The 144,179-nt window shown below is 45.2% G+C and overlaps 1 protein-coding gene across 2 annotated transcripts; it reads left to right on the forward strand.

Moving 5' to 3' along the window:
• Positions 1 to 1,279: 1,279 nt before the first annotated feature.
• On the forward strand, positions 1,280 to 118,171 carry RTN1 (reticulon 1; the record flags this gene model as incomplete). 2 transcript variants are annotated; one of them, XM_082283932.1, is made up of 9 exons in its annotated part: positions 1,280 to 1,469; positions 67,687 to 68,424; positions 72,115 to 72,897; positions 114,552 to 114,759; positions 115,685 to 115,823; positions 116,691 to 116,760; positions 117,147 to 117,193; positions 117,284 to 117,342; positions 118,129 to 118,171. In XM_082283932.1, 9 exons carry the CDS (start codon positions 1,280 to 1,282, stop codon positions 118,169 to 118,171), a joined length of 2,277 nt encoding a protein of 758 aa, XP_082140058.1. The 2 variants fall into 2 exon arrangements, with proteins under 2 accessions (XP_082140058.1, XP_082140059.1); XM_082283933.1 differs by lacking the exons at positions 1,280 to 1,469; positions 67,687 to 68,424; positions 72,115 to 72,897 and adding an exon at positions 102,455 to 102,515.
• Between the last annotated feature and the right edge of the window lie 26,008 nt (positions 118,172 to 144,179).

The raw sequence follows: 144,179 nt of genomic DNA on the forward strand, positions 1-144,179 counted from the left end.
CCCCTTGCTTGGAAAAAGTGGGAACATGTTCAGTTTTCAAGCCCAAGCACAAGCTTGCTGCAGCTGGAGAGGGTCTGAAGCCTGCCTAGGGATGCTGTGACACACAGATCACAGCTGGAGATCCACTGCTGCAACAGCCAAAGAGCCAGGTGAGAATGAAATCTTCTGGCTGGGGCAATTACTCTCCGCTTTGTAGCTTGACCTGCCACATGACAAGAGAGAGGTCCTTCTACAAGACAGGGTATTTGTTTCCTTGACCTGTAAGTGCCAGAACTCTGTGCAATGCAGGAGTGATCCCAGCCCCTTTACCTGAGTCCCTTTCCTCATCTGTAAAAGGACAACAAGGAAACTTGTTCCTCGTTCACCTCATAAGTGGCACAGATTCTGTGAAAGCACAGATCCTGCCCTGTGCTTTCACCTTTGCTGTATCTCACACTGCTGCTGCTCTCACTGACAGCAAAAATCCCTGATATTTCTCATTGCCTCAGTACACACACGATTTTTGTGAGGCAGTAAGCAAGCAAATATAATGACACAAAAAAAAAAAAAAAAAAAAAAGGAAAGAAAAAAAACCCGGCACACAGACACCTGCTGTGAGTTTATTTTGACAAGTGTCATTTAGATGCAATAAGCTGCGATCATGTCTCCAGCGCGGCTGCAGAGAGGAGCCAACTGGGTAAACAAACCCAGGGGCAGAGTGCGGCTTCTCTCGCCGGGTTAGGGTCCAGCGGAGAGGGGGAGGAAAAGGGCGATTTTAGGGTGGGCTTGCCGAGAGCTGTCTGCCCTCTCGGCCGAGCCCGGCCGTGCGGGAGGAGCCGGGGGCTCTCCCGGCGGGCGCGTTGCCGTGCCGGGCTGCGGCGCCTGCGGGATGCTCTGGAGCGCAGGGATGCGGAGGAGGGGGGCTGCGGGAGGGGAGAGGGAGGCGTGTGCCTGCCTGCAAGGGGGCATTTCTTCCCTTAACCCACACAAGCCGATGCCCACCCTGCTGAAGCAGTTAAACGGGGGAGAGCGGCAGCCCGGCTGGCAGATTCCTGCCCTGTGATATGCCAGCCACAGGGTGACGCAAGGGCTGGAAGGCTCCAACTAACAAGCCATTTTCACCTGCGTAATAAGCGCTAGTGGAGATACGGCAGCGGCGGCGGCGGCGACTCCCGGTCCCTGCAGCCGGCCAGACCCCAGCGCGGCCGCAGCACCAGCCAGCCCGGCGGCCCCCGTAGCCCTTCCGGTGGCCCCCGCTGCATCCCGAGAGCCGGAGATCAGCGGCCGCCTTGCAGGCAGCATGTCAGCCCCGCCGGACCCCCAGGACCTGCTGCTGGCGGGCACTGGGGTGCACTGGGCTGCGGACGGGGCGGACCAGTACGCGACTGGGGCTCCGCTGCGGGATGGAGATGGGGCTCAGCAGCGGGAACAGCTGGGTTTCGGCTCCTCCAGGGAACACCCGCCCGTTACCATGGCGACTGCATCCCCAGGTAAAAGGCGAGGGGTACCCAGGGATGCTCAACAAAGGGGCCCTGGCAGGAGCATCTCCCGGTTGTCTCGTTCCTGACCCTTCTTCTGTTTTTCTCCCAGCCTGGCTGCTTGGAATCATCGCTAACGAGTTAGTGACTGCACGTAGGGAAACAGAAAATAACGAGGAATTGCGGCCTTTGCAAATAGTTATTTTTTGCTGATGTGGGGGAGGGGGGACGCAGGAGCCAGCCAAGTTCCCTAAAGCTCTTTGCAGTTTGTTAGGCATAAGACACCCAGATTTCAGGCAAATGTTGGAGGGCATTTGATTTCATCTGACTTGTTGTGTATCTGTCCTCATTTGTCAAACACCTGTTCACATCTGGAGTGACAGATCTCAACGGAGTTACTTTAGCTATTTGCCGTGCACCTGGAATTCCTGCACGGCCCCTTATGTTATTTCAACATGCAGCTTTTAATGGAGTGCCTATTCTAAAGTGTTTGTACATTTCATGCATGCTTTTGGGACTTGTTCATTTATTTGTGGACTTCTTGCTTGCTGTGTTTTCTGCCTTTTGAACATTGAGGTGTGTTCAACTTCAGGTGCATTTAGTTTAGGGTATGTAGGTTCATTGATTTTCAGTTTCTTTTTGGGATGTGTTCAATTTCCCTTGGTTTAGGGCTGCTTTCTTTAGTAGGTGCATTAGTAGCAGGTGTATATCTGTTAATGAACCCCAGAAGGCTTCAGCTTCCCATAGCTCCTGGTAGAAATGTTTGGGGAAAAACTACTCTCTTTCCTTCTTGGTGACACATCCCTACTTTCTTTCCCACTGCTGCCTGTCAGAGAACCCAGACAGCCAGAAACCCCAGCCCTGGGGAAGCTGATGCATCCCATCTCACCGGGAAGTAGATATTTCCATTACATAGCCTGAAGCCTTAAACTTGTCTTGAGTAAGTTGAGGGCCAGGGCTCGGGACAGGAACCGATCTCTGTTATGCAATAGCTGCAGGAGCATTAGGAACTGCGTTTTTGGGCTGAGTCCCTTCTAATCCCCTCCAGTCAATCAGCACAAAGAGTAGCTGGCCAGGAACAGCACAGTCTGTGTGGCTATGTGTGCTGTTCTGCTCACAGGCACACGTGTGGTTTCACAGGGTCTGAGTGTGCGTCGGTGCCTGTGTGTGCTCCCAACATGGATGTTTGCCTGGTGCCTGTCTGTCTGCTTGATGTGACCGAGTTCAGGGGTAAAATGGGATCTAATGCCCCTCGGCTGATGTGGGAAATGTTTTGCTGTTTTGTAGCTCTGGGCAGGCACCTAATCTGCTGATGTGCTGCTCATTCGCTGAGCTGAGTGTTGGGTTGTGAAACGTGACTTTCTACTGGAGGCAGAGGCAGATGGCTGGGAATGTCAGGCTGCTTGAGTTGTGCAAAGAGGGGCACGACTGGGGTCTCCAGGTAGGGCTACCTCAACCATGTAATGACACAAAGAAGGGGGGAAAAGAGTCCTGTGAGCTTTTTTTGTTCACTGATGGATAAAAATATGGCCATGCTGAATCTTAGCATACAGAACAAAGAGGGGTGGTCTCTTAAACGGTGTAAATCACCATTAAATGGAATCACTGTGAAGCTGCTTACATTTAATGAAGGCTTCTTCAGGCTTGACATGATCTGTAGATTTGCACTTAGAGAATGCAGAATAGACAGACAGACAGAAAGAAAAGAAAAAGAAAAAGGAAAAAAGGGAAGAAGAAAGAAAGAAAGAAAAAGAGGTGCAAAGAAAATTTCCAGCTTTTGGAATCATCTGCAAAGGAGTTTTAGATGTGTTTGTCTGCATGTGTCAAACTGTGACAAGGTGGAGGCAAAGTGAGTAATACAGACCTTTTTTTGGTGTTCGCTGGCTGTGGACTGTCAGGCTGTCAAACCAGCAGTACCATAAGAGTAGTAATGTGCTTTAGACATTTCCCATTTTGTTTTCCCTGTTCAATAAAGAACCGTTGTGTGGCTGTGTGCGTGTCTGGCCGACCATGGCAGACAGAGCAGCATCCCAAGCAGTGCAGCCCTGCGCACGCAGTCTCCCTCTGTTTGTGGCTGCAGCAGCTGTATTTCTGTTCCACACTACCTAGAGAGCCACGACTCCCGCCCCCTTCACCGGGGGAAGTAAATAATTTCCTTGTTCTCTCTGTGTGACTAAGTATTCATAAGTTTCTGAATAAGAAGACTGTCATATTGTTGAATATCTGAAACTGTCAAGTTTTTCTGAAAACTCTTTTATTTCTCCTGCTCCAGCTTTTTTACAACACTGCCATAGTCTGCTGTAAACTCAAACACTCCTGACACAATGGGCCATCTGGGGACACTTTAGACAAGGAGCAATCCATCCAAACAAGAGTGAACTGGACAGAATAATTTTCAGGTAGCTTCCCAGCACATCCTGTATCTTCCTCCACACCTGTCAGACCAGTCATCTTTTTTTGTGAAAACCATGGTTATGCTCTCCGAGGCAAGAGCAGGGTTTGGAGTCTGGGAGATTCTCCCAGCATGAAAATAACTGAAAACAAATGGCGGGAATTTATCACAGGTTGTGCAGATATTTTCTTATACAACCTAAAAATTTGCAAACTTTCCCTCATCTTGGCTTTTGTTTTAAGTTTGAAAACCAGCCAGGGATTGTTGAAAGGTTCAGGAATATTTTTGAGCTGGCCGTGGGCCCGGCTTTGAGCCAAGCTGGCTTTGTGTCAAAACCTGGTGAGTGGTTTTTGAATGATGAAAAGCAATGGATTTCACTCCCCATTCTTCGGATGAACCAAAATCAGCAGTGATTGAGACTGCAGAAAAAAATTCCCATGAGGAGTGGAAAGCTCTGAGATTTCTCAAGCACAGTCAGGGCAACAGGGAGCTGCAGATCCCCCATCAGCCTTTCCTCCTGCAGGGCTCCAATGGAAGATAAACTCCAGTAGCTTCTGGGCAGGGACAAAGCTGTTTCTCTTGCTTTTATACTTGGCCCCTGAATTTTGCTGAAAATGTCTCTCTTTCTCAAATGCAGAGTTTTCCTCCTTCCCAAAAATCAATTTGGTTCAGGGTAAGAGGACCTTGCAGGCAGCTCTTGCAAGGACTGGTGAGCGAAGAGGTCCTGAAGGGCTGGTGAGCAGTTATATGTTTGTGAAGAGAGCCCTGTGTCACCCAACACACCATCTGGTTACAGATTCTGTTATTTTATTTTTATGCATCAACAGTGATTAAAATCCCTTGACAGGAATTATTTCCAAAAATATTACACAGGCTACCAGGCATTCCCCAGGATAAATACATATGGTTTCCTCCAGAGAAATGGCGAAATGTAAGAACGGACTGTACCTCCATGCTGGGTGTGTTCTTCAGGGAAAAATAGCAGGAGAAGGTCAGGAACTCACACAAATGGTGATTCCTGTGTGAGGATCAGGGAAATTTCATGCAGCCTGGTGCATGGGTGGATCTGTAGGGTGGTGTAGGCAGTGGTGTTATGCCCCCACATCCACGCAGCTGAGATTGAGAGAGCTGCCAGCTCGTACTCACTCTAAGCCTTCAGACAGGGCACAGCAGTCAGGGCATCCCTGGCAATCCTGGCCTGTTTCCAGCTGCCTCCAAAGACAGGTCACATGTGGGGTCCAGCTGCCCAAAGGAGAGGAGGTCAGTGCCACAGGGGATGGTATCAGTAACTGGGATGTATCTACATGGATACAATGGGAGGGTGGATATGGCCTGTGGGAACCCTTCTAGAACAGCATCCAGGGGTTGGTTGGGATCCCCTGGGTTGCCTCAGTGATGTGGAAATCCTGTGCTTATGAATAACAGCACCCATTTGGTGTGTGCCAGTGAGGGAAGGAGGGACTCAAAGCTGCTCGGATGAGGCAGATGAGTGGAGGAACAGCCTCTGCCTGCTGAGGAGCAGTGGGAGACCAAATCCCAGGAGTGTTTCATGCTCTGATAGTCGTAGATATAACACACAAGACCGTGAGGGATGTTGGCTCCCACTGCTTCATGATGAGGACGGTCTCTAATGTCAGTGCTTTAAGTAAAGACATTTTTAAAAACCTTTTCTAATTCACATGATTTGTAGAGGTTGACTTTGAAGATATGTGCAGTGCACCCATGTGTTCTCACCATGAGATAACCCACCAACCCATGAGATAACCCACTGCAAGGGACTGCAGTGAGGTGCTCCTGCCATAAGCCTGAATTGGTATTGATAAAGCTGCACCAGTGAATCTCAGTTTATGGTTTCTGTCCAGTTACTGGGGAGGGTGAGTTACTGGCAGCTTTGCATCTCAGCCTGAAAGAGATTTCTTACGGCTTTCAGGCAGGTTGAGAGCACCGTGGCTCACCTGGGTGGAGAGAAGTAGGCATAAACATGAATGTCTGCGCTGCTTGGGTTTGGCACTGACACTTTTTGGGATACCAGATCATGGACAAATGCATCAGGTTCCCCACAACAACTGGCTATTTGTGGCCTTCCCCCCCCTTCCCAGGTCTTGCTGTAGGAAGATCTCTCTCTCCCCAAGCATCCATGGCAATGCGCTGCTCTGGAAAGACCAAGATCCAAACCCTGATTTTTCAAATTGCTGTAGAAAATCGTGATATGGTGGATTCACTGACCTAAGCATGACACATGGGAGCCTCAGCAGGTGTTTGGAAATGTGTCCTGAACTGCCTGGCAATCCTGCTCAGATTGAACCACCTGAGGCCAGATTTAGTCTCACTTTGGAAGAGTATATATTCATGCCAATTCTACTATCAACATTTTAGTCCTTTCTGATTTAGAGAACTGAATTTAGTTTTTCTCTGCTGTCTGGATTAGCCACTCAAAACAAAACTTCTGATCTGCTGCTGGGAGTGAAGGGGACAGGGATCATTTGGTGGAGGTTCTCCCCATTCCCTGGTGTTTTGTTAGTGCAAGCAGATTTTGCAGAGAGAGAGAACAAAGCGGATTTCTTCTTGGATCTTTCTGTTCTTGTAATCCTCATGAAGCTTGACAAAGTAGCCTAAGTACACGGTTAGCCATCAAAAAAAAAAAAAAAAAATCCTGTTGAAATACCATCCTTCATTCTCATTTGTGTAAAGTACGAGCAATGGCTCCTGCTGGGTTTCTCCAGCAATGCTCTGCATTTGGGGTGCTCTTAGAGGTGCATAAAAACTCCTGGTTTAAAATCTGTGCAATTCTGTGCAGCAGAAGTGTAGTTCTCAACTCCATGCAGATCAAAATGCAGCTGGTTTTGCCCTGTTCCTCACAGGGATGCAGGTAGTTCTGTCCACTTTGACTGCCACACTGATAAATTTTTTTCAGCCTTCAGGGCTGCAATTGAGTTGAGGAAGAGGATGAGGCAGATGAAAGAGCAAAGTAGTACCAGGGAGGGTGACTCACCTGCCTTATTTTAATCTTCATCACTCAGTAATGAAATGTTTTATTTATAGGCAAGGAACCGAGAGGGAGAGTTTGGGGAGGAGGAGAATGACGAGGAGGGGAGAGGCTTTGGATGTCCCAGTTACTGCAAGTGCTGGGTTTTGTGAGTTGCAGTATTTTCTGCGCTGTGAATCTCCCCTGGGCTGGGTGGTTCCTTATCTCTCACTGGTGCAAGGGTCCCAGGAGGCACATCTGCCTCCTTTTTTTCTTCAGCTCTGGAAATGCCACTTGATGATATGTCTTATGCTTTATTTTTACAAAAAAAACCCCTGTATTGTTCAGGTATCATTGTGTCTGGGGACAGTGACCCCAGAAAATGCCTGCATGTTGCCTCCGTTTCAATCCTCCCAGAAATGTTTGAGCAGATGCCACAGGTTGGTTTATCACGTCCTCACAGACTGTCCTATGAAGGGATCCTGGCCCAACTGCGTGGCCCTGGATTTGCCCAGGATGCTCAGAACTAGAGTTAGGCTTTGCTTTCAGTCCTGAGACCTGATTTGGCCCCAAGACCGAATTATTTTGTACACAAGTGTTTTAGCTTAAAGTTCCCGAAGCAGCCAAGGAGTTGTGCTGTAGGTCCACATCATCAGCAGGGAATGGAGCTTTTTAAATGGTGACTTCTTAGGAATTTCCTTCACTCTCCCTCCTCACCAGTTGGTACCTCTAAAATGGGCCAAGTACACACTGAGCTTTTTCATTTTTCATCTAGCATTTATGTCCTTATGTCTGTTCTTCGTGTTCTATTCTCTTACTTCTAAATCAGGACTGCCTCCAAATATCTGGGGGTTCATGTTTTTCTTGGGTTGTTTGTTGTTTGTTCTTTTCAAAAGAGAAGTTGGCCTCCACATAGCAAACCATGCTTCAAGTAGTGAAGCATTATTTGTAATTAGTTTTCTAATTTAGGAAAAGCTGTAGAGTTGGCATGATTCAGCACTCACGAGCAAATGTCACATTTAGTGTTCTTGTTTGTTAAGACACTTCTGATTTATGGTCAGTCTATTCCTCCAAGAAACCTTGTACCTTCAAGAGTGAGAATAAATTCTTGGCACTCACCTGCAAGGCAAGACGTGAAAATCACCTATTTCAGTCCTCCTTGTTTCAATGAAGTATTTAAGATTCTAATTTTATGGAACATAAGTGCATTCTTAACTGCTATTAAAATTAAGATGGTCTTAAGCATATGCATAAAGGTGAGCATGTTTTGTTGAATTTAAGGATAAATGAAGTAGAAGATACATCATGGATAAATTGGCTTTATTACCCATTAGACCACACTGCTTCAGGACACTTGCATATAAAATGGAAGCACCAGCACTTCCCCATCTCATTACAGCACTGTGAAAATTAACCTTTAAAGAGATCGAAAACTTAAAATGAAAACCATAATAAAGTTGCTGTTGTTTATTTTAATCTAACGTGTGCATCTAGGTGAGAATAAAAATTGTTAGAAATTACTACATCCTTCATAAGCCTGTCTCTTTCAAATATTGAGGTGTTACCTCATAAGCATTGGCTTTGTACTTTAATATTCCTAAAGAGCGGGCTTTCCCCTCTTTATTTAAATAGCAGCCAATAAAAGAGTTATTTGCATATTTCTTTCACTGCTGTTATGCGTCGCCTGCCCTTGCTACAGCCTCCTGTTATCATGAGATCTTGTATGAGAAAAGGTAGCTGGTTCTTCAGAGATGATTTCAACACAATTGCCATTAACAGCTGCAGCATTCCCAACATCTCCTTCACACAGCAGTGGCTCCCATCCTGGGTGCAGTGCTGCAGTGGGGTGTTTGCTTGGGTGCAGGAGATGATGGAGCAGGGGAGATGCTTTCTGCACTGGGGTGACTCTGCAGACCTGTACAGTTATGTCTGTGCCATTCAGGACATGAGTTATGTCTTATTTTTCAGCAGTGCTGAATTTATTAACTGCAGCTGATTTATTGCTGGTAGCTTTAAAGACATCGAAGGGACTTATTAACTGTGGCCAGTAAAAAGCAAATGCATGGGGCAGCCTGGTCAGGCTGGAAACTTTCCTGCTCCCAGTGCCTCGGGATCTTGTGCTTCTCTTGTCTCTGAAGGTTTTTTTCTGTCCAAATTATCAGTCCATATCTTGGGTGCACATGTGGGTGCCCCTGGGTGAGCCCTGTGGCTGAGAAGGAGGAAACACCAAGTCTGGCCAGTGCTTTGTATCCCAAACACAGCCCTGGGTGTCATCCCTCACCCCATCGGACCACCCATGGACATTTCAAAGGCACAAGTGCAGAAGTTACAGATCCAAATGACATCCCCAGCTTTCCCTGCACTGCATTAGTCACTGGCTGCATGATCAAACAAAAATCCTCACCCCGGGCAGGCTCTGCAGCACAGCTGTGCAGAGAAGGGCTGCAGACAGTCGGAGCCACCAGAGTTTGTACTGATAATCTCCTGCTGAGCCTGGGCCCCTCCACACAGCTCCCAAAAACACTCAGGGGCACCTGTGAAAGAACTGCTGGAGGGACAGACTGCATTTAAGGATTGTGATCTGCAAGAGAGTTCTGCCATTCACAGGCCTAATCCACCCCCTAAGTAGGGCCCCCTCCCAACATAATTTTTCATGTCAGGAAGGTGGGGACTCTCTCACCCCACACAGGTCTTGGTGCACACGTAACCAGCAGAGCAGCTCTCCTTGGAAACTGTTTTAATGCCAAGCTCATGGGCAGGCCAAAGGGCTGGATCCTGAGCACAGCCTAAAGGTTGCTCTAAATCTGCCACCACCATTCAAGTGTTCACCGTATCCAGGTCAGATGCATCCCTCTCCCTGTGTGAAGCACCGAGGCCACGGCCGGGGTGGGAGGTGAAAACCTGCAGCCAGCAGAGCTGGGGAACAGTGTCCTATCTCTGCTCTGATCTGTGGAGCAGCATGTGCTTTGTGGGAGAGGGAATGAGGTTTCAGAGTTACCAGCTCTCCGCTGGCTACTGGAGCGCAGAAGGGTCTGAATTCCAATCAGTCTTAGCTGGGTCTTTCCCTTGATGTCCTTAATGCAGAGGCAAACGAGGTGCACTTGCTGCTCATGTGCATAGGAGATGTTTTGCATTTCATGGTATTTTCTTCCCTGTTGATTTCAGCACTGAAGCACGATGCAACACGCTGGAAATGAAATGTGCACTTCAGCTGAACTGGAAGCTGAGCTGCTCCGTGCAGGTGTAGCTGTGTGATACGAGCAGCAGTCATTTGTTATTCGCAGACTGATTTTAGTAAAATGGGAAGCGTCTTCTTCTGCTCCTTATAAAAGTTACAAAAATGTGTATTGCAGTTTTTTCATCTTCTGTTTAGTGCTCATCTCTATCTAAGGATGCAGCATGTTTGTCAGTTTGCTGGGTTGGGTTTTTTTGGTATTTTTCCCCTTTTATTGCAAAGATTTATAGCTTTGGTAAACATCACTGAGCAAATGCTCTAAACTGCAATATTGCTGGGTACTAAATTTTAATTGAGATGGTTGCCTTTGATGTAGGGCTAACCTAAAGCTGAGGCTGATTTCTCTGTTTTGCAGCTTTTGCAGTTCTTTAAAAAAAGACATAATGCAGCATTTATGTAGTTGCTGATTTCTCTACTGCTCTAGCAAATTATCGCTGGAGCGGAATGTAGACTTGATTCCTCAGAATTTCCTGGTTTTCCTGAAAGTCTCTTGTTTATAACCTGTGATTCTCAGAGCGCAATTAGTTTGTAGGACAGGTGTTGGGCCCAAAGGTGACACTCCAAGATGATGTGTGAGAGTTAAAATCCCAGAGGAGTCACCTCCTCTGAACACATTATTTACAGGAAAAAATAAAATAAAACAAAAGTGGTTTGGAACCTCTGGGCAGTAGCTCCATTTATCACTTTAATTAAGAAATTCTTACAGCAAATTGGCTGGTAAGTGGCATCTTTGTTGCTGGCAGGAGAGGATTTTTGTAGATCTTCAATGTTTTAGGCGGTATCTATTTTTTAAGTAAAAAGTTTAATGATTGTTTAATGAGGGTACGTTGCATACAGGACTGAAAAGGCAAACAAGCAATTAATTGATTGCATGGACAGATTTGGAGTCATTAATTAAAACCTGGATTACTTTTACATGGATGAAATAGGAACTCTGCCTATGAAAATGCATACCTTCCTCTGCTGCCAGGACAATGGACTGAATTTCCTTAAATTCAATTTTTTTTAGTAATTTGTCATCAGACAAAAATATCTCACCCGAAGAGATACATGGATTAAAATAGTATTAATAAAAATAGTGAATTTTTAGAAATAAGTGTCTATATTTTCAAATTATTCTCAAGTCAGTTCATGTTTCACCTTATTTGGCTGGCAGCAGTGTTCAGAAAAGTACCTTTGCTTTTAGAGTAGGACATTTATTACAAATATACATAAAATCCATTTTAAAAGCAGTGATTCCAGCCTGCAAAGTTCTTAATTCTATTTTAGAATTGCCATGACATGTACATTTTTTCTGTTGTGGGGGTTTTTTTGTTGGTTTTTTTTCCCCTACCCTAAAAAATACCACTGGAGATTATGGAGGATTATCTGAGCAGTTATCATAGTAAAAGCCAGTTGCCATTTTGGGAATTCTTTTTTTCTTTAAAGTGCTTTTGACATTAGCCTTTATAATTCAGTGCTGTGTAGTAGAAGTTCAGGTCGGAGCTGAGGAGACAGGCCTGGGGATTAATGCTGTGTGAAATATATGCAATCTCCTTCCACTTTGAACGTGCTAAGCAGACCATGTATAATCCCTGGAATATTTGGTAGATCTGCCAGGCCTTGAAGATGGCATTTGTAATATTTGTCTAGCTACATGTATTTTTATATGCTTGTCCCTCCCCGTGCCATCCAAACTCTATTCACAAGTGAGGAGAGGGGGCCAAACAAAGACTGAGAAGTAAATGTACCATTCCCAGGAGGAGATTTTAGAGTTTGGGCTTCTTTTTTTCCCCCCTCTCTCTGCTGTTGCTTTTTAATGAATCGTTCTTCTAACCTACTTTAAATTGAGCTTCTAGCATGCTGGATGTTTTGCAGATGAATCATACTGTGCAATGCACTTATGCATATCTGCTGTGCAAGTACATTGTCAGCTTGTATTTGATAACCTACCAGCAAGCAGGATCTTTTTTTTTTATGGAAGCTTGGGATACTAGCATCGTTCTCCAAGTGAGAATAACACAACCACTGTTAATAAATCAGCCTGGGTCCGAGGATGTCTCACTACTTTTGCTGCATCCTTGATTAGCATTATCCTCAGAGGTATAAATTAAAGAGGAAAATATATAATCTGGGAAGCTTTCCAGCATCATCTTTGAAAATGAGAGCTCGGTGCTTTGCTGGGATTTCTTTGGTGGAGGAACGCTAACAGCAATGCTGAAGATGTGCCCTGATTGCACCCTAAAGAGTAGGAAGAGGAACAGAATAGCTTTTTTTTTCATTCTTTGTCATCAAGATAATTTCTGATGTCATCTGCACTGGGTGAACAGTTTCTACACGGTTCTGTGAATTGATCCCAGAAGTGCAGCTCCAGATGCTCCCTTTTCGACTGCTTGTTCCCTTTGTCTGACATCTGCACAAAATCTGGTGCCTGTTTTCCCACCTGAGCCTGCAGACAACTGCCTGCAGCTGTTCGAGAGTGGACACAGTCCCTCTGAGACACTGGCCAAAGCCTGAGCTTCAGCAACAAAGGTTTCAGGAATTTCTTCTGACTATTCCTACAAGGTGTCATCACAGCCGGATGGTAACTCCTGACACCTCCCTCCCCGCCAAGGGAAGAAAACTGTGCTGCAGAATGTGCTGATTTGCCAAAAAAAAACCCCAAAAAATTCACAGGAAGGGTTTGGTTTTTGCAGTGTTCCAGCTGTGCTAAATGAGCAGAAAGGGGAGTTTTCAGCATATCAGCAACATCTTGGAAATGGAAATGCCACATCTTCCAGCACTTTCTGAGTAGTCAGTTTTCCCCTTCCCTGCCCATAATCCACTCGGGTCTTTGGCATTTACTGGAACTAGGAGTTTGGCATGACTTGTACGTGGAGTCTTGCTGTATAAAGTCTGTGTGTTTCTATTTGCCTTCCCTTGGCCAGCTCTCTGCCAACATCTTCCTTTGCTTTCCAAGAGATGGTGAAAAGCACAGAATGCACGCCAAAGCTGTTGTTCCTCAGGTTGCCTTCTGGGGAGGTGTAAGATATCTTTATTGCTATTTTCCTGATGGGACATCTAATCCACAGAGCAGCGAAGGGTCTTACAAACAGCCCCCATGAGTTGCATTTGAATTAGATCTGGGTCTGATGAGGCCCAGGAAGTGCCAGGCTTCTTCAAAGAGGTTTTGGCTTCATCATCAGTGACTCAGTTTACAGGGCCTCTCAGGCTGAGGCTCCGAAAAGTCATTCCCCTCCCCTGAAAAAATGTAGGGCAGTTATTTTTACTTAGGTTCCTGAAGACAGTAATTTTTTTTTCCTGAATGCTATTACTTTTAAATTAATATTAAGGATCCTTTACAAAGGCATTCACCCTTCCAGCTCAACAAAATAGGGAGACTACTATGTATTATTTGCCAGCTCTACTGACACTGGTAGATTTGCTGAAGCAACGTGTTTCAACATTTCCAGACATTTTTCCTGTGGAGCTTTCTCTTCCATAGAATGCTTTTCTGTTTCCCCTTGATTTGAGATGAAAAGAAAATTGAAAATAATACAAAATTTTCCCACAGGACAGAATTTCTTTTGCAATAGCTAGGCTTCTAGGTTATGTCAGGAATAACACAAACCACTGCAATCAGTGAGCTTAATTTCAACTCTGTATTTATGACTTATTCCTTGACATTTCTGTCTGAAGAATAATGACATAAACACACTTTACTCTCAGCTTGAAAATACCCATTAAAACTGAGAGCTACTGCACCAGTAATTAGGGTTTGTGAGCACCTATTTAATGCAGTTGACAGGGTTGTGACCTTGGTTCTCTGTCACTGGAAATGAAATTGCCTCCTGGTCCAGCCCATCTAATTGCTTCTGAGCTGTAACACCAAGCAGGTTATTCTCTCTTTATGGCAGATGACTTTGCCAGCACTGTGGTGAAGAAGGCATGAAGTGTTCCACAAGCCAGCAGCTGCCCAGAGTCCTTGGATTTAAATATTTATCACAGAATCATAAATCATAGAATGGTTTGGGTTGGAATGGGTCTTAAAGATCACCCAGTTCCAATTCCCATCCATGGGCAGGGATACCTCCCACTATCCCAGATCGCTCCAAGCCCCATCCAGCCTGGTCTTGGACACTTCCAGGGACCCAGGTGCAGCCACAGCTCCTCTGGGCAACCTGTGCCAGGGCCTCACCACCCTCACAGCCAAGAATTTCTTCATAATATTTAACCTAAACCTACCCTCTTTCAGCTGAAGGCCATCCTCCCTTGTCCTATCACTGCATACCCTTGTCCAAAGTGCCTCTTTTAGGCACAGGAAGGGGCTCCAAGATCTCCCTGGAGCCTTCTTTTCTCCAGTCTGAGCAGCCCCAGATCTCTCAGCCTTGTCTTTATAGACGTATTCCAGACTGTGGTAGCTCTCTGCTGGACTCATTCCAACAGGTCAACATCATTATATAGTGCTCCTTCTTTACTCACTTAAAAATGTGACTTGCTTATTGATGCCAAGCAAGGCAAGGAAAGTGAGGGGAGACAGCAAATCAGACTCTTTCTTCTTAGTCTCTATACAAGACTTTTCTTTTTGAAAAGCCCTCCCCTTCTCATATTGTATGAGCAGGAAAGCAATGCAGCTCCCCGTGAGGCCGAAGTGAAGCCTTTAGAAGACATCGGGCTCCCTTTCCCAACCCCGAACTTGGAGATGCAATGACAACTACACCCTCAGATTTGCTGGGCTGCTTGTTTTAGTCAGCTTTTCAGGAAAAAAAATGGTCTGTTCCAGAAGTTTTCAACCAATTTCAGACCCATTCATCTGCATGGCAGCAACTGCCAGAGCAGGTGGACTAGTTTGAAAACAAACCAGTGGGAGACACCAAGTCAGAATAATAATTTAATGGAAAATAAAGAAAAGGGAAAAAAAAAAAGTAAAAGAAAACTCTGGTTCAAACTGACAGAGTCAAGATACAACCTGAGGCCCTGTTAGGCAGGGTGGTGGTAGCAGTCTGGTAGAATGGTGACTGCAGTCCTCTGAAGCAGTGATCCTGTAGTAAAGGGGTCTGCTCTTCCTCAGAAAATCCAGTGGTGGCTGTGCAGCTCCTGTCCTCTGGAAATCCACTGGAAGGGTTGTCTTTGGTGTTCAGAGTCCCAGATTATATCCACGATGGGATGCTTGGTTCCTCCCTCTGGGTGGAGCATCTCACAATGGGGTAATGAGTCATGAGGCCAGGTGTTGATTGGGCTCATTAACAGAAGATAGTCCAGAGGGAGTTATCTCTGAGTCAGGCAGCAGGACAATGATGGGCCATTAACAGAAAGATAGTCTGGGGGGAGGAGGCAAGGAAACACTGCCCCACCTGATTGCAACAGCTCATGAGGATGGTAATGGAATACACTGCAACCCAGGACAGCAGGTAAGATCCAAATCTTACCCGGAGTCTTCTGCTCCTGCCTGCTCCCTGCACCAGGTGTCCCAGGCTTTTGTAACTTTTAGAAGTTGAAAGCTAGATGTGAGCAAAAAAACATGTTGAGGAAATAATCTGCAGAGTTGCTCACTCATATTTCTGGTTACAGCTGCTCTGCTGTGCCAGGCACAAGCCAGTTTCTGAGAAGATGAATTAGAGAAGCTGGTTTCTAACCTAGTCCCACGTAAGGCTGAGAGGTAAAGGGGTGTTTGTTCCTGGTGAAACTGCCAGGAGAAATGAGCTACACTAAAAATCAGTGTAGGCAGAAAGGTGAAATTGTATAATTTACCCAGGAGTGTCAGTCCAGGGAGGAGAGGAAGTCAGCATGGAGGGGAAAATGAATAGCAAGAAAAAGAAATCCAACTACTCTCAAGAATTTGGATTTCCCAAGTGGTGGATTTCTCATCAGTTTATGAAGGGAATTAGGTAATTTGATGCTTGTAGTGGTAGGGGGTTAAGTGTATAAACTCAGCAGGTGCCTTTTGGTCCACATCTCCTCTGCTCTTGAGACCTGGAGGCAAACTTTGCCTGCAAAACCATTTCCCTCCACACATTGTTCAGTTGGAGCAATTAACATAATTGCTTTTAAAAAAAGCTTTTGAATGCATTTTTGCTTCTCAATTATTTCTTTTAGTCAATTGAAAGGGCATGAAATCCCCATTCTCCAAGGCAGAGACAGATCTGTTGAGTCTTTCACCATGTGAGTAGTACCTGGAGGAGTGCTGTGCCACAGCAGGACCCAGTGTGCTGGCTTCAGTCTCCAGACCCTTGGAGGCTGGCTGAGCTCTCCCAGCTCCTACATCTAGCACTGGGAAACTACAAGGAATACCATAAAAAGCAGAATGATCTTGGCCACCTGTATAAACATTCTGAATAAACAGGAGGAGGTTATGCAGGAACAGGGCACCTCAGCATGAAGGGCCAGCTTCCTAAACACAGGATGGGAAACCCCAGATGAATCCATCAGAGAAGAACAGGGTTGTTGAGGGTCACAAGCCAAACCCAAGCCACCCCAGGGTGAAAATCTTGTGCTGTTTTGCTGTTGCTGAACAGCAGATGCCAGGCTGAGATGTGGTGATGTGTGTTTTGAGGGCATGATGCAATAGGTGCCCTGGGGACAAGCGTGGTGTCCAGTCTGGAGCACAACACCTCAGGAGAAATGCAGAAAACCCAGAGCAGAGGGGCCAGAGTGATCAGATGTCAGGGAAATATGACCTAGAAGGGAAAATTGAAAGAACCAGGCTTGTTTAAGCTAAAAGAGATAATCACTGGGGTGCAGAACAAGAGCAGTCTCTAAGTGCATTGAGTTCAGAAAGCCCAAGCAAAGAGCCTGAGTCAACCTGATCTCCAGGAATGGGTGTGTCTTCATCTGCAACACTGAGATTAAATATTTGGAAAAGACTTTTGGAGAATGTGGGCCTGTGGGACAGAGAAACACACGTTTCTGGGTGGGTGGTGGCTGCAGCTCAGGTGCTGGAGTGGGCAGTGCAGAGGGACAACATCACCTAGATGGCAAAGGAAGTGATGTTGCTGCCTGGGGCCAGCGATAGAACCAGGTCTCTCAGGTCTTTCTGGACCTGTTTTTGGTGAATGTATAAGCTGTGGTGAGGGATGGCAACAGGAAATACACGAATTTATTCTTTTCCCGTCTTAGTTTGGTTCCTGCCCTGTACAAACCAGCAGCTTCTGTTACTCTTTGAAAATCTGCATTGACCACAAGTCACAGAAAAGTAGGAATGGCTGATATTTTTGTGTTTCAGTGTCTTTTTATGGCAATTTTAAAGAAAAATACCTTTATGTGTGTTTTTCGGGGAAAGCCCTGCTTTCTTTAGGGGGAGTGGGTGAATAACTCCAGTAGACAAACCTCAAGATAGCATTCAATGGCTTAAGTTGGACAAACAGCAAACTTCAGCATAAAATGATAACAAGGATTTTTAATAAATGCAGGCTTGGCAGAGAGAAATTACAGAAGATAAAATGTGCAGTGATAGTTGGATATTAACGGAATAGCGCCTGCATCCAATGAAGGAGGAAATGGAAAAAGATACAGCAACTACAGTCTCATCAAACTGATTTAATTAGTATTGTTGCAAACATAAAGGGAAAATGGGCCAAGTGCATCATTGATTTATAAATGTGGAGTGTGAAGACAAACTTGATAGTTTACTCCAGTAAGACATTCATTGTTTTCTGACTGAGTTTCAGTGAAGTGTAAACCTCAGTATTACTTGGAGCACCTCTGCTGGGGAGACAGGCTGAGAGATTTGGGGTTGTTCAGTCTGGAGAAGACTCCAGGGTGACTTCATTGTGACCTTCTAGTGCTTAATGGGAGCTTATATGAAAGAGGGTCAGTGACTTTTTACATGGGCAGATAGTGATAGGATAAGGGGGAATGGGTTTAAACTAAAACAGGGGAGAGTCAGGCTAGATACTAAGAAGAAATTCGTCACTGTTAAAGTGCTGAGGCCCTGGCACAGGTTGTCCAGAGAAGCTGTGGCTGCCCCATCCCTGGAAGTGTCCAAGGACAGGATGGTTGGGGCTTGGAGCAACCTGGTCTAGTGAAAGGTGTCCTGTATGTACAGAGTCACTTCCTCTGCGATGAAACAGTGAAAGCAGTAAGAGTGACATCAGAGAAAAAGAGCTGAAATGTTAAATACCTGACACTTCTTTTCAATGTTTTTGATTTGCTTTGAAACAGTCTTAATTCAAAAAAGAGAAAAAAAAAAAAAAAAATCCAGTTTTATAGAATTAATTTTTCCAGGCAATTCTTTAAAGTAAAGTTTTCCATGCTTCTCACAGGGTGAGGAAATAATCAATGAGCATTGTTTGGGGAAATGTAGCACCTCTTCCCAACTGTGCTCATATTGGTGACAAAACAGCATTTCCTCAGACCAACTTGTGAGGCAGATTTAAAAATGATTCCTTTTATACTTGGCCTCTATGGACTCCTCATGAATATTAGAAGTGTGAGCTGTGCTGCTTAATTGTAGCTTCTTGTATGAGTCACATGATTATTTAATGAGGATCCTTGATTGGAGGCATGAGCAAACACATCTCTTATACACACTTGATTGTGCCAATTTCAGGGCTCATTTTCTCTTGATGCTGATACATAACACCTTTGTCATTGGCCTCGGCAAGCATTTCTTTGCCAGAAAAAAATCATTTCTCAAGTATCAACAACAAAAAATGATACATGGATTTAGCTAATATAAAATGTGTAATAGAACAACAGAGTCACAGAATCATTTAGGTTGGAAAAGACCTTTAAGATCATTGAGTCCAACTGTTCCCCCAGCACTGCCAAGGCCACAATTAACCCATGTCACCAGGTGCCACATCCACATTTCTTTTAAATCCCTCCCTTCATCACTTTTGTATCATCTCCCCTGTAACAAAATGAAGAAAATAACATTAAGATTCACTTGTAAGACATACTTGGGTGGTGGCAATGTGTCCAGCTGTGGGAATTTTATTAGGTGAAGTCAGAATTCTCTTCAGGAAAGGCTGACCCATTTGCTTTCTTAGCTCTGCTCTAAGTTGGGATCTTGGGGTTGTTTGCGTTTCTGGTATGTTTAGGTTTCTCCTGGGCATGAGGGTGGCTGTAATTCTCACCTCAGAACAAGAGTGGGTGTTGCAGCTCCAATATAGCTGCTCCAGTGCCACATCTCCTGCCGATCTCTGGGCCTTATCCTGCATCCGGCATTAATGGGGAATCACAAGGTCCTCAAAAGATCTCCATGGAATCATAGAAAGGCTTGGATTGGAAGGGACTTCAATGGCCATCTAGTTCCAGCTAGAGATGGGTGGTTTTTACCATTTGTGTTACACTGCTTGTGCAACAATTTTCTCATGAAAGTTTGTTTATTAAGTTTGGGGAAAAAGCCCTTTCTGTTTCCTGAAGACTCTTTTAAAGCACACAGCTACACCAGATTTCAGAAGAGCCTTCTCTGAAGTACCTTTTCATTGGATTCAAAGCTCTGTTTCATGAATATGAAACATGACCTATGTGATCTTCCCTCTGCCTAGCAGCAGAGGCTGATGCTGATGTAAGACAGAGTCAATGACCTGCCTGGATTGAAAAATAATCGTTTTTGCACTGTAAAGGTCAGTACAGCTGCACTAGTCCAGGATACCTGATCTACCTGATTGCTGAAGTTACGGATTTTTTTATATAGTACAAAAATGAGATTATCTGTTTGGAAAGTGACTCTACAGGTACAATGCAGTCATTTTCTATTCTAGCAATGATTCCACCATTCCAAACATTGACAATTATTCCCCACTTCAAGTGAATGTTGTAAATTCATTGTGGTGGCATGGCTATTTCCAAAATTCCTTGGTCTATGTGTTGGTTTAAATTATGAACAAACTGTCCTTTCAAACACGCTGCCAAGCCAGCCACAACCCCTGGAACCACAAACATAATCAAAAGCAAATTCTTTCCAAAACACAATGCTGTTTGTTGAATAGATTCACTGACCAAAGGAATGACAGATTAAGTAAGAAAAAAGGAAAGAAAGAACAGCCTTGGAAATCTGAAGCTGGGCATGGATAAACAAGAGGGGATCATGGCAGTTCTTTGAGTATGGGAAGAAAAAATGGAGAATGGTTGTGAAAACATCTGGAAGGAGTGGTGCCAGATGGTTGTTTCCTTTTCGATCGGACCAGTATTTTTCTCATATGAAGATCCAATTTTCATGTTTTTCAATATTTACAAATCTCAGTCTGTGTGCAAGAAGGCAAATAAGGTCTCAAACAGATCTCTGTGCATGCTTAAAATAATCTTGATATTCTCTGCTTTGCTGACTCAGCCTAAGTGGCCTGAGATTTTGAAGTGCTGGGAATACCCAAATCTTTTACCAGTTGCTGGTCTGGGAATGCTACACCCCTATTTCAGAAAGGATTTTATTTAGAGAGGCAAACTCTGGCCACTACATGATTAGAATATTTCAGCTTATGTTCCCACCACGGCAAAATCTTGTTGAGCTGGTAGTGTCATTGACTAGAATAACTTTCTTAATTTCTGCTTGCGGCTGGTGGTGCAGTTCTTGCTTGAGAGATTTGGTAGCCTCAAAGATATTTTCAACTGCAAGCATACACTTTCCCCCATCAACCACCATGACAAGCCAAGGACAAAATCAATTTTTAAAATAGATCCCTAGACTTTTGTTATATGGCTTTGAGGTAACATTGCTTTCCCCAATTAGAAGGGAACATATGCATTTTATGTAACCTTGAGGAGCTCTGATAGCAAATTACTATGTTTTCTACAAAGTGTTTGTGTTTTCTTTCACAAGTCAGTGGTCTTAAACTTAAAAAACATGATGTTAAAGTGGTGTTGAACTCTGGGCATTTTTAAATTTTATTGTGTGCAACGCTGAGACAAATTTCCATCCAGCCTGACATTCAAATGCTGGGATTTGGGTGGGGCAAAAACATGATTTCTGAGGAATTTAGAGAAGTTCTTTTGCCATTTTCCACCTGAGGATTTCTTGAGGATATCCTGAGGATGGTCCAGTTGAGCATCACCGTGTGATGCTCCCATCCAGATGGACATCACCTTTGCAATACAAGATGCTCCCACATTTTAGGGCCCCCCAGGTGCAACACCATCTGCTGAGAGCCTCATATTTCAGGGATCTGAGGACAGGACATGGCACAGTTGTGGGTGTTGTGAACACACCTGGGAGGGCTCCAAACTCTGCTGTCCTGTTCTGGCCCTGAGTCACCCTCCTGCCACCTACCTGGTCCTGCTCTGTATCCCTGGTGCCATGTGGATCACTGAGAGAAAGTCAAAACTCTGCATTATGGGGCACTGAAAGCAAATCACTTCTTGCTCAGGCAGTGAATAGCACTAGAATTTTCCAGGGTCTTTCTTAGGCTTTAATTGGATTTCAGTAATTTTAAATCTGTTAGAACTTTGCTAGCATAATCTGAATAATGCATTTATTCACTCAAACATACTTGGGTATGTTGCAAACACATGGTGCAATTGTTTTGTCTGAATGATGTGCAGAGCTTCTGGTGGTCAGTAAGATGAGCTGGAATGAGCAGCGTGGGCTCAAACAGGGAATCAAGAGAAGAGGTTATTCCCTCTGTTCAGGCAAGGGTGGATAGAAGGGAAATTGAGCTACCTGAACAAGCTTTGAAATGCCTCTGCTTTGAGCAGGGGTTGGGCTGGAGCCTTCCAGAGGTCTCATCCAGCCATATTTTTCCTGTGATTCTGACTTTTAAGACACTGTAATATCACATTTCTCTCTGCTGTTCTTCAGTCTCCTATTCCTGACCACTTCCACCTGTTTCCCCATTATAAATATAAAGGTAATTAGGGCTATTGTGAAAGTTGGCTGTTGGCCCTTGAGGCTCTTCTGCACCAACAAAGGGCTTGGGTTGCTTCTCAAACCCAGCTGCGTGTCTTGTTGCTCTGCTGTGTCTCTTCACTCTTTCTGGTTCACAGACTGAATTAATGAAATTAAAATATATGTATTTCTGCCTGAGATTAGGAATTTTCACTTTCCTCAGGAAAACAAACAAACAAACCAAATAAAAAGTTGTTTTTATTAAATCCCAGGTGTTCAATTTTCTCCCTGCTATTTCCTTTCACTTCACTTTGGAAACTACTTATTACTTTTATGAAAAGTCAGCTTGGGAAAAGATGCGGCACATAAATTGCAGTGCAGTCTGCCACAACCACTGTGCAACAAAATCTTTCTTCTTAGCTAAAATTATTTCCTGAATTTGGCAGAAGCTTCCTAATGTTGGGGTCGATCAAGTGTGAGCTTTTCACCCAATGACCTATCAAGACCCCAAGTCTCACCCACCTTCAATTCTGGCAGTGCAGCAGGGAATTCCTGTATCCCTTATTTGTGCTACAAATGCCATTTTTTAACATTATAAAGCAAGAGATTTGCACTGGTGAAGCTTCTGCTGGTTTCAAGGAGGAATAATCTGGCAATGGAGTGGGCTTTTCCTTGTTTTATAGGAGTGAAAAGCTGGGCTGAAGCTAAGGAGAAAGGTGAAGGTGCAGGGATGAATTTTCTGTGAGGTGATTTGACTGGGCAACTGGAATGGGGACAGCCATCTCTTCTGTGCACATCTCTTTTCCTGTCTTTGTCCCTCTTTTCCCCATCCTCAGAGATGAGGAATGGTTTCCTCTTGGAGCTGGCACTCTTTGCCGGCAGCATTTTGTGCAGAGAGGTGGTGATAACAGAATAAGGGCAAGGTGGAGACAAAAGTGCTGATGTTTGCTCATGTGCTATGCTATCAGTTCATGGGTGGAAAACCTGATTAACACGTGAAGTCTTGATTTCTCCAGGGGAAAAAGTGTTTGGCCATGAATCTACTGCTCCCAGTTGCACAGTGGTGGGACCCAGCTGACACCAGCTGGTTTGGACCAAGGCAAAGGGATGACAGCAAGAGTGTCTGGCCACATCTCTCCTGCTGTGGGCTGGCTTGTCTATTTTCTGGCTTAATTCCCATGAGCAATGTGCATTTCTCCTGCTGTTCTGCTCACTCTGAGGTTGTTACAACTCTTGAGCAAGGCAGGAAAGGAGAAAAGCAGCACTATCATCTATTTCAGTCGGCAGCTGCTGGCATTGAAGGAATGCTGGACCTAAACATGGTACTCACTTTGCCTTCCTCAGGCCTTGACTTTCTCAGGAGAAATCCCCTCTGTTGAATGCTGTGGTGTGAGGACAGAGTGTGTGCCACAGTACCACGCTGGCTAGCCCACTGTCCTGGGCAATCTCTGCCTGCTCTGAAGGGGCAGACGGAGCCGAATGGTGGCACAGGAGAGCAGGCAAAGCTTCGGGTCGGGTTCGCCTCGCCCACTGATGGCAAAGGTGTGAGAAAGAGGTAGAAAAAAATGGAGGGACTTCTTTGTGGGGGGGGGAAGGGTATATTGGAGACAAAAATGCACAGAGAAAGCCAAAGCCACGTGGCTTGCAAGGGGTCTTGTACCCCCACAGTATGGGCGTGGAAAACACGCAGTAACCAAATGAACATCAGCCAGGGGGTGTAACCGAGGTGGGGAGAAGGAATTACAGCAAATGGGAGAAGGGGTGGGCGGCGAGAAGTAACAAGGGCCAATTAACAACCAAAATACATAGAACTCTCTGGAAAGACAACCTAATATGAGAAATAAGGCAGGGGGAGGGTTGCGGTCAATGGTAAGGCACGGATTTCTACATTTTTCACAGCCTTTTGAATGCTCAAGGCTGTTGGGCTGTGGAAGCAGCAAACCTATGGACCTTTTGGTCTACTTGATTTGTCTGACCCTGGGATTGGTCATGGTTCACTGCAACAAGTGTGGTGTGGGGTGGGCATTCCCAGGGAGACCAGAACAAACACCACAGTGGGGATGCGAGTGCTGCAGATGCTATGGAGAGACAAACAGCATCTCCAGATAGAGAGAGAATGGGAAAGCGTTAAGAGAGGTGCTGTGAGCAGCTGAAAGCAGGCAGTAACCAGCAGTTCACTATGGATGAGCCATCTCTCCAACCATCCTGGACAGTGCCATGCTCTGTGGAGGTGCCATCCTGGCCTTGTGAGCTGCAGTGCTCTGCCCTCCTGCACAAAATCGGCCTCTCAGCAGGACTGAGCAGCTGTGCCCAAGGACAAAGGTGAACATTTGCTACCATCCAGGCTGTAAAAGTGAACGGGTTTGAGAACACTCAGTCTCCAGCTTGTGGTGGTAACTGGTCTGCAGAAGGCTTGGGAAACCAGAGGACACCCACCAGGAGGTCATGTTATGGAGGATTACATGGAGATTGTAGGTCAAGTGGAGGATGGGAATGGCACACAGAGGTTTGTAGGACAGAGGGGTGAAGGTATTGACAGAAACCTTTGTTGTGCTTTGCTGTTGGTTTATAAAAGCTGTGGGGTGTGCAGCCCTGCTGAACAACATTTATTTCCTAAGTGTGGTTTTCCAGAAGTCAAACTGTGCTGCTGAGCCTTCATTCCTAAGTGCTCTAATACAGTCTGCCTCAAATATAATCTGCTGTGCTATTTATCTGCACAAAATAGAGTCCTTTCTCACGGCAGAAACTCCAGCAACCCTTCAATGGGTGGAGTAGATAAAAACACGTATTTGAATCCTGAAAAAATATGAAGCCTATTGTTAAGCCCTAAATGTGTTTTGAAAAGAGGTCTAAACAAAGAAGAAATATTTACCACAGATATTTACTACCTCTTTTTGCAGAATGCTGCCTCTCTGTTGTTCCTTTGAAAAATCTCTGCTGGAGTTCCTCCAGTAAGACCAGTGACATCCACAACATCTCTGCCCCCCCTGCATGGGCTGTGCCCTGCTGTGCGTGCCAAGGGTGACATGTGGGGTGGCAGATCCAGACCCTTGGCCACTGCAAGCCAGCAGATCTCCCCTGAGGTCTCTTCTCTGGTTCTTTGAGTTCCCGTGGGCCATGGATTTGCAAAGGCCTGTTCCAAAACCCTTCTGTGTCCCAGGGCTATCCTTGGGAACGGTGAATCTAATCCCTCACAGTTTGCACTTTGCTGAATTTTCCTTCCTATAGCCCTATCTTGATTTTTCCAAGAACATATTTGGCAATTGCTTGGAGGCCTTTTGGACCCCCCTTTCTGTTTTCTTTGGATTGCAAGCATGAAAAACTGTGTGCACAAAATGCTAAATACTTTCATTAATTTTACACTGTTTACAAGTTACTCTGTCTCCTGACCCCTCACAGCAGCTGATTAAGCTGGGGTTGACCTTTCTCTGATCTGCAAATTGAGAAATTTGTCAGCTATATCCCTTAGTTATGAAACTGGGATTATTCCAGCATGGATAAAATCTGAAGGCCATCAACCGCTCTAGTTGAGCTCCTCTCTAGCTGGGAGCAGGAATACATTTCCCCCCACTAAAAAACCAGCTGGGTGCATTGTTGGGGAGTGTACACCACCTCTTTTAAATGCCGTGTTCCAGCCAGGATGTCCTTTGTTTATGTTCTGAGTAGGAAAACAGAAGCCCTTGGCACTGCGCTCTGTTACAGTAGGAGTTAATATGTGGTCTGGTATCCAGGCCATTTCCAAGGAGATGTGATGTTTGCAGGTCATCCCGAGCATCCAGGCTTGTCCTACTTGCAAGCAACCAAGCAGCTTCACTCCTGCTGGGGAATGTAACCTCATCCAGCTTGGTTTTTCCTCTCTTTCTCTCCTGAGCACCAGCTGGACATCCCTTTATTTGCTCCTGTAACTCCCCACACAGGAGCCGAGTCGCAGGGTCTCTGTCAGTCCCTGTTGGTCCCCTGCTGGCTGGCACAGCCCTGGTGTCAGACAGGCCCCCTCTCCACCAGCCCATCACAGCCAGCCCCTGCTGACACCGCGACAGCGCGTCTGAGATGCCTCCCGCTTCCCTCCTTCCCATCTGTCTCGTGGGGAAAAGCACAAAGAGCAGCCTTATCTGCTCTGACAGGCAGGGTTATGCAGAGGAGAGCTCCTCCTGGAAAGCAGATGGGGCCAGTTGAGAGTGGGCAGGGAGATGTGCTAAATAAATCTGGACCAGCTTTGGGCAGGTGGTAGGGAGAACATGTGTGCCAGGCATGGAAAGGTAACCACCATCCACAGGCTTGACTTCTGGCTGTTACAGTCTGGTAAAACTCCCACACAGGAGCTCAGGAACATTGTCATATGCATAATATTTACTGCTGTCTCTAATGAATGATAAAAAACCCTCCAGATCATCCTGTACAATGGTGTTTCCTTTATGGGAGTGGCTCCAGCTGAACACGTGTGCTGCTGGGTGGCATGTGAGGATTTGCTCTGCAGCTGTGAACATAGTTTGTGTGGCCTCTCTGGCCCATCCAGGCAGACACCTGGGGCTCAAGAAACAGTTAACTGCATCTTCAGGATAAACTAGGAAAATAAACGGCTCTCGGGGGCTATGAGCAAGTTTCAGAAATATTTCTGCTGCTTCCTTTGATCTGTTCAAAAGAGGAATTAGCTGCTGTTGCTGTGTTTGGAAATAAACAGTGGGAAGGGGCATCCTTCAGAAGATACTGACGTGTGCAAGGGGGCTCACGCTAGGAGGCTGAAATTGAGGGTGAAACCCCAGCAGGACAAAATTCCCACAGGTAGACCCAAAGTCCTGGAGAAGGGTCATTTCTCGTGACCTTCTCCCCTGTCCCTGCTCTTATGTGAAACCAGGGAGGGTCCCAGGATGGTACATGGCAGTACCCTGTCACGTGCACAGGGTCACTGACTTGGCAATCTTTGAGGGCATCAAAAAACTTCCCAGTAAACAGAGCAAGGGAATGTTTTCCCTGTCCATAATAGGGAAAGCTCCTGGAGGTGTTTGAAGAACGTGGTATATTTGCTATAACTTTGTTTTGACATTTTCCAGAACATTTTTCATGTTGTTTGCAAACAGAAGCCAAAATCTCCAGGTAGTTGTTGTAAATAAAAATTTGAAATTCTTTGATCTAGGGCTGTTCAAAGCAGCAGAGACAAAGTGCAGGACAGGGAGAAGGAGGGGGGTTAGAAACCTATGTCAGGAAGGGGTCAGTCTTCCTGGAACAATTTCCATGTCATCAGATAGCAACATTTTCATGTTTGGAATGAAAACCAAAAGGCTTTCACCCAAGAAAAACTCAAAGTCCAGCCTGGGATAGTTTCTTTTATTTTCTGTGTTATTAGGTTCTTATCTCCATTCGTGTGTCCAGAGAAGGGCAATGGAGCAGGGGAGGAGTCTGGAGCACAAGTCTGATGAGGAGCAGCTGAGGGAGCTGGAGGGGCTGAGGCTGGGGAAGAGGAGGCTTAGGGGGAACCTTCTTGCTCTCTACAACTCTCTGACAGGAGGGTGGAGCCAGGTGGGGGTCAGGCTCTGCTCCCAAGGAACAAACAACAAGGTGAGAAGAAATGGCCTCAACTTGTACCAAGGGAAGTTTGGATTGGATAATAGGAAGAAATGACCACCCAATGCCTAGGGGTGGTCAGGCATTGGAATGTAAATGCCTGACCAGGGAATTGTAAATGCCATCCCTGTAAGTGTTCACAAAAGGTGAACTTGGGGATGTGGTTTAGTGGTGATCATGGTGGTGCTGGGTGAACAGTATGACTTGATGATCTTAGAGGCCTTTTCCAACCTTAACAATTCTGTGATTCTCTGATTCTGTTCCTTTTAGACTGTGAGCACCTGAGAACAGCCATTGCATGTCTCTCTGCCCATCCCATGTCCAGCTGCTTCTCCATCACTGGGATGCACAAGTAGGAAACTGCAACCTCAGAGGTCTGCTGGGATTCAGTCCTTATTGCCCCATCCTGCTCTGGAGTCAAATGGTTCTATCAGCCTATGGAAACCCCTCAGCCTTCTGCTCGTGTCTCTTTATAAATAGCCAGGCACCTTAAGGCAGACAGGAAAACCCTGCTGGGATGCTGCTGTTTTCCCAGTCCTCTGGATTTGCAGCATGCTCTGCAGTGCACCTTTAAAAGGACAAAAATGCTGATGAGCCTGAGATCAGGCTGGCCCCTGGTTACACTCATATTGAAAATGAAAATCATGCAGGAAGGACTAACACAGTCCAGGGCTGCAGCTCTCTGGGAGAACGGATCTCTTGGAGCACAGACAGGAATGAGTGTTGGTATCCACCAGTGTAGATGAACCTGCAGTGTTGGCCACTGGCATTTATTCCCTGTGCACTGCTCCTGACAAGGTTAATGGGAACAACTAAAGGAAATTTTTAAATACTTTTTAAAAAGGAGTCAATTTTAGATCAGCTGTTTTTCATTTGTCTTTTGTGCTGTTTTCCTGACACTCAGTGTAAAGAGGTGTAATAGGAGGGGATTTGTCCCCATGGGGTTATAATCCTGCTGACTTTAAAACATGCCCATGGTGAGGTTTGCCAGGAATGGGGGGAGTTATGTGAAAAAAAGACTCCATCAATCACAAAATCAGAACAGCTGATCATGAAACACAGGGAGGAGTTTTTTCCCACTCTTTTCAATAGGAAAGGTGCCTTTTCCATCAGCAGTTCTGCCAGATCCCCTGCAACCTGCAAGGAGCTAAACAGATGTAATAAAAAAGAGAACAGTGGAAGTATAGCCTATACTTTTGTTGTGGTTTTGCCCTCATGGTGCCTTTGGACCTCCACTCTTGTTGAGGTGGGAGTTCCAGTGCAGCTCAGGGACTGCCCAGTAGGGCTGGGCTCTGTGGTCCCAGTGCTGCTTCCCTCCTCCATCCCCCCACACTCTGTGTCTGTGCAGAAGGCAGGCCCTGACTGCTGACTGTGTGTGGGCTGGGGACTCCCAGAGGTGTCTGACATTCCTAACTAGCAGCTTTTTCTCAGCAGCTGAGCATGCCATGCTCTTTAATCACCTTCCTAGTGGCAAACACCCTCAATGGCTCTCTTGTGGGATGGGAAGAGAAGGCTCAGGGGGTCAAATCTGACCCAGCACCACCCTAGCCCAGGTGTGAGGGGACAGGAAGGTTGCTGAACTGTTCAGAGCTGGTGAGTGGGCAGTGGCAGGCATGAGCACAAAGGTTTTTTGGGCTGTGCCACACAGGGGACTTTCTCCTGTTGGGAGAGCATCCTCCATGGGCAGTGGTGTGGGGAAGTGAAGCCCTCCTTTACCCAACAGGAGAGATCAGCCCAGCAGGCTTGCCTGCCTCTGTGATACCTAGGGATGGCCTCTGCATCTCCAGCTTGTGCAATATTAATGCACCTGATCTGGTAAATGGCGTGGATTTTACTCTTTGTTAGGTGGATGAGTGACCCTGCAGCTGTCTCAGCCACCATGGGCCCTCCAGAGAGCTCTGTGGCTGCCTAAAGAGAGGCTGTGAAGCATCATTTCCACAGCCTTGTGCAGATGAATTAGGTTGCAGAGAGCTCACACACGAATAAATGCAGTTTTGGAAACACACAGGTTAGCAGTGTTGAGGCTTGGTAAAACCTGTGGGTGCAAAGGCACAAGTGTTTGCTGAAACTGCAGTGAGTTTGTTTAAGCCCCAAGGAAGGAGGGATCCATGCTGAAAAGTGACAGACCTTCCCTAAAGCCTGGAAAATAGCTGAGGAAAGAGGAAAGTATAGCAAGCAGGACAAAGCCTTGCCTCCAGGCCATGATCTGCTGCAGGACTGGGGTGTCCCCTGAGAGCCCAGACCACTGCAGCCCTGCAGGGAGGAGGATGAGGAGGAAGAGGAGAAAAAGAAGGTGGAGGAGGAAGAAATCTCCAGGGATTTCCTTGCAATGTAGTGGGAGGTGTGGGGAGGCCCTTCTCCAAGGGATGTACCCAGATTGCCAGTGTGCCTCTGGCACTTCACTGTGCCACACTGACACCCCAGTTATACACCAGATCTCAGTCCCACGCTGCTCCCTGCATCAGCAGCAGCAGGAAATTCATCTTTGCCCCCTGCCAAATGTTGATGTGGGAGGGCCCCTGTCTGCACTTGCTGGGCAGGGACTGAACTGCTAATTAGGAGCCCAGGCTGAGGCTGTCAGGACTACCCCAAAGAGGGATTTGGAGACATGCCCTGCAGTCATTCTCGTCTGTTAAAACCAGTAAGGACCTGAGCCTAACACAAGATTTCTGTCTGCATTCTAATCTTGGAACTGGGTGTCTCAGGGTTGTCTCCCACTCTTCACAGATTTCTGTGTCTAGCCTCCTGCAGGCTGCACCAAGCACCTTCAAATCCAGCTTTCACCCCTGGAGAAATTCTTGGGGTTACTTGGTGGTGAGCAAAGTGACACAGAGGGACCATGGCCCTCCAAATGTCATCTTTAATGGTTCATTCTTAAGGGGAAGGCAAGGAAGCGTGCTGGACTTTCACTTGTATTTATTACTATTCACCCATGGAACCACAGGCTGTGAACCAGTTTTGTGCATGGGCATTTTCACATTTTTTGCACCCTGGTTTCATGTGACAGCTATAGCAGAGATAATGTTGCTGCAATAACAATTTGTTGGAATGTGTTGGACTCCAAACCTGTTTGGTAGTGACTTCTCTGGTGGAGGGAAGAGCCCCTTTTTAGCAGCACATGGAGAAATGATGTCGGAGAGTTTCTCTCCAGCAAGCAGAGCCCTCTGAACCAGAACCCTTATGCAATTATGTGTGTTTTTTTGACTCCAGATCCTAAGAATGTCTCTCTTGAATAGCATGATTCTTGCTAGTTCGTTCATCTGTGAATTTCCCTGGCAGGTAGTGTATAAATAGCTCTGAGACACAGGCGATCCACGAGTTCTTTTCAAAATACAGCATTGAGTCATTTTAAAGCCTCCTACTGTAGCTCTTTTAAAGATTAACTCATTATTTTGAGTGTAAGATTTATGCCTGAGAAAGAAGGATAAAACCCTGGCTTAAGTTGTTCTTCCAACAAAGTACCTTGTTTAAAAACCCCTAAATAAAATGCCATGGGAGCTGGCCTGTGAAGTGAGCAGGGGACATCTGCCCATCCCCACCAGGGGCTGTCTGTTCATCACCCAGAGGCTACACTGCTTTCTAGAGCCAGGAATAGAAACCAGGGTTCCTTATTCCCAGGAGCCCTTAGCCATGTAGGGCACAGCAATCCAGCTGGTTCCCCCCAGCCTTTTCTCTCTGCCTGACCCCAGGCACTGCTCAGCTTTCAGTAATTAGGGCAGAATTAGGGCAAGATCCCAGGGGATGGAGGCTACTGAAGCAGGGCTTGCACAGAGGGCCGAGCTCTTCTAGGTATTGAGCTGAGCCTCGTTTACCACCTGGAAACATTGTCCAAAGAGAATTAGGGGATTTGACACACTTGTACAGGTCTGGCATCCCAGCAGGTTATAGCAACAGCTCTGCCCCTGGGTATCCAGAAATACCAGAGGTGTCTGCAGTGCATATTCAGATAAACACCTGCTGTCAGTGCACTGGGCATCCAGAGCTTCCACTGGCACAGGCTGGAGCACCAAAGCAAGCAGGGAAACAGAAAAGACTTCATTTTACTCGTGCCATTGCTCGTGGTGTGCAGTGTTAGCAGCCTGAGGAACAATACAGTGTGGCTGGCTGGTGCTGACTGCACACATCAGATGAATAACATGTTTCATTTGAGCAGTAGGAGAGCTCCCAAACAGACCAAAATGTAGTGTCCTGCTATGAAAGCAGCCCAAGACTCTTCTCATGTGCAAAATACCACTGCACTGCTCATGCTTAATTAGTTAAGGGCCGTTTTGTTTTTCATATGGATGTAACCCAGCACAATTTTAAAGGGCTGGCTCAGGATTTGCTTCCCCATTAAGTTAGACCAACTTTTTTCTTTCTTTTTTATTTTTTTTTTAATTTTTTTTTTTATGGAGGGAGTTTTGGGAGGAGGGGACAGCTCTGGGACTGTTGGTAAATCTGAAATGGGATATGTGACCTGATGAAACCTGCAAAGAGAGTTGCAATAGTATACCTGGGTGGAATTTTCCTTTCCTTGATGATCAAAACATGCCTGACTTCCCTGCCCAGAGCTGCTGTCTCGTTTGCTAGATGCACTGTGCACATGTATATTGGAGTTAGCCCTGTGCTTCCAGTCCCTCTTCTTACAATGTGGCATCGGGATTCTGCCCTCGGCGTGAAGTGCGGGAGTCACTTGTCCCTCCTGCAGAGTCAGAGGAACACAGGCAAATTCTGTAAATCATAAACATCTCTGACGTCTCTAAAAGTTCAAGGTGAAAATCAAAAATAGCCATTTGATGCCTGAGACTTTTGATGCATCTTTAGCTTGTGGTTCTGCTGACAGGAGCTCTGTGAGTCACACAAGCCATCAGCACCCTGCTGTTTCCCAGAGCACTTTTATGGGTCCTTCTTGAGACACTCCTGCCACATCTGCTGTCAGCTAGAAGCCACAGAGCAGCATGATGCAAAGGTGATGCCCACAGGGACACAGTTTACCTGGGGCACTTGGGCTGGGACTGACATTGAGTGGAAATAATCTGCTGAAGGTCAGAACCCCTGTGCTGTGTTACAGATGGACAATGACACGCTGAAGTTTGCACCCTTAATGGCTGCTGATGTTATGATAAAGTAATATATCAAAGTAAAAAGTGTTCCTTCTTAAAAACCAAGTGAATAGATTTGAATCCATCTATTATTGAAAAGGCAATAAGCAATGTGCTGTGCTGGGTCTCTCACAGAGGCTTCCTAATGCATTAGTGCATTGCTCCTTGGCTTGGGAGGTTGCACAGCTTGAAATTGTAGTTACCTTCCTGGAGAGTTCAAGTATCCATAAGGGCTAAAAATACATTGGGAATTTTGGTGCATGAGTGTGGGCACTTGGGATACAGCAGAGTTGAGGTGGAAGTGCAGAAGGAGGAGCACATGGCCTTCTCCATTCACTGGAACAGTTTAATGTGAAGAGAGGAAAAAAAAAGAAAGCAAAGCTAAAGATTGGTTGCATTTCATGGATGGAGGGTTGCTGGTGGAAGGAAATGGTCCTCCTTGGATTTAAATCAGATTTAAAAATTGCATCATTTAATCTGACATCCTCCAGAACTCATGCTTAAAGATTTCATCTTACAGTGCTACGGCAAGGTCAAACTCACTCTGTCAGTAATTACCTTGGAAGTCAGAGTTTGTTTCTGTGCATGTCCATATTTGAAAAGGATGGGAAATAGAAGAAGCCTTTTCATTTTTTCCTAGCTTTTGGTATATTTGAAATAAGTGCCTTCCCTTGTTTTGTGTGGTTCTTCAACACTTTTGATGGATTCTGATTCACATGTGCTGCCTCTTTCCATAGCGAGTGTGGCAATATCAAGGCCAGCAGAGTAAACAGATGGGGAAATTAAGTAGGGTGCCCAAAGGCACACACCTCTCCCCAAACCAGGCACAGCTTGAGAATTTGCAGCCCTGTGTTGTGTGCAGGCTGCCTGACCCCATCTCTCTCTTCTGTACCATCCACAAGCGTGAAAACACATGGAGACTTTTCTTATCAAGTCCTCTTCTGCTCTATGGCTCAAAGCTGGAAATTATTTCACAGCACTTCTTTTAATCTTCTTTGACAGTTTTTTTGTTTAAAAATAAAGCAGTTTAGACAGTGGGATAAAGCAGTACTCACAAGTGTTTGCTCGAGTTCTGATCAAGTGCTAGGTGGCTCATCTGCCAATGCTGCTCTTCATTTCTAAGGGGCTGTTCCTTGATAATGTGGATATTTGTTATTCATAATCTGCTGCTGGTTACTCTCACCATCAGCTGAAGGAGACAACATAATGTGAGTTAATTGTTTAGTTCCACAGCATCTAATGAGTGGTGTATATATTCCAACATAACAATTTGCCATAGCTCCATGGGAGAGAGTATTAAGTGTTCAGTGACAACATGCAAATAATGAGCGTATTTATAGAAAGCAGAACTGAGGGACAATAAAAAAGCCCAGGTTTATGGATAATTTATTTGGAACTAGCAATATGATAGTAAAGGAGTTCCAGATTAAAAACCTAGATACGCCATTTGGGAACTCAGATAGAATTCCTAGCTTTTTAAAAGTTCAAGCCTTTTACAGATCTTATTGAAAGCAGTGGGAGGACATCTGTGAAAGATGTAGCTGTTCAGTGTTTGGTTAAAAGCAATCCAGCCTTTTTGTCTGGCACTGGTGATATAGTTCCCCCATAAGCAAATTTCTTGCCAACATGTTTTCAGCAAGGCAGTGTTTGATTCTTACTTCCAGCTCTCACAAAACCATGGATCTCAGGTGAGCACACTCAGAAAATGTCTGTCTTATTATCACATCCATCTTATGACATCAGTCAAGGTCAAGGCACTATTGAGATTGGTACTCTACGGATATGTAATAAGAGAGGTCCTCCCTCAGAGGTGCACAGAACCAAAATAGTAAATGGTCCCAGTTCCACTGACATGACTTCTTTCTATTCCCCATTTCTCCTTCACTTTCTGCCTCTGGCTTTTCAGGCTGTAGCCATTTGGGGCAACACTTCTTCTTCTCTCAGCTTTCAGCATATAGGAGTATAAATCACTACTGAGCCTCCTATTTCAATTTATTGAAATTCAAATAATTGACAATAACAGTACGTGCACTACAGTAATGGATTGTGTTCTTGTGTGCAAGAGCAGAGGTTTTTACAGCCCTAAGGCACCAGATGTGCACCAGAGACACAGATGACATCTTTAAGAGCATTTCTCTTTGAAAAGTGTGGCTTGAAAGTCAGGCTTGAACCTGTTTTGGACCTACTTTGAGCATGCTGCATTTACGTATTCTAAGAACAGCGTCGTGTGGAGACGCTGCAGGAGACAATAAACCCACCTGCAATGCACAGTGACTGGGCATGAGTGGGGAGCAGTTGTGACTCCTCATACAGATCAGCACCAGCAGTTGCTACTGCTCCACCTCTGCTTTTAGCGAGCACAACAGAGCCTTTGAAGAGCTCTTGAAATTCCCATGTTGCTTCTTAAGAGACAGGCAAGGCTTTCCAGGCTGGCTTTTTTAAAGGGTATTTCATTGTAATTGTCTGTTAAATCTACATTATTAGAGGTTTCATTGACCCCTCGATACAGCGATCAAAGGACATTTGCCACACTTGATGGCAGTGACAGCCACAGACTTCAAGTAGAAGGATAAATGAATTCGTTGGGTGATAGGTTTCTTTCTTTCTTTCTTTCTTTTAAACACCCAAGCCAGAAATCAATCCTTATAGTGACAAGGTTTATTGTGCTGAATTCCCTTGGCATTACAAACTCTCTTTTTCTTTCCTTACCCTTAAAAAAAAACCCCAGGCAGATATAGCTGATGCTGTGTCGCATCCCACGCGCTCGTGTTGCTCCTGCAGTCTGTTGCTTTTTGGGATTCACACACACATTTGCATTTGCAAGCGCCACTATTGCTTTGCAGTAAACACTGCTCACGGCTCTCTCCTCAGCGAATCCAGATGTCTTCCTTTCAGGACTCTGCATTTATCTTTAGATTTCTCAGCCTATTGCTGCATGCACTCGATGTTCTTTGCTTTTGCTAAGAAACCCCGATCCTCATAGCAGGAATTACGTTTCATGGTGAGGACACTAATTGGCAGTGAAAGGTATTTATCTTCCAAAAACCAAGTTTCAGTTTCATTCTCCTGATCCCATCAGGTCCCCATGGGTAGGTCTGTGCTTGGAGCACTTTTCCCATGCAGCCAACTCTGCCTCCATCAGCCGTGTGCTCTTTGATTTGCACATGGTGTGTGCAGGTATTTGCTGGCTTTTGGGAGATGAGTAAGAGAAGGATTTTAGTTTTTCAGTAGTTTAAATGAGGGGGGGAAAAAGGACATTCAGCTCATTTTTTTTAGCAAAGGAAGGAGCAATCTGAATGAAGAAAGGGGTCAAACCCCTCTTGTTGGTAAAGAAATAAGGAGTGAATCCCCATCACCCTGAAGCCTGGTGGAGTTTCCAGTGAGTTCAAGGATCAGGATGTCATCCTGTGAAGTGCTGCAGCAAGTTCAGTGAGATCTGGAGAAGGGTGCATGGATTGGTTCATGTGTTTGCTCTCCCTCCCCCTTCAGCCCAATCTTTGTGCTGTTATAACACCTCAGACGTGGCCATCAGAGCTGTTTGCCAGAGTCAGAGCAGCGCTGCAGCCGTGATGGCCTGGGGACACATGAGGCACAACTGGTAAGGAGAGATAACAACTTCTAATGGACCAGCTAATATTGGTAGGGAAACAGACAGCTCCCAGGCACAAGTGCTCCCTCATGTCTCATCATGTTTGCCAGGGGCCGTCTCCAGCATTGTGGACATTCAGAATGAGGATTTGCATCTCCAGGGCACCAAGTTCCTGCTGACCAGGATAAAGGACCAGCTCCTCAAGCTCAGCACAGGCAGAGCGTGATTGTTATAAGTGAGCAATTCTGTTTGCATCCTGGGTAGAAACCTTTTCTTCTTTTTTCCACATGATTTCCTAAATCAGGACACTAATCAGGTTCAGGTGGCTATTGGGAGCAGTCACCAGCTGCCTCTCTTTCCTCTGTTTTGCTACAGCAAAGGAAAGGAAAGGGGTTTTTAGCAATCAGTAGGGTTTTACTAATTCTTCTAGGCGAGGTGTGTGGGAACTGTATTTTCCCTAACCCCACTGGTGTGTCATCCTGGAGGACTGAAGTTATCACAGAACTGTGGAGGGTCTAGCAAAACAATAAAAAAACCAGCATTGTAAAAGGAAGCCAGCTGAGTGCTGGCATTGTGTGTAGTCTGATGTATACTTGAAGAGGCTTATAAACACATGTTTATGAATGTACCAGCATAATGTCTGCTAAACGAGAGACATGAGTAAGGAGAAGATCAAGCCAAGAGATAGTTGCACTCAAGGACATGGTTTTCATACAGGAGACATCTGCAGAGAGGGGGAGAGAGAGAAAAATATGTCCCTGTTACAAAATTTTTGGCATGCAACCACAGGCAGCCTCCAGGGAAAGCTCTGTGGAGCCATCAGGGTGGTCCAGTCATGGAATGGGAAAAGGCTTTTTAACAGCCTACCCTGTGGATGGAAACACTCCATGACACACTCTGCTCTGCCCTGTGTGCTCCCTGATTCCAGCAGTGCCAGAGGGACATCTCTGACCCCTCCTGTGCTGCTTCTCCTGGCCCTGGCCCCCCCCCAGCTCAGACTAGCCATGGGGTTAGCCATGGCCACCAGCATGTCCCCTGCCTCACTTGGACCCTCTGTCTCCTCTCCCCCTCTCTCTGTAATTTCTTGTAGGAGGGAATTCATCTACTGGAGTGTGGCACTTTGCTGTCTTTTTTCCAGAGGTGAGTGGAGAGGGGAAAATAGAAGTAATTTGATTTTTGATGCTCTTTCACCTTTTTGTCTACTTTATAACCTCAATCTGCAGGAGAGGAGTTCCTGTAGGAGGAAACCAGGATGACTACAATGTCCAGGACCAGGACTGTTATCAAGGGAAGTTAGTTCGACCTGTAATGCAGTGAGAGTTCATTTGTAAAATACTTACTGTCACTACCAGAGGCCAGTGTTTTCCTCCCTGCACAGGCAGTGACTCAGCTGGTCTCATGCATGTGGAAGATCAGGGGCTCAAAGGGGATTTGATTTAGCATGACCTGCTGTTTCAGCTGGTACACATGGCTTCCATAAGCTCACAACTTATCAAAACATGTGCCTGCAAGAGAGCAGGGAATTCACATCTCATCTGTCACTGGATTGCTGGTTTGCAGATGGGAGATGCTCTTGAGGCAGCGTGGGTTTGGGTGAAGATTTATTACAGGACAAATGCTGAAACCATGAAAAAAATGGGGAGATTATGTTTTTAGTTTTCAGTGCATTACTTGTGAATGGAGCTGCTGACAGCCAAATACTTTAGCAGATATAATGATCCACTTCACTGCTTGTTGAGCCAAAGCAGAGTGAGTTCACCTGCCTTGAGTGGCCCTCTCCTGCATACCCCCCTTACTGCACAATGTACCTTAGTGATATCTGTAGCATAGACTTAACATCTTTATGTCTTAAAACAGGGAAGCTTTATCCAGTGCAAAGAAATTTGAAATTAGCATTAGCATTCCCACTCATGCTGCATTTGGAGGGTGGATTGCACACCCAGTAGCCAGGACTGGACTCTGGACTGATCCAAGCTCTCCAAAGCCATTCTGCCTTCTGCACTTACCCAGAGAAGCAGATTATTTACTGCATGAAATGTCTGTCTACAAATCTCACTATTTCCCCCTAACACCTGCAGAGCACAGGTGTTTCAGAGCTAAAATCTGGAAACTAAAAAAGCATCTTAGATCCCCCCCCCCCCCCTTCCTAAGTGGTATTGAGGATTACCACATGTGGTTACATAATAATTTCCCCTCACCCTGAGCTTTTTAGCAATTAATTAGTCAGGGATTTGAGGGAAAATATGTCTAAAATGGTTGAATATTTGCTTACTGGTCAAAAAATGCGCCCTATTTTGTCAAAACTGCTGTTCTAAAAGCCTAAAAAAATCTTTTAAAAATTGGAAAAATCCATGACCAGTTTTTTTGGCTTTCATTTTTTGTATCTTTATTCAGTGACCACGGGTAAGAAGGATATGGAAAGCTAACATGCAGTAGGGAGAACACCACTGCTAGTGCCAGTAGGTTATGCAGAGCCTCTTCCACCCAGCCAAAGGTGATTCAGGTACTTCTGTTTCTCAAACTGCTGTTTCCTCACTGTGTCTCTCAGACAAAACACTTCTGTAACCCCCAGCGTGGCTCTAAAATTGCTCAGAGCTGAGGAGTGTGAGATCTGCTTCATTCAGTGCACAAGATCAAAGCCATCCAGGTTGTTAACGCCATCCTCTGAGCCGTGTAAGAACCTGCTGGGTCAGCCAGAGCCTTTCAAAGCTGCTGGTTCCTAACAAGCTTTGTAAAACGTTTGACTGCTTCGAGGTCTGCGGGTGAATCGTGCAATGTCGGGGCTCGTTTATTTACTACTGTCTCCCACCAAAACCCTTATGACAAGGAGAGGAAAGGTCACTGGGATTCCTTGGCTTAGAGAGGAAACTGGAAAGGAAACTTAGAGCTGGAAATAGAGGATGTGCCCTGTTGCAGGTATCTACAGGCACAGCTTTTAAAGCAGAGCTGTGGGCTTTTTTCAGCCCCTATATAAGCTTTGTTGAGATGCTCCTTATCCTTCGAAAGATACCACCTCTTCTTCCTCTATCCCTCTCCTTTCTCTGTGCTAAAAAGGGCTGTAGAACATCTTTGTCCCCAATAAAGATCCCACTGAAGGAGTGTTTCCAGCTTTACGGGCTTCCCTTCTTATTTGTGCCTGCAGACACCAGCTCACAGCAGTGCGACGAGTGGGTGCTAATTATGGAGAACCACATTCGACAACAGAGCCTTGCTGCTGGTGAATACAGAAAAATTGCTCATTAGAGCAGCATGGTATTTAGTCAGATTGGCTTCCCTAGATATTAACATTCTGGCATTAATGCAGACTGGCAGCATGATACTTGAATTAAACCATCTCGGGATAAGATGTGCAGAAGGGCTTGTAAAATGTTTGTCCCACCTGTGGGGTTTGCAGGGCATTTCTGCTGGGGGCTCTCACGTGCTGCTTTAGGAAAAAAACCCACCCTTGGATTTCAATAACTTGCACATACAATTTCTTGGTGGTTTTTTCTTGCCTCACAAGGTGCATCAAGCATATGCTTTATTTCTCTGGAATTAAACACGCTGTGCTCGATTATCTTTCTGGCCATCCAACTTTTCACTGTACTGTTTGGTGTGATGGTGCTGTATCCATGGTGCAGGTGGAAGGGCTCTCTGCTTGATGGCTCTCTGTGCACAGCACGGCGTGTGTGACAGTGAGGCCACCCTGGAAAATGTATTGTTTGTAGCTGTTGCACGGAATAACTTCATAAAGGAGGCTCAGCCAAAGCTGGTTTGAGCACAAAAAGTTTCAGGTGCCTAGTTTAGATGCAGGGAGGGTTTAGCATGAAGGTTTTCCCGTGCTGTTTTATAAACAGCAAGAACAAAAGCTGGGGTTTGTGTGCTGCAAGCAGAGGTCCTTTTTCTTGGGCATGACTCCTTGTTCCCCCCTCTGCAGCATCAGGACACCTCCAGCTTGGCTTCTGGGCTGGCTTTGCAGAGCTGCCCACACCTCTAAAGCTGCGTGGGGAGAACCAGAGCTTTGCTGGCTGCATGGACTGGTGTTCATCTGTGCAGCTGTGTGAGCTGGAGCCATAGCTGCAGGGAATTCCTCGATCCCATGCCCTGCCCTCTTCCACCTCTGGGCTTACATCAGCAGCAGCCGCTCCAGTGGGCTAATGCAAGTGCTATAAACACACAGAGGACAGAGCTGCTCAGCGGCCAGCAGAGCTCATCCAGCCACACACATGCCAAAATTTTGTCTCCTACAGCCCTCTGGTCCCTACTTTGACTTGAACACCAGCATTCGCTAATTAGCTCTGCTTTATCTAATTAGCACCCAAAAGGGAGGGCCTCCCTCAGCTGCCTCTGTGGTTGCAAAGAGCCCAGAGCTGAGGATTTATGTGGGGGAAGGATTTTGCCTGGGGTTTGTGTGGTGTGTTCTCACCTCTGTGCACTGGAAAGGGGTGTGAGTGTGTTCTTGTGCTGGTGTTGCCCTGTTGGTCACTACAGACACAGCTGCACTAAATTGTCAGTGCCTCAGCCAACCTGTTTCTTGCCTCTGAGTTTACTGTGTGGGGTTTTTTCCTTCTTTTTTATAATGGTCATGGTATTTTGCCTGCAGTTTGCCTTGGGAAATAGAGTGTGTCCTACATCCATATCTATTTTAAGACTCTGCTCTATTGCCTGCTACCAGCTGGGGATATGGCTGGAAGGAGCAGTGGTTTCATGTTATAAGGGGAAACACTGGATATTTCTAGGAGCCTGTAACTATGAAATGCTAAATATGTTTATAAGCCAGGATATTGTGATCTTAGTGATAGTACTCATTTCACCTGGCTTTAGTATTTTAAAAGCTGGCTTTCTGGCTTATCTGGATGTAGTAAGATCTACTTACAGATGATGAGAATGAGACGCACACAGAAAGCAAATTATTCTGTTTCTAATATTTGTATTTTATTCAGAAGAATATGTTTTTCCTTTGTGTTAGTCCTGCTCTGACCTGTTTGGGTTTAGGGAAGCCAGTAGAGATTTTGTTAGGGAAACTTGGTGATTTTTGTGGTCTGTCCAGATTAAAGTATCTGGGGGCTACAGCAATTTCTTCCAAAGTTAAAACAGACAGACAGAGCCCCTACTTGTCAGAAAAGCATGAGAACGTTTCCATACAGATGATATTCAAAGATTTGGAAGCAGGTGCCTTTCTTAATGTTGCACATCTTTTGTTTATGCCTATGAAGGTCTCCTAGTCCACAACTCTCCAGCTCAAACCTTGGGTCATTTTCATCCTGGCTGCTTTGTTGTGTCCTACATGTGTTTTATTCAGTGAGTTGATTAACATGGTTTTAGCTAAATCCCACTTTAGGCAATAATGTGGCTTAGAACTGGTTCCATATGGGAGTCCAGGGGTCTGACTCCATCCTCTGTGTGCATTGGCCCCATCCTGGAAGGTTTTATGCCCTCAGAAACCCCTGGGTGCTCTCCTGCCACAACTCTGTGCAGTCTTGGGTGATGCTGCACAAATACCACTGTGCTGCATGGCATGGTGCTTGTGTTCACAGAAAAAAACAAAACAAAAAAAAAAAAACCAAAACCAAAAAAAAAACACCAAAAAAACCCAAAAAAAAACCAACCCAAACCAACAGAACACAAAACAAACTCCAAACCAACCAACCAAAACAAAAAAACCTGTCCAATAACCCCAAAAAGCCTCTATGGCCAGAGACGGCCAAGAGGAATCCCAGGGCAAGCGTTTTGTGGTCTTTCTGTATTACTTTTTTTTAGTATTTTGGCCTGGGTGACAAGAGGGACAAGGGTACATAAATGTGACCTTTTAACTCACAGGTGAGGAGCTACTTGGTAAAGCTGGCATAAAGAGTTCATGGTTTAGGGTGGCTTTCTCTGAAGTGCTTCTGTTTTGGTTGACAGCTCTTTGCTTCAGAGAGCTGGATAGTTGGTGGGTTTATGTGCTTTTCATGAATTGCCAGTTAACACTGTTCTCTGAAGGTGCTTTCACTGCGTTCAGTGATTCTCCAGTTTTTCTTCTCCAGGGAGGTCCAAAACCACTTGTAAACCTGCAGCTCACCTCCTGAGATTGAAGAGGAGCAGAACTTTCTCAGTCAGACTTTTCCAGCCACTTCTATCTAATATTTAAGACACAGCATAAAAGTTACAGTTTATGCAGTAGTGCCAGGGAGGGAATTTTGTATTGATTTTAAAATTAGTCATTTTTAGCTTACTGTTTTATGCACCAGAAAATGGCCTCGGCTTCATTAAGAATGCTGTATATTATTAATATACATCATTAATTTATTCTTGGCACTGGGCTAGTAAAAGCACTTAAATCACTGCCTTGTCCTTAAAGTTGGATAAGTGAGATAGTAATAAATGTGATGGGTAGCAAAGCCATTTCAGAACAGAGATGCTGGTCCCACCCCTGCTTCCCTCACACCCCTCTTTTTTGGGGGGGTCCCATGCATCTCCAGCTGGGTCTGCACAAGAGCAGGGAGTCTGGAGGTGCTGAACTCACCATCTGCAGGTCTGCTTTTTGGCACCCAGGCCATTGGCACAGAGCTTGGGAAGCCCAAATAGTTGATAAAGCAGCTGGTTTGGGTTAAGGAAAAGGGATGGGGAGGGAATCTGCCCTTGCCTGGGACATTAGTGCCTTATCCTTGTTTTCAGGAGGGCTGGGCACAACCTGCACCCTGGCAGGATAAGCGCAGGAGCCTCCATGCAGCCAACTGGAGATGGAAAGTACCTCTAAGGCAAAGGACCCAATTTCAGTCCCTGTTCTTATGCTGGTTTATTTATAAGCTATTAAAGATGTATAAAATGATTTTTGGAGCAGACAGTGGAGCCTGTGCCTCTCTGCTTCCAAGTGCATGGTCTTATTGACTGGTTACAGGCTCCTGCTTGCTTTGCCATGTCCTTTTTCTTGGTGTTAGATTCTCCCATTTTGGACACTGCTGTTTCTCAACTGGCATAAAAATTGAACTTTTGCAGGGTGTGGACCCATCCTGGTAAATCAGCAGCCTTTCTGTGCAGGGTGTTTCATGTGACACTTCCCACCAGAATTGCTGGTAGCTGTATTCCTGCTGACTGGACATGGTTCCGCCTTCTCTGCCAGTTTTGTGGGCAAGTGGCACTCACTAATTTAAAAATACTTTTGGTTGAACTCTTATTTGGAAAAGAGCCATAATTTCAGCATTAGATGTACATTGATAGAATGGTTTGCGTTAAAAGGGACATAAAAACCTTCTAGTTCCACCTCCCTGCAAAGGGCAGGGATACTTTCCACTAGACCAGGTTTTGCAGAGCCCCATCCAGCCTGGCCTGGAACACTTCCAGGGACGGGGCAGCCACAGCTTCTGTGAGTAACCTGCTCCCCATCACCCTCACAGACAAGAATTTTTTTTCTAATATCTATTCCCCTGCTCTAAAATTATTTTGCTGCTTTCAACCTGCTTGCTTTTATGGCATCCTGAAAATGAAGTTCTTTATCATTGTTCTGCCAATGCAATTAAAAGAAAAGTATAGAAAGAGACCCTGCTGCATCTGAAGAGTGCACTTGTTCTTCTCTGGCAGGAATCTATTTTACACAAATGCATGATTTTGTAGCAAGGCCACTTTAAAACAAACAAAAACCCCTCAAAGCACTTTGTGGGCATTATGATTCACCCAGATTATTTGCTGAGGTCTGTTGTTGCAAGCTATTGAGGTGTGACATCTGAGTTGGACTGATGGTGCTTTCAACTATCCCATCCTTCTTGGTGTTAGTTCAAGAAATACATCATGACAGATGGCATTGTTTTAAAGCTTGAATATTCTGTGCAAAGCACTGAGAAGCCCTGAACCTTAGAAAAAGCGTTTTGTAAACTGGTGATTCTAGAGTCTCTTCAGTCTCCTTAGCATCACTTACAGCTGCACACGTGACACATAGAAGCACTGTGGATGTGCCTTTAGGAACAGACAAAGATCATTTTAAGCTCTTGGATATTTGAGGATGTACAAGGCAGAAGGTATTGTCATTGTGTGGTTTTATTGTTGTAAAAGCAAGTGTAGTAAAAGTTACACTAATCCCTGGTGTTCTGCTTCAAAACCCCTTGAAATCTGCAATAATGGCTCCACTGAATCCTGGTAGCCTTTGAGTCAGGTTTCATTGTAGGGTGGTACTGATCAAACCTGGGGCCCCAAAGCTTTTCTCAGAAATGCCTCTCACTGTGCTTTTGCTATTCTCCAGGCACTTAAAACGCCAACACAACCAGCACTTAGAAAGTTTTCTTAGATCTGTTGATGAAAAGGACTCTCTAAGAGCTTGATATTATTCTGCCATCACATGTCAGGTTAGTGGGTTACAAAGTCTGTGCTATAGTGAGGAGCTTGCTGCCTTGGATGTCTGCATGAACCCATTTACCTCCATTTTTATGCTCTGGTGATGGAGCTTTCCTTTTAGGACCAAAAATCTATTATGATCGGTCTTTGACCAAGCTCAATAAATGCCTCTCCGTTGCTGCTGCTTTGTCTGAATGCAAGTGTAATGCCCTAAAAGAGGTTTTTAAATGTGAAAATGTGCTTTTTTGGACACTTTGGGTCTGTTCTACCCATAGTGCTGCAATAGGGCTGTGTGAGCCCCCAGTGGTGTTTGCTGTGGCTGTACGGAATCGCCTGCCAAGTGCACATGAGTGAGGGGACACATGGCAGACACCCATTTCTTGGGGTGAGCAGTGACCTGAGGTGGCCATTCCCTTCCTTGACCTCCCAGTGTGGCTTTGGGCATGTAATTGAAGTTTTCAATCTCATGCTTTCTCACCTGTGAAATGGGAAGGGTAGCTGCTCTCCTGGACTGGCCCTGTGCAGGGTCACTCTCTCCAGCAGGATTGTTCTGCCCAGTGACTGCAGCACTGGCGAGGAAGCAGGTTGGAGACTGTCCCTGCTCTGCCATGCCTGCAGTGCTCCATGGCTTAGGGAAATGGGATACAAACCTGCAGCAGTGCCTTGCAGAGCTGTGAAATTCCACTCTCTGCTCGGTGCAGTGCTGGAGCTGTTCGGGAGCAGCCTGACGGAGAGCTTTGCTGCCTGTAGCTCCTTCACTGAGCTGTAGGTTGTTGGGTTTATTCTTTTTTTTAATTGTCTTTCTTTCTAGTGTTTCCAGTCACTTGGTGACACCTAAAAATGCATTTTCCAATTTAATTGTTCTGACAAACCCCATTGCTGGCTGACTGGGGAGCTCCCACTCCGCTCTTAGATTTGCAGCATCAGTTCAGTGCAGGTCTTCCTGAGAGTGAATTTAAAAAGCAGTGAGCCTGTGCTCTCAAGGAGCAGTTCCTCTCCTTGTTTAATAATGTCTATAGGAAAATTCCCAGCACTTGGCAAAGTCTTCCTGTCTGCCTGTGTGCTGTTCAGATCATCCCAAAGGGTCTTGTGGCTGGAATGTGTCTTTTTACCAGTTCTGGGCTAAGTTCTGTAGAAACTTATTAATTCCTCCCCTGGTTTGTTCCTATAGGGGATGGAGGTGACCTGACTGAAAGCTTTATGTAAGTAGAAACAATTCAGACTGGCTTTACTGGGTTTTCAGGGAGCTCTCAAATATGTGAACAGCTGCAAAACTGGGATAGCATTCCTAAGAAACACTACAGGTAAAAATACACTTTGTAGCAGACCTGGACTCATTTATCTGTGATCATGCAGCTGGATGTGGAGAGCGTTTTGGTACACGGGAAATCATCCATTATCAGCTAAATATCGTGCTGAGCCCCTGCACACACACACACAAGCCCATGGCATTTGCCTTTCCACGTTAGAGACTTGCTGGTCAGGTAGTTCTGCACAAAATACATCCCCAGCCTGTCTGCACTGAGAACAGAGGCCATGGGGACTCGTGGGCCGCTCTGCAGGATGGTGTGGATTCATGTGATACTGTGAGCAGCTTCTTATTTACAGCTGCTCCCAGCACAGCAGACAGCATGTAATGAGAGCAATTAAAGGGAAGAGGAGACAACCTTGTTGATCAGCATGTCAGAAAGGTGAGAAAGTACAAGTCTGATGGGCTCTAGAAAGAGGAGATGAGGCTCTGGGAGAGGGCAGCAGGATATATTTGCATCTTGCCTTCATTATGCATGGGAGAGAAAATACTGTGTTAATGGGAAGGTATTGAACTGCTGTTAACTGAAGCTTCTTAAACTGACTCAGGAGAAGAATTGGACAAAGAGGTTTTTGGGAATGGGGAATGCTGAAATTGAATCCACTCTGGAATGCAGAAGACAGAAGGGACTGGGGAATTAAGCAAACACAGTGGTGGTGCTTGTAAATAAGCTGAATGAAAAAGGATTAGCTTACAAAGCTGAATGGGGAGTGAGTTCTCAGAAAATCCACAGGGAGAGGTCACAAATTTGCCCTGAATTTTTGCAGGTGATTCCTATCTCTGTCGTGTCCATTATCCTGTGAAGAAGGAAAAGCTGTCTCTGTTCTGGAGGCAAATCTCCTGGGTCCACATCCCAGTGACTGTGTTTGCTGTGTTTGGCTGGTTTGCAGCTACTGCATTGGGCAGGTCAGTATTTGGCTGGCTGCCTTTGCAGGCCTTTTGTTTAGGACTCCAGCTCCAGAGGTGGTTTCCAACACAAGGACCCACGGATGCCTTGGAGCATGAGGTTAGTAGAAAACATGTCAATGAGCCTCGGGACCTCTGGAGCAAGAGGGCAGTGAACATGGCAAAAGATGTTTTTATTGAGGTTTGCTAGGTGACAAAATAGTGGAGGAAGAGGGAACTTAAGAGCAAGAAAATTCTCTTGGGTGGGCTGGGATCTGGAGAAGGAAGAGCCTGAGTAGGATTGAATTATAGACAGTGAAGACGTCTTTATAGCTCGTGAGTTGCAGCTTTTTGTACTTGCTGTGATTTAGCAAAGCATGGGCTTGTATTCTGTCTATTCCTCTGTTTTGTGTTAAACATGTAATTAAGAGGTCTGAGTAAGAACCTGTGGGCTCTGCAGAAGGAAGCAATTTGGTGCAAATCAAGTCAACAGAGGGGGAAACTCCAGCAGAAAGATTGGAAGCAAGACCAGGGCAGCACAGGCTGAGAACTGCAGCACACTGCATCGTCTTCCAGCCAGGGGTGCCACAAAACTCTGAAAGCTTTCTGGGATCTGAACTTAATGTTTAACCTGTCTCAAGTTAAACAATCATGATAGGGAAAATAGGCTTCTATTCCATGAAGTGCTGAAATCCAGGGATGGTGATGAAATAGCACCCAGAAGATGAGGGTAGCGGGACAGGGAGCTTGTGGTGCCCAGCAGAGCTGAGGGCCTGATTTCTGGTCTCCTGTGCCCTGGATGTTATCAGGGTGCTGAAGTGGCTCTCCTGTATATGGACCAGGCTGCTTTGGCACCTCCTGAAGTTTGGGATGTGAGAGATGGTGAGAAACACAGCCCACAGCTTCCTAGTCATGGTTCTGTGCTCCCCAGCCAGCTGCTGGGCTGGGGTGAATGACTTCTTATGGGTGCTGGCGAAATACTGCCTAACATGATAGCTTATCCTGAGATGTATTTAACAAAATTTGGCTGTGAATGTTGCACTAATCCCCTCTGTCCTCTGGAAGTGGGATAAAAGGGAGCAGGGGTGTGGAAGTGTGCAGCAGTGGATGGGCTCCAGGGATCTCCAGGGATGCAGTGAGGGTGACAGGAAGCTGTGTCCCTAAGGAGGTGTGTGGGGGTATGAAGCTCATGCCTGTGGGTGTGAGGGACAGGGCAAGGCAGGCGGCCCCCACTGCTGCCTTCCCTCCATGTCCTGTGTTCTTGAGAGCCAGAAAACTCCTCCACACACCTGGGGAGGTGACGCTGGGGTCGCTGGGCCCTTCCCTGCAAATTAGCTCGTGGCTTTGCCAGAAATGACATCACTTGTTAGGCAGATTTCTTCATTAGGAAGCTTTCTAATCTCAGACACAGAAACCCTCCCCGCTCCCCAGGCACTGAGGAAGCTGAGCTGCATTGCCAGTCTCTGCACCACGCTCTGCTTATTCATCATTCATGGCATCATGTTTGTTTTATGACAAATGAACTTAATCACGATTTTCACAGTGGAATACACAGGAAAATACGCAGGATAACCATAGCTGCAGGTATAGAAAACCAAACGTAATTTAGAGAGGATATACAGGAGCAGTCTAAGCAGCCAAAGAATTGAATTAATCTAATAAAAAGAGTCAGCTATACATAATTCTTCATGCTGAAACAAAAGCCCTGTGAGATAGGATGATGCTCAGGTTCTGCATTAAACTTTTTTCTTTCGCACTTAATTCTCAGCCAAATCATTATTTGTTGCTGAAAAGTGCATTTGGGTGTTGGGAATATTTTTTTCCCCGCTATGTCTTAAAGTGGAGGAGGGCAGGAATGCTCTGCTCCATTGTGGTCTTAATCCCCAACAGATGGGCCAGGATACTCTGGCTAACATTCAGTGTGAGCCTTCTGACTTGCACAGAGCTTCCCAATCCAAGCACAGTGATGCAGGCACTGAGTGTGATGGTCATCCTGAAATGTGATTCCAGCAATTTCTGAGGCTGAGAGTTAATCCCTGTGTTTGGGAGAGAAGGGGATATGCACATAGGTGTGTGCACACATGGGTGTGCCTTCCTGTGGATGTGTTTTGGAGTAGTTTGGTTTCGATTCTTTGATGTGGCATTTACTGTGTGGCCATGCTTGCCAGGGAAACTCTGATAACTTCCTGAAAGTGCTGTGTGCTTCTTATTTCAGCACCATTTCTGATCCTTATCAGTGTTTCTCTTCCTCTCGTGATACCAGAGCAGAAGTTATGATGGTTGAACCAGGAAGAATAATGCTTCAGAAACCACCCTACTGCTACCAGTGGATTTTCGTGCTGCTCCAGCCAACTGAAATAATGGTGTAAGCTGCCTGCACTGCACTAAAAAGCATTTCTGTGTGTAGAAACATCATTAAAGAGTGGCTTAAAGTACACAGCATCAAAGAAGAATTTAGGACAAAAAATAAAAGAAACTTTCTAGAGTGTAGCACCATGCATCCTAGAGTCTCCAGGAGATTTAGTGTCCAAGGGTGGAGAGCTTTCCTTAGGAGACTGGTGACAGCAATTTGTTCAGTCTAGCAAAATGAGAGCTCCAAGGGAGTGATTGCTTCCTATAAATATTTTCAAGGGGCAAGAGCTGATGCTGACAGAATAACTAATGGGCGTAGACTGGGGATGAATAAATTCAGGCTGGAAATTTAGGAGACTCCTAAATATCAGATGCATGTAACAATTTTCTAATGAGTGTAAGGAATCAAAAGCCAAATTACTTGTTAAGGCAGAGGTTGATGTCCTGAAAAGAGCTCTGTGACAATGTTTGTCTTTAGGCAAGGAGATGGCTTTGCCTAGTAATCCCAATGTTCCTCACTTCTAGCTTTGGATTTTGTGGAAAACTGGTTCCTTTGCCCATGGAGTGTCCTTAAAATGTGTTGAAAAGCAGCAGGGGCCTGTTGGAGGGAGCAGCTTGGTTACAAAAGTCTGACTCTTTGGTTTAAAGGTGTGGTAGCTGGAGATAAACAGGATGTCCTTGTCTCATCTGAAGACCCCAAAAAATGCAGTCGAGGAGAAAGTCATGGAGATGCCAGACACTGAGGGGGTGGGAAGGGCAGGAACTCAGAGTGTATCCCACTCAGAGTGTGCCAGTCCTTGCCTTGCACATCTGGGAGGCATTTCCCTGCTTCCATTAGCCCCTTTGAACAGGCTGCCATTCCCTCCCTGCAGCATCTCCTGCCAAGGACTGATAGGAAATAGGTTTATTTTTGAGGGCTGAAGTGCTGATGAGCAGAAGGGACTTTCAGCCATTTCCAAGGCTGGCAGCAAGCCTGAGATCTGAGATATCCATCTCCTTCTTTAAGTGTGACATCAAGGCTGTGTTTGAACCTCTGCAACCTCTCCCATATCTCAAACCCTCCTGGGGCTTTGTTCCTGCACTGCTCATGCTCTGCATGGCTTTGGATGGGATGACAGAGGAGTATCACAGGAGAGACTGGTTCCCATCTGAGCACTTGTGCATTCTCCACCTTCTGCATGTGCATTAGCAATTGAATTCACCAGGAAAACACGCTTCCAACCATCGAGCAGCACTTCTGCATCTTCCCAGCCGCTGCTGCTGAGACACAGCCCTGCCTGCTGTATTTCCACCCAGCTTTACCTTCCTGCCATCTCCCTGCATCTCTGGCTTATTCCTCTGGCCACAGGACACAGCCCAACCAGCTAAGTTCATTAAAGCCATCTCTGCTGCAGCCAGGCCTTCTGAAGCTCCAATCCCAGAGACTTTGGGAATGGACCAGAACTGGGAAACATAACCAATTTTTTTAACAAGGATCTGTATCTTCAAACTGCACATCAGTTTAATGAGGATAAATTGTGCAGGCACTCAGACTCTGATGCACAGTACTGATATTTTTTGTTCCTGGACTCTCAGGAGGATGAGTCTCTGTCAGCCCAGCTGCTCTAAGAGGCAATTGAGTAAGTCAAATTGCAGATGGACCAAAGTCTTTTGTTTTTACCTCTCATAAAAGTGATGCCTCCAGTGCCATCTTATAAAATTCACCAATGTCCTATTTCATAAACTTCCAGGTGAATAAGGCTGCACAATTTAGCCAGTAAAATCTAGCAGCTGAAGAGAAGGAACATTAAAAAAAAAAGGATAGTTGGAAGATTGTTGCATGAGTCCTGTCAAACAGTGTTTAGCTCCTGCATCTCTGCTCATGGGTGTCCCCAGCCACCTCCCTGGGAGAGGGACAAATGCTTTTCAAAGCAGGCTAAGTGCACCTGATGGTCAAATGGCATGGGGCTGGGGGACAGGGACCTGTGGGGAAAGGTGGGTAGAAATGGCTTTGTGCATCTCCATGTGCTACCACTGCATGTGGAGTCATGACAGTGGCTCCAACTGGAGTTAGAGCAGCCTTGAGGCAGGGTTAGGTCAGCCTCCAGCAGCCCTAAGGAGAAGAAACAGGAGGTGATGCTTCCTCAGATTCAATCCCTGCCTTCCTTGGTCTCCTACACAAGAAGGGATGGGTGGTTTTTACAAATTCTGGGTTCTTCCTCCTCTAACTGGTTAAATCATTCCCAGCTGATGCTTATAGTGAGGGGCAGAGCAGCTGTAATGTGCAGGGAACAGGACACAGCAGCTTATTTTACTGATTCAAGCACATAGATGACCCTGGGAGAAGGTTCAGCCTCAAATCAGCACATTTCTGCCTTAAGCTAATCCCCTCCCTGCCCGGTGTCTCCCACTGCAGCAATATCCAGCCCTGCTGATGAGGATGCACAGAGCATTCCTCCTGCCTCCCTGCTCCCTCCAGCAGCACGTCTGCTCCAGCTGAGGTCCCCACACCTCATGTGGAACAGAAGTAACATCAGGCTGGTGCTCCTGAACCTGTTTCATGCTATCATCCAGCAGACTGGCATGGCCATGGTGCAAGGAGCTGCTGCCTTGGTGTGGGCAGCAGGACCTGCACAGCAGCTCACGTGTTCACCACGCTCCTCTGCATTTGTGCACATGTTGTTCCTCACACTCTTTGCTGCTCCAGACTGGAAAAGCTCCTTCCCTGCAGGAAGACAGGTAAAATTCCATACAGGGAGGCCACCACCTCCTCATTCACTCCCAAACATCCTCCTCTTCGGGGCTGTGTGCGCGTCTGAGAATAGCTCCTTGCCACAGCCTCCTCCGCAGGAACAGCGTTATTTATTCATAGGCGTTGGGTTTGCTCCGATAGTCTTTCTGAATTTATTCTAAAAAGAGATCTGCCTTGTGCCTGGGAACTGCCTGGCCCTTCCTCCAAAATGGAAGTGAGAAAAGCTCCTTGTGTGTTTTTTGTGCATGGTTAAAAATAGCGTCCCAGAACTGTATGTTGGATAAATATGAATGAGGGAAGAACAAATGTAGTAACCTTCAGAGTCTACAAATGGACAGGTATGTGTGTCTGTCCTAGAGCTTCTAAAATTTCTTTCCTCACTCATTTCATACTCCAGTCTCTACTTTCTTCTCTACCTTTCTTTGTCCTTTGTTCCCCTGGCTTTGTTCTTTTTTTCATTTGACTCTTAACTCTGCTCTGCCTATATCTCTCCCTTCCCATCACTGTCCTTCCCCACCTCTGCTTTCCATCCTGCCCCTCCACACCTCATCTTTTTCTTCTTTCCCAATACTTCTCCCTGTTCTTAGGCAATGCTCCCTGTTCTCCCTCTGTCTCCTCATCCTTTTTGCTCTGGGGACTCTCGATCCCCAAAGACAACCCTGACCTGGGTCGCCAGCACAGCCTTTGGCTCAGGAACAGGGATGGCAGCCAAAGGGAGGTGTTTCATTGCATCCTGGATGTGCAGACAGAAATATCTCACTGAAAGGGCTGTTTACACTTGTCATCTTGGTCAGAATCAGACATAAAATCCTTAAGCCTGTATCTGATGTGTTTAAATGGATGAAAACGTTAGAAATGAAGAGTCTGCCCATATGTTGTGAGTGTCTTGCAGTGACAGACCTGAATGTTTATCCACATGAAGGCCCTTTCACACTACGAAACAGTGTTAAATGGCTTCAGGGTAAGTGGATTCAAGCCAGAGAGGGTATAAATAGACTGCTGGAAATGCTCTTCATGCTGTCTCCCATCCTCAACTTATCTCTTCCATTTCCAGTTTTTAAAGGAAAAAAATGTTGGTTGTTGTCTTTGAGAAGTTTCAGGTCAGTCTGGGAGCTGTGTGGGCCTCAGCAGCTCTTTTTGTGTTACAACCCCATGGCTGATGGGAGCATCTGCCAGGCTCGTGGGCTGTAAGGAAAGAGCCTGAGCCATGTGGCATTTGGATAAGAAAGCATCAGATGCTATTTAAAACTTCTTGAAATACCTAACTTATTGTGGAAAGCCATTGCCTAATAAATTAGTTGTCTTTAACCTCTGGAAGACAGTTTTCCTCTTGGAAGAGGAATTTAAAGGAAGGATGTAGTTGCTTCTGTTTTAGAGCATGGGCAGCCTCGTTCTTCCTCCATTCAGTGCCCTCCATCCTCAGTTCTGTACTAACTTAATTTCATGTGTGCTAAGGAATGTGCACTGTTCTAACATTCAGCATCAGAAAAAAAGTGTTTATTGCTCTTCTTAGCGAAAAGGAAGTGTTCAAAAAGCTCTACTGAAAAATTAAACCTCTGCAGGGTCATACTATAAATTCTTGTGAAAAAAGGAGGGAAAAAGGTCTGAGTTTTAACATGATTGCTTGGGCTACCAAAAATACTCATTGCCTGCATTTAAATTAAAGCACATTTTGTTCATGTCAGGAAACTTTGCTGTGAAGAGGCAGCTTTGGAGAAGCTGGGCCTTTGGAAGTGGGGTTCCTTCTTCTTTTCACCCTCCACAGCTCAGTGCCACAACTGATAGCACTGAGGGAAGACAGGACATGGTTAATCCACTGCCTGGATCAACTGGTGTTGGGAGAGATGGAGAATGGAAAGCCATTCAGGCAAAGATGTCTCTTGCCCCTGCTGCACAACTCCTTCCAATAGATGGGATTTGGGAACTGCAATTTATATTAATACTCAATAGGATGTTGCTATAGCAACTGTATGATGTGGTGAATAATTTCATGGGCTTAAATCCAAAATGCTGGGAGCTAAGATGGGTCTGAGCATGATTTAGGACTTTGGTCATGTGGGTTCTGTGCTGGAATGATTGGACTTGGGGAGAAGTTAGGGTAGAAGATAAAAGATGCTTCTCTGAAGGAAGCTGGACCCTGTTAGGTGCAGCTGGGATGGGATAGTGAAAATTAAGGACACCCTCCAGAGTGCCCCTTATGCACCAATTTGCACATGCTGCCATGAGGGACCCTGGTGCACAGCAGCTCCCTTTCGGTATCAGGAGTTTGCTGTAAACCAGATCTGACATTTAGCTTCAGGTTAAATTAAATTGATTTGACCTAGAATGATTTTTATTGGTTTGTTTTTGTTTCACGTTAAAAAAAAAAAGAAAATCTGTTACAGCTCTGTTCCAAGCAGAATTACTTCCCTTTAATTTTCTCTCCTGCCAAACTGAAGAGTCTCTTATTTGCCCAGTTTTCATCTGCAGTGCTAATTTACAAGAGGCAAAATTGCACTGTTCATGGTGGTGCCAGAAAAAGACATCTGGAACCCTGTCAAAGGGCAGAACTGGAATTCATTCCCTCATCCAGATGTGCTGTAATGGGGAGATGGTGGCACCCCTGTGCTCCCTGTTACACTCCTCTGCCCTTTTCCCTCAAGAAATATACCTTGTCATGTAGCCTAATTTTGTATCTTAACTTCAAGCCACTTTTTCTCCCATCCTCTAAAACTGTGACTAATTCCCTCCCTTCACTTACACCTTGAGAGTATTTATAGACTGTGATCCTGTTCTCCTCCCTTCTCCCTACTGTACAATATAAATTTATCTGTTATTCCCTCCTCCAAACTGGTTCCAGATGTCCTGCCCTCCAGTGCTTGTGCCATCAGCATCTTCTGTAGCTTCTCTGCATCTTTCTGTACTTGTCTTAAGCAAGGAAAACAAACCACAGAAATGCCCAGCTCCTGGATATTCTGTGCTTAAGGACAAGGTACAAACAAATAATGGAGGTCTCTTCTCCCTGCCCTGAGCACCCCTGTCAGGGACTTTCTGTTTTACATTGCAGGGTTAGTCCATGAGCTCTTATTTATTTTATTTCTGTCCATGGGCTGGCTCTGGCCTCCTTTAGTGCCCTGCTGGGTGTTCAGTTGTGATTGGGCTGCAGCACTGCACACACACTCCCACTCCTGAGGGGAATACGCTGCATCCCTGAGCACAGAGTTATCCACTGATGCATTCACACCACCCTGGCTGAGGTTTTTAACACAATGAATGATTACCAGTATCTGGTACTGCATGTAAAGACCTCGCTCCAGGACATCTTAGTGTCTTAATTCCCCTGTTATCACTTTAGCCATCTGACTGATTTCCTGTATGTACGTTATGAGTTGATTACCAGAGAGAACCAAATTTCAGAATTACAGGAGAAAATGAAATTTCCCACACTCAATATTTTTCCTTTTCTTCCTAAAGCAAATATTATAGCCCAGAAGGCTATTAGACTTAGTTTTTTAATTTTTTTTTTTTTTTAAAGCACAAGCCAGAGGCTGGACATGACTGAGCAATATGTGCTGGCAGCACAAAAAGTCCACTGTGTCCCAGGCTCCATCAAAACCAGTGTGGGCACTGGTTTGAGGGAGGTGATTCTGCCCCTCTGCTCTGCTCTGGTGAGACCCCACCTGGAAAGCTGCATCCAGCTGTGGAGTCCTCAGCACAGGAAGGACATTGAACTCTTGGAGTGAGTCCAGAGGAGGCCACTGAGATGCTCCAAGGGTTGGAGTTGCTCTGCTCTGGTGAGCTGAGAGAGCTGGGGGTGTTCAGCCTGAAGAAGAGAAAGCTCTGAGGTGACCTAATTGAAGCTCTTCAGTACCTAAAAGAGAGTAGGAGAGCAGGAGAGGGGCTGTTTACAGGGGCATGGAGTGACAGGACCTGGGGGAAATGGCTTCAAGCTGACAGAGGGTGAAGTTAGATTGGAGATTAGGAAGAATTTCTTGGCTCTGAGGCTGCTGAGGCCCTGGCCCACGCTGCCCACAGAAGCTGTGGCTGCCCCATCCCTGGCAGTGTTCCAGGCCAGCTTGGATGGGGCTTGGAGCAACCTGGCCTAGTGGAAGGTGTCCCTGCCCTTGGCAGGGTGTTGGAACTGGATGATCTATAAGGTCTCTTCCAACTCAGCCCATTCTATGATTCTAATGCCTAACCTTAGCTACTAGTGATGCTCTTCCAAATGCCCCCTGGCTCACTGACTGTGGTAGACTCTAAAAATGTGCTTTTCCCAGAAGACAAACTGCTTCACTTACCCTGAAGTTTTCTGGATCTCCTATATCTTTGAAAACAGCTCAGAAAAAAACTGCTTGCCATATTTTCATATTCTCTTTGGACATTTTTATCATTGTGGCACAAACCTGTGGGTGAATCAGCAATATCTGCAGAGATGTCCTGTCCAGAACTTTTTCTAGAAGCTGCTCTCTCCTCAGCTGAAGTACTGTATCTGGTGTATCTGCAGGGATGGGAAGGTTCTTCTTGGTCATCACAGGTGCAATTCTGGCTGTTGTGTAGCTGTTTTCTAAAAGTAACTTGTGCTAGAGCCTGAAGCAGGAGAGCTGCTCTAGAGGTCATGTAATGATCCTCAAGCAAGAGCACCTCCACAGATTGCATCTGAGAGTTAGTTCTGTAACTACTCTCAAACATTTTCAGTTGTTCAGCATCTGAAACCTTCCTGGGCTGAATAGGAAGCCCTTTTAGTGCCTTCTGCCTCTTCTAAGGCCAGGGTGGCATCAGGTTGGGAGTCTTGGATGTTCCAGTGGGGGAAGGGACATTCTTTGGAGGAAAACATACCTCCCTGTGATTGAAAATCTAAGTTTTCATTGCAGCTTTTCCTAGAAATCCTGCAGTAGGTGTGGGTGAGGCAGCAGAGCTGTCAGCACATGGATGGGAGGACAGGCAGAGCAACAGGAGAGCTCTCTGCCCCTGCCTTTCCCTGCAGCTCTCACAGGCACTTGACCCTTCTCATGCACTCTGAGAAAGCTGCATGAGGTATCAGGACCCGTGTAATTATCCCCAGCCTTTCCCTCCTGGAGCCAAACCCCAGCTGTGCCCCTGAGCGCCCGGAGAAGCTCCCGACAGGAAGGTTGATCCTGGAGCTGCTGTGGAGCTGCTGCCCCCCTCCTGCTTTAATAACACACAGCAATTCCAGCAAATGGTTGGTTTGAATCGATGTTGCTCTGCCACAACCTCAAAAGCTTTCAGGAGTGCAGAGTCTGCTGCCATTAACTCTGCAGAAGGCTGTGATTTAGCCACCAGCCTCGGCTGTGGGGAGCTGGGCCCCCCTGCAAGGAAGTAAGGAAGGAGCAGGAGCATCTCCTGGGCTCTCAGGGATGGGGACAGTCAAACTGACCTGTGTTCCTTGAAATCTTAATTATGCCTCCCCTCAAACCACAGACTTGAAACTTTCTGGCTGCTCTCCTGGGTGGGTGAATAGTTTCGGTGTCATGCATATGCAGTAAAGAGAGGAAAGGGTTTGTGGTTGTATTGGTTCTTCATTAACGTAGAGTGAAGGGTGGGACAGGTCTAAAAAACACCCTCCAGGGGAGTGAGATGTCTGGGGAGGATTTTCCTGTCTCTGCATGGAGTGACCTCATCTGTCACAGGAGAAGAGACGCAGTGGCAGGTAAGGAGAGGAGAGACCTTGAAGGCAAGGACGTTTTTGACATTAGTTATAGCACGTATGGCCTGATCCTCCTCGAGCAGAAGCTGGAGCCAGCAGGTTGATGCTGATTTATGACTGCAGTGGCTCTGCCCCAAATTCTGCACTACTTTGAGAGGCTTAACTTTTAATATACTTTCGAAAACTTTCTGATTGACTTTCAGATGCATCCTTGGTGGCACCACCTTCTAGAAACAGAGAAATCACTTAATGTGCAAGGAAACCCCATTAGCACTTGGATCAGTCTGCTGCCTCACCTGCCTCTGCAGAACCTCCCCATTTCTCTTTTTTTCTTTAAATATTTTCTGATATTATATGTTCTGGATCCTACTCAATGCTCTACAGGGTCTTTTGTCCTAATGTTTCTGTTGCTGCCAGTAAAGGTAGACACCAGGACTCAGCACACCTGGTCATCTGGCCTTTCTGGAGCAGGTTATGTTGAGGTGGGAAAACCTTGGGTGGAAAAGAGAGCTTGATGGTGATTTTTGACATTTTTCTGTGTCTGTCTGCATCAGCCTGGCACTGCTGTGTCCTCACTGACCTAGATTTCCCTGCTGTCCCCTGGGCATTAGATTTGATCTTGATTTATGGCCAGTAATGCCTTGTCTTCAGACTCTATTTGTTGGCTCCCAGGGCCTCGTACTTCCTTGCCTGGTGACAGTTTTATGCAGGTGTAACTCTTGTGCCTTTGGTGGAGTCACTCCTGATTTACCCCAGCCTGACAGCTGGTTTTCCCCCGAATTACTGTGCCTGACACATCACTGTAGATGTTAGGCATTGTCACAAAATTAATTTTCCTCTCGAGAGCCCTCAGTGATTTCAGTTTAACTTCTTTGCAATTGTCGCTCTGTCTCCCTGGAAGATTCATGCTGCTGGAGTGGCTTCAGCTTTGGGGGATAGGGAGTCAAGCCCAAGTGCAAGACAGCCCTTTTTTGCTTTTTCTCTAATTTTCTAATAGCTGGATTTCTATGAGATGTTGTGGTCAGGTATGAGTGGCATAGAGAGAACTCTGCAGTCCCTCCAGATGTGCAACAGATTCTTACTAAAAAACTTGTATTTCAGCAAAGCTCTTCTCCAACACTGGGTTTTCCCTCCCGCTGGAAGAGCCTGAAGCTGCAGGGCAGTGATTTCTGTCCCGGGTTTGTCTCAGCATCAAAAGCAGCTGGCATTGGCATTTTTCCCTTTTCCAGGCTGGGTTGGAATCTGAAGCTCTGTGGCTGGGGATTGACTTGGAGCAAACATGAGAAGCTGAATTTACAAGGAACTGGGACCCAGCAAAGGTGGGGCTGGATGGGCTGAAGGTGCCTGGGACAGGGCATTCCAGGGATGGAATCTGGCCAGGAGAGAAGGTGGTTCTGCAAGGGAGATTGGAGGACAACCTGGTCTGAATTTGAAGCATGACTGTCTGCTCTGGAGCAGTTTGGGGGTAAAAACAGTGAGCATCTGAATTTCCTGAATCATGCTGGAGATGGGATTTAGGCATTTTAAAACTTAAAAGATGAACGAGACTTAACCAAACACATCCAGCTTTTGTGAGATACTTTGGAGTCTATTGCTCTAAAGGGAGTTGGGTCCCATTTCGGGTAATGAAAAAGCATGATTTAGGTGCTAATTCACTTAGTGCTTAGAGTATTTTTGTCATGGGGCTCAGTGAAGTTTTAACATTCCAGGGAAAATGTGACTACAGTGAAATAAGAAAGAATTAATCCTATAAGTGGGCTTTAATTATCCTCAGGAAATTGCATTTGATGGTATTTTAGGTAGTATCTTGGTGTCATTGAAACCTATCAACCAGTCATGTTACTATCACTGAAGTGAAAAAACCTTTTTTACCTGAACCAGATTTTTGCTAACTCACTAAATTATATATATATTTTTTTTTTTTTTTTAAATAATGCTGCACATCTAGCAGCATTTGCAAATTTGTGCACATTTCAAATCATTATTCTGCTTTCTCAGGCCTCCTTTTAAAATGCCCTGGATTTTTCATGCTCTCCAGAGTACTGTGGAGGGCTGTCACAGACATTATGCCAGGGTTTTCCTGCCAGGTCAAATTGGAGCTCTCTGAGACCATTTATTGAAGCAGAAAGCCCCGAGGTCACACGGGGGTGGGAAGTGCTGAATCATTTACGATGGGTTCACTTTGCACACTGATGGTTGGCTTTGGGGCACCTGCTCAGCATCCTCTGCTGTTGCTGCCTGTTCCGAGCTTCCCTTCCCCCTCCCCAGGACATTTGCCTCTGCCATGTGCTTTGAACCCCTTTGTTCCAAGCGTGGGCAAAACCAAATGTAACTCAAACTCTTTAGCAGTGTCTGATTGGCCGGTCACCCCGGGTCCGCCCCCAGGCCTCCCCTTTCCCCTTCTCCGAATGAAAGAAAGGACCAAGGGGGGACCCGCCCTCCTTGGCTTTGCAGCCCTTTCTGTGAACGTCTTGTCATCTGTTTCTGTTTGAAAGCTTCTAATTGCAGAAATTAGGCAACCCAAAAGCTGTATTTCTCCCTCTTTGCTTCTGCTGGTGGTATCAGCTTTGCAGCTAATACATTTGTCACTTTTAGAGCTGCTGAAATGCTGGATTGCCCGTGCTGCCTCTCTAGGCTGCCCAAGGCTTCCTAAGGCATTGAACTATGAGCCTAGCCGGTAAAAAGCTGTAAGTATATCTCCGCATCTGGCGCCCAATGTGGGGCTCGAACCCACGAGATGAAGTCTCACTCTGCCAGGTGCTGTGAGCTCCGTGGATGTCCATGGGAGCTGAGGACATTCAGCAACACCAAACCTAGCTCTGCTCCTCTATTTGACTTGGCTTGGTCTGGGGTGCACCACAACACACACAGTGGCTATGCAGCAGCAGCAAAAAGATGAACCCTGGTATCTTTTTGGAGAGGCAGTGATAGGGAGACAGTAGCTGCTGTGGTGCAGAATCTGTGGCCAAAACCGAGATGCTGTTAATATCCTGCTGGGACTGAACAGACCTGTCTTAATCTTATTAAAAGCTCAGCAGTGTTTCCTACACATCTGTCCCACAAATGGGGCTGTAGCACTCCACCGCAGAGCTGGGACCTGATCCATGCCTCCCCAGGTGTTGGAAGAAACCAGAAGCTGGCTGGGGCAACAGGAAAAGCCCCCATGCAGGGCCCTGGGGAGAACCATAACCTGATGGTGACCTGCCACTAGCTGCTGAGGGGAGTTTCTCAACCAGGCAAACGGAGACTGCCAAAAGTGTGAGGGCCTCCAAGGGCTGGATCCTGAAAGGGATTTGTCCCCTGCTCCAGCCTCTGTGCTTAAAAGAAGATGGGGAGTTGATAAAGGTTGCTGATCCTCAGCAGCCAAGGTTTTTGGGAGCTGGGATCCCAGCTGACCCCCATTCCCCCATATATTTGTCATGTAGAGGATTGAGATTGGGTATCCCTGGATCTGGAAGCTGCAATGCCTGTTTACAATAGACAGCTAAAGCTGTGGAAAAGTGATGAAACTCCAACTGGGAGGCTGAAGTAACTCATAGCCTCTACAAAATGACCTGGAGGAGAGGTTTTACATGCACCAAAGCTTTTCATTAACTTGTTTGAATTTAGGACTCACTTCCATCTTGGGGGGGGGGGGGGGGGTGGAATCAGAAGCCATTCCAGTGAAATCAATGGAGTATTCATAGTGTCAATAGGATTAAGCCTGTTTTATCCAACACTGTCCTTTTTCCTTCCTACCTGTGCAGGAGACAGCACCTGCCATGGCAACGTTTCCTCTCGTTGCTGCAGGATCTCAATGGGAAGGATGAATAACTTGCACAGCTGAGGCACAGACTGTCAGCTGCTGGAGACAGCAGGAAGCAGCCTTCTTGCTGCTCTGTGTTTCCCTAACACAGTCAGGACCATGCAGAGAACCAGGGGGAAGGAATAATAGAATAGGATCGTGTATCCTCCTGATACATTTGGTTTTCTCGTTGCATCTATTGTGCAAATGAATCCCCAAACGACTCTCAGGGTGTGGCCGTTCATGTCTGGCAACGTGATTTGTGGGAGATGTATCTTTGTTGCAGACAGGATTATGAGAGTTCTGGAGGAAAGGAAGTTGCTAACCTGTGAAGTAGTTTTGGGAATCCTGAGCTAAAACAAAGAGCACCATCTGCTGGCAGCTGGGGAATAGCTGGCACTGCTTCCAGGGATGCATGCTCCGTTGCAGCTCTCCTGCAGGCAGCTTGCTGCTTTCTCTGTCTAGCCTAGAGCATCTGGAGATGGGGTAGCTCAGGGCTGACAGCTGGCTCTGGCCATGGAGAAAGGCTAATCCAGGGAACATTGGAAGCTGATCCAGGGGTGTTATCCACAGCACAGTGATGCCTCCTCTTGGCACTAGAATTCTCAGGCATTTGGGTTTTGAGCTCTACTCGAGTTGATACACAGCTGCTAAAGTACTCTTGAGTTTTGTTTGGGTATTGAAATGTTTGGGGTTAGAAAATTCACGCTGAAGGGTCTTGCAGAATTGAGAGCATGACTCCCAAGTGGTACACTCAAATATCCCTGAGGGTGGCCAGACTATTTTGAAGCATCATGTGATTTGCGTTGCAGTTGAGAGATGTCTCTGCCACTCATGCAAGCTGCCCTTGTCACTGCCAGAAAGGTACAGCTCAAGGATGTTCTGAAATCTGGAGCTTTCCTGAGGTTTGGGTTGAATTTGAAATCAAGCAGAGAGGAAAAAACAGCTTGGTCTGGATCCAAGAAAATGGTGTGCTTTGAATTTGGAGACAGACTTGGGACTGCTGGTCTGTCTGGGTAGGGTATAGAGGTGTAGAAAAGTGATATAGCACCGAAGATCTGTATAAAGATGTGTAAGGATACAGATGGGACTACGGTAAGATACTATGAGTTTTAAAAAGGAAGGTAACTGAGTTGGGGAACTAAAAAAGAAAAACATGAGACATCATGTATCAGGGTCAAAAAATACAAAAAATTATTTCCCTTTTTTTTTCTCCTTTCTTAAGTGTAAGTGAGGAATAAAAAAGAAGCCAAGGTTAAGCAAAGGCTTTTTACTGTGACTGATGACAAAATTGTAAATTTGGTACAGAGAAAAAAGGCAGGACTGTTTAATGGCTACTTCTGTTGTGTATTTGGAAGAAAGCAGGACAATACATTTTCCTAATGGTCGTGGCTGAGTGATAGAAATGAAGGAGAGGCTGGAATGTAAACTGCTTATATGGGACTGGGAAACAGAGAGGGCCCCCAGCTGGGGTCTGATCTCCAGATACTGATGTTTAGGTGATGGCAACTCCTGGGCAATGGGACTCTCCTGCACCACTGTCAAATGCCATGGAATGCCACCATGGCTCCCACAGCCTTGCTATGAAATCAGCCTTTCAAGGAGAGAGAGTAATTATAAAATAAAAAGCTTGGCAGAGTGCCACACTACTTCCTTGAGCCTTTAAGAGAATATAAGATATGATTTTAAGAGCCAGGCTTTAGTCTCAGTGCTGAAAGTAAGCTGCTGCATATCCCTGAGCTCTGAGGTGGCTTCGAGGGTCCTGGATCAGAGTGGAGTTGCTGGTCTGGAAAATGCTCATTGCTTAGCTTTGGCCTCTTTATCTAAAATCTCTGGGTGACACCTGAAGGGCTGAGGTACTGGGAGTGACCTGTGGCCTGCAAGACCCTCTAGTGTCATTTGAGGCCAGTCAAAAAAGAGTACTCCCCTTGTTCTCATCTCTAATTAATGAATTACCGCAGGTCAGTTCAAATGGGATAAGCTGGACCTTGTTGCCGTGGGAGAGAGCTGGGAAGACCCTGCAGCACTGCAGTCAGTAATGACTCCTGAAGCTCAATATCCAAAGCAAAAAGTCAGAGCCAACTATTTAAAAGACTTACGGGAATTTGCTGAAAGCCGCTTGCTTCTGCTTTTGTCTGAAAAGGTTGCTGAAACCTTGATTCTTCCAGTTGCAACCAAAGAGATTTTCTCTTCTCTGCACAGCTTCAGGCTGTAAAAACTGCATCACCTAATTAAAGATTGGTTCTCTGAAAAATTAATAGTTTTGACCAAATCAGTGATGTGCAATAAATACAGAACCTCACATTGAGGGGTTGCCACGTGTTCTGGGCAACTGAAATTTCATGTCAGAGAGTTATGGAATGGTTTGAGTTGAAAGGGACCTTAAAGATCATCTTGTTCCAAGCCTCCTGCCGTGGTCAGGGACACCTTCCACTAGACCAGGTCCCTCAAATGTTAATCTGTCTGTGCCAGTGAAGATCACCAGAGCTGCATGTGAAGCTTGACAGGCTAATATGAAATAAGGTTATTTTATTGGAAGCTGAGCACAATATTCTGGAGTGATCAATTTTAATAAGGCAAAGAATACTCTAGTTGGGGGAAAAAAAGACTCATTTTTATTCAAATCAGCTCCTTTTCTTGTCCGTGATCCTCAGCTAACTTTTTGTTCCCTCTTCCAGTATGCTGCAGCAGTGCAGCTTGCCTTGATCCAAATTGGTCTTCAGCTGCCTTTCTTAAATTAAGAACTACTCTGCATGGAACCAATGATTTCTTAATTATTTCCTGTCTCAATTGCTACATGGCTCTAAACCCAGTTCTGTAGGAGAGGGTTTCTGAAGCATTCACTTATTCTGAGCAAACAAAACAGTCATTTTCCAATATTTTTTTCCCTTTGTAGTTGATGAAAACACATGTAACTTGCTGAGCATCTCAGCTGTGCTGGAGTGATTGAATCGGACCCATTACTTCTTAGCTGGTTGCAGGAAGTGAAATTATTTCCCGAGGGCTTGGGTTACGAGACAGCACAACTGCTGCTCTCAGGAACTGAATAGCTTTCCTTCACCTGAATTGGCAGGCAGGTTTTTGGGTAGTTTTGAGTGAAATCCAGATTTAAAAACCCCCAACCTTTATAACAAGGGTAAATTCAGACCTGATACTGTCATCTGTTACCAGTGCTATTCAAGGCTTCTCCTTCCCACGGGTATTGAACCAAATAAACTTAAAGTCAGAGAGGGCATTGCTTAATCATCAAGCTCTGAATACACCATTCTTCAGCAAAAATCTGCTCAGCTGTTATCAGTTTCCATGCCTTTAAGAGCCAGCCTAATAGCTGATAGATTCACACTTCCCAAATGAGAGGCAGTTTTAGCAATGGCTTTAAATCATTCCCAGTGGAAATAGGGAGTTACATTAAATCCTATTAATTAGGCAATTTCAGCTGTCTTCAGTGCTTTTGACTCTGCTGTCGCCTTGAGAGTTGGGATCCCCATATGTCCTGCTAATGTGAACCCTCCCCTTGCTCAAATGTGCTCACATACCCCGTAACTAACTCTCTCTCTCCTCAACCCCAGTAGGAAATGCATTTTCTGTTTTCATTTGCAAAACTGCTGCAGGAAAAGAAAAGAAAAGGTTTATGTTTGACAGTAATTCCATTCTACATCAGCTCTTGTGTTAACATCTGCTACAGTACCAGGTTTGTACTATTTGAAAATGTGATGTTTGTCTCAATGACTATTTCAGGGTTATTTTTCTTTCTGCTGAGGAATAACCTAAAGAACAGGGTGGTATTTTCCCAGCATCTCTTTATCACCGTGGCTCTCCTGTGAGCTGCCCTGGCTCGCTGTAACTCCTGCAATGAAGCACCTGACACAAATGCATTAGAAACCCTTTCACTGCTCTATTGATCAGCATGGCTAAGAGCTGCAAATGCTTGTGCATCTGGCTCCCATGTACTGTGGACAAAGCACAAATGAAAGCTGTGAACAGCTTCTGTGAATATTGGTTTGGCAACGGCTTCAATCTCCTTTGACTCTGTGTTCCCTCACTCCTAGCAATAGTGGGATGTTTGTAGGAATGGGTTTTTGCCCACTGATGGTGTTGTGACAGTGTATTCCTCGTGAGCAGAAAGTATTCCACAGACATCTTGAGCTGGTCCACAGCCACTCAGAATCAGTGAGACTTTCCTAGTGGATTCAGTGGGCTTTGGATCAGGTCCAGGAGGCACTGAGGAAGCATTTAATGAAAGAGCAGCCCTGAAACCCCGGGATTTAGACAGCCACTCACCCAGGACAAATAGTAAATTACAAACAGCAGATACTGGCAGCAACAAGCATGAAAAGTCTGTAGTCAGCAATTCACAGCCTGAAATATGTTGGCGTAAACAATGCATCAGATAATTCCAGCTAACCAACACATTTGTGAAAATCCAAGCCTGTTTATGGATAATTTTCAAAAAGGCGAGTTCAGCAAGAAGAGCATTTGCAAGGAATAGAACCTTTCCCTTTTTGCCTACTGCTCATTTAGAAATGTGTTCTGGGTGTGAGCTGTCCTTGCAAGGAACTGGATGACCTCAGGTAGAACCTGGGTGCTGGGCAGCCCAGTTTATCCCTCATTCTGCTTTGGTTTTGCTGTGGTTTTCCACTTAGGCTTCATTCTCACGTAGCTTTACTGTTGAGACTGAGTTATTTGGAGGATGGGAGCTGCCTGCAGCAAGTTACAAAAGCATCTTGCAGACCTGAGCGAGCTGGCAGGAAAATAGTGAAATGTAGAGTAGGTAAAGTTGCATAGATGGAGAGAGGGAAATAAACCCCGAGTTTACATGTCTAGGAAAAATCTCCACAGTGACCCTCACCACTCTGAGGCAAGAGCTTGCCTTGTTGATAAATGTTTCTATGAAAAGTTCTATGCAGCACTACACAGCAGTAAGAACACTCAGCTGAAGGCTGGGAAGGATTGGGAATGGATGATTTTCCACCTGCTGTCTGCAGCACCCCTTGCTCTGTGCTGTCCTGTGGCAAAGGCTGCTACAAATCTCTGGCTGAGGGGATGGAGCTGCTGCCTTTGTGGTGTGTGCAGGAGCAGATTGGCAGGGAGGACTGGTGGGTAGCAGCACCACCCAAAGTAAGGGAGGATGGGGACACAAGAGCAGGTAGCACAGGTAGGCTGAAAAGCAAGGAGAGGCACTTTTGGGTTGCTTTTCCCCTATGCTAACAGGTTTGCCCTTGTAATAGGAGGGGCATGCTGTTCCCACCCTGGAGGTGATCCAGGAATAAGAAGTTGCTTGCAGGACATCACAACACTGAACAATGCAAAAATACAATGAGGGAAATGATCATTTTGCCTTTGTGCAGGGCTTGGGGGGTGTGTGTGTGTCAAATCCAATGAGGATGTGCAGTAAAATAAAGCCTTCAGCTACAGCACTGAAGTATTAGAGGAGGGAAAATACTCCTTCAGGGCTCACTAAATGGGCTGCACATGCCTGATGCATGGAGGGCTGTGGGGAAAAGCATTTGTGATGGTGTTTAGAGGTGGCATCATTCTCTGTGTGCAATGAGAAAGGAAATAACTCAAATGCAAGTAGCTCAGGAGCTTTCGGACTGACATTTCCCAGCTTCTGGCTTTGCTGCTGCAGCAGTGTCCCTTTAGTATTACAGTGAAGTCTGCACAGTGTGTGGTAGCCCAGGCACGTGTGGAGCAGGTCGGGAGCCCCACGTCCCTTGCAGGTGATGAACAGAGGTCGGAGAAAGCCAGCCAGACCCTGAGATGCTTCAGCACACGAGGGGTTAACAGGCTACGCCCTCCCATGGGCACCAGCTCCTACAGACATTGGCTTTGTTCCTCCTCATCCCATTCCCTCGGCCCCTACAGAAATCCGTCTCTCCCACCTCCCTCAGGGGGGATCTCGGTGCTGCCGTCGTTGAGCTGTGCTTTGTATTAATGCTGCAGAGAGAGAGTGGCCGCTGTTTCTAATTTAATTAGCATCATCCCCAGGAACTGAGAGCGTGGCAGAGGGAATCAGAGGCAGCGTATGAAAATGATGCATGGGTTTAACCACCTTCATGCCGGCGTGATTTCTAGATGATGCACACGGGCTTACAGCTTTCTGAATGTGTGGAAATCACTACATGAGGATGTTTAGTTTCTGCCGTGGTGTTTCACAAATTTAGAGTGGCTACTCTTAAGAGAAAATGTGATCTAAATCTGCTTGGCAACTTTCCCTCTCAATTTCTGTCCAGGAGAATTTTTTACTTAATGAAAATTTCCTTTGTATGAAACTTCTCTAATTCTATGTATTTAAAAAAAAAAAATTGGTTTTGTGTTGGACATTAGATTTCTTTTAAGGATATTGGATGCTGAGCCCCTGGGTTGTATTGTGAGGGATGTTGTGAGGTTGCAATCACAGGAAGTTTTTGTTCACAGACTGGGCAAACATTGGCCAGGAGCGCTTAGTTGCTATCAGGATCCTTATAACTACTTAAAGATAGAAGAGCAGCTGGAAGCCTTGTGTGACAGATGTGCCACTTTGATGCCCAAAGGTATAGAAAGAGACAGCCCCCAAGAGCTTGCGAGTAAGGTCAAGTCTGGTTCACAAACCAAATCTAAAATCAGCAGGGAGTGAGTGTGGCTTTGCAGAAAGCTTGATGCATACAGCTATTTGTCTCTTACTGTGCCTCGTTTTTCTGTGTTTGCTTCAGGTGTCACAGGCTCATCACATCTCTTTGACTACGGCTCCACTGCCAACGGAGGGGACAACTCCTTCTACACCTCTCTGATCTCCGATGTCCACTACACCACCCCGCGGGACTCCACCTATTTCACGGGCATCTATCAGCAGGAAAATACCCCTATTTCATGTTCAGGCAGCACAGAGGGGTTTAACACTCTGGGGCATCCTGTTCAAGATGTGACTGGGTTTGAGTCCCGTGGCTTGTTTAGCTCAGACTCGGGAATAGAGATGACTCCTGCAGAGTCTGCTGAAGTTGACAAAACCTTAGCAGATCCCATGAAAGTAGAAGCTTATAAATACATGGACATAAGTAGATCAGAAGAAATAAAGTACCAAGGAAAACATGACTCTGATTCAGAAGACGAGAGCCCAGGCCTTAGTGATAAGTACCGGGGAACACCTGCAGGGTCCAGCCACGCCGCTGAACCTCTGCGGACGCCTTCCGAGAGCACGAAGGCAGCCAAGGAGCAAGACCTGCCGGAAGACAGAAAGTTTGGGGGTCAGCACAGTCCCTCTGTGGCTACAACCCCAGTCAAGATCACACTCACTGAGACAGAAAGCACCAAGGAAGCTGCCAGCAAAGAGTCGAGCCCGACTCAGCCAGACACTGGCCTGAAGCCGAGCCATGAGGTGGTGCCAATGGTGACGGTGTCGGAGCCGGAGGATGACAGCCCAGGGTCTGTCACACCACCCTCCTCTGGCACAGGTAATTCTGGTGTTGGTGCAGGGCACTGGGGGTTTTGCTATTCAGAAAGTGGCTGCAATTGTAGCCCTGCACATTGGAGAATTACCATGGATTTTTGGGGTGAATGTAACAGGGTGTGAGAGGACATTGGCAAGTCTCCACGGCTGGAGGTGTTTGTGCTCTGCTCTGGCACCAGTTTGTGTAGCCAAAGTGAAGGGGGATGCAAACTGTGCTCCCCATCACAGCACACTGCTCAGGATGGGCTGCCCTTGCTGTATGGAAAGGGATCCAGGCCTGCTGAGACAGTCCTCAGGGATCTCTCCTCGAGGGGAAGCACTGTGCCTGTGGGCATCACTGTGGGTATCTTCATCTAGGCCATGGTTTGAGCTGGATCCTGGTGGTTTGGAGGTTTCTTGGTCACCTTGGCTGTCCAGATTCCCCAAGGGAAATGAGGTGTGTGAGACCAGGGCAATGCAAGTGACTGGGTTCATATTTTAAAAAATTTAATGGTTGGCTTAACACCTCTTTGTCCCGGTAGAAATAAGATTAAATTGTTAAAAATCAGTGCTGTTTTCATGTGAAAGTGCCGCTTTTATAAAGTGCTGAGGAGGGAAATGCCATCACCTCACTTGCAAAGGGGCCTGGAGGGACAAAGGGCCAGTCTCTTTAAAAGACTCCTGATTTGTATTGGAGTGCACCAAAATCCCGTGGTTATACATTTTCTTATTGTCTGATTACTGCAGTAGTGCATAATGTCTATTCCTCATTTTCCCTATCTTACACTGCTAAATATGAAAGTAGCAAAGTGCTTTAAAAAGGAATAAAGTTCTGTGACAATAAACAGAATTTTTAGTCTGAAAATTAAATTTCAATGTCCTGGATCAAAACCCTTTAACAATGAACATTTGGCAATGAACATCCCCAAGCTGAAATTACTGCTTTAAAGTCATTTAGAAGTATTTAAGAAAAAAAAAGATGGAATTTCCTTAAAATGGCAGTCTGGCACCTACACTAATACCTCCCCTTAGAGAAATATTTGGTTCCTACAGAAAAGTGAGGGAGCATTTGTACACTTCCACACAGAAAAAGGAGATTGAGTCCACCACAGCTGTGAATTTATTCTGCCTGCATCAGCCAGAAACTTTAGATAATGAATAGACTTTAGAGCCACATTTTTCTTCTTTTGTTTGACTGAATGAAATCACACACTACTCCTGAGACATGCCACTGTTCATCGATTTACACTTTTTGCTAGAAGGTAATTAAGGACTTCAGGCACTGTTACTTACTCAGTCCTGGTGACTGTTCAAGGCGGCCTTGGGGACACTCAGTATCTGTATCCCATCAAAACTCCTTATCCATTGTGTTAAGGAGAGAAGGTGGCATCTTCTTCTAGAGGCTGGCTCCCAAGGGGTGTTTCCTCTGGATTTTCCCCCCTTTCCCGCAGCTGGGGATGTTCCATGCCCAGACCCTGCATTCATCCGCTAAGAAGAAATTTAAAACCTGCCCTTGCTATTCCCACCCAGTGACCCAGCAAAGTCGTGGCTCCTAGGTGCCCCTCAAGCATTCTGGCAAAGCCGCCAGTCACCCCCTGCTTGGATCAAGACTTTTGAAAACGTTTTGCTTTTAATTTCTGGCCCTCATCTTTCTGGGGAAGGAAGACATGGTCTGTCTCTGTGCTGCACTGGCGCTGAAAGGCTGTGGGTATTATCCACTTCCCAGTGCCAGCAGTAAATGTGACACCCTGCTGCTGGCCACAAAGGACTGTTTTATTCACAAGGTGAGTGCCAGGGCTGGGAGTTACACACTGCCAGCACAGGGAGGAGCAGGGTGAAGCCCAGGGACGCCGCGTTGCTGCGCTACAAGGGCTGGAAGTCACAGGCCTGTTTGGACTCATGCCAGATTCTGTCATGGCTCAGGGAGAAAATGCTCTCATGGGGTGATGCAGTAGAGCAGTGTGGTTCACTCAGCTTCCTGCAGCCAGAGGAGAAGGATGCACAAACTCCCAGTGCACCAGAAACTTCCCAGCATCCAGACAGGAGTGCTTTGTAACAGCACCTTAATCCTGTCTGCAGCCACAATCCGGGGTGCAGAAGGACTTTCTTGTGTGAAAGGGATGTGTTACAAGAGCTGTTTTGTCAGAGGAGCTGCAGATGTACCAGCAAAACACACTCAATATCACTGATGATGTGTATTGGCATGTGCAGAAACCAGAATTGCTTGGAGGGGTGGTTTTTCTTGCCCATCTCCCAACAGGATGTGATGGCACAGGTGTGCTATTGTTGAAACATCCCCCTTTACCCGAATCATCTTGAGGAGGGCACATGATCAGGAAGAAATCATCTGGGCTGCTGCCATGAGAAATTAAATCAGGAAATACCCAGAAATAGTAGTTACCATAGAATATTCTGAGTTGGAAGGGAACCTCAAGGATCATCAAGTTCAGCTCCTGGCCCTGCACAGGACACCCCAGGAATCCCACCGTGTGCCAGAGAGTGTTGTCCAAAAGCTGCTTGAACTCTGGCACTCTTGGTGCTGTTTCATCCCAGGTCCCATCTGATACAGTCTCTTCCCCACCCTCTGTTGCAAAGGAGCTTCCAGGTGTGGCCAGCACAGCTGGGTGGACTCAGGGGCTGATGCCAGGGGCTACAAAGTCGGCCTGGGCAGGTCACCTCGGGGCACCATCTGCAACCACAGGGCTGGAAACCCTCCTCCCCTTGGCTGTGGTATCCAACCTTGTGGATGCAGGCACTGGCCTGTCATGGACCTCTTCACCAGCATCTGCAGGGGAAAACTTGGGGATTTATTCTCCTGGTGGCTTTCTTGACTCCTCACAACCTGCAGTGCCACTTAGTGACCCCATCACATTAATAATTACTTCAAATTAGGGAATGAACGCTCAGGATTGCAGAGGACAAATTTACATGTGTGCCTGATGGTTGTTTCAATGTGACTGGGGAATTGCAGTCAGAAAATGCAGACTAGGTTGTTGATTTTCTTGTTTTGTTTTGTTTCCAATTTTGGGTGACAAGCCAGTCATTATTTTGGTTAATTTGGTTCATGATGATATTAAGAATTACAGTAGAAAAAATTGGTTTCATTCTTGGACCCCACTGAGCTAAAAGCAAGCTGAGAGTTCACCACCCACACCCTGAAAGAAAAAAACCAACCCCCCAAATTAATAAAAAACCTAACTAGTCAACTAAAAAAAAAATTGAGAAACGTTTCTGATCTTAAACTTTGCACACCTGAAAGTCTGGCAAAACTACAGGTAGCTATACATGGGTTGTTAGGATCAGCTTAACCCACCAGCCCTGTGTGTATTTGTCCCCAGAATAGACGAGTCTCTATTGGTGACAGTCACATGCTGTCATGTGTGTCCTGAGCCCATGTTCCTCTTGACTGGTGATTTTCCTGGTGAAAAGTATGTCATTGAGCCACTGGTCAAGCAGTGACCAGCACTGCCTTGTACCTCAGCTTTTTCCTCAGTAAATGATGCTTCTTTTATAAGGCGTGGGAAATGCTGCATAAGGTCAAGCTGTTACTTTCATTAGTCACCCCGACAGGGAGACTTTGTGCCTGCGCCCCCAGCCCTGCTAGAGGGATACGTGCTGTTGTGAAATCTACTCCGTTTGTTCCCTAAGCAGCCAGAAAATAAGACTCTTAATTTTTTTCTTTTTTCTTTTTTTTTTTTTTCTTCCCATGTGGCAGAACCGTCGGGCTCAGAGTCGCAGGGCAAAGGCAGCCTGTCGGAGGACGAACTCATCAGTGCCATCAAGGAAGCAAAGAGCTTTTCCTTCGAGCCCTCGGAGGCGCAGCGACCGCCAGCCCCCGCCGCGGAGCAGAGGGAGCAGCGGGCCAAGCCCGGCCGCCCTCCCGCCTCCTCGCACGCCGATAACGAAGCCAGCAGCGCCGAGTCCGGCGACTCGGAGATCGAGCTGGTCTCAGAGGACCCCCTGGCTGCCGAGGAGGTGCTGCACTCCAACTACATGACCTTCAGCCACATCGGGGGCCCCCCTCCGTCGCCCGCCTCGCCCTCCATCCAGTACAGCATCCTGCGGGAGGAGCGGGAGGCGGAGCTCGACAGCGAGCTCATCATCGAGTCCTGCGATGCCTCTTCGGCCTCTGAGGAGAGCCCAAAGAGGGAGCAGGACTCCCCTCTGATGAAGCCCAAGGTCATGGACATTATCAAGGAGGAGAACAACTCGCGCACTGACGCCTCAGACTACGAGGCCAGTAAAATGACAGAGAGCAGGATGAACAGGGAAAACCTGGCAGAGTCCTCGTCCTACCTGAAAAGCTCCTTTGTTGCACCAAAAGCAGCTGCTGAGCCCCCGACCTCTGCCGTCAGCACCGAGGAGCTGAAGGAAAGAGTAATCCTGAAGAAACCCATTGAAGAAACTGTTGTTAACCAAAGTAAAGTGTCTTCCAAGGACTTTGGCAAAAAAAGTCCATTGGCTTCGTTCCTACTGCCGTTTTTAAATAAGCAGAAAGGTAAATGCAGATGTTATGTTGGTTTTCACAGTGCTGCTGAGAGGAGGGGGAGGGAGAAGCGCCTGTTCCTTGCGGGGGAGGTGTTTGTAGTGCGGAGCAGGGGGAGCTGCTGGCACAGGATACCCTCAGGTGGGAGTTGGGCGTGCCTGTGACCATGCACACATCATCACTGACCTGCCCATCCTCTTAGGGGAAAAAAAAAAAATACCAGCAACAGTAATTTTTAGGATTAAACATAAATATGGGATGGTGCAGTAACCCCAGTATCGTAAAGGCTGATTTGTACATCAGGCATCTGGAGGACAAAGAGGAACAAATGGTCATCTTTCCTTTGAAATACTACTTGCCTTGTCCCAGGGAAGGGGTGCAATCAGGGATGTGGTCCTGCACCTCTCAGAAGTGTGAGGGTAAACATTTTCAGGATCCATTTATGAAAAAAAAGAGAAAGATTTGGCAGAGAGGAGTTGGGTTTGGTGAGTCTGGGCATTTCTGGAAGTGTTCAAGGCCAGGATGGATGGGGCTTTGAACAACCTGGTCCAGTGGAAAGTGTCCCTGTCTGTGGGTGTGGGGTTGGAACTGAATAATATTTAAGGTCACCTCCAACTCAAACCATTCAGTGAATCTACAATGCTGGAGTTGGTGCAGTTCAAACAAACCTTTTTCATGGCAGCTGACACTCTCCATCCTTAATAATGAGGATGCTTCCAGTGCAGGGAAGTGGGCGGCTCATCCCAGCTCTGCAGGACTTAGGGAACATCCTGTGTGCTCCTCTGAGATCCCCCTCCTAAATCCAGTGGTGTGAAGGGGGAGGGCAGGACACTTCCAGGTGAGCTAGAGGTTTCTCCCTGTAGAATCCCTTCAAAGCCATTGCAGAGCCAGCCAGGTCCAGGCTTGCTGTGCCAGGCACTGTGGTCTAACAGGACCCACCAAACCTCTAGAGACACCACCAGGTTTTAGTCTGAGCTGAATCCTGAGGACCAAGGGGCAGCACGTGGTCGCTGCACCGCTGACACTGCCGGGGTCCCCGCAGCCTGTAATGGGCTTGGTTCACAAACCACACGAGAGAAAAAGGCACCTTATTCTTTGCCAGATGTCAGCTTTAAGTAGCACTTTGTGTGCCCTGGCTTTGTAGGCTGGTGTGGGAGGAAGGGACACCGGGACTGCCCCACACCTGCCCTGCCTCCCCTCTGCCGTCCCCCTGGCTGGGCTGGAGGGCAGTGACTGCCCTTGTCTCTTAGGAGATGTGTTGTTTTTGCAACACAGAGAGCTGCTGCTTCCTTGCAAACAGCTGGATAGAGATTGGGGGAGGGGAAGAATCCCCCCCACACTGCTTAAAGAGCGCATTTTTCCTCTGTCCACGTTTGTGCAGGCGTGTCCCACATGATGCCCCGGAGATGGGGCGGGCGTGTGTGAGTGGCACACTTAAAACCCATTTCCTGCATGCTGGGAACCCAAGTGTGCAAGTCTGGGGAGGAAACAGCCTGAGCTTGCATGATGTGCTGAGGGCTGCAAGATCTGCAGCACAAACAAAATATGTTAATACTGATTCTGAGGGTAATGAACTAATGACATTAATAGTCTGAATAAGAAACATGATTATTGCTTGTAAGGGTGTTTTCCTGCCAGACTCTCAGAGCTCTCAATGTCATGCTGTGCATCTCATCTCCCTCACAAATAGTCTAAGCTCAAACCATTGCTTTCCCACCTACCAAATGCCCATTTTTCAGGACTAGACAAGCCTCTGCCCAAACCCTACAAGCTGTAGGGCTGATTAAATTAACTTTAAATACTGCTCCTTCAGTCTAGCATCGGGTCTCTGCAATCCCAGTGTGTGTGTATTGTTCTGGACAGAACATGAAAAATTTGGTCTTGGATTTGGGAAAGTAGCTGGGGACTGTGATTTGGACAGCTAGTGGCCTATCCCTCAATTCTGAGATTTCAGGATCTGTTACAATTTTTAGTACCCCTCAATCATATTCAGGTTTTTTTGGCCTAAGTTTCATGACTCTCTTTATTTCTGTCATTGCTTAAAGTGATGCTAACATAGACTTGTTCTCATATGGTGGTCAAAGAAAATCCCTGTGTGCATGAGCAGACTTTGTCCCTGTGTCCATGTTTTCTATCTTTATTCCCCTAGGACAGTAGAGGCAGGAACTTTTCCTTACAAGATAGCTAATTACTTCTTAGTGGTGCACAGAGGACTATTTCAGTATGTGCTTTTTTGCCCTCAAGACACCCTGGTCCTGGTCCTAAGGCAAGGAAAACAAAAACATAGAGCCTCTTGAGAGTATTGTTGCTAAAAGTTGTGTATCTTTTTTCAAAGCTGATTTCTAGACATGGGGAGGTGAGCTCAAGATAAGAAAGTTTGGGTGATGGCAGGGTTCAGTTTACACTGCCTCCCAGTCACAGGTATTTGCTGTTTGAGTTGCTATGTCTGGGCAATATTTAAATTTTTATGTTAAAGGTGGTGGATGGGGGCTCTCCTTCTCTCCTGGGAAAGGAGAGCTGGTCCCTCACTCATAGAATCCACGTGTAACCCACAAGAAATCCACATGAAAGACAGCACTTTATCAGTTATCAGAGGTGAACTGAGGCTTGGTGGAACCAGAGCATCCCCATGGGTCCTCCCAAGATACATTGTCTGGCAGGGAAATGATGTGGCAGAGCACATCCACTGGGACAGGGACTGCTTTCATGGCATCAGCCTGAGGTCTTGGCAGAGTTTTACATCACAGCATCGCATTGGTACCATGTGCCAACTCAGAGGCACCTGGCAGGCCTTTGGCATGGGCCACACTCAGCCAAAGTGACGAGAACAGGGGCAGAAGTGGCAGTGACACACAAGAGAGGTGCAGCAGAGTGATGTCACCCAAAGCAGGAACAGTGTCACCATTCATTAATTAAGGGAATTATCTTAGTTATAGCTATCTAGCATTAAGAGAATACCAACAAGATGCAACTATGTACTTATGAAAGGCAGAAATCAGAAAAGCATTGGTCATTTCCTGTTACTTGTTACACAAGATCAAATGAAGCTGTTCAACACACCTGGCTGTGTTTTTGACACCCCGCTGTAGATCTTTCTGTGGCCCTTGGCCAGCTCACTGCCAAGTATATGTAATTTAAAAACAGTCACCCATGAGTTTCACATGTAAGCCTTAATTATTTCACAGTGCAGTACTGTAGTCCTACCAGGTGTTTTTTCACCCCCATCCATAGCATTAAATGTATTTTGCATGGCTCATCAGAAGAGTTTGCTCTGAGCTGGCAAGACAAAAATTTATTTGGTGTGCAGGAAAGACATGGAAAGGCTGTGTAAAAGGAAAAGCCCAGCCTTCAACACGACCCCGGGAACAGTCTTGCTGGTGGTGTTGCTGTCAGCCTGTGGCTTCTGGACCTCTCTCTGGTGTGTCTGCCGGCCGTGCTGAAACCACGGCCACCCCCTGAATGACAAGGTGGAGCACGGCAAGTGCATGTGTGGTTTGCACAGTGGTCTCTGCTTAACGTCTATTGCCATCCAGTGGCAAGAACAAAAACGGGCCGTGACTTCCTACCTCCATTTTACTGGATCTGTCAGGATTTGATGGAGTGGAGCTATTCCCACGCCGTTAATCACCAAGCAGCCTCTCCTCCTGCTTTGCCGCATGGTCGGAACGATGGTTTGCTTGATGCACCCCAGGCTTGGCTTTGGCCGGAGCTGAGCAGAGCTACCTGTGTTAGTGCTGCCAACTCCTCCTCCTCCTGTGGAGCACAGAGGGGAAGGCAGAGCCTTGCTGCCCTCACATCACTGCTGGCATCTCCTCCCAGGGGTGGGCACAGCCCTTATGCAACAGGGCTTGGAGCATATCTGGCTGTGGCACTGCAGGAGGGGACGGTGCCAGCTCAGTTTCTTCTTTCTTTTTATTCTTTTTGCAAAATTATTTTGTGCTGGACTTGCACGTGGCTTGGGCATACAGAAAATTTCAGAAAATACCTGCTGTCCTGGAAACATAAATCTCTGGCCTGGGGCATTTTGCAAGAAGCCCAGAAGAAGCCTGGATCAAGGCAAGCTGAGAAGGAGCTCTTTGGCTGGGTCTCCTCCTGTGGTGCCTGTCAGTCACTCTCTGCCAGGGTAGCCTAGCTTACCTTGTGCTGGTGTCCCACAGCCTGGGGACCTGGTCCTGGGAGGAGATCTCCCTTATGCTGGAGCTTCATGTCTCTCCCCAACCCCTCCTTCAGTGACAGTGTTAGGAGATTCCTTCTTCTTGATCAATTTAATGAAATACGCAGCAGCTTGTTACCTTTCAGATCAGATGCCTGATCTCAGGATATAAAAAAAAAAAGGGATGTGGACATTCATAGTAATGTTTATTTTAATTTGGTTTTTGCTTTATGGCAGATTTTCACTTAGGAAAAGGAAAGCCCAGGCCTGGGGCTGTGGGGTTGGCTGTCACTCACAGGTTTGATGACACAACTGGCAGGACCCAGCCTCCAGGCAGGATCCTGCTGGAAACACAGTCAAATAAAATAATAATTTCAAGTACATTATTCTCAAGCTGTCCTGTGCCAACCTGCCATGAAGCATCTTGATTTTGATGCCTTATGAAAGGCTTTCACAGGACTACTCTGGTCAGTCCCCTACCAATGTGTGTCCTTACCATACACCCTTGGTGGCTGCTGTGGCTCTGAGCACCCATGAGGGACACCAAAGTTCAGGGCCACCTGTCTCTGTGTGATGTCCTGGTGTCTCTTGGGTAGTGTCACAAGCTGCAGTCAGGATCACTTCTGGTTTTGGGGTGACAGTGGCAAATGGCCTGGGTTGAAGAAGATGTTTTCCCTCCTTCCTGGTGCCTCTTGTGCTGTCCCATGGTGTCCAGGGATATCCCACAATGAACAAGCATCAAGCAGTGTGGGCTTTTCCCCCGTTTGGTATCACAGACAAACTGATTTTACACAGTTTCTCAAGGAAATGGTTTTCCAGAAGAGATCTCAGAAAGACTTGAAGTTGTTGGGAATGCTTTTTTGTTCAGCTAAACATCGTCTGCATGGAGTTAGCACATCCCTGCTGTTGGAGGAGCTGCTAGTGAGGCATTTTTCCGTGGGAAGGGGATGTTTGGTTGGGTGCTTTAGCAATCTGAGGCTCGTTTCTCATCTGCATGCTCTCACCAGGCTGGCTCTGCAATCAGCAGGAAGCCAGGCCAAGGCTTAAGCATACGGTAATGTTAGTTTAATATTTTAGTGCCATCTGCTGTAAGTGCCTCCACACTCTGGCCCATCTGTTTTCTGTGCTTCAGTTTGCTTTTTATGGGGCTCCAGTAGCTTTGCATCCTTTGGAAAGCCCATGCTTGGAAAAGGTGTAGGGGAGAGGGATGTCCTGCCTGGGGGTGGAGTGTCTGCACCTTGTGATGCTGTAGGACGAGTGGGATAAAACCTGTCCAGAGAAGTAAACATGTGAACCTAGTCCTGGTCTTGCCATGAAATCTTGGAGTAGCTTGGAGAACCTCTGTGGACTTTCCTCCCACGTGGAACGATTCCGGTGGGAAGGGGCCTGTGGAGGCCACTGGTCCAACCTGTTGATCTCAAAGCAGTTTGATCAGGTGGCTCTGCCTGTCCATCCTCTCAGCAAAAGCAGAGGTTTGGGGGCAGCTGAGAGTTGGAGCCTGCAAGTCTGGGTCAGTCTGGTGCTGACACCATGGTGCCATTGCCAGGGGGCAGAGCAGGGTGAAGGAGAGATGCCAGTCAATGCAGCTCAGACAGAGCGGGCTGGCAGGAGCTCCACAAGGTCCCAAGAGCCCATCTCCTGGCCCACAGCCACGATTCCTGGTAGAGCACTCTTGACAGATGCTTGTGACTCATTTGGAAAGGCCTCTGTTGGCAGATCCTCTGCCAGTTCCCAGGTGTCTCTCAAAAACTGTTGCCGCTCTTCCATCCTTTACTTTAGGCTAAGCAATTCTGGTTTCTTAATTTTTTTTTCCCCTCTGTGGTTATGTTTTTGAGCTTCCTGAACTGTCTTGTTCCCTCTGCTCTTTCCTACCATTGGGCCCCTGACATCATCTCTAGCCATTATGATTTGAGGAGTTTCCCCATCCCAGCACTGACTCTTCCTCTGCCCATGGAGGAGGAGAGGGAACTTCACAGCTACACTGTTGAGCTTTTGATGGGATACCCTTCCTTTTCGGATGAGGGTGAAAGAGCAGAGGAGGCTGCTGTCCTGCTAAAATTCTTTATTTCATAGTTTCATAGTTTCCTGAAGGCAGAGTTTGAAGGGGTTATGTGATAAGGCCAAGCAGTAGCAGCAGCAGGCAAACAGCGAGCAGAAAACAGCTTCTTCTTCTTCCCTAAACTTACAGAAGTGTGGATTATATTTGTTAATTGACCCATAAAATTAACACACGGTTCTAGTTTTTCTTTTCTTAACCCATCCTGGTCTAATTCTTACAGTCGTAACAAGTATTACATAGGTATTACACAGATTTGTGTGTACAGTTTCTATCAGCTCTTATTGTTTATATGAACACTCTATCTAAAAAATGTGAACAGTATAGTTCCATCTAGGTTTTGTCTAAAGTATTCTGTGAAAAGGTAACACTGCTGCAGTAAGAACTGTGTTTAAGATTTCTTTGCTGCAGCTTTTCAATGTTTAAGGCACTTAGCATATATTTCTACTAAAAGTTAAAAATCTGTATTTTCATTTCACTTTGGTGTGACTTCATGTATTTCAGCTTATCTAAGGTTTTAATTCAACCCCTTTGCTTTGGCTTTCCTCTGGGCCTGGGTCCAGAGGAGCTTTCACTCCAACACTACACGTTTCTGCCTTTGCTGCAGGCTGTGCTCCACATCCCCACTTCTGGCCATTTCATGCAGTTCAGCTGCTGCCACCTGACAGCTTGTTACACCCATCAAGCTGTGATAACTCAGCCAGAGCTGAGCTGGAGAAAGCTGGAGATGTGCAGGTCATGGTGGTGGAAATGAGCAGCGTGCACCCAGCGGGTCTGCGCTGTACAGTATTTCTCCTTCACTCCTTTTTCAGGAAGCAAGGAGGGAGTTTGGCCCCTTCTGGCCTCAGAGGGGGTTGCAGTGTTGCTTATCCCCTCTGCAGAGGGGACAAGGAGAGCTGATACACAGGTGCTGACTCTGCAGTTCTTCCTGGAGTCCTGGTTTGGTGGGAGCATAGCAGGGTCTCCTCAGTGAGGAGCAGTCACTTAGAGGAGATGCCTGAACCCTGGAAAGGATCAGAACAAAGCAAAGACAGGGGATTTTTTTTCCCCAGATAATGGTTTGGTTGGGCAGTGGCTGGGATCAGTGGTGATTACTGCAATAATCCCTCTCACAGCGAGCACCATGTACATACACCAGAGCATGACCTCGATATGACCTTCAGAAACATCTCAGTAAATCTCACCCCTTCATTCCACCACCTGTGTTATCCATAGCCTGAGTATTTGGCCTGCCTCACCTCTAGCATCTCTTCCCTTCCCTGATTCTTGTCTCTGTGGGTGAAAATTACTCCCCATCTATTGGGTAAGGTCAAACTTTTAATGCATGTGTGTCAAAGCATCTTAAACGCGGCAACTGGATGCTCAGAGGGGCTTTTAAAATTGGGCATAGCTCTAACGTGGGAGGATCACATGTCTTCTCCTGGGACTGCTGTCTACTCCACTGCCTGTGAGTGTTAAGTACTGAGCTATAAAAAATTATAGGCTTTATCCTTCCGTTTTTATCTATCTTCCCTTTCAGAGCAAGGGACAGCCTCTGAAGAGCTGACATCAGTCTCAGTACTCAGACAGAAGCATACCTTTCTGACAGATATGACACAGAATGGTGTTTATGAAATCTTTCTGCCAGATCAAAATTACAGAGTGACCAGCAGAAAAACAAACAAACAAACCCCAGAAAACTACTTGTTTAACTGTATGCAGGGACCTGATGGTTGTGTCAAGTGTTTATGTATCAAGGCCACGAATTGCAAAGTCCAGGCCAAGCACAGCAAGCTGGGGGAGGATCTGTAGATAAATAGGAACCTGCTGACATGATGAATGGAGAGGAAAGATGTGTTATGTGCAAAGACTTGTCTCTGTGAGTCCACAGCTTGCTATATCCATATCCATATCCATGTGTATGTCCATGCCCCACCAAGCTGAGCACCCAAAGCTGGCTCAGTTCTGCTCCTGGGAAAGGCTGGAAGGAGACAACTGCTCTTTTCACGAGTGATTTTTCTGTAATTCAGGCACACCTCAAGTGCAGAATCGCTCATAGCTTAAACACATTTTAAAAGTCAAAATCTTTTTTCCTTTTGGTGTCTGCTGGTGTCAGGGATCAGTGACTTAGCTTTCAGACACTGACAATCTGATGGTGGCCAGATTTTGCAGATGCCTGGATGTAGGGATGCTTTGCCTAGATATTCCAGCAGATCTGAGATTTGTCATGGACAGAGAAATCCACCTCCTATGGGGATAGCAATGATAGATTTTCTGTGGCTGACACAATATAAGTAAGGGGGGGGTGGTGTTTACTCTGGGCATAGAGAAACAGGGAAAAAAACCAAACCCCAAGTCATAAATAATGAAGGAGAAAAATTATGCAACCTGCAAGTTTGGTTTTTTTTTTTTGTAAATTATATTAAAAAATCTTTCATAGAATCACAGAATGGTTTGGATTGGAAGGGATCTTAAAGATCATCTTGTTCCAACCTCCTGCCATGGGCAGGGACACTTTCCACTAGACCAGCTGGCCTTGAACACTTCCAGGGATGAGGCATCCATAACAATTCAAGGTTTTAGCTCAGAAGCTGCTTACGGAAGTTTATGCAGTGGAATACAGATTAGGTGAAGGAAAAGTCAAAATATGTTTCTTTTGTTAAAACAGAATATTTTTCTTATTAGTGCAGTTTTCTCATAAATTTAGTGTTTTGCAGGGAACTTCTGGAATGTTTTGTTTTCTGATCTAGAAACGCTACTTCTGAAATTCTCTGCGAGCTGGGAATTATGGTTTTTTCACCAGTTTCATTGACTAATTCATTTGAAGAGTTTGGACTCGTTTCAGGTCAGATTTAAATTTAAGATTAAGCTCTCATGATACAAAATACACTTCTAGGTCTCAATGAGAGGTGGAATACAAATTCCCGAACCTGTTGGCTGTAATTCCTCAGATGTTCAGCAGAATAAGGACTTCCTTGGGTATTGCTATTTGTGTCTGGTAGATATCATGAGGTTAAAATTAATGTATTTGACTGTAGTGAAGGGTGGGTGTGTGATAGATTTCCATTAGGAATAAAACCTGGAGGTGGGTATTGATTTTCCTGGTGTTTTTCCTTAGCTTCTGAGAGTGCATTGCTGATTGGGACATAATAGCTATATTGACTGAAAAGGGGATTTATTTTTTTGTTTTCTTTGGGGAGCTGCTGAGTTCATGTCCGTTCAGAACAATATAGAAATTAAGTGTCATGCAATGACACAACAATCCAAAGGGCTTGAATTCCTGCCTGAAGGAAGGATCTCGTGTTCTTGTCACTTCGGCTCTTAATCTTACCTTGGTTACCACTTTTATTTGTTGTATTCCTCTGCAGTATAGTTTTTTCTAACTCTCTTGACCTTTACCCAACCTGGGCAATTTAGTCTGCTATTTTCTTTCACAGAGATATCATAAATATCCTCTTCCCCCTCTGGCTCTGAGAGCAGCTCAGTGGTTTCATGAGAACTGTAGCAGTGAGAGGTCATTCTGGTGTTCTGGTTCTGCCGTGTTTCATTCATGTGTGAGGAATACAAACAAGTATGGAAAAAAAACCACTAATGCCACAAGAAGACAGGTTGGTTTGGATGCCAATAATCTTCTGCCCCCAGCACAGGTCTGCCAGATGCAAACCTGCCTGTGGTGGGGATATTTGAGGATGTCAGGATTGCTTAAACCAGCTGTAGAAATGAAGGTGGAGGTTTGTCTTTTCTGTGGTGATGACCAGTTTCACATGTGCTCTGGGGCTGGGAGGCTCCAGCTGAGCCGCATTTGTGAAAATCTGGCATACAAAGCTCCTTGTGCTTCTGAAATAGGTGTTGCTCCACTCAAGATGACTGAGTGATTGTTTCCTGCATATTCAGGGCTTAGAAGACAAAAACCACGACTGATTCACAGCTACCTTACACAGCAGTGGATCTGTTGCGGGAAAAAAGTCCTGCCAATTGGGTTGCTTTGGTGCCAGAGCCTCTGTTTTTGGGGTTCATCTTCCTTGCAGCTTCTACTTGACTCACTCTTCTGGTCTGTGCACTGAAAACCCTTTGATATCCCTTGCTCAGAGAAACCCTTTCCCAGCTGGTGCCACAAGATTTTATATGGAATCAATGATCTCTTCCAAAGATTTTGGCTGGTGTTGGAGTTTGCTTCACGAGTGCAGCTTCCTGACTCTGCAGAGTCTCCTGTAACCTGGGAACTGATTATGTCCATCTGGGTGCTGCCAATCCTCCAATATTTTCCTGCAACTCTCCAACATCACTGGAAAAGATGTACAAGATTTCTCCCAGTTCATATCAAAATAATCCACAACTTGGTTCATGAAAGTGCAAACTACAGTGAGAGGTGACTTCAGGAGGCCTGTAAGCTGGGGTAACTTGAGAGGCACTAAAAGGACACAGATAATCAGTATTACCTTTGCAAAAATCCATGTCTTAGAAAGGGAGAAATAAGGCTTCCGAGGCAGCAAATGGAGCTTGCCTTAAGGATTTGTCATTTGACTATCCAGATTGCCAGGTAAAGAAGGACTCTCAGTAAAGACTATCCTTTTTCAAACTGGATTCTAAAGAATAATTTGCCAGGGAAACAGCTTTTGATGTTGCTACATCATCCATCTGGGATGAGAGCAGCATATTTCATACAAATGAGAAAAATGTATTTTTTAAAATAGCTTCTTATCTTTTGAATAGAAGGTGCACTGAGACTGTGAAATTCAAGGGATGAAAGGAAGTCAGATTTCCAGGGCCTGGTACCACCATGGCCTGGCTGGTACAAGCTTTCTACCTTGCTTGGTGCTACTTGGGATCCACAGTGGTGTAAGACCAAAATCCAGCCTCTGACAATCCCAGAGACACTGTTTTCTGAGCAACTCACATAAAAGCAGCCCAGGATCTCTGCTCACTCAGTGTGTGCTGTTGGCAGAGGCAGGCATTGCACAGACAGGCTTTTCTGCTCTCTTTTAGAAATAGAGACAGTTCCTTACAGAGGAGCGTGTGGGGGGTCCTTGCATACATCCTCATGAAATGCTGATAGCATCAACAAAACAAGGTCTGTATCTGAGCAACAAAAGAGGTAGGGGAGCCTGCAGAAAAGCCAGCAGAGATTAATAGTCAGGATTTCTGAAGGTTACTTTGTCAGCTAATGTAGCATTGAAACACTGAAACAGGAGAAGCTGTGCTTACTTGCTTAGGTTAAGTGCAGGAGTTGTTCCAAAGAATTGGAAGTTACTTCCCAAAGTGAGAGAACAGGCTGTCTTCCCTGATTTTCTGGGATTCCTGCACTGGAGCTTTGCTGCTGCTGTTGCTGCTGGAAAAACAGGGCCATGTTTCACTCTTAGCTGAAAGTGAAAGGCTTATTGCTCCAACCAGGGAGTGACAAAATGAGTGGGGTTTAATAAAAGCTATAGTAGCAGTTGTGCCTTCTGAAATGAGCACTCACCTTACCCTTCATGTGCACAGACAATTATTGCAGCTGGATATCACACACTGACCCCACTACACGTGCACACCCTTTTGTCTTGAAAAGCTGCTGAAAAAGGACTGGTATTGGCTAATTTGTTGTATGATTGAGTAATTGATTTCCTGGGTGTGATGAATTGCTTTCACTGCAACAACACCAGGAACACACAACAAAACTGGGAAATGACCTCAGGTTTTTTCTGAATTCTGGTTTGTGAGATCATCCTTATTGTGTGGTTATTGAGCCCTACATCCATGTCTGTAAAGAAAATAGTGGGTTTTTCCATCATTAGCAGAAGCAGCAAGGCATCCAGCAGAATGATTAGCAGCACACCATTCCTATCAAAGAGGGAATTTCCATATATATAGTTATATTTCCATATAACTATGGCAGTGTGCTTTTTACTTACAGATCTTGCTCTTCCAGCGGCAATGAAGGGGAGATTATGTTGGAATGAAGTTTAAATGGAGAAATAGACCAAAGAACTGATCCTACTAAGAGCCGAAACGGCTTTGGCATGTGCTTAATGTTGCTGAATTATTCATTGAGCTGGCTGGGCAAAATGACATTGCAAAAGGAAATAAATGGGGGTGCTGGAGGAAAAATGCTAAAGGATGTGTTAGCCAAATGTCCCGCTGTCACAGAGCTCACAGGGAGTCGGGCAGTGATCCCACCCCCGAAGTGCCAGCGGCTGTCAGGTGCAAGCCTTCGGTAAAGGAGAGAGTGGATGTTTTGGCTGTGCACACTGGGGTGACTTTGGTGATGTTTGTGGGTGCAGGTTAGCTCAGTTTGGGATGTGAGACCTTCCCTTTGAGGGGAGGCATTGCAAAGAGCAGGGAATGGCCAGCAGGCCTCTGCTTAGGGTCAGAGGCATTGATGGATCAACACGTAGAGCATGTAGAGCCATGCAGACTGAAAGATTAACCTTTGTCAGACACATCTGTCTGGGGAACATGCCATCTCTTACCCCTTTTAAAGGAGTCTTGCTTCCTTCTGTCCCTGCACTCCTTGTTAAGTTAAATCAGTGCCTTCCCTCAGTGCTTCCTCTCCAGGTGAGAGCCTCTTTTCCTGACCAATCTGGGCAGCTGTCTGCAGCTATTCCCCCTCTTCCCTCCACTTCAAATCCCACAGAAGGAGGCCAACGATGGCTCATCAAACTGTTCTGCATTACACCACTACATGCTAAGGAAGGGAGGGAACTGAAGCTTATTCCTTAGCATGGCTGGGATCTGGCACTTCTCGGGGACAGTCTGAGCAGGAGCATTGCCTTTGCAGTGTTCACTGCAGTACAACCCCACAGCAGCAGCTAAGAGGAGTGTCTGAATGAGCAGTGGTCACTTAGCTCATGCTGATGCTGCATGGAGGGGGGTTGAAAAGATCAATGTGATAACCATGGCCTCACAGGCCTGGCAGTGCTGTGGTTTGAATCCTGCCTAGGGAGTAGAATCATTTCCTGGCACCTCTGTGTCTGCTAAGAGTAGAAATGTTGCCTCGAACACTGTGTAAATATCTCTGTTACATATAGCTCTGCTCTCCTGGGTATTCTGCAAGGAAATATTCAGAGCACTTGGCTGCAGCTCCTGTTGTTGTTGCACTGGTTTAGAGATGCTGGCAGATGAGATTTTCAGGATTTATTCAGATGAGAGCTTTGCTTCTGCCCTGTGGGCAAGGCTGGAGTTCAGAGCTGCAGATTCTATTTGTGGAATTGAATCAGGCATAGACCCATGTCATACCTGTCTGTATAACCCTCTACCTAAGCCATCTCCTGCCTGCTCCCTGCTTGCTCAGGAGAGAGTTTCCAGTGCTGCTAAGTGGAGGTTTTGCAGAGAAAGCAAGGGCACAGTCGTGCAGCAGGGACACATGCAGCAGGAACTGCCTGGGCTTTTGCAAACCCAACATCAGCATGTCCAGCTGTGCTCAGCAGTTTCATCCAAATACCATATTCTTGATTTCTTTGGGCTCCTGCAGAGTCCAGTGCTCCAATGCTGCTTCCTGTTTCTGTAGCCAAAAGCAGATCAAGCCCCTGTGCCATCCCCAGCAGACCCAAGGGTAAAACCATCCCATCCACTTCCAGCATTCCATGATTGTGACTGTTGGGGTATATCTCTATAGATGTCCCTGCTGGGTTGTGCCGTGGTGAACCCCGAGGTCTGGGTCCCCATTGCCCAGGGCCATCAGAAGGACACACAGCCCACCCAAACCTCTGCTTGGGTTTCCTTGGGGTCTCACATCCAGGTCCACCCAGGTGTGAGAGTCTGTCTCTGTTGTCTTATCTCAGGTAACCCCCCCGAAGGGAAACAGATTTGAAAAATCAAGTCACCAAAGAAGCTTCTGCCACACACTTGGGTTTTGTGCAGTTTTTAAAAGCAGATTTAACTGTAGGGGTTTGAATCTTTCCAGAAAGGTGAGATTGCAACACACTTTCAGCTGTCATCCCCACAGGATCTCACTTTTGCTGACCAAAGTGAAGAGTCTGTAAAATGCTGAGGCATCCCCTATGCATCCTTTTAGCATATTCTAACCCAAAATAGGAAGAGAGGGGATGTAAATATTTACTGGAATTGTGTAGCAGAGAGCACCCAGGGATCTGCAGTTGGATAATCTGCATTGCAAGAGAAGTCGAGGGAATAGCAGATGACTTTGAAAGGCTGCACTGCTGGGTGTGTTTCTTAACATGCACAAATTGCTCCCTGATTTCTCAGGAAAAGAAAGCCCTGGGCTGATTATTGTTTTTAGATCTTATTTTAGATGTAGTGCCTGGAGACCCAGTCAAGATCAGGATCTTTTGCTAGCCAAGAAAAGAGCAAGCAGTAAGGTCCTTTCCTTGGAGAGCTTGCAGGACGAATTTCAGTGTGAGGAGAATTATTAAATGCAGAATTGCCACCATTTTGTGTTGTCTGGGGGGTCAGCCCTGCTTTGCCTGGTGCCTGCTCCTTTTTGTTTCAGTCCCCTCACTTTGGGTGAAGTGGTGGGTAGAAAGGTGAGGAAGAGGGGAGACAAGCAGGGGGCCTGCTCTGCTTTGTTCCCAAACCTTTTCCCTACTTAGATGCATTTGAAAGGTGAGAATTGTCAAACTTATGTGTTAGTGAGTCACTACACACCTGACAATGCCAGTCAGCCCCGTGTACCCCACCAGCACCTGTCCCATCACAGAGAGGAAGGATGAGGAAACGTGGCTAACATTTGCTTTGTAACACAGCCGTACAGAAGTCTGAAGAGATGTGTCTCCTCCTTTTCAGGAACTGTTTTGGCCCATTGCTTGTAACTAACGTGAACATGAGACATTATCTGCAATCCCCACACCGCAGGTCTCTGATCAGTCTGATTCAAAGCTGCTCCCATTCCCATTTCATTTGAACTCAGCTTTAAATATAGCTCACAGAGAAGGATGCAGTGGGTTTGGTAGGAGATGAAGCAGAGCCAGTCCCTGTGATCACAAGACTCCTCCTGCCATGTACTATAAATGATGCTTCTGCTGTGCATTAGAGGAATGGAAATACGCAAGGGCCGGAGGACCAAGTGGTCTGCTTTAATTATTCATCATTAGCAGTAGCTATTATTATTTAAGAGCCTGACATATTAACTGCTGGCCAGTTTCTTTCCTTGATTGCTATCATCCAGTGCCCTCCTCTTTTTGCTCTTGGGCCAAAGCAGAGCTCTTCTCCATCAAGCCAGCTCCAACCCTTTGCCATATCCTACTCATCCTGGACCTCTCCTCAAGGCTCTTGCTTGAAGTTATTCATACCAAGCCAGACAGTGCTTTGCTGCTGGTGTTAATCCCAAGTTTGTGCTGGGTTTCACATCAATATCCCCGAGTCTGACTCAGATGCTTCATACAATACGTTCACGGGAACAGTTCCCACCGGCGGTGCCAGCACGCCTTACTATCATCCCCATTTCTCCCTGAGAGGCACAGGCCTTGTTTACTCCTCTTTTAATAACACAGATGGTTTTAATAGTTCTCTGCCTTCGCCCCCAGTTCTTTCTCCCTGTCTGTAGTCTGTTTAATGCTTCCTTCTAAGTGATGGCTTTGTCACTTAATCTCATTAAAACTTCTCTCCATTGAACTCCGTGAGCTGCTTATCAGACCGTAAGGCTAATCTCCCATTTGTAATTAATTTGTTCTGTGCCTCCTACAATTTGGCATCATTAGATAATGGCATCACCCTCAAGGTCACTGATACACAGCACGAGGTAAACATCCATGGCTCCAACACTGGCCGTCCTGCTGGCCTCTTCCTTCCTCCTCCTCCCTTTGACACATGGCTTGCTTTTATTGACGTTTCTCCCTTTCCCTCAGCCAGTTTCTGATGATGCTTCCTGTCCAGCCTGTGCTGCTGTGTGACTGCAGATCAATATCTCAGGCTGTCTAGAGGAAAATGCTTTTCTGATATCTGCACCAGTTTTCTGCTCACCTTTCAGTTCCTTCCTACTTTGGTCCAGGAATTTAGTTGCACTGTTCTTCCTTTGCCAAGTTACGTGTTTTTAAAACTTGCAGAACCTTTTCACAGAATCCTAGAATCACAGAATAGCTGGGTTTGGAAGGGACCTCAAAGATCTTACAGTTCCAACCCCCCTGCCATGGCCAGGGACACCTTCCACTTGACCAGGTTGCTCAAAGCCCCATTCAACTCAGATTTCAGCACTCCCAAGAATGTCCTCATGAGCTTGGAGTCGGGAAGAGGATACAGGAGCCTTTCACCTTCAGGCCTTTGTGCCCAGTGGACACTCCATGGCTCACTTATCAATAGCATAGGTAGAAACAAGCCACAAATCACTATTATAGTTTGATCAAATTATAATAATGCACAAATCATTATAATGATTTGGCATCCATATTTTTGAAAAAAAAGGAAAAATCCCAGACTATCACAGCTCATGGCACCAGCCAGTACTGCCAGGCAATTTTCACTGGTGAGATGAAGAATACTAAGCTCCAGCCAGAGATGAAAACCAACCCAGTGCACCCTCCCTTTCAGCAATGTGTTCTCAGGCTTCTAAAGGAAGAAGGATACCTTTTGCAGTACTCCCATTAGCTCACTGGGATTTGCTGCTATTGAGTTGTCTGAGACCTTTTCAGGCTCTGGAAATAGGGCCATTCCTGGTACAAGCTCAATCTATTCATTTTCCCCAGTAGATTTATTTTCATCTCTCTTATTTCCCTGTTTAGATGTGGTTTCTAAGAAACTCAAATGGATTTGACCCATTCTTTCAATTTTTGCTGTTCTCTGCCTGAAAACAATCTACTAAACTTGAGTCCTAGATGCACACAGAGCTGTCGTTAGATCATAGGTATCGTTATTCAATACAGTATTGACCACAGTATTCAGAAATTCAACATTCAGGCAGCTACAGAGAACAGCTCCAAATCCATTGCACACAGAGCTGTGGGGAGGAAATCTCCCAAACACTAAAATCTGAGGATTTTTTACTCACTGGAGTCTGCAACTCTGTTTTCTAATTGGCAGTTTTTCTAAGCATGCCTAATTTTTGCCTGATAGTCAAGAAAGGAAAAAAACCCAAACCTACTGGTGAGAGATTCTGCAGCCTTTTGGGACACGGCAGGCTGCTGTAAAAGAGATATATGTTTTTCTGAGGGGAGTAAATGCAGGAAGGACATTTTGCATTTGATTCTGTAATGGCTGCACGCAGATCAGCCGTGGTGCCTTGCTGGGAGCTGGCACAAGGCCACCAGGTAGATCCAGATCAAGAGCAGCTATGTTCAAGTCACCAAGTGCCTCATTTTGGCTAAGAGGCAGCTCTTACTTGGGGATAAATGGTAATTACTCCCAGTGAAATCTGCCTGGCTCAGCAGCAAGATGTATTTGAAACTGGCTTGCGAACTGTTAGGAACTGTGTATTTTCTTTGGATGTGGTGATGCCTCAAGATGCTCATGTAAGGCCAGGAAAACATCATGGTTATAGACAGAAATAAGTTTATGCTCAAAGGACATGTTGATAAGACAAGTGACTGACTAACAGGCTGACTTCAGGAGACTCACTCCTGAGATCAGAGCCAGGTTTGATCAACAGATAAATCTTTCCTTTTCCTTAACAATCTGTATTTCCTAAACCATCCTTGGTTTGGTTTCCCTGACTCCTCCAAACCATGCTGAAAACATGTTTTTAATCCGTTTATATAAATGCCTTTGTGTGCTGTGCTGCCATTCTCTATGCTCATACAATCACTACACCAGTGTGACCAACAAAAGAACAAAAATAATTTTATTTGGTGCATACTCTGTTTCCTCTGAGAATGAGCCCAAGTTTGGTTTCATTCAGCTGTGATGTGCTTGAACCCCTGTCCCTAAAGAGAATGTTGCAGCATTAAATACCAGCTATCTACTATCAAAAGGGATGTTTAAAAATTCAGTTTTATTTTTAATGATCCATTTGTCTCTTCAGACTCGTGAGCAGGCAGTGAGATTGCTGTGATTTGCAGCCACAGGCTGCCCGTTTCCTCCTCTGCTTCCATGGAAACACATGTTGGATGAGGCAGAACCAGGCATAGACTTAAAGTACATGATTTCCAAACTATTTGCTTTTCCTTGCAAGGAGTCCTTCACCTCTTGTTTTTACAAAACTCTGTGTGAGGAGGAATACCCCTTAGGGAGAGGCAGCTTTTTGAGGTGTCTGACTGGTGGTGATGCAGAGGTTTGAAAGTATCATCCCTAAGCATATGAATGTGCTGCTCAGAGGTGAAGTGCATGACACAGGGCAGAGACAGTGGCTTTTGGAGCTGGTGTCACTCTGGCTGTGGCATTTGGGATAAGAAGAGTTTGGCTTTTATGTAAACTCCTTGCTTTACTTTCGTCTCCTCCATGGAGAGGTGAAGATTGTACCTTCCTCTGCATTTCAGGACCCCAGAGACACCAAATTTGCATATGTAATAGCTCCATGTGTTCTTTGGGCAGCCCTTCTCCTCCCTGGATCATGGTAAAAAAGCAGATTATTTGCAGTTTGCTGGAAAAATGAGAGAGGGCTGGGGAAAGGGCAGCAGCTCACACAGACCTGAATGTCATAGCTTGGTACAGCTATTTGCGTGGCTGGTGTGTTTTGTATGGGGAATTGATTCAGAAAGAAAGAAATTGTAGGAGAAAATGGACCTGAAGTGACAGCCACCAGCTCTTCCTACACCTCCCATGCATCAGCCTCTTATTAGAAGGGCTCTCACCCTGCAGGGATACCAACTTGCTCTGCCACCCAATGCCAAGCTGGAATCTCACTGCCTTAGGAGCCAGATCCTGCTTTGGGAGCCAGACCCTGCTGTGGTGGCTGAGTTTGCAGGATCTGAGGCTCACCTCTGGCAGATAGACACCTGGTATTTTCTAGTTGTCTCCTGTTTGTCAGCAAGAGGGGAAAAAACCCTCTTAGATGTGGTGACTCTAATGAAACACTGAGGGAAACGAGTTGCTGAGTGCTACATTTGCAGGGTGTCTTTCCTGCATGGAAAAGAAGTGTATTTTATCTTCCATCACTTGCAAAGCATTCACATTTTGAAGGCTGCTCGTGTCTGTGGCAGCCCAAGCACAAAGCAGGGCAGACACCTCCTTTACAGAACAAACCCCAGGCTGTGCCCTTTCAGCTGCAGGAAAGGATGGAAGCCCCATCCCATCCTTGGCCTCTTAACAAAGCCCTGTCTCAGGCATCAAGAAGTAAAAGTAAATGTCACTCCATGCTGTCTGATGATTCCACAAGATTCACACTAATCAGAGCCCTTCATTAATTATTTATCTTCAGGGAAATGAGCCAAAGGGTTCTGACACTTTGGATGTACAAAGTAATTGCCACGTTTACTTCCCAGCTAATGGAGAGGCCAAAATAAATTGTACCGGGCTGAGTGGTTGTGTGTGTGTGGGTGAGGGCAGGGGCAGGACCTTCCTGTGATTCACGTGATTCCATCCATACCCCAGAGCCCACAGAGCTTCCCCATGTCCCAAAGGGCTCAGTGTTGTCCCCCTGTGTGTCAGCGTGGGCTGGACATGTCACTGCTCCCAGCCACGGCCATCTCCATCCTCCCCTCCATGCAGTCTGTCTCCCTGCATCACATCTCCATGTCCCTTCTGCCCACTCCAGGGCTGCTCTGGCTCCTCCAGCCAATGAGGGGCTGCTGGTAGGTTTGCTCCCAGCTGCCAGAGCAGGACTGGACCCTGTGTTGGGAGCATTGCAGAGCCACATCCTGCACAGAGGGAGGGCTCTGCTCCCTCCCGGCTGCTGAACACGTGGTGACAAACCAGCAGCTCCCCCTGCTCCAGAATAAGTAGGTCTCTGCTGCAGGTTTGCAACCTGAGAAAAACAAACAAATGCAGAGCAGCGTGGCTATATTTATCTGAAATTTAGAAGCTGTAGTTCACAGGGAACTTTGATCACTTTAAATGTCAGGCAGTCTGGGAAAAGAATGAGGAAAAGAAAAAACACAGTTAAAAAGAAAGTGTTTTGGAAAAGGTAAGGGCTGCTGCTGCTTCCAAAATGAAGTAAATCCTTCTCTTCTGGCCCCCAGTACTAATCATCCTAATCTTGAGGGCTGTCGTCCCTTAGCTTCAAGCTGGGGGTACTCAGAGGCTGTGGTTTCCAAAGCCCAGCCCCACAGGTGCTGAGGACCAGCAGGACTCAGAGTCCTGCCCAGAATTCAGCAAGAGCTGGTCACATCTCCTGCACCTGTGAAAGAGGAGGTTCATCCAAAACAAAATATGACAATTGAGTTTGGGGTTTGGGTTTTTTGGTTTGCAAACCAAAAAAAGATTGTGGTTTTCTTGAATTTATAATAATTTGAAATTAATGTCATGCCATAATGGTTTATCTCTGATTCATCTGCATGACATTAATTTTAAGTACCTGGCATTTGAAATTCAAGAACCTCAGATGGGGCACAGGGATATGGTGCTTAGGATCCCCTGGTGGATTTATTAAGAATGAACTAACTGATGTAACACAATGAGGCATTTGGTGGTACCTGTCTCAGGGAGTTTCATCAAAGCCCCACGTACTTAAATGTTTGCAAGGAGGGAAACACTTAAGGAAAGCAGTTCTGAAATCCCAGCAGACCTTTTGCGATGCTTGCCCAGACCTATTTTACTGTTCTCTTTGGAAATCACCCATTTCTACAAAAGCCAAACCTGTTGCAAAGGAATTCACTATTCATGCAGAAAATGTAGTATGCTATCCTTCCACCTCACGCTGCTTATGTGCAGTGCTCTGGGATAACAGCTATTTCTGGATCTCTGCAAATCTGCACAGTTACCCTGAAATTCCTGATGCTTCTACCATATCCACATGCTATTATTGCAGCACAGTGGTTAAATGTGCTGTCAATAAGGAAAACACCTTCCCTTTTTCAGTTTTGTCCAGTGGACTTTCAAGCTACTTATTAATTGATAAATATGGAAAAATAGTCCTATTTTTTCATATAGGTATTCAAATTCACCCTATACCTTCTATTTTACTCACACTCATCCCAGGATAGAGAGCTATCAGTCCTTTTTGCAGAAGCAATCAGGAAAATGTGGCTTATGGTGTTTAACAATATCGTTGGATAAATCTGAATTCCTCAGGCTTTTTCGTTTGGTTTTTCTAAATGTGAAAGAGTTTTGCTGATCTATCTTTAATCCTTTGGCCTTGAAAATGGGAAATTAAATTGTCTTTTCTCAGATACTTGATGTCAGCATCCAAATCAGGACTCTCTCATCGTGTGCAGAGAGGGAGCGAGGTTATATGATATTCAAGTGCTCAGAGATAGGATCTGTTCTTCAGAGAGAAACCCATTTCCACAAATTCAGTGGATTCAACTCGGTCCTGCATTTTTTTCTTCCCATTTTCCTCCTTTTGCATCTGTTTGCATAAGAGTACTAGTTTTAGGGATGACTGATCTTAAGTTCCTAATGAGGTGGCTCCAGGGTGTGGATTTTCATGGCATATTCTGTTGATTGGATGCTGGAAGCTTGCTTGACCTTGCTTATGGTATCTTCTGTAAGATATATACATATGATCTGTCCTGTCCTCTTCCCTCTCCCCCATGTGAGGGGATGTGCTGGGGCAGGGCCAGCACCCCACTACTCAAACCATTTCTGCTTTTCTGTGTTGCTTTACTTCCAACCGATGTCCTAAAATGCCACACAAAACCATTTTCCCTGTTCATTTCCCCAGCAAACACAACTCTGACCACTTTTCAGCCAACACTTCGGGCACATCATTTCCTGATCTAATTCTTCTAATTGCCCTAGAGGCCCATAATAGCATTTAAAACTCAGAGTGCTGCTTTGCCATCCGAAGCGTTTCTCCAGCCAGTGCCCACACAGAGTCTCAACAGAGCCCTGCCCTATTCTCTCCTTGCTTTCCCCTTCTCACAGCCTTGCACTGGCACTCCTGCCTTATACACCAGTATTTTATGTCCTTCATTGCTCCTTTTGGGTTCTTTTCCCCCACTTTGTGCCATGCAGCAGTGTTGGCATTGCTGCAATAAGCAGCCACACTGCCTCCTCCATTGCTTTTGCAAGGACTGTAGGCAGTGTTTGCTCAGGACAGGAGCAGCTGCTTCTTAACCTCCCCCTGTCCGACCTCTCCTCCATTTCTCAGCCAGGATTTTCCCATGTTAACAGCCAGCTTCCCAGGCTGGGTATGACTGGAGCTGTCCCTTTGCAGAGAGCATCTTGGTACCCAGGTGTCTCTCCTCCACGGAGCAGGCGGTGTGGCTGCTGAATCCAGCAGTGTGTCAGTGATCTGTTGCTGTTTTCCAGGGAAAGCTGGGGTTGCCATGACAATTGTGTGCCGGCCCGAGCCGGTGCATGGCCGCAGTATCCACATACCTCCACCACTAATGCTTTTCATCCTCCCTGCAGGGCGGGGTGGGGGATGCAAAGATGCCCATGGTGACTTGCTGGAAGCAGCTGTCCAGCATGGTGAGAAGCTCAGGCCCTTCTGGGTAGCACCCTTCCCTAAAGAAAATTATTTTTTGGGAGCATCTGGAGCTGGGGAAAGCAGCTTGATTTATATCAAGTCATTCTGCACCCTCTCCCCTGGCCTGAATTGGGCTGGAAGCAGGAGTGCCAGGTACAGGAGCAGTGAAGCCAGCAGAAATGCTGCAAACCACAGCTCATTCTCAAGCACCCCTGGCTGCTTATGAGCATCCCAACCCGAATTAAGGCCTTGTGGCACTGCTGCAAATGTAGCCTCAGTCTCCTGAGCCTCTGCCTGCAGGCTGTTGGTTTAATTTGCAGTCACATTTGCAAAATTTGTAGTTGCATTTTGCACTTGGGCAGAGCATCCCAGCCGCTGAATCAGCACCTGGAGCTTCAAAACTTGGGTCTGGTCCCAGCAGAGCAGGAGCAAAGGGTGGCCTTGCAAGCTGGAAACAAAGCTTTGGCACTTTTGTGGGAACATTTTCCCTGGGGGTTCACTAGAGCTGCCTCAGCTCAGCACCTGGATGTGCAGAGGAGCAAAGGGCAGGACCTCTCCCTGGTGGCTTGTGGCACTGCCATGTGGCACAGCCTCATTTCCCCAGCTCAGGCACTGGGAACTAGACCTTGCTTCAAGAATTTGCTAAAAATTCATCATCATCATCATCATCATCTCTTTGGGGAATGCTTGGCCAAAGAGGAGAGTCCTCTGTGCCCCTTACACAACACCAGGCAGGATTTCACCATTTCCAAGGGCAGTGCAATCCAAATTCATCTTTACAACCTTGCTTGATCTCCCCTGGTCCAAGAATGGCAGCCAGTAACACCAGCCTTGCAAGTTGTGTTGCAAAAATGAGCAAAGCTCCTTTGTTAGAGCTGCAGATGTTGTGCCTGGGTGCTGCAGAAACAAAGCTCAAAAAGCAGATGATGCCCCAAATTTAAATAGACCAAGCAGACCCAGAGACCTCAGAGAGATGATTCCCAAGGTCATGTAGGAAGCCTGTGGCAGATGTGGGGACTGAACAGAGATCTCCTGAGGCTCAGCCACGCTGTGGTCTCAGGACTGTCTTCTCTTTTGTCTTCCAGTACATTAGGAAGATCAGTTAATGAAATGGAATTAATAATGCCAGCTGCAGCACCAGCAATTCTGTAAGAGAGAAAAATTTCACAGCACAGGCTTAAAAACAGAAGACATGAAAATAGGAATAAGCTGCAAGCACTTCCCTTTGTAATGGGGGAGTGCAGGAGGTCAGACAGAGTTTTAGGGTCTCTTCAGCTTTACAGATCAAATCTTAAAGAAAGAATGAAGATGTAGCAACTGCCTCCCCCAGAGGAGAGAAACTCATGATTTTAAGGTTCCCAGCAACTGAAGAAAGTAGTCCCACTGGAAAGAATCAAAGGACTTTTCTAGGTCAATGGCAGGAATAGAGCCTTTATTTCTATGAACCTCACAGTTCAAAAATAACATTAAAGAACCAAGAGAAATTATCCACCTCTGAAGAACAAGGAATAAATCAAAACTGATTGTTATGTGTTAGTTGTGCTGCTGCCTGCAGTAATCAGGAAGCTCAAATGGCACCACAGGAGTCCTGGCCATCTCTGGGATGGCTGCTGAAGAAGGTCTGTGCCGTGTTCACTGAGGAACATCAGAGGCTCAAAACCCAAAATTGTTGCTTAACAATAATGTTGAATCTAAGGAGTTCCCCCCAAAGGGCTCATTTACTAGGATTTGAGGAAAGGCCTCCTCATTCCCAGGGAAGGAAGCAAGCACCAAGCTTGTCTCACCTGGGTCTCTCACCCATTCATTTGGCTCATGTCACTGGGTTGTTGCCAAAACTCTTATGGTAATAAGGTTTTATTATACAGTTACATATGGTTATTATACAGTTATATATGGTAATTTTACAGACCTCTTAAATAGTTGGGACTCTCGAACCTGGAGAAGAGAAGGGGACACCTCAGAGCATCTTCCAGTGCCTAAAAGGGAGGGCAGGTTCAAGGCCAGGTTGGATGGGGCTCTGACCAACCTGGTCTAGTGGAAGGTGTCCCTGTCCATGGCAGGGGTTGGGAACTTGATGATCCCTTCCAAGTCACACTTCTATGATTAGATATATCCATATATATCTGTATATAGATAAATACATCTATAATCTCAGCCTTTGAGCAAAGATGGATATGAAGAATAGTTTTGCTGAGCAGAAAGTGAAACAGAGACAGCAGAGCAGAAGCTTAGCACATCTCAAAATCACACTTCTTGTCCTTGTGAACAACTCAAATATTTTGACCGATGATTAAAAAAACCCCTATAAATCCAGGCATTTCGAGACTTAAAAAGAAATCACATGGAGGCTGGAACATTATGTGACATGCCAGGACATGGGGCTTCTTTTATTGAGATTGTTCAGCTTCAGACTTTAATTGTTCCAGTTTAAGACCATATTGTCTTTTTCACCAGCTTATTGATTCATTTTGTGGTCTGAAGACCTGAGGAAAAAGGTAATTCATCCCTGCATTACATCTTCCAAGAGAAAGTAGCAAAGACCTGGGGCAAAAGACAGCAAGGACAGAGCTGTCTATGTGCTTCCTGTACTGTGAGAAGTGATGGACCTGAAATAGCCATCAGCATCTCCCAGCTCACGGCCTTGCCTTTTGAGCTGCCTCTGAGCGACTCTGCAGACCAGAAAATACGCAAGAATGAGCCCAAGACAGTGAAAAGGATGAGAGCAGGAGCCAGGATTTGGCCCATCCTTCTGCTATTGACAGCCTCCTCATGAAAATGTAATTGCTGGCTGCCCTTCCTTGGAGTGCTCAGGCAAAAATTCCCCGTTGCTCTTTAGAGCTTCGAGACATATTAATGCAACTTTTAAAATAGCATCCTCTCTATTTTTGTTGCTAATGCTAAGAACAAATTAGCTTAGAAAAAAACCCCAATGATCTCCCTTAATGCTATTGCTCTCCTAAAGTGCTAAGTGTCAGGATCTTTCAGCACCACTTCGCAGATCTGGCGCTGCCCTCAATGTGTCCCACGGAGTGATGCAGGAAAACACAATCGGTCCAAAGTGCCTTCAAAGTCACTGCACTCCAAACAGTGGTTTCAGCTCCGTCTTTGGATTTTTAATCATTAAATAATCTTTGAAACCAACTGAAACCAGCTGACTTCCACCCCTGCCCTCCAGCGGGATTGTTAAGGGACAGCCCTGAAGTTTAGTTCCTGTGGTAGAACAGTGGGGGTTACTGAGCTCTTATGGACAGTTATGTCCATTCAAGTGTATTTATCTAAAAAGCCTTAAACTTTGCTAACTCTGACCTCATCAGAGCTCATCAGCGGTGCACAGGTGGGTTGGGTCACTGTGGAAGCTGGAGGACCTTTGTAGGGAGGCAAGGTAAGGCTGGAGCACCAGTCCTGCTGCAGGATTTCCTGTGTCCCTGTAAGGAGCACAACCCTGCTGGCCACACACCATGGCAGGGTGCCCCTGTCCTCTGCTGAGCTACAGTCTGCACCCATTTGGCCATCCAGATGTGGGTGCCCCATCCCTGGAATTGTTCAAGGCCAGATTGGATGGGGCTTTGAGAAACCTTGTCTAGTGGATGGCATCCCTGCCCATGGACAAAGGGTTTGGAACTAGGTGACCTTTAAGGTCCCTTCCAGCCCAAATCCTTCTATGATTCTGCGATTCTGTGATCTCTATTGGAGTTGGAGGGAGGGCAAGAAATGAGGCAGACAGCAATACCCTACTTTTGTGTTCACTTGGCCAGTGGTTTCCTGCAATGATCCCATGGGTAACTATTTTACTGAGCCCTTACCACCCACATCCTACATACACAGGTCAGTATCTCCAGCAGAGATACCTCACAGGCAAGTGGTGATGAGCCCCCTCGGCCTGTGGCTGTGCCATCAACACTGAGCTTCATGTGACCTCACTAACACATCTTAAGATCTGTAATAATTTCAGTAACATCCACAGTAGGAGGCTTCCAATGGACAGTGCTCTGAAGGGAAGCAAATTCCACATACTACTTTTCATCCTGCTTCTATTTGTGATCACAGAAAAGCTCTCCTCCACCACTGAACTTTCCTGCAGCTGGTGCCAAGATCTCTGTGCGTGTCTCACTGTTTTAAGATCCAGGCAGTGCAATTTTTATTTGTGCCTTCCAGCCTGCTCAGTAGAGGTTGAGTTGGTGGTCCTGGTTTAGCTCTGTGGAAAAGAACCAGCTCTTAACTGCAGGATTGATGGTCAAGTGCTTAGGCCTACGTCTGGCTCACTACTTACTGAATGCATATTTTAAAATCTCATTGTGGAAATGCATTTTTTATCAATGGCCATTTTAGTCCTGGATCTACTCAGCGCTGATTGAGATTTTGTGCAATTTCTGTAGTCACACACAGAGTTGCTTCTGTCCCCCACCTGCCTCAGGTCCTGGGACAAGTGAGTGCACGCTGGAAGCTCTTCTTAGCCCATGTGCATTTTCTAAGTGTGTTCATCTCACTGTTCCAGTTCAGTTCTGTTTCTGACACAAATGCAGTGTTCTTGTTACTGCTGGTAAAGCAATGGGTTCTGGTGCCTGTGGATTAAAATAGTTCTGGAAGTAGTGTGGGAGAGTCCAATCACATGGGCCAGGTCTGAAGAGACACTTTTCCTAAAGGGAGTAAGAATTTAAACAGGAAGCCTGATGGTGTGATTCATTTTGGTAGCCTGGAAGAGGAAATGGGAGACATGAAGTCTGAGGCAAGAAAAATTCTCACCAACAATAAAGGCAAGGAGAAATCATTATTGGGATAATAAATGTACAGGGACCATTCTTCTGTCCAAGGGGAATTTCTCCTTTATACTTGACTGAAAAATGTGGGTTACAGTGAGACCAAACAGAGATATTTTGCCTTCTCACTGCTGTATTGCTGGTGGTACGTGCCCAGCAGCCATGAATTTCACCTATGCACTATGTTTGGGGTGTCTGTGGCTATTCCAGGGACAAGGATGTAGAAGTTTTATTTGAATTATGTCTCTGTTTTATACACACTGCTTGTAAATACTTCATATTATGGCTTGGTGCTGGAAACGCCATGGCAGAGCTGTGAAGAGTTTGCAGGGCAAAATGTATCAATAGGGACATTTTCTGCTCTTGCAGAGGGTCTAAACCAATGAGTCCATGCTTAAGAAATCCTCCCTTGCCAACCTCTTTCTTCCTTTTTTTTTTTTTTTATAAACAAAGGCAGGAAGAACACAAACCCCAGATTTGTAACATTGTAGATGGTTTAATCTTACTGTATACAATGACAGTTGAAGCCAGTTCTGCCCCAATTAGTTAATTATTTCCCCATTAGGGGAATAAAGGTGCTGGATTCAAGCCTAAGCAAGTGTTTTAGGGGATCTCAGGGATGGTTTAGGAACATGAACAGTAGCTGTTGGCCTCTGTATTCCCAGCAGAGTTTCCTAGGTAAAGAGTAAAATAGTACTATCTCCTTAAAATTTGGCTTTCTTCTATAAGATGAGTTACCTGAGGGCAGGATAAGTGACTACTCCCGGTTGGAGGAGATATCTGTTAACTCAGGTATTAAAGATCTTTTTTTTTTTGCAGCCAAAAGAGCAGAGGGGCTCAAATTCTATTCCCCATGCTGATGGGTGCATGACCCACTGTGTCTGTGTTGGTGTCTATTTCCACATAAAAAACCAAAATTCAGTAACACACAGCTAAAGTGAAGTTATTTAATGAACTGTCACGATCTAAAGGTTTAAATCCAGCTTCAGAGCTGACAGGTCCCCAGCTGGGGTCATTCTGCCCAAAATGACTGGACATAGTCTGGTACACTGTATCTCAGGTCACTCTCCAGTGAAATAGGGTGACTTTTTGGGGAGTTTCTTAATAATACTAGCCACCCCAAAATCTGAAAATGTGAACAGGTTGAGTGGCAAAGGGTTTTGTTTCCCAATGTCTGCCAAGTGTGACCATTGCATGGTTATGATGTCTCTGTAAGGCTATTCGTAATAGTTTATTGGCAGGGAAACTGAGGCACAGGCCATGTCCTGCTGCTGCAGGAGTGTTGGGGCCCATGTTAAAACTCAGCTATTAGTGGGCCTTTCACAAATTGTCCTGTATTCCTGGACTCTTACACCTCAAATCCTGGTTCATGCAGCATTTTGGGCAGCGAGAGGAGGCAGCATTTGTTCCCTGCACACCCAAACCTGGGTGCAACTGGAATTCCTCAGCACCCTGGTGTGGCAGGGCTTGGCATGGGGGGGCCACACGGGTCACCCCGTGCCCGCAGGGTTTTGAAAAAAAAAAGTAGCAAAATAGGGGCTGCTGTGTAGGGCTTGGATCCTGACCTTGTTTTTTTCCTGCCTGCTCCCCGACCCCACCCAGCTGGGCAGAGGAGAGGGAGGCATCAAAACCCGGAGGGGTTGTGTCAAATTTGGCCTTCACAAAAAAAACCCAAACCCAAAACCAAAACAAAAACAAACAAACAAACAAAAAAAAACAAAAAAAAACCCAAACACCAAAACCAAAATACAAAATCAAAACAAACAAAAAAAAAAGGGGGACAAGAAAAAAAGAAAAAAACACCAGATTCCATCACTGTCAAGAAATTTCTGGAACACGAGCAGTCACAACTGTACAGACACATAGGAAACACTGCTCACCCCTCATCACCCCCCCTCTACCCACACCCAATTTGGTTTTATTTCTTTGCCATCAGGTTGCCTTAACCATTTCCATGGCTTAGGAGGCTAAGCCGCCCGAGCGCAAGCTTTTGATTTGAAAAGGGACTGCATCCCCTTTTCAAAGGAGCCTGCTCCCTAGGGCAACCACATCACACTGCTGATTTGCTGCAGTGGAGACCGCAGCGCGTACAATATGCCCTCCCCCTCCGCCTGTGCTGCTTACAGCATCAGTCCGGAGCCGAGCGGGGAGACGGGAGCGATACCCACTAACCCACCCATGCTCGGGAATGCCTGACTGGTAACGCAGTGCCTCCGACGAAAGGACCGGCAATCCCTCAGCTCTCCGAGATGCAAGCCAGTGCCGATTCCACCAAGATGGACTGTCTTTGGAGCAACTGGAAATGTCAGGGTATTATATCTATTCTAGTGTTGCATGCTAGGAGGACTGCATGGCAGAGGAGGCAAAGGCAGGATCCATCCATTTTTGCATTGTTCACCTGTGGGCCTTTGCATGCTGTTTCCTCTCCCTCCCCGCGAAGCTTTTCTTTGGGGGTAATTTAAGAAAGAAAGATTAAAAGCCCTTATTTCTGTTCGTGGCATGCATTTTCTCCCATCCCCAGGTGTCTCACCCTGAAAGCATCCAGGATACAGGTCCTCCCTTCCCACCTTACAGCTCATTCCCAAAGCATCCGCCCTTGCCGTTAGCGGCGTCATTCCTCATCCTCGACTCTCTCCGTCGGGATATCGCTGGCATGATTTCCTACCTTTCGGGCTTTAGGGAAGCCGGGTGACGGTGCATTGGTGCCCGCTGGGGCTGGCGAGGGTTGGAGGTGGCGGCGTTGGGCTCCTGGGTGCCTCCTGCCCACGGACACACCCAGAGCCAGGCTTAGCCTTGTGTCACACAAAGAAAACGCAGCTTCGGCAAGGAGGGCGACAGCGCCGGGGCACCGCGGGATGGCCCCCCGCTTCCTACTTTGCTCTAGGATTGCTTAAAAAAAAAACCAAAAAAACCTTTCATTATGCTCCTGAGCACTCGTTCGGGGGTAAAATATTGCGGTGGTGTTGTCTCGCTGCCGCGTAGGCGAAGGGAACAATGGCATCTCCCTTTTGGGCTGATTTTCAGCATATTTTGAGCGGGTCGGTGTCTGCGCTGGGTGGGGCTGGCCACCTTCCCGGGTGCCTTGGATAGCTTTTCAGCCATTTTTAGTCGGCTTCACACTTCCCCGCCAGCATCCAGCCTTTGTTTTGATAAAAGACAGTCTCTGTGACGCTGCTCGGTGGGCAGATTAGAGCGAGAAAAGCTAGCGGCTGATCCTGCCAGGCGGGCTGGGGCTGCTTCGGGCAGGCTTTGTTTGGATGTATTTTTTAATTTTAAGGTGCATGTTTACACTGAATAGTCAGTTCATGATGCTGATGCTCACAGCAGGGTCCCTGGGAGAGAGATTACTCCATAGCATCATCTCATTAAAGGGTCCAGGATGCTTGCAGACATAGTTTGATAAACGCAGCTCGATGCAACAGAAGCTGGAAAACCTTCCTAAAGTGCTTTTTGGGGAGGGGTGGGGATGGGGAAACCTTTCAGACTCTTGTCTTTAGGGGGCTTGATATTTTTGCAATCTCAATTCAGCATCTAATTGTATTTAGGAACTGAAGTTTTTTTAAGGAAGATGAGTAGCTGGAAAGTAAACAGATGCACCTGTTAAATGCCAGGCTCCAGCAGCTCCGGCTTTCCACACCGAAATGAAAGGCAAGGGTTTTCCCTACGTTTGTTGGATTCATTAAGCTTATATAGGAGAGTTACGAACTAACTTCAGGGTCTTTTCATCTGAGCTTCGCAGATAAACTTCCTTGTAGGGTGGGGTTTGGGTTTGGGTTTTTCTTTAAAAATGCTCAATATTTTGCTGATTCTTATGAAAATATTGATTTGCTGAGTCAGTTTGCTGAACCACCTGTTTTTAGAACCAAATGCAGTATTTCCTTTATCAGAAAAAAAAAAAATCATAAATTAAAAAAGGGGAATAACGAAGGGCATGCTGCTGTTGTTTAGTTAATAATTAATAATAATAGTGGGGCTTCTCTCCTTTAGTGCTTTCCTTTTTGAAAGTGGGGTGGATTTGATGAAAATTGAATGACACAATGTGTCCCATGCTGATTTGAAAAAAAATCCCAGGTCTGAAAAAATCAACGCAGTTAAAATAAATCACTTGCCTCGCTTCCACCAGTATTTGCATATTTTTTTTCTTTTCCTTGGGTGGTGCTTTATGATTCCAAAGTGATCCTGCAGAAAACATGAAATAGCCATAGAATATTATTTCTGTCATCAAAATTCTTTGATCAGTCCCAGATAAAATAGAGGAAATTTAAAATTCAGAAGAATGAAGACTAAAGATGATTCATTGATTCCTTTAATATCTATTATTCATGTTGTCTCTGTCTCAACCTGGAATATCAGTTTTGTGCAAATCTGGAGTTGTATAATTTTGCCATCTTGGTTGTCAGTGGAATTATGGTTCCTCCCTGAAAAGTCTGGAATGTGTCTGTGAGTGTAACAGATGCAGAGAGAAACCTCAGTAAATACAGAGCATATTCTTACTGAAATTATGCAGATACAACAATGAGGTTAACAAAAGTTTTGATTACTAAACAACCAAGCCTGTAACTAACTGTATCATTGAATTGATCATGTAGTATTTGTAATTGGTGTCAAATTGGGTGGGGATCCCAAGAAGCTGCAGAGACTCTTGGTGAAGCTTTGACTTTGCCCCACTCAGTCAAGGTACTGTTATTTCCCTTGCAGTGAATCAACTGCTGCTGCTGCTGCACACATTTAGAAATACTGGTTTTTACCTGCCCATCCTGCAGGTACAGTGGGATTAGAGCAAAGGTAGATTGTGATCCAGTCCTTGGGTGGGCAGGACAGTAATTCACCCCTGCTGGGCGTCTGCTTCATTCATAATGTTAGCATGGGTGGCTTTGGGGAATTGCAATGACTTCCACGCCCAAGTCATGTCCGCACTGGAAGGTGATGCATTTGAAGCAGGCTGGGATGGAGCCATGCATAATGCATGAGTGTGAGGAGAAATGTCCCCACCTGGGCGTGCTGGTGGCTGTGGGCCTTGGAGGAACAGCCTATGGCCAGTGCCAGCTGTGTGTGTGACACGAGTGTGTGACAGAGAGCGCAGCTTCCCGCTGGGAGCTGCTGGGCGAGGGCAGCCTCCAGCTTCAGGTGGAGGAGCAGCTCCCTGTGCCTTCCCCAGGGACTCAGCTCAGCAGAACACAGGTTCACACACTGATGGAGAGGTTTCTCTGGATTAGGAAGGACATAGAACCACAGAATATCCTGAGTTGGAAGGGACCCACTACGATCATCAGAGTCCAATTTCTTGGACACCCCAACAATCCCACCCTGAGAGCATTGTCCAAATGCTCCTTGAACTCAGTCAGGTGTGGTGCTGTGACCACTATCCTGGGGAGCCTGTTCCAGTGTCCAACCACCCTCTGGGTGAGAACCTTTTCCTAATATCCAGCCTAAACCTCCCCTGACACAGCTCCAGCCATTCCCTCAGGTCCTGTCACTGGTCAACAGAGAGAAGAGATCAGTGCCCAAGTTTGCACCCCAGCTGGGTGGAGTTACTTGATGTCAGTACACTGGTCCTCATGAATATTCCCTTTTCCACTCTTCCTTCTACATGCCAGCTCTTGGGTGGTCATAAGTGTCAGGCTTTAACCTTCTGTGAGAGGTGTTGAAAAAGAAAAATGTAAAGATCCAGAGACACGGGCCCGTGAACTGTTCATAGAAATGATCCTAAATATTACCCACATTATAATTTGTCATGGTTTAGCCACCACTACATAATTATAACTTAATGTGGAAAAGGACTGCAGACTTCATCAAATCCATCTAGTTGACATAGCTCTGCTGGGACTGCAGTTACTGATTATCATTTTCTTGGCAGCTGTTTTCAGAGAGCCAGCTTCCTTACTTGATTGGTATATCCATTGGTTTCCAAAGGGTGATGGGAAGCTGTAGCAACTGTTCATGGTGATGTTCCCCACTTTAAGATTGATAAAGAATTTCGATGGCAATAACATGGTTGCATGCTGTTAATCTGTAATCTTATTGACAGTTGTGAAGTCTAATACAGCTTTATAATGAGAATATAACTTCAGCCAGTTGGTGCCTTCGGTGCTTTCCTGAAAATATTGTGGGCTGATCTCTCAGCTGGGGTCCACTTGATAAAGATCTGTCCCAGTATTTGGTTCTTATGTTGGATCTTGGTAGGGTTAAAACCTTGGAACCAAGTAATCACTTGCTGTAACCAATTTAGCTAATAGTTTCATAAAACTAGACCAAATTAGGGGGAATTTAATTCCTAATTTGACAGATGATTTCCTGTGAAGTTTGAAGGAAATTTGTCAAGATTATTTACCACTTTCAGATTTGCTTTCATTTTTGTTGTCACTGATGCAGAAATTGTATCAATTATTCTTCCAGCACGTTCCTGTTGATGACAAAAAAAAAAAAAAAAATCTGTGCTCTGCACACCTGCTGTACCATCACAGAATCACAGAATGGTTTGGGATGGAAGGGACCCTAAAGACCATCCAGTTCCAACCCCCCTTCCATGGCCAGGGACATCTTCCACCAGACCAGGTTGCTCAGAGCCATGTCTTTTAAGAACTGATGGCTTTTAAGAACTCTGGCTTTCATTGCCAGAACAAGGTGAAAATTCCCCCAAAGTAAGAGTATTTTAAGGTATTCCCTGAGGATTCATTTAAACTCCATCAAGAGGGTGATGGTGGGGCAATAGCTGAAGGCAGTATTGGAGGGCTGCTTTTGTTCTCATTAGGGGTCTGGAAAGTGAGTTCTGGTGAGGCTTTTTTGATATCAGAAGGGATACTTTCTCCACATCGTATTTAATTATAAATACCATAAACCTGAACCACTCATTTTGAAAATCTGCAGATTTTAAAACGTTTGGATAGAGTCTAAGAGAGAGTCCAGGTCTATTCCTTTGGTCCAAGAGTATCTTGGGAAACTCTTAACATTTCCATAGCATTATGTGCACTCAGAAACTGCATTCAAGGGCTCTGCTTGGCCTCCTTGGTTTCTGCCCACTTAAGGTGAGAGCCATAACATCCTCCACAGAAACTGGCCAAGGCAGGCAGTGATACAATTTGATGAGCAGGAGTTGTGTGTTTCTCCTGTTGCTGTGCTCAATCCTGGTCTTAAAGCATCTCTCACATGAAAATAACAACAGCATAATGATTAATAGCAGCACCAATCACATCATCATTAATAATTAGTAATAATAAATGCTACAGTAGACTTGTGTGTGGTGTGGTTGTAGGGTTGATTTTTTACTGGCAATCCTCTTTTACTGCCAGTCCTGGTGCCTCACACAAGGCAATCAATCAATACTTTTTTGCCCACGTCTTGATCTTGCAGGTGTTGTAGGACATAACATGGAGGGCATGTATGTGCCAAGGTTTTCCTTTTCCCTGATCCTATTCTTGTTCCAGGTCTCCTCTCATCAGACTCTGGGGACCAAGAAGGTCTGAACTTTTAAGTTAAGTCTCAAAACAGGTGGATGATAAAAATACAAAGCTGAACTGAGGACAGGAATTTAATGGTCAGAGTGTGTACAAGAGGTAGAGGTATGGAGAAATTCCTCAAGGATGAAGATGGAGGGTCAGGAGGTATGCCTCATGAAACAGCACAGATACTCTGTCTTGGCTCTGCTGTTCATCACAGCAGTCTCCTGAAGGCACCAGGCTGCTCATTAAACTGTGTATCCATCTGTATTACATTAGAATCAAATCTGTTGTGGGGAGGAGAGCAATGTCCACATTGGATCCTTCACCAGAGAGGAGAGGGAAAGCCTGTCCTGTGGTTAAAGCTGCAAACTGGGCTTGCTTTGAGTACGAGCAATATTTATTTTTACTCCAAAACCTACAGTATTGTCATATTTGTTGTCAAATACTTTTGTGACAATGCTATAAACAAGACTGTTCTTAATTTTTTTAAATTGTGTTTCCTGATATTTTCACTCCCAGAAGGTCTGAAAAATGCCTTATGAAATCATTTCGATTTATGAAGCTGTAACATTACATTGTGTACAGAAGTAAAGGCTGTGTACAGATTTTTCTCACTTCTCTTGAAAAACTATTACTAGACAGGGAGTGAAGCTGTACAACCCATTGAGTTTTAGCTCCTCAGGAGGCCTGGTGGTACCTGCATGGTGGGGAGGGCAGCTTGAACACCTCCAAGGGTGTTAGTAGTGTACTAAAGAGCATACAACCTTTTATATAATCATCAAGGCCCATGGGCCTCATTTGAAGGCTGGGTACCAGGGGTTTGCTCACACTTTTTGTTCTAACTTCCATGGAAATCCTGCTTGATGCATGATCTATTTGCACAGTTGTTGCAGTAGTGGAAAAACTTGCAAAGTCAAAAGGAGAGAAGAGAGATTTTCAGAGGAGAAGCTGTGGAAGACCTGAGTTGTCCAGTCTCTGCTTGGTCTATCATTGATTTTCATACTAAAATGCTTTCTTTGAGACATGGGATGGAAAGATCCCCATTTTTCCCTCAGAAGTATTTTAGAAAACATAACCATGAAGGAGGACATTTTAGCTACAAGTTGGTTTGGATCCTCTCTTCTCCCCCTGGGATCTCTGCTCAGGAGGCTGGGCCTGCAGCTGCCACGAAGCTTCTGGGGACCATGTAAACCACCAAAGCCCAGCCCTTGTGTTTCCAGGTCCTGAGGAATGGATTCAGGAGCATTTTTAATTAGTCTCCCTTGGCACTGCCCTTTCCAGCGCCCACATCTGTCTTAGGGCTTTTTTGGCAGCAAATACTGAGGAGAAGAAACATTTTCTGCTGCAAGCCATGGTAAGAGCTGTGAGAGCTTTCAGGCACTAGGGAGCCATTCCTTGCTGGCACAAGCACTGCCTGCTGCTACTGTTTCTTACATTTCCGAGGTTAATTTTAGCTTGCCCCACAAGCATGGGTATTTACCAGCTGTTCATATTAACAGGTGGTTTCTTGTACCATAGAGTTCACCTTTGCTAGTCTGGGAGTTGGACCCAAGTGCAGGATCCCATTAGTTTAGTCAGATGAGGTTCTGCCATAAAGTATGGCTTTAAAGCACTGTTTTGGCACCCTTGAAAAATCTTTCTACTAGAGGACTACTTGAGTAACATTTTGCAAGTTCTGCTGAGAGTTAAAAAGCACAAGCAGGCGATACTTGCAGATAAATAGCTCATCAGACACGCTTCTCCAGAAAAATTCTTCAAAGGCAGTGGCAGTGACCTGCAGCACTGTTGTCTTAAAGATGGCTGGTAAGTCTTCCTTAATAAATGCAAATAATTTTGAGTCTGAGGCAGTTCTGGCAAAACCCAGAGTCCTTTTATACTTCCACAAATGACTCAGACCTCTGGTGAGTTGTACTGTAAAGAAGGCAAAGTGATGTTGCTTCCCTCCTTCCAGGAGGCTGAAGGGAGATCATGGAAAGCTACAGCTGAACAGCTTCTGCATGTTAATGGGCACCGTCAGGATTTTACAGTAGTGATTTTCAAAACAGAAGGAGCGCAACCCTCAAGTGAAGCCAAGGCTGATTTCAATGCCCAAACCCCTTTTGCAAATCCTCACTGCAAACTGGGTGGTTTGAAGTTGGCGTTTTGGCTCTTGGAAGTGGATCTTGCTCAGCCAAACAGACTGAGCCCCTGTCCAATTGCATGCACATCACACATCGACAGCCTCACGTGGCACCAGCCTCCTGCCTCATGAATATTCAGCGTGCATTGCTCAGAATTGTGCCATTGTGGTGGGGTCTGGGCGGCACCGTGCACACACACACCCCCTCCCACTAAAACACCCAGCGCTTGCAGGACCCTGCACCACACTAGGACCTTTTATCCTTTCCCTTCTGATTGACCAAAGCACTTAATTATTATGTGGCTAATTCATGCTGTGAGGGATCCTCTGTCCTTTAATTTATCTGGGAAATGCTGTACCCACCTTAGAGCTGGGCTGGAAGCTGTCTCAGCCTGGCCAAGCGTGGGGCCAGCGTATGCTGGTGAGTGGCTCTGCAGAGGAGTGTGCGTGTGAAAGCTGCAGTTCCAGCTCGGCTCCTGGCCCTGTCATCCTCATTCCCACTGTGTCCCCATGTGCTGGGGAGGCTGCTCTGAGCCTGGCTGGTTGTCTCTTCAGTATGCCAAGGAAGGGGTGCAGGCAGGAACAGGCAGCTGCCCTTCAGCAAAGGCTCAGACACTGGTTATACTTAGTGGAAGACATTAAACCCATGGGGTCAGAGAGTGTTTGGGAGGAGTTATTTGGTATCTTAACCAGTTTTACATGAATGTAGGCTGAGGTGAGACTCAAGGCAGACGTATAAATGTGGTGGACAACCTCATCTTTAATTTTTGTTCCTGTTTAGAATGGAAAAGAAAGGGTGTGAGGAGAGTTGATGCAAGGCTGGATTGACCTGATGGTAAAGGAGAACATTTCTTATTCCTTTGCCCCTTGGTCTCTATTTACAGCATCAGGTACTGATGTGACAGGTATTTTGGCTCTGGTGTAAATGGTTACAGGAGAAAACGGCACTCTGAGGAAGCCATGCAAAGGATCCCAGCTGGTGCATTCTTCACCCAGTGCACTTCTGCCTGCTTTTAAGGGAGATTTGTTTACGTAAGGAAATGTAGGACAAAAATGTGTTTGACTACTGTCTCAGTGAGGAAGCATTTCTTTACCAAGAGGGTGGTAAAACCCTGGAACAAGCTTCCAGAGAGATGGTCAGTGCCCCAAAACTGTCAGTGTTTCAGAGGCATTTGGAAAATGCCCTCAACAACATGCTTTAGCTTTTGGTCAGCCCTGAATTGGTCAGGCTGTTAGAGTAGGTGATGGTTGTAAGTGCCTCCCAACTGAAATAGTCAGTCCTGTTCTATTCTATTCTATTCTATTCTATTCTATTCTATTCTATTCTATTCTATTCTTATTCTATGCTGTTCTATGCTATGCTATGCTATGCTATGCTCTCCCATTCCATTCCATTCCAATAATGTAAAAAGCCTTTGAAATGACTGAAGCTGCAACTGAAGGAGAAAACATGGCTGTGAAAGGTGTAGCTCAGGTGTTTTTAGCAGCATCTAAATTCCAGGGGAGCTGATACAGCTCAAATCCCTGAGGCCTGTCAGCCAAATTCTCCCCAAGTCTCCACTGATTTCCAGTTCTGGATTCTCCTTCTTCCCCTTCACTGCCCAAGGAGCTGTGAGATTCACCTCCCTCCTGTATCACCTTTTGCAAAGAGGTTCAGCTGAGCCCCTTCTCCTTAAGGGAGAGAAGGAGGAGGAGGAATGGCTGCAGGAGCAGCAAATCCCACCCGAACAGCTTGAGAGGGCAGCAGTGCTGCAGCTCCCTATCCCTCCGAGGGAGATGAGGAGAAGGCAGATGTGCTTCCTGCCCTTGAAAATCCTGGCAGATCTGGCAGGCCGTGGGTGGGGGGGGGAATGTGTTCCCAGGCTGGACCTGGGCACTGGGAGAGCCATGTAAAAGTCATTCAACTATTATCTCCCTTTCCTATGCTGAGATTTTCCAACTAGCTGTTGGCACTTTTTTTTCCCTATGCACATGGGAATATTTGCCTCAGGTCTAAAAGATACAGGATCCCTCTCATCAAGGTCTCCTTTGGCTGGAGAAAGAGGCCAGATGCTTTTCATCTTCTCCCTTGTGCATGCATGTCCCCAGAACTGTGTCACTTGGCCTCTGTCCATCTCTCTCTGATCCTTTCCTTACCTGATACAGCTGAGTAAATATCCCAGCCATTGCATGGCAGGAACAGACAGCTTTCAGGATATACACATACCTGGTCTAGTCTCTCTTGAGTAACTCAGCACCTTCCCGTTTGAGGGGAATGAGAAAATGCAGTTTGGCATCTCTCTGCATGAGAATGCAGCCCACTGCCAGTCTGCAGGAGTATGGGTTGGAAGATCATTGAAAGAAAAAGGCTTAGTTGCTCGTTTTGGATCTTATAATTAATTGGGATTGACTCAGGGAACTCTGTTGGAGTCAGGTTTGTATTTTTTGGCTCAGCTGTCATTTGTTTGCCTCTCTACTGCCCGTGTCCCAGGGAGTGTTTTCCCCTGCTACGTGTCCTTTTTCTGTCATCAGCAGATGATGTACCACATACACCAGCTCACCTGGGCTTATTTAATTTAATGTTGAGGGTTTGTGTGATAGAAAACTTAAGTAACTTAAAGTCAGATTTGCATAAATTTCCAGTACTGTCCTCTGACAGAGTAATTTTTGAGCACAAAAAATATCATCTTGTGAATAATCACAGAATCATAGAATTGTTTGGGTTGGAAGAAACTTTAAAGATCATCTTGTTCCAGCCCTCCTGCCATGGGCAGGGACAACTTCCACTTGTTGGAAGACCCATCCAACCTGGTCTTGAACACTTCCAGGGATGGGGCAGCCACAGCTTCTGTGGGGAACCTGTACCAAGGCCTCACCACCCTCACAGAAAATATAATACCTCCTGTCCAAATGCTGGTGAAAGCACCCATTTGTGTGCTGCAGGATTTTGCAGCACCTTTACTGAAAAAGAATATGAAAAACAGCCAAACCTGCACGCTTGTGTTCTGGATGCCATTTTGTAAGGACGGTTTGCAAGGATGGAGCCTCAGCACTGTGAGCAATCTGTGGAGCTCCAGCTGGGTCCTGCAGTACAGCTGTGTCTGCTGCTAAACCTCCTCATACAGGTGCTCTGAGGATGCTGTAACTGCATTTTGGAGCATTCCCCACTCCCTGTGCCAGGGTTTCTGCAGGAAGCAGACATGGGCGTGTATCTGTAAGAGACTGATCCCTGTTTTGTGGAGTCAGCACCCAGGATCCCAAAACAGGCACCAAGGTCCCTTGTCCCACGGCTTCCGTGCAGCCCATAGGATCCAGTCATGTGTGCTCATGATCACAGGTCTGGTGCTGAATGCTTAAAAATAGCAAAAGGTTATTATAGAGTGTATATTAATGGAGAATGTAATTGGGTGTGAATGGTGCACAAAGAGAAGAGAGCTCAGTAATACAACACCAATTTTTGCATTCAAGCCCATCACTGTAAAGCCAGGCTAATACGTATAACAGTAATGAGTAATGTAACTCATTGACTCAAGGCAAACATGGCGTGGTGACTCACAATTTTTGGAGATTAGATGATAAGGACTAGGAGGCTGGATTAATTTTGTTTCTTTTAGTATTGGTGACTTCTTTTTTTTTTTTTTTTTCCTGACAGATTGCAGTTTTCCTGAATTTACTCTTTGTTCAGAATGATTTGACAAGTGGCATCTCTCAAATCTGTTTGGCTGGTGGTGTGTTCAAGCTGTTCTTGAGGACTTGTGCAGTGTGCGAAATTAAAGATGTTTTGTTTAGATTGTCATGAGCATGTTCTCTGGCTGGATGAAGAGTCCTCTCAGAAACAGGTTGTGGGTGTAAACAGATTAAATTCACCTTTATGGACTGGATATTCCACAATCCTTTCATTAAATTTTGCTTTTTAGTGGCTGTCTCTGATGCTAAAATCTTTTGCTGGAGCGGCTGAAAAAAACTATACAAAGTGGGTGAAAAACACTGTAAAAACTAACTGCTTAACAAATGTAAAAATGCACAAGTTGAAAAGGGTCTTATGCACTTGTTTTGTTCTAACCAGCACCTCCTGTGGATGGGGGAAGTTATATAACAAGCAGAAAGCTTTTTTTCTTCTTTTTTTTTTTCTTTTTAGTATTTCTGAGATGGTGGGATTGAGTAGCAAGAGAGATTTATTCTGTTTTTGAAGGCCTTACCTGAAAAATGGTTTCCTACTCATGGAACTGTTAAGCAGTGGTAAAGCCAGGAGTCTCTTCCTTTCTCAAAACTAATGAAATAACAAAATTGAATTGTCAGAACTTTGAATGGGAAAGTGGTTTATAGTGGGTAGCCCCAAACTTTCTCACTCATTTATCAACAACCAAAACTGGAAAACGCTTTGATCAAGCATTTGGCATTTGAACTCGTGAAAAAAGAAATAAAAATTTGGAATTTTCAGATTGAGTAAATGCAAGGAAGGTTGAAATCTTCCATAAAGCCCTAGCAACAACACAAGCCTCAGCTTGCACTTGCCTTGCTGCTGCAAGAGACCCACCCACCGTGCTGTGGTTGGAGATATTCATCCATCTTATCTAACCCAGGCACAGGCACAAGGAAAACAAGGATTTCAAGTAGGTCATCAGTTGTAATTTCCTCAGCGCGTCGCTCAAGTCCCTTCACCGCTCCTGCTGAGGAGCTTTTGTTGATGCTGCTGTGAGCAGGAGCATCACTGCTCCCCTCGCCCTCCTGCAAGCACTCCGAGGGTCCCAGTGGCCACGGTGGCCACCCTCGATAGCCACCTTTAACAATTTGGTCTTCTCCCCCCAGCTATCGACCTGTTGTACTGGCGTGACATCAAGCAGACAGGGATCGTGTTCGGCAGCCTCCTGTTGCTGCTCTTCTCCCTGACCCAGTTCAGCGTCGTCAGCGTCGTGGCCTACCTGGCCCTGGCCGGCCTCTCGGCCACCATCAGCTTCAGAATCTACAAATCGGTCCTACAGGCCGTGCAGAAGACGGACGAGGGCCACCCCTTCAAGTGAGTGGCTTTGTAGTGATGCCCAAGTGCTGCTTTTGTGCTGGATGAAATTCTCTTCTCGCTCAGAAAGCGGGAAATAATAATGTTTTCTGTTCCACAGCATCTCAAAAATTGTAAGGCTCTATTGGCTTAGATCCTGGAGAGAAAAACAGAACGCCACAGAAATCATCGTCCTCTAAGACATGGGGTTTTTTTTCTCAAAAAGATGCAGGAAATTGTAAGCAAATGGAGAAAAAGAGTTTCATTAGAGTTAGTGATAATACAGCTTACGTGCAAGCAAAAAGAGCATTGTTTCTGGGCACAATCTCTTGGGCATAGAAGGAAAATACCTCTATCTTTTCTCCAGCAACCCAATATCTAAATGATGGTGCCAGTGTCTCCCCACTCTCTACGAGGTCTGGGGGGTTTGCTCCATGAGCACAGTGATCTTTTCCCCTCTGATGTGCCAAAAAGTTGGTAAACCAGGTCATGGAACTGGTGTGGTTTGCAAACACACACGGACACAGAGAAAAAGAGCCTTGTTGGGGTGCTGCTCCTTCTGCTTCACTTGGGTCAATTCTGAGCTGCAACTCAGTATGGGGGAGTAACTCAGAGAACAGCAGAGAAATTTGTGGGGAAATCTCCCAGGTCAGATTTGTATCCATCTTTGGCTGAGGAAAAGAGAGAAATCCCATCAAGACCAGGCTCTCTGTGGGACGAGGGTGAGGCTGGAGGCAAACAGCTCCAGCTCAGCAATCACCCAGGGAGATGGATCGTGCAAGGTGAGGAGGGTGTGCTGGTGGCCCTGTGCCTGCAGAGAGGGGAACAAGTTGCTCCAGCACACAGAAATGAGGTCTGTGAAGGAGGGAAGGATGGGGTGGATGGGTACGAGCATGAACAGCAGGGGAAACTTCCTGGATTTGTAACGGGACTGTGTTTCTGGCAGAGCCTACTTGGAGATGGAGATGAATCTTTCACAGGACCAGATCCAGAAATACACAGATTGTCTCCAGCTATACGTCAACAGCACAGTCAAAGAGCTGAGGAGACTCTTTCTCGTTCAGGACCTCGTGGATTCTTTAAAAGTAAGATTGCTTTAAATATTTTTAACCCCTCTCTAGAGGATCAATCTACATTTCAAAGAGCTGCTTCCCATGTTGACAGGGTTGTCATGAAACCTAGTTTTGTGTAGTTCCAAATATGAAAGTTGTTCTGCTTTTTGATTTTAAAACTGCTTGTTTCCAGCATTTTAGAGGTTTGGCACTCTGCATTTGAATGTAGTGATAGGTAATAAGATAAATTTGCAGAACCAGCTTAGCTCCATGTCAGTTCTAGAAGCATCCCTAGATGCATCATCTAGAAGCATTATGCTTTCTATTGCTTTGCTATAAATAATGTTCCCCTCTGTTAATCTTGATTTCCTCTACTGGTGGCATTTCCTGCTATGGATGAGGGTCTTTTTTCACTCCCTGCTGAAATAATTATTGATTTTTAGCCTTACACTCAAGCAGGTGTCCTTTAGAGCAAAGAGAAAATCATTAGGAGAGCACACATGGGTTAGGCTCCTAAATTAGTAAAGAATTTTAGGAAAAGGTACACATCTCTCACCCTCAAGTGGGATTATCAGTTCAGGGCTCTGGTTAACCTGTTTGGGATGACCTCTGCCATCATAAAAATTGGATGCAGAGATCTGCCTATACCATTCTCAATGCAGAGTCCTATAAGTCTGCAATTTAAGCTCTAAATAGACGTGAAAGCTCAGCTGAGAGGGCAAGAAGCAGAATGGAGAATGGGGTTTATACACCTAGAAAAACTACCTAGTTCCTAATGTGCCTTACTTAACCACTCCCACATTAAAAAAGGCTAATGTGCTGTTACGTTAGCTAGTTAAGCAAACTAATTTCTTCTTGTGCTGACACTGGAGGTGATGTAATGATCAATTTTTAATTTAGTTTGCAGTACTAATGTGGCTGCTGACTTACGTGGGAGCCCTCTTCAATGGCCTGACTCTTCTGATAATGGGTAAAAATCAACATTTCTTTTAAAAATCTATTTTTAACTTGAAGTCCCCCTCGATTTTGACTTAGACAAAACAGCCTATCCCTGGCATGCCTTCCCCTCAGCTAAACCACCACCATTTATTTCCCTCCCCAGTAAATATTCGCTGTTCTCTTACACTGTCCCTCCTGCTAGAACTACTTTGCAGTTTATGGTTTTGCAGCTCCCAGTCCCAGAGCAATGGGGAATTCCATATTTGGGAGGCTTGAGCAAAGTGCATTTTTAATGCAAAGCTCCCTGGTGGATCAGCTGACCAAGTGGCACGATAAAGTGTTTGCCACTGAAGTAGGTCTCTCCTCTGGAGGAATCTGATCTGCAGGAACATAACACTGTGCTCTTTTTGTCCTCAGCTGTGGTGTCTATGTTTACTCTCCCCGTTGTATATGACAAGTACCAGGTAGGTCTGTCTGCACGGTGCATTTGGGGTGTCTGGGTGGCTCTGCCTCATTGTTGCCTCATTGACTTGGTCTCCTCTTGCTCTTTGCAGGCACAGATCGATCAATACTTGGGGCTGGTGCGGACCCACATAAACACGGTCGTGGCAAAGTGAGTTCAGCAGCTGACTGCACCACAGCTCCTGCTGTGAGTCTGTGGTGCCCTGGGGGTGGCTGGGACCTGGCTGGTCCTGGAGACACTGTGTCCTATCAGTGGTGTCCTCCCCAGATCCTGGAAAGTGAGAGGTTGAGGGAGGGCAGATCCCTGGAGACCCTCCCAGCTGAGCGCAGAGTAAGGCACTCCATCCTTCTCTCCCCTCTCCTGCCTTTTGGGGGAACCGTGGACAGAGCAGCCCAATCGTGGACTGATGTCCACACCTGGCCAGGACAAACAGGAAGGAATGAGTTAATTCTCTTCCCCACTGACCAATCCAAGCCTGTTTTTTTGCATTTGGGGAGTTAATAGCATTAATGACCAAAGTGGGAGTTAGAACAATGCCCTGTTACAGAAAGAAAATACCTGGAAGCACCATGATCTTTAGTGTTTCAAACCCCCATGGAACAGGCAGAAGACCTGGGTGAAATTTTGTACTGAAAATTCATTTTTTAGACTTCCTTCCTGGCTTTCTATAGACAATAGACCATGGAGAAATAATGCTGGGGGGAGAATATCACTGAACACATCCCAAGGTTACATGAACTGCCGAAAACCAGGGCTTTAAGAACACCTAGATGGGCATGGCTTCTGTTTCTCATGGCACTTTGATTCACCTGTTGAGACAACACACTGAACATGGACTAGAGACTGTCCCTGGACAAGAGTCCAAGTGGGGAACCACTGGAATGGAATAACTGCCTCACCATATAATCCTTTTTCTTTTTCTTCTTTATTTTTTAGGATTCAAGCTAAAATCCCAGGTGCTAAGAGAAAGGCAGAGTAAAGCAGACATCAAGAATTCATCTACTACAGTAGTGCATAATGGGGAAATCTGGAGTGAAAACAGCTCTGTTCTTACACTTTACTGCAAATTTATCATTCTTTTTTTTTCTTGACACCATAATCTTAGAAACATAAAACTCAGAAGCAGTGCTTTTCCCCTGCTGCTTCTGCACTTAGAATATTTGCAATCACTTGTGTCAAGCACTAAAGTATAGTAAAGAGAAAAGTGTACTAGATGTGGTTTTTTGTGTTGCTTATAAAGTGCATGATGGTGAGAGCCTAAATAATATTGACCTCTTTATTTAATTTTTTTTTTTTTTAGTGTTTTTCCTTCTTCTATTGGCATTGCTTCTATAACTTTTAATGTTACATGTGGCTAGGGGCTTTCCTGCTTAGCGCACTTGATGCAATAGTTAAAATTGCTTCTACGTCACTGGGTTGCTGGTTGGATTCATCTTTATTAACTATATAGAATTGTAGACTGATGTTTTAGTGTTTTCCAGCACAAATAAAATAAACAGTAATCGGTACTTATGGTAATCAGTTTTGTATAACTCAAAAAAGGATAAAAAGAAAACAAAACCCAGTACTTTTGTCGTAAAGGATTGACAGGCTGATTTACATGTATGGTAACTGGAAAGTTCCAGCATGTTCAATTTATTACGATTTGTATTACATTCTCTGTAGTTCCTAATGGACTTAATTATGGACTCTGAATATTTGCACTTATGTACTTGATACCGAATGCAGAAATAAATGTTACTAAATGTAAAAAATTCTCCTTCTTCTTGCCACTGGGAATATCTTGACATTTGGGAACTGGACACATACTGTGCATAAAGGAGCATTTTCCCTCTCCCCTGGACATCTGCACACACTTTGCCCTTACATAACAGTGCAGTCCAACATGTAGTACATAACTAAGGGTAGGTAGCTCATCTAATATTTTTACATCTTGATCTTTCTTGCAATAAAAGAAGGATCTCTGCACACAGTTTGTTTGTTTTTGTTGGAGGTGTAGCAAATATCAGGTACATGAACAAATGTCTCTTCCTGCGTTTGCACACTGTGTAAACCACGGGCAGCACAGTATGGAGGCATCAGCACAGCACTAAGGGCTTTCCAGTTCCCTTAGCACCAAGCTGCTCTCTTACCCAAAAATTCTCTGCTCTCTGAAATCTGCTCTAAACAGAATCAATGTCAAATCCAGAGGCTGGGAGCTGAAACAAGCATTTACTCTGGTTCGTACGTGAAGGTTTTAAAAGTTGGCATTTGGTGTTTAAGAACAATCAGAGGAGAAAAACAGCTGTTGAACATTATCCAAAGTGCTTCAAAACAAACAACTGGTTAAGCGCTTGGTTTGCCCATTTGTGGAACACACCTGTGGATCTTTTTTTTTGGTATAAAAATGTGACATCAAAATATTTTCAACCAAATTGCTGGTTTTCTCTTTTTCAGTCACAAAGATTTTATGAAGGATTTCTTTTTCTACAAAGAGCTAGATTTTTAAGCACTTACCCCAACTTTCTTAATTTGATGTCTTTCCTTAGACTCATTCATTAATTCACCTTTATCTCAGTTCCACATGGCCACAGTGACACCTGCCCAAGGCCAGGCTGCAGTTCTCTTTGTGTCTAAGTGTAAAACCCAAATGCACATAAAGAGTTGGTAGAAACATTAGTATGGCTATGGGCTAGTTAAATCTTGTGACAAGTCTCAAATATCCTTATTTTCATTTAGTATTCTTCTTTGTCATATTTAAAAATACTAAGTTGGGTTTTAAATGTCATCTGCAGCTAGACAGGAACATTTTTCCCTATGAAAAACTGAGTGTCTCAAAAGAACATACACTGGTTATGATAGAATGGAGCATGTTTGTTTCAGCATGTGCAGTTTGCAGCCAGAAGTTAGAACTCAACATGAAGCCCCAGCTTTAACTGCCTTGGAGTTCCCTTTGTCTCTGAGGAAGAGTAAAGACCATACAAAGCATCCTTGAGGGTAAAGATTGACCTCCAGAATTCTTATTACTTACAAGATGAGTGTGTGGGCCCAACATATTAATTTTGAAAATGAGCCCATTTAATGTCCCATCCCCCTGCTCCCATAGATGTGTTCTTCCCTCACACCCCCAGTGCAGTAATATCCAAGATTGGCCTTTTGCAATGCTGAACCCTAAGCACCATTTAAAAGCTACATCTCCTGCATATTTGGAAATAAAGCAAAATAGAACCTTCTGGAAGAGTACAGATATTCTCAAGAGCCTAAATCAATAGATACTAAGAATCCCATTCTTGTCTCCTCCAGCACCACCCTCTCTCAAGCCCCACATCCCTCCAGTTCCTCTCCTCACCACCCTGACTACTGCTACACACATACCTCTCAAACCCACATCCTTTTCTCACATCCCACCTTGCCAAACAAATTCTACAGCTTCCTCAGAGCCACTCTGACTTTCCATATATTTGATAGTAACAGCCTGCAAGTGCTGCTGAGCAGCTGGGGTGGCTTTACCTGGTGGGTGGGACCAATTGGGAAGACCACGCTGGGATGTGGGAGGAGCAGAGGGTTTCAGAAAGAGTTTGGGTTGTTGATGTTGCTCATGGCCACCATCCCCTTACTGAGGAACCACACCACCACTTCCCACGATACCTTTGAACATGGAAGCTTGGAGAAAGCCAGCCTCTGCTAGTTCTTGGTCCTGCTACACGCCTTGCAATAACAGAGGCCCTGTGCATAAAGGGAGTGAAGGTTTGTGACACCCTCAGAGTCCCTGGTAAGTCTCACTCATAGAGCAGCACCTTGGGGAGGGGTTGGACATCCATTTGTTTGGTTTTCAAACAAGTGTGGGGGGAAATAAAGAACACTGATCTCTGCTTTTTAAAATATTCTAGTGTGATTACAGTAGATGGCTGAAGATACAGAATGACACACATTTGTGAGCTGTGCTCTGACGTACACAGGCTGTGAAGCCCTTTTGTTTCTGATCTTCATTTGTAGTCAAAGAGCAGCAGTAGAAAAGCTTGAATAGTAAAAGCAGCAAACTTGTGGGGGTTTCTATGCAGGTGAAACCTGGGAAGCAGCTCACTCTGCCTGGGTAAAATGCAGGGGAGGGTGTTAAACCATTCATTTCTCTTCAAAGTGTCCCTTGCCCAGTGAATGGACATCACATCTCCAGTGATTCAAGGGTCAGCTTGTCCTCCTGCTTCAAAGGCTACCTTAATGAGATAAGAAAGTGATGGGTGTTTTGAGGACCCACCTCACCGAGGGAGGTTGTCCAAGTGGTTGGAGTTAGGTGTGTTCCAAATACCTGGCCTAGGCTGTGCCTTTCCTCCTCATCTCTGGATAGTTTGTGGTGCTGATGTTCCCTTTCTGGAGAGGAAGCTGAGAGGTCTCCAAGGAGAATGTCACAGGCTTGTTTAGATGCAGGGACAGGTACAGGCCAGGCCTTTCCATGGCTGGGAACTGGCTGGGTAATGTAAATACAACTTTTGATCTGCTCAGTGTGGTGCTGCCTTTCAAGGAAGATAACAAGTCTACCTGCTGAGCTGACCTTTGAAAGCCAGCCCAAATGACTGTGTTAATTTGATCTGAAAATAGTTTAACTCTGACTTGGGGGTATGAAATCAGGAGTGGCATGCTGGCAAGAGACAAAACTTTGCCAGAACATCTACATGTGTCCTTTTTCATCCTCTATGACTTTAAAATACCTTCTCCATGCTTTCACTGTACCTTCCAGAAACTTTATAACCCTGCTCCTAAACTGCTGCCTGTTAAGTAGAGGCTCAATGGTTACTTAAGAGTTCTGTCAGAGATTTATGTCACTTAAATGTCTGTCCCTGTACCTTGAAATGATTACTGCATTGTAATTTCATGTGAAATGTGAATATTCTCTAAGGTCACTGGTTTTGATTCCCTGGTTCTTGGTGCTTCAGCAGCATTCCACTCATCTACACATTGTGTTTGCCTCTGTTGCTGATCTCTTTTATGCTCCTGCTCTTTAATATTTATCTAGTGAGAGTAGGATCATAAAGCACATGAGTGTCAGGAAAGCCCTGGAATTGGGAGGAGATAAGAATGTTATAATATTCTGTGAGCAGCTAATCTATTTAAAGAGAATCTGTCTGCTCCCCCACAGCTTTTGTGCTTTCCCTGCTTGCTTTCAGATGGCAGCTGGCTCCCATCCCTGTCCCGGTGGGTTACAAGTCAGTCAGCTGTGAGCTTACCAGCCTTTCCTTCTCCATATGGGCCCAGGGAAATATGTGGCAAGCCTGTGTGTTTGCCCAGTGCAACTTTGAGAAGACCAAGAGTGATGTATTTCTTCCTGGCTCCTCTTAATATATTCTTTTCTTAGGCACAGGATTAAAAGATGCTCCATCAGGGAGTGTGCATGTGGGTTTCCTGGGATCAAAAACGAGTGGAATGAGGCTGCTGGCATGAGGGAGCCTGGTAAGACTGGCTTGCACATGAAGCACTGCAGGACATATGGTATTTGGGTCAGGGTGAGATATGTCCACTGGTAGAGTCAAAAGCTGCAGTGCCTGAAGCAGAAGGAGGAGTGGGCTCTGCTCATTGCTGCCAGGTTTCTGTGGTGCTCAGCACCTGTACAGGAGAGAGTGGCAGAGCCCTGCTCTCTGACACAACAGAGGAAAGATATTGATAGAGGGGGACCCTTCTCCACAGGTGCACAGGGAAATGGGAGTGGATTCTAAGCAGGCAAATGGGCTTGACCTTCTTTCATTTATCTGAACTGTTCATTTCCTTGTCTTTGGTTTCTGCTCGCAAGGGAACAGCCAGATCACTGTGTGCTGGAGCTCTCCTCTGATCAGCATCTGATTCAAGTGACTGCCAGTTCTGCAGCTCCCCTAGAAAGAGTTCTAAATCTACAAGTATGCCAGATTTGTAATCTGGGGACACCACTGTGTGTGTGCAAGGCAGGGTAGTTACCTGTGCAGTTGCTGTTCTGTCCAGCATTCCGGCAATCCCTCTGTGACTGGGATGTGCTCATCTCTGCCTTGTCCCTGTTCTCTTGTTCCCTTTCACTCCTGCTGCCTCAGCCAAACCACTGGGAGATGCTGCAGGGACCAGGGTCAGGATCAGAGGATGGATAGAGCTGCAGAAGGAGTCTGTCTAAGAAAACCAAAAGACCAAGTACACCTGTGCTGACATGCTTTCATTCCTTTTCCCTCCTGTCTGCCCCTCCACCAGCAAGTCAGACTCATTTCATTGTTCGTTGAATATTAAAGAGGTTCAGCCTCAAGGTTGCAATTTATGCCTCCTCATGAGTCCTTTTGTTTTAGCTGAAAAAATATTTCAGTCCAGCAGAGCTAATTGTCATTCACGGTAAGGTCCCTCTGCACACATTTCCCTTTATGAGGGAGTTGTAAAGAGGATTTACTTACATTTTTACTTCTTTTGCATAGCAATCTAATTTAGGAACGGTGATATAAAGTACCCCAGACCAGTCTAAAAATCACAGAATTATAGAATCACAGAACAGTTTGGGCTGGAAGGAACCTTAAACCTTATCTAGTTTCAACCCCCTGCCATGGGCAGCGAATTCTTCCACTAGGCCAGGTTGCTCCAAGCCCTGTCCAACCTGGCCTGGAACACTGCCAGGGATGGGGCAGCCACAGCTTCTGTGGGCAGCGTGGGCCAGGGCTTCAGCACCCTCATAGGGAAGAATTTATTCCCAATATCCCATCTAACCCTGCCCTCTGGCCGTGGGAAGCCATTCCCTGTGTCCTGTCCCTCCATCCCTTGTCCAAAGTCTCTCTTCAGCTCTCCTGGAGTTCCTTTAGGTTCTGGAAGGAGTTCTAAGGTCTCTATGGAGCCTTCTCTTTTCCAGGCTGAACAACCCCAGCTCTCTCAGCCTTTTCTCACAGCAAAGGTGCTCTGACCCTCAAAACATCTTTGTGGCCTCCTCTGGACTCACTGAAACAGGTCTGTGATCTACAGTATCATCAAAAATTGCTATCCTATTTTATAGACGTGCCAAAACCAAACAAAAAAAAAAAAAGATACATAACATCCAGGCAGTGGAGTGACTTCAATAGCAGATGTCTTTACACAAAATATTCTTCATTTGCCAAGTTAGACATGAGGTCTAATTTCATTTCTCCTAATTCCACAGATGCTTGCTTGGAGAAACCAGCATCCACACAAATCGTTACATGGAGTGAAAAAGTATCACTTTTGGCACAGGTTAAACATGATTACCATGCAGAACATCAGCTTGACTTCTCAGCTTTCAGCAAATCTGAGGTGCTTAATTAGGAAGAGGTGGGCTGTAACCTTCTTAGAAGAGCCTACATGGAGAAGCACCTCTTGTATTCCTTCTAGCTTGAAGTCTTGAAATCTTGAAGTCCTGGAAACCTTCTTCACATCTCTCTCCCCTCACAAACTATTCAATTTGCAACTTTTTCCAGCTGAAATATAGAAATGTGATGAACTGCAGAGAGAAAAACTCTCAAAAAGTATACTCCGAGTTTTCACATGCCAGCTTAGAAAAACCTGAAGGAGTATAAAATTCTGATAGTACTACTGTCTCTTTTGAACACCAGACTTTCAGGAAATCAGCTTAAATTTTAATTCTGACATCATCATATAATCAAGAATCTCTCTTCATCTCAAGTGTTTTCTCTCGCCCACTTTCCCCACAGCAGTCACACGTCTATGACTCACATACTATACCAATAGTGCAAATTAAAAGAAAACATTTTTCCTACTGCCATGTAGCCAGAGACACTCCCACAGCTCTCCGGTCACAAGAGACTTGAGTAAGTCGGACTTCTAGGGAGAAATGGGGCTGTCTCTTTTATGTAGGATGAACTGAGGCTCATAACTAAATTTTGCAAAGAAAAAAATCAGCCAGAGAAGCCCTTAGAGTACCTGGAGTCAAGGTATCCTAGATACAGTGCCATGAGAGAAATTATGAGTGAAGCAGGTAAAACTTTGATTCATGCTAAGATTTTTAAGGAGATCTCCAGGAGCAGATGGGAATTGGTAAAATAAAATGAAAATAAAAAAAGCTCCTGAGCTTTGCTAAAGATGCAAAGTGGTGAAGTGTTAGGAGGAGATCACTGGATGCCATAGGGAAGGAGAGGGATAATCATGAAGCCCATGAGCAGTAAATATCAGATTGTATTTTGCATTGCAGAGTTCTGTCCTGGATTGATAACAGAAAATTCCCTTGTTGGCTAGAAGGCTGCTGGTTAGAAACAAATACTGATGAGAAAATTCTGGTTAAACACTATGTGAAAACACTGAGTGGGGCAGAGAAATACTCTTAAGGTTATACAAGGGGATGTGGGGCCATTACAGGAATGAAGTCTGGAGGAGTTCAGCTTTGTTACTCTAAAATGGAGGCTGGGAAGAGGGGATGTAATTGCTCTTTATATGTACATTGGGCATAAAAACAGGAAGGCTAAAATCCATCTAAGCTGGTGCTTAATTAAGGTGCTAAATGATGACTTAGGGAAAAAAATTGCATTCTGTGGTTTTGTTTTGTACATTAAAATTTATTATTGGTCAGGGAAATTAACACTGGCTCCCAAATAGGAGTTAGAAACAAGCACTGTGAACCTCTGAGTCATTCAAGGAGGGAAATAGGTTATGTAAAATGCAGAGTGTCTTGTTGGTAACATGTGCAGGTGGCAATTCCCCATGTGGCTCTCCTTTGTGAAAAGTGAATTTACAAAAAAGCGAGTTTACAAGAGAGGATTGAAGGGAACCACACACTTATTTTCCCCCCCCCCAGCAATTACTGCACCAGTGCAATTAGCCAACAGAGAGTGCCTGTGTTTATTTATCAGGAAGAGAATATCACATGGATGTGGATATGATCAAGCAGATCTGCTGAAGCCAGAGGAGCTCTCTCCAGATCACACGAACTCAGAATTCGGCTCCTTCTCTTTGGGAAGAAAAGATTTCTCTTGTCATTTCTTATTAACTGGCCATGTCTGTGATCCCAAGAAGGGTGTTCCAGGCTCAGCTGAGGTGCTCAGAGAGGCAGGCATTCATGCAGGCATCCATGAGCCCATCGTTAGGCTTGTGACTGAATTTTAAAGGCTTGTGACTGAATTTTAAAGGCTTGTCGATTCTTCCAAATGCAGGTGGTGCTTCATGACTCCTCTTGTTTCCTGGGACTTAGAAAGATGTTATAAAGGCAGACTGGTCCGTGTCTTCCTCTGTGAATCTGGTTTGCTGTGACATAATTTTGCAGGCAGGGAAAAGGGTAACCAGGTTAGGTTCAGGCTGTGATGGATAGGTTAATAGAAATGAGTGCAAACAAACCCACCGGGGTTTTTTGTTCAGCATAAGTAAATAGAAGTGGAAAAAATCTACTAGAATTCCCTTTTTAGTTTTCAATAAACTTGTCAGGATGCAGGTGATTTATGAGAGATGGAAATTTCCGTTCACATTGAACATGCATTTGTTCAGACTGAGAGTTGTAGTGTAAGGAAGGAGGGAGCAGATCCTCCTACACAAAATTTCCTCTGCTAACTCATGCCCAGCACCCTGGTGGCTCTTGTAGTCTGGTGCTGCATTTCCCAGCTAGTCTCACCTTCAGGCTGGGCAGGGATTTGTCTGTCCCCATTTGATGACCATTGCAGTAGCTGAATTTATTTCAGATGCAGGGCAGCAATAAATCCCTAGAAGTCTGGGGCTAGAAATCAGAGTATTTCTTAGCTTAAAAGTCCTGCAGCAGCAGTAAAACCACCCCAATTCATGACTTATCCTTTGCTTATGCACTTTATGTGTCAGTACTTTATTTAACACCCTCTTCTTTGAGAGGAGTTTGAAAGCAAGACCTGCAGATAAGGTTTATTGGACTTGAATGATGGCAATGGAAAAGGCATTTCTATAGGAGAGGAGAGAGCCCTGTGGAGGACTTTTTTGTGTAGGAGTCACCAGCCATCTTCTTTTAAGTGTTAAAGGACTGAAATTCCTGTGCAACTCTGCAGAGCTGTTCTAAGAGAAGCCCTGGCTTGAAACATCTTCTGGAAAAAATAAGTTACTATTTCATATCAGAAGTTCTGATTTTGAGGCTGTTTTTACAGAAGAAAAAAAAGAAAAGGTTATATAGTTCATAAAGAAAAAGGAAAATTACTGTTATTTTTCCATTAAAATCCGGAATTCCACTGATGCATTTGTACAAAGCTTTGCCACCACAACTGCGGGACCATAATATATATTAAAAAAAGAGAAGAATAGGTAAATATTCTACCTAGAAATGTTTTATTGCTTGAAAAGGAACTAACCTATAATTCTTCCTCAAGTGTAATTTCCAGTTGAGGAGCTAAACTCACCAGGAGAATGGAGCACTTTGGTATTACAGTGCTGGGTTAATGGTTGGACTTGATGATCTTAGAGGGCTTTTCCAACCTCAGCAATTCTGTGATTCTAAATCAATTTGTTTACTTGGCCCAGAGCTTCCTGAATTTCAGTCAGGTACAAAACTGCAACTACCAAGTCCACCGAGGCCTGAGTCCTGTTTAAGACTTGAAAAGATATTCAGAAAAAGAGGACCTTCCCTTCTTCCTAGCCAAGTTTAATAGTTAATTACTCAGTTGGCTGTCATGCAATGAACAGATGACTTTTTTCCCCCGTAAAGCCAGGTAAAAAAGGTCTTCTGCTATTCTAGGGATAACTATGTTCACCCAGATAATTGTATTTTGCCTGCAGGGTAATGAAGACATGGATCCATCTATTTTGGGGGTGCACTGGAGACACTTTGCACGTTCAAACCACAGAAGTGCATTGCTCCAGCCCACAAGGCAGGGTGCACTGATTTCCCCCGTCCCTTGCAAATGTCAGGAGGAGGGATGGGAAGATGCTCCCCTCACTTGGGATCAGGTCCTGTGCAGATGCCTGACACACAGCTCATTTAACACCTGGCTCTTCTTGGCACAGTTCAATTTCAAAGCAATTTCTCCGAGTGCTGGAGGTGAAGGATGGCCCCACCTTTGCTGATGGTCCCTTGCTGAGCCATAAATTGATCCTGATTTGGAATGGGGAAGGTCTCCAGAAACAGCCTGGCAAGGTGGCAGCAGCTGTAAATATGATGGAGAGAAAGGGGCCATCTCCTATCAAGCTGACTGTCTCCAGAGGAAAGTTGCAGCACTTTTTATTAGACTTTTTTAGATAACTGCAAAGGGGTGAGGCTGTCCTGCTGGTTCTTTGTCTCTATGAGCCTGTTTCACACAGAAATGATCAGCAGTGCCACCTGATACTCCCTCATGCAATCACTACTCCATCTTCAGTTTTGAATTGAGGATATTTGTACTTAGACCCCACTGTGCTAACTGTAAAACACAGATGGCTGCATTTAAACACATCCATGGGAAAGCCCCAACATGCAACTCAACTGCAATGTGCAGGCTTGGAAGAGAAAATAAAGCATGTAAGCTTTATTATTAATATTTCTCAAACTTTCTTGTTTTGAAAGGTTGGGATGCCAGCATGGTCTCCAAGGCCAGAAATTACTTCTTTTAGCTGCTGGGACCTAGAAATACTATATGCACTGTGTTTTGTGAAATGACCATTTCCTTGCATTGTACATGTTTTCTCATGTGGGGATGTTTGGAGCCAAGGATTAATAGGGAAAATGGGGATTACTTTAACTCATTATTTTTAATTTGTTGTTGTTGTTTAAATGTCTGCCTAAGAAAACCTAGCTAATGTTATCCCCATGGCTGCAGTGCCCATGGACTGTCTTTTCCTGTTTTCTGGGGTAATGTAAAAGACATAAAATCCGAAGGGAAGAGTCACAGCAAGTGTTTGGTGGAGAAGGGCCTTGTGTTTCTAGATGAGGTGGCTGCCATGGTTATTAATGCCTTTCCTCCTTGTCTTTTTTAGTTTTACTATCACATATGGGGCCATCTGGTTCCTCTGTGGGACTCCCAAGGCTTTTTGGCAAGCACATGTGTGACGATGTCTAGGGTTTTTCCTCTCTGAGCCTTTCTACTACATCTTGTTTCTGGAAACCCTGCTCAAAAGAAGAGCTGCAGTCTCTACCTGTCACACAAACCAAGCTGTCACCAGTGTTGATGTTGTAGGGCAGCACTGGGAAAATCCTCCTTCACCTACAAGTCTGGTGGCACATTAAGGAAGTGACTGTACCTTGCACGGTGGTTCAGTGGCAGGTGGTGAGAGACAGATGCTCCTTGTCCCCTCGGCCTCTGAAGTGATCATGTGGCCTGAGATCTGAAAGCAGAAGGAAATTTGAAATATTCTCAGAGCACAAATTCATTCTTTTCAGGTCTTGAGAGGTTAGAAGCTCTTGAACTGTCTTGAATGTTAATTTTTTTCCCCTGTGCCATATCAGACAAGAACCTGGTTATGGAGCCGTTGGGCTTTCTTGGAAGATAAATGTGTCCTATTGAATCCCATTTATCATGGTGACTGCTGTAAGAAATACAGCCTGCTGTCAGGGTACCTGGATGGATTACAGGGATGCAAAACTGGAGCAATTCAGCAATCAGCATCTCGGTGTGAAGGCCTTCCTGAAAGAGATGAAGTAATGGCTAAAAACAGAATAAATTTGTTTCAGAAGGCAAGATTAATCATCATGCAGGAGAAGGGTTGCTTCAAGTGCAAGCAAGGAAATTGCACTGAGTAATAAAGTTGCCCAGTGAAAAAAGAACCAAATAAGCTAAGTACCAGGAGACACATTTCAAACAAGTTTTATCTGTCTCTAAAATGCCCTTCTTTGAGGTGTAGGGGCAGATGTGGCTGAGCAACCTCCAGGGATGGATTCCACACTGCCTTTGGTTATCATTCCAAATTGTCCAGTTTCAGAACATTCAAAACTTTCCATCGCTGTCAAATCTGTTCAACTGTAATGGAAAGTTATTCTTGTCTAACAAAACATGTTTGTTATAAATAGTGAGGATCTGGCACAGCTTGTGCTTATACATGTACATCACAAAAGACTCACTTCTGGAGGCCTCAGCTGTCAGAATAAGGACTGCATGGGATGGGGGGCCTGAGCTGCCCTGTTGCCTTTGGGATGAGTTTCAGGGCAGCTTGGTTTCAAACACTGCACATTTATCGTGTCCCTCAACGAGCTTTTAACCGGGAGGTCAGAAAAAGACGTTAACAGATCAGACAAATGGCTTGGGGTGACATGAGCTGTTTCATGAGATGTAAGATGGTCTGGAAACACTTCACCAGTAACTGTCCACAATCTCAGCACTCTGCCCTCCTGGCCACTGTCAGCCTGTTCATCCCATGCCCAAAGGAGCCGGGGGGGTTGAGGAGGGATTTCAAGTGGGACAAAGCAGTGACTCTGCTGTGTCCAAGACAGTGATGCCAGTGAACCAGCTCCCAGGCGAGGGATGGAGTCAAAATCCCTGCAGGGATTTAAAAGATGTGTGGATGTGGCACTCAGGGACACGAGTGGTGGCTTGGCAGTGCTGGGGGAACTGCTGGACTTGATGATCTTAAATGTTTTTTCCAACCTAAATAATTCCATGGGTTTTGAGAACGTGGTGTGCAAGCAGTGCTCTGCTGTGCAGGGAAGGTGAACTGGTTCTGTTCTGAAGCCAGGAGTTTGTGCCTGTGGCAATGAGTGAGAGAGTCCAAGAGGGATGGAAAAGGGTCAGCTGATATTCTTTTGCATATCACCTTAATTTTTAAGCCACTTCTAAAAGGTTTAAAGGTTTGATTAGGAGAAAAACTTCAGCAGTGAAGAGGATAGGATAAAAGGCTGGCTGGATTTTGGAGGAGCATGTAGGAAAAATTGGCAAGATTTTCCAGAGGAATCTTTTTTCTTAATAAAATGCCTGTATTTGACAAAGATATACTTCACTAATGTGAGTTTGTGGGCTGGCATTTATTCTGGGTTTAAAAACAGGCATAGAAGGAAATTGAAAATATCTAAATGCTTTATCTCAAATTTTCTTTGGTTTTTGTTTTTTGGGTTTTTTTTCCTGAATGAGATATTTAATCTAGGAAACAGATACATTGAGAAATTAAGTGAAAGAGACTTTTTAGTGCCTTTCAGTCCCTGGAAGAGGCCACAAGAGGCCTGCAGAGGGGGTGTTTACAAGGGCCTGGAGGGACAGCACCAGGGGCAGTGGCTTCCCACTGACAGAAGGCAGCACTGAAGTTAGATTTTATCGTGTCTATTCATTTATGCACAATATGCTTTAAATTTTGTGCTTTTTCTGGGGAAAATAACTCACAGCTCTATTGACCTGAAGGTGGCAAAAAAATCGGTGATTTCAGACTGCTATTGTTAGAAAGAATTGCCTGGAATTGCTACAAATTGGTGAAGCTGGGGCAAATTCTGCCCTTCCAGAACAGCAACTCTGCTCTTACAGAACACCCACTCTGCTGTTTCCTGCCTTTATGGACTTGTGTTCCAACATTTCTCCTGTTGATAGTTTGCAGAAAATACCATGCCAGTAGCTGGTCATCATCAGGGACAAGATAGGCAGGAGGGCTGAGGTAGGAGCTTCTCCTGGCCTCTGTCCCCACAAATTGTGGATAAAGATCCCATGGTCATGGGGCAGCTGCTCATTTTCCAGCAAGTTAGTAGGTCAAATTAAAACCAGAGCTCTCCTGTCAGCTGGCCAAGTGCCTCATCTTCACTACAAATTCACTTACGGATTTTCTTTTTCCCCCTCCTATGAGGATTTAGGCTCTGTAACAAAATCAGGATATAAAAAAAAAATTCATGCCACTCTAACAGGTACAATAATATTTTGGATGAATTGAAATCCTTGCAGTTATTATTCCAGCTCAAGCTAAATTAAAATTTACAACACAAAGACTAGCTTCTGGACTAATGTAAATCTCACTTCAGGCTTTGACGAATCCGTATTAATATTTTTGGTTGGAAAAAGACATAATGAAGGCATGACTGCCTGGAAAAATTCTAAAGATTAGCTACACCCTGCTTAAGGGGAAATTATTTTGATTCACAGGTCTTACTTCAGTTTAATAACCTCTGTAAACTTCTCTGAATGACTGTTTGAAAAGATTAACTCGTCAGAATTTAAGTTGGAAGCATTTTGTGACTGAAAATTTCACCAGGTCCTGTGGACTTCAAATGCTGCTTGTGCATCTGCCTCTTCTGTGCACCAGGAGGAGGAGTGTGAAAGATGCTGACCTACTTTAGAACAAGGGAAAACAGCTTTGGCAAATAATTAAAAAAAATAAATCCTTCTCTTTCAGAATAATTCTTGCAGAACAGTAGAGCAATATTTGACACTTAGAAACCACACATTCTAATTTCACTGTGTTTTTCATTTAGGAAAACACTTGGCAAATGAAGGCTCTGCACTCAGCAGGGAAATTGTGCCGTGTCTTGGAGGTATTCTTGCTGCTATTAAGAAATTGGTACGGAAAATTTAATATTTAGATTCAAACATATGGGAATAAATTAGTTGGTAACCATGGAGTTAGTCTTTCACAGTTGTACCATTAGAAGTGTTCTCTTGTGTGAATTAAGAGGGAGAGAGAGAAAGGCATTTTGGGGTGAAGGGGAGGTGCTTGCCTGCACTTTAGCTGCCTGCAGAGGTTTGGCTGTCACAGAACAAACCATGGCACAGCTGATCCAAGCCTTGGCTCACCTGGAGGGGTTTTAATGGGGCAGCAGCAGATGTCATTTATACATTATAGGGGCCAGGGAAATTTGAGGTGTGCCTACACTTCTGTCAGAGTTTGGTCAGTGAAGTAAATTGTGGCTCGGGGTTGAAGTTCTCAACTCTGTTGTGGTTGCATTTGTTTCCTTTTGTGCAAGTGCAAGCAGTGACTCAGCGGGAGCACCACGAAAATCACTTGAAGGCAAAGATCTGCTTGTGCAGAGCTTTTTACATCACAAGGACCTTGATGCTGTTTAGTGCAAAGGAGGAAAACAGTGCTCCCCTCCCACAGTGCTGCTGTGAGGATGCACCCACTGCAGTCAGTGGGGTCTGCAGATGCACAGAGCTCAGCAGCTGGGTGGTTCACCCCGGGACTGGGGGCAAAGTAATTTCTTTTAATAATTCATCTTTCCTTGAAACTTTTGCATAGATTCATAGAATCACAGAATATAGAATCATAGAATACCTCGAGTTGAAAGGGAACCACAAGGATCATCAAGTCCAACTCCTGGCCCTGCACAGGGCATCCCCAAGAATTCCACCATGGGCCTGAGAGCGCTGTCCAAACACCTCCTGAACAGTGACTCCTCGATAATAAAAGACCTGGCAGCAATTATGAGCTGGAGATGGCTGCTCATAGGTAACTGCTGTAAGACCTCTGAAGCCAATAAAGCCGGAATGGCTTCAAACAAGGGTGTTTTAAAAGCGCCTCCATAATGTATTTATCTGCATTATGCAGGTGTAAATCTTCTCAAACTTCCCTTTCTCCCTCAGTGGGTCTCTAAATTATCTATTTCAGCCAGCTCTGCATTAGTCTATCAGGCAAGTGTTTTATGCAATGTGCTGAAATTATAAAGCTGTTTTCTTTTTCACCACTTCAGCTAATTGAGGATGTAACTCACAGGAAAATTAAAACCTTTTACGCATTTCTTTTACACCTCTAAATATTTCACCTTGCCAAGTAGAGTAATTTATACCCATGCGTGCAGAACTGGCTCTGCAGACAGCAAAGTTCAACAACATCTTTTCTTTCCAGTGTCTCAGCAGGTAATTGTAACTTCCAGAAAAACTGAAGGACAAAGACTGAATTGGATTGATGCATAAATTGTGATGCCTTAAAGACCAGTTTGTTCCAGCTCCCCTGACAAAGGCAGGGACACCTTCCACTATCCCACGTTGCTCCAAGCCCCATCCAGCCTGGCCTTGGACACTTCCAGAGATGGGGCAGCCACAACTTTTTTGAGCAACCTGTTGAGCAAGGTGAACAAGCAGAATGATTTACCTAGACATGGAAAATATTCAGTATCAAATAATTTTTTAAAAAAATTGTAAGGAAAAAGGGCTTTTTCATCGGTTGTATTACTTCATTGTCACTTGTGGATTTTTTTAATTGTCAGGAAGAAATTTGAAGGAATATGCTTGAATGCCCAGAAGAGACTATAAATAGCAACAATCTTTGCTTCAGAATGCAGAATTTTCCAGGAGAGATTATTGCAGAGATGACAGGTAGTATTGACTTAACCAGCCCTGAAAAAGCACCCCCCCAAAACAACCCCAACAAGAGAATTGAATTTTATATGTGTTTAAACAATTTGAAGTATTCTATAAAATATTCTATAATATTCTATAAATACTATGAAATATTCTATAAAATACTGCTAATATTTATTATTAATAATAATAACTTATTAATGGAAGAAGATGAGTGTTTGCTGATGTGTGGTACTGTGAGGGTTAATCTCTCACCTAAGTGTGTAAATGAGAGACATCTTTGCTGAAGACCCTGCACAAGCACTGGAGGAATGACTGGAGAACTGCAGCATTCTCATCTGATCCCAGCTCTGTGCTGCAACTTCCCTCTCTGTGAGGTAGGGATAGTGATATTTAATCTGATGTGACTTTGCTTCTGGGTGGGGTTCACCTGTGCTAATGCTTGTCACCTGTCCCTTTTGGACAGCGGAGAGAAAGAGACATTTTCAGACATCCTTCATCCAGGAACAGATGCTTAAAGCAAGTCAGAAGAATCATAGAATCATTTAGGTTAGAAAAGCCCTCTAAGATCATCAAGTCCAACCATTCTGCCCCAGGTGCCACATCCACACATTTTTTAAATCCCTCCAGGGATGGTGACTCCACCACTGCTCTGGGCAGCTGTGCCAGTGCTTGACAACCCTTTCAGTGAATAGATTTTTCCCTAATACCCAATCTAAACCACCCCTGGCACAATTTGAGGCCATTTCCTCTTGTCCTGTCCCTTGTTCCCTGGGAGCAGAGCCTGACCCACACCTGGCTGCACCCTCCTGTCAGGGAGTTGCAGAGAGTGGGAAGTTTCCCTCTGAGCCTCCTCTTCTCCAGGCTAGAGCTGGAGCTCATCACGAGCTGGAAGTTCCTCTTTCTCTCCATTAGCTATGATAGGAGGCTAAAGCCTCAGCTCAAAAGAAATATCCACATGAAATGAAGTTTGAGCTCTATTTCTCTTTTTTTCCCTCAGTTGTGGCTTTACTTGTAGGATGACCACAGCCTATTGTGCTACAACCCTTCTCTTTGCACTGTAGTCACAAACCAAATTGTACAGGGAGCTGATAGAGATCAAAGTCAGGGTTTCTTTTTCTTGGGAGAAGCAAGGGAGTTGTTGGAGCTCTTTATCCAGCTAACCATGAGGCTGCACAACTGTGAGTGGTGGCACAGGAGGAGGCATTGGAATATGGCAGGGTGGCCAGGGAGAGCAGGACTGGCTTTCTTTTGAATACTACAAAGTTAGAACAACTTTAAATTCATCAAGAAACAGCAACTAGGCCTTTTATTTTTTCTCTTTTTCTTTTTTCCCCTCACAGCAGTGTTTGATGTTTGTTGTTTACTTTCTTTTATAGCCAGTTCCCTGCCTCACCTCTCTCTGCCCACAGAAGGTTGTTTGTACTTTTTGCTCCCATCCTGCTCTCCCTAAGTGGGTTTTTTTTTGTAGGGGTGGATGTACCCTGGTGTGTCTCTTATCTCATAAGCTGAAGAAATGCTGTAGTACAACACACCTGCACAGAGGAGCTTCATCCCCGGTGCCTCCATGCTCTTCCTTTTCACACAGCAGTGGCTCTTCTGGGAGAAAAAATACTGAATTTCAAGCCAGGTGATCCTGCTCCTTATCCTTGGCTTCCAGAGCTCATTGTGCAGAAGATTTTTTGGGGAGGAAAGGAATAATTTTTATCAGTTCACTATACGTCTAGTGAGTTTCTTAGATAAACAGCAAGAAAAAGAGCAGTTGTTCTGTGACAACACATCAGGCTTCTCCTCGTTGATAAATGCAGATGACTCGGGGAAAATGTAGTAAGACTGAACTACTGGAATAAGTATGTGATTCCTGGGATGTTTGTGTCTTAGAATCACAGCTGTCCTTTACCAGCTGACAGCATCAATAGTAGAGAGTTAAAGATTATAAATCAATCCCTTAATGCATTATCTTATAAATCTAAATAGCTTTTTATGGCTAAGAGGCTTCTGCATGTTTTGCATTTATTTTTTAGCCCTTGTTACTGCTGCACGTGAATCTAGTGCTGCTCAGACACATCAGCTGCAGCTTGTTGTGTTTATGGAACTGAATTCCTGCGTGAGAGGCAAAGAAACCCTTTGGAAAGAGAGAATGCTGCACCATGGCATGTGTGGAAAATTGCACCGGCCAGATTATTGAGGAGAACAGAAATATTCTCAAAACATGGTGAGCAGTGCTTGGCCCTCACCCCTGCAGCTCACTGCTGATGTTCCTAAGCAACTCTCTGCTGCAGCAGCAAGAGGTTTTTAAGATCTTTTTTCCTGGAACAGCAGAGCCTGTCTGCTGCTGCCGGCCTTCTACAGCCCTGGTGAGCTCGCTGAGGGAAAACTGGAATTTTAACAATTAATGTTAAGGGACTGCTGCAGACAGAAATTATAGAACAGAATCATTAAGGATGGAAAAGCCCTCTAAGATCATTGAGTCCAACCATTAATTCAGCACTGCTAAGCCCATCATTAAAACATAGCCCTAAATGCCACATCTACACATCTTTTAAATCCCTCTGGGGATGGTGACTGCATCACTTCCCTGGGCAGCTGTGCCTGTGCCTCGTCACCCTTTCCATGACAACATTTTTCCTAATATCCAATCTAAGTCTCACCTGGCACAACTTGAGGCTGTTCCCTCATCAAAAATCACAGTTTTCAGCTAAAATAAAAAGGGACAGAAGAAGAATTCTGAATCAGTAACTGTGCTAGAGATCCATCTTCTTCTTCAAGAGTTGCTCCAACAGAGAGTTGAGAGATATTTGTTTTCTCCCTGCCAGATTTCATGTCACTGTCACCTTCTGCCATGCTGCTAGAGCTGTTCAAAAATAAATCACAATGCCCCTTCTTTGGGGAAGCCTGTTCCTGCTTTCTTTGTTCTGCCAGTGCTTGCAAGCAGCCCTTCCATTTTTAGTGAAACTGGTGGAAAATAACTGCATCAGAAAAAGCATAACTTTCTGAAAGTTATAATACAAATCACTGGTACATTTCATTGGAACCCAAAGATGGTCTTAGATGGTCATATGACAGCTACTGGTCATGTCATGGTTTACTGAATGTAAATTAATATTGTTCAGGTACAGATAGGCAAGGATTCATTTCAACAAACACAGAATGGTGGAACCAGAGAATGTTTTGGGTTGGAAGGGACCTTCAAGACCATCTTGTTCTAACCCTCCTGCCATGGGCAGGGAAACCTGGAATGAGATGGTCTTGAAAGGTTTGACTTCTCTGTGTGTGGTGTATATAACTGTATGTACACACAGACATGGAATATGAATTTTCTCCTCTATCAGAGCATCTCAGAATGTCACATCTGCATTGATGCTTCTTACAGACTGTGAGACAAACAAACACGTGCTGGGAATTCACTCCCTCCAGGCAGACTGCTTCAGATAAAGGTACCTGCATTTCCTAGCAAGCTGTGGGAAAGGTTTTACTGGTTTTTACTGGTTTTTATGTTCTGTCCTACTTTTTGTTGTGTATATTTGATATACTTTCTGAATGATAACATAAAGACAGATTACCAGATTAAAATTTTTTCGGTTTTTTTTACTATATCTGGTATAATCAGGTTCTTACACTGGAATGAAATCTCATGAAATTTGATCAGGTCCTAATTTGCGTGATATATTAATTAGTCATAGTTTATTTATCTTACAGAATTTTGTCATTTGGTACATAGCTGTGGTTTTTGCAGAAAATTATTTTCTTCCAGTATAAGTTTTGTGCTCATTTAATTTTGGAAGGCTTTGGATGTTTTAATTTAGAGTGTTAAACATTGCACAGTACATTGCTCGGTTAATTGCATTATTTTTAATATGGAAGAGAGAAGTGAAAAGAAAAAAAATACCCTTGATGCTCAGGAGGCAAAATCTTCCAAGAAAATAGTTGAATTTGAAAACTTTAATATAAAATTTTTGGACCTATAGCATTTGACAAGATTGAATTCAATGGTACATTCTATACACAATTGTTTGGGTTCATCAGTGCAAAGATCAAAATTCAATTTCATAACTGGTCAAAGTGAGGGGCATTTGTAGAGAAGTGCAGTCCCTACCTTTTAAGAAGAAAATGAGCTTGTTTGATGTCTGACATTGTTAACTGTCAGTTATTGGCTATAAAATAACTTTCAAAGGTACAAGGTTTGTATAAAGTGCTTTTACCAGATTCATGACAAAGTTTGCTCCTCTGTGCTGGTCGATTTACTGGGACATTGTTATAGGGAATATTAAAAAGAGTCAGTGAGAGGATGATTTGGATGCCAGTCCTTCCCATGCCCCTGGTGGAGCTGCTTGGAGGACCAGCTGAAATGGAGAAATTAAAATCAACATATATTTAGTGGATGCAAACTATGATGTAAGAAATAGGAAGAAATTCAGAAAAGAAGACTGTTCAGATGTTATGGAAGAGTTAGTACTCTTCCAGAATTTTAACCTGAATTAATCCTGCAATGAGGGTCCCTCACATAGTAGATCTCACAGGTTGACATTTTAAAATTTCATTACCAAGCTGCATTGGTTATTTTTTTAACTCTTTCTGTGACTGAATGCAATTAAATACAGAAAATACAGCCTTAACCATTGCTCCTTCAGTGTTCTTTCTTTGCAGGCTGCTGAAATTTTAACTGTGAAATCTCAGAGGGGCTAGAAAATAGCAGATTCTCATGCAGATATTATGAAAATTTTAAAAAAACCCCCACCCCTGGCAGTAAAGGGATTCATTATCTGCTGTTTGGAAAATTTAATTTGTTTTGACATATTCTGTTTTATTTTTATAGGCTATATTTAATTCTCATAGCAAAACTAAAAAAAAAAAAAAACAAAACAACCAAGCAACGGGGAAAAAAATGGAATTTAAAAAGACAAACGCTTTGGCATTCTTAGAAAAGAGAATCTGTGGCACGGAGGTTTCTCCTTCTGAATGTCACCTGAATTGCAAGGCATTGCAAAAGGTGTGACCAAGCCAAATAATCTAAATATTCTGTGGATTTGTCCATATTACTCCCATGGAGCTCAATGTGCTGATCCTCAATTTAGCACTATAATTAAAATTTTATAATTATTGTTGTTATATATTAGTTGCTTCTCTTCTGATCTGCCTTTTGATAGGTTGTAGGACCAAAGTGAAGGAGGGAAAAGCTGGGACTCTTGATGGTGAATCAAACCCCACTTTTGAACCCACTCCCCTGTACAATCCGAGCTAAGAATCCCTAAAAAGAAGAAAATATGAGTTCCTGGAAACTTGTGTGAAACCATTTCTCAGAACTCTGCTATTTTTCTTGGTGGCAGGACTATTTCATTAATGTCCTCATGAAATGAATGTTGCCATTAATTAACAATGTAATTGCTGCAGCCAGCATCCTGCCGTGGCCCTTGTTCTTGTAGGCAGTTATAAATGTTTTATCTTTACTCTTCTGAGTAGGAACTTCAGTAGAAAAATTTTTGCTGGGGAAGTTGACCAAGTTGTTTCGAGGATCCAGGGAGTTATGATCTGATGATGACCAGAGAGCTGCAGGCCAGGAATTTCACCTGAGTGGAAGAGAAGCATTGTCTTTCTGTTTCTTTTTTGTTTCTTTTCTTTTCCTCTTTTTTTGGGTTTTGTTTGTTCAGCTGGGTTTTTTAAATGTCTGGGTGCTGCATTTTAAATATCTCACCCATTTTCCTTCACATTTTTTGCCACATGCTCCCAAAGCCTGATCAACATAGATTTCTGGTTCTCTATCTGTTTACTGTAAGGCTCTTAGGGTGCTGGGGTTTCTTATCCCTGTTTTTCCTCTTTGGTATCTCCTCCTCTGTATCAGAGTTCTTTCCTCAAACACTTCTTCGGGTAGGCTCACGCTTCTTGCACAACTCCTGTTTTGTATAGGAGATTAGGAAAGGAAGCAAGTATCCCTTGTTCTGAGGGCATCCTGTGCAACACAAAAAGGGACAATGTTCACCCAAGAAAGAAGTGTAAATCTGTGCTCAAACTTTTATTTTGTAGACCAGCAGGTTGGACTTACCTACCTGAAAGCATCTGATTTCTCCCTGTGTACTTTTTTATGGAAAATACTGCGTCTCCCCACAAGGCTTCCTTGACTCGTAATTTAAGACCTTGTAGTAGAAATCCCACTATCTCTGTATGTTCTTGCCTTCTTTGCAAGTTTTATTCTCATCAGAAATATTAAACGGAATTAATGAATAAAGATAGAATGGGATAGACCTCAAAAGCATGGACACATAGCTTACATTCACATGAGAGACCTGAGAATTAGAATGCATGATTTTTTTCTTAATTTTTAATTTAATTTATTTTGTTAACACCTTCCTAAATATGTCTACAATGATTTTGTTTATTAGGATTCAGCTTGCTTCTCAGTTACTGCTTTTACAATGAAAAATTTTCCAGGAAAAGAAGAATTTCAATTAATCTGAAAAGGTAAGAGAGAGATTTTTATTCTGGCTCAGAGTTTTTACTGTTGAGGCCATGGGCTGATGTTGAAAGACTTGAGAGGCACTGAGAGGTCTGATGAGCTTGAAGAAGAGGTTTTTTGTGCTGGGATGCAAGGGAAGAGGGGGTGATGAGGTTAGGATGTGGATTTGGGAGGGACTAAATGTGCAGTAAGAGGATGGGGCAGACAGATGGATGTGGGAGGACTGTGGGGAGGTTTGTCAGCAAGGATAAGGTCGGGTTCCTGGTCTGGAAAGCTGAGTGTGCAGTTTCCATAGTCATCCTTGCTGACTTGCTCTGTGCTTTTATGTTATTATTGACTTTCACTGTGTGGGGGGGAAAATCTAAATCTAGTGGGGGCTCTACACACATCTGTCCAAGGGGGCTTTCCTAGCTGTGTCCATAACCTCTCCTCCAGAAGTGTACATATCAAACAAGAGGTTGGGCCATTAAAAGCTCTGCCATGCTGGGATTAGGCAGCATGAGGTGGGAGCCACATTGTCCCCATCCCACGGCCACTCCACCTGCTCTTCTACAGCATTCACAGCTGTGACCCAAATCACCTGTATTCCTGTTTCTCTTTCATCTTCCTGCACTTGCCTCCATCAGCCCAGGCCCATGACTCCTGCCTGCCTCCTCTGATACTGCATGCCCACCATCCCATCCTTTGTTGTCAAGACTTCCCCATTTTAGGCACTGGTTGAAGTTTTCTCTGAATTATTGTAGTAAATCTATTGGAGTGAGTGATGGTGGTCAAGACATCCCCCAAGGCTACTGGCTGTCACTGTTCCTTAGGACAATGATGAGCTTCTTTCCCAAAGAAAGTAGGGCACTGAAATGCTGAATATGAACTGTGCAGCTTTCAAAGATTCCAGGAGCTCCTTTGGTCTATAGCAGATGCTCAGTCCCCAGGGAAACTGTCTGAGTCTTGGTCAACAGTCTGATCTGAGACAGGATAAATCAGACACCAGGAGTGCAGGAAATATCCTCTTTGCATGTCTGACCTTAGAAAGGTGGATTTACAGCCGGCCTTGAGGATTGTTCTCATTCTGCTGGTGGAGAGATTGTGCTCCCACATCACAAGGGACAGCCATGGTCATCTAACTCCTCAAGCCTCCCTAAAAATCAGGGCTGAGGCTGTCGCTGCTGAGTAAACCATTGTGCTGGATTCATTCTCATGCTCTTTGTGGCTGTGCTCTGAGCTATGCAGAACATACAAAAGAGATGCTAAATATACCTTGATACTCTCCTACTCTGTCTTTTCCTTAATAAGATCCATTCTGAAAGAATTTCCCCCTCCTCTAATACAGTGCTGATGAGACTTTTATCAGAGGATTGCCCTTTCTTTTGGGTCCTGAACAGATCTAGGTATAAACAGCAATTGTATCTGTTTATTTTCACTCAGTGACACACCCATAACATTTTCTCCTTTTTCAACTTTTCTTGCTTTGTTTTATTTCGTCCTATTTTGATGAAAAAACTGCAGTTGCTTTTTTTCTTCTCCATTTTTCTTTCGGGGCTTTCAGTGTTTCTTGCACTTGCCCTCCACTGTTTTCAACTGCAAAATGCCTCTGTCTGAATGCTGTGTTATGCATATGATGTGTGTGAGGGGAATAAATTTCTTTGTAGGAGTCGTGTCAGATCAAGCTCATTCTTCTCTGTTTGGAGCATTACAATGATGCAAAATATCAAAGTAGTCCACAGAAATGAGACTCAGCTCACCTTTCTCTGCCTTCCTCACATACCTGTTTCTGCCAAGAAAGCCATTTCCTCTGTTCTCCATATTTTACTCTTTTTTTCCTTTTTTTAACTGATTTTTCTGCTACAGTCCTTTATTAAAAAAATATTTAAAGCTTGTGAGAATATCCAAACATCTATACTTTGAGTTCATCTGATGTTTCTAGTCTTTGATCACAGGAGTGGATACGACAGGTTTACCTGACTTCAGAATCTCAGAGGCAACAAAAACAGGTAGTGCAGTGTTTGACATTGAAGTCCTGTACAGAAGTGAGTTCAGAGTCCTGTGTTGCTTCACATCCTGGGCCCAGTTTCATTCCTTTGTGTGGCTTTATTTCCTGGGTATCATCTTGTCTCTCTGTTCTCCAAGTCTCCCAGCCTACACAGATTGTTCCTGTCCTCCCTTTCTATGCTTTTACCTACTGCAGCAAAACAGAAGGGATGTATTTTTCCACTGAAAAGTCATTTAACTTGTGACTTGTGTTTCTTTGGCCCTAACCAAGATGAGATTCCACTGTGCTGAGAAATGCACATCCATCAAATTAGACTTTTTTTTTGGCCAGATCTACTAGTGATTCTATTTAAGTGCTCATCAGGAATAGGTGGGTGAGGTTCAAATCAGCTTCAGTTCCCAAAATAGCCATGCTGGGTAAGACTCAGTGCTGGTCCTACCAGGATCCTGTCTTTTGCAGTGATCAATAGTTCTCCTTGGAGAAGTAATGCAGAACAGTCAAATATAGAATGACCCTTCTTCTGTATAATCTCCATGACAAATGGAGTGTCAGGGACTTCTGTGGATGGATGATATCTGCATTTTAATAGCTTTTGATGGAATTTTGTGCTATGCTGGATCTTCAGTGCAATATTCTCATATCACTGATTAATTCTTTTAGCTCACATATACATTTATCCTCCCTAATAACTTATATAGTTTATTTAATATGGACAATAATTCTCTTATTCTCTTGCTTTAAACCTGCTGTCTCTAAAGTTTGTTGGCACCCTGCAGTTCTTGTGTTATGAGAAACAGTAACTCATCTACTCAACTCCTCAACAGCAAAGACGTGTGTGATTTTGACACAACTTTATGTCCCTTCAGTCATCTCTTTTTCAGGCTGAGCAAAAACAGTTGGAAAAATCACCCTAGATAATTGTTACCCATGCTTTACTGGCTGAATGGAATAATGATTCCTGTTAGTTTGCAGGAGCTCTGGCCTCATACTGGAATTAATCTGGTTTTTTTCCTTAACATCACCTTAAGGTGATAGGATAGAGCAAATGCTTATCATATCTGCAGATGACAAACATGATAAGAGTGGGAGCACCCTCTGCAGGGCAGAGCCAGAATTCAGAATTATTTTAGCAAGCCAGAAAATTAATTTAAAGGAAAAAAGGTTCATAATGATAATAATAATAATTTTTTTAAATCCATTTTTTGGCATTTAGGTAGAAACAGTTGTTTATGCAAATCCACCATGAGGCAGATATTTAAGCGGTGATAAACAGAATTAAAGCTGAAAAGTTGAACATAAATCAACAAAGATTTGTAGCAATGAAAAAGGCAACAGTCAGACCAGTGGGTGTGAAAAGGTGGCCTGGCAAATTTTAAGGTGTGTGTTCTCACCTATAGCTTTGGTATAGGACAGACCTGGAGTTTAAAGGAGGATGCAGATTATTTTGAGATCCAAGAGAAGTTCAATAAAGATGATGAAAAAAGGTTGA

The sequence above is a fragment of the Coloeus monedula genome (assembly GCF_965178545.1).
Source record: "Coloeus monedula genome assembly, chromosome: 6".
Taxonomy (NCBI): domain Eukaryota; kingdom Metazoa; phylum Chordata; class Aves; order Passeriformes; family Corvidae; genus Coloeus; species Coloeus monedula.